At 42.0% G+C, this 144,179-nt stretch overlaps 2 protein-coding genes, 2 long non-coding RNA genes and 1 pseudogene across 6 annotated transcripts in view; 2 read left to right on the top strand and 3 right to left on the bottom strand.

Moving 5' to 3' along the window:
- Window positions 1-3,453: 3,453 nt before the first annotated feature.
- On the bottom strand, window positions 3,454-6,408 carry LOC144226355 (large ribosomal subunit protein eL22 pseudogene; annotated as a pseudogene).
- Window positions 6,409-23,667: 17,259 nt separating this feature from the next.
- LOC144226332 (uncharacterized) lies at window positions 23,668-42,758 on the bottom strand. 2 transcript variants are annotated; one of them, XR_013333611.1, is made up of 4 exons: window positions 42,509-42,758; window positions 27,445-27,557; window positions 24,514-24,680; window positions 23,668-24,077 (listed from the first exon to the last, which is right to left on the bottom strand). It is a non-coding gene; the product is annotated as an uncharacterized LOC144226332 (long non-coding RNA). The 2 variants fall into 2 exon arrangements; XR_013333612.1 differs by having other exon boundaries at window positions 23,668-23,966.
- Window positions 42,759-43,039: 281 nt separating this feature from the next.
- Window positions 43,040-102,524, top strand: CWH43 (cell wall biogenesis 43 C-terminal homolog). The gene is made up of 16 exons (XM_077757800.1): window positions 43,040-43,091; window positions 44,478-44,669; window positions 49,079-49,199; window positions 49,592-49,746; window positions 52,411-52,612; window positions 57,086-57,174; window positions 61,814-62,071; window positions 65,438-65,560; window positions 70,028-70,107; window positions 76,908-77,013; window positions 78,595-78,730; window positions 80,373-80,522; window positions 85,833-85,977; window positions 90,700-90,761; window positions 98,033-98,188; window positions 102,262-102,524. Exons 2-16 carry the CDS (start codon window positions 44,516-44,518, stop codon window positions 102,338-102,340), a joined length of 2,016 nt encoding a protein of 671 aa, XP_077613926.1. The 5' UTR covers window positions 43,040-43,091; window positions 44,478-44,515; the 3' UTR covers window positions 102,341-102,524.
- A 35,139-nt stretch (window positions 102,525-137,663) lies between these two features.
- The window catches only part of DCUN1D4 (defective in cullin neddylation 1 domain containing 4), an 83,746-nt gene continuing 77,230 nt past the window's right edge, over window positions 137,664-144,179 (top strand). Inside the window, exons 1-2 of one of the 2 annotated variants that reach the window (XM_077757790.1) lie at window positions 137,664-137,707; window positions 137,900-137,960. In XM_077757790.1, the coding sequence (XP_077613916.1) occupies window positions 137,903-137,960 (58 nt within the window). In that variant the 5' untranslated portion in view covers window positions 137,664-137,707; window positions 137,900-137,902. Of the gene's footprint in view, window positions 137,729-137,899; window positions 137,961-144,179 lie in introns of both variants that reach the window. The other variant, XM_077757789.1, reaches the window with a different exon arrangement.
- LOC144226397 (uncharacterized) overlaps window positions 139,993-144,179 on the bottom strand; it is a 7,416-nt gene continuing 3,229 nt past the window's right edge. The window contains exon 3 of the long non-coding RNA XR_013333626.1: window positions 139,993-140,199. This is a non-coding gene — a long non-coding RNA (uncharacterized LOC144226397). The remainder of the gene's footprint in view (window positions 140,200-144,179) is intronic.

Below are 144,179 nucleotides of genomic sequence, written 5' to 3'. Positions count from 1 at the left end.
GCGTATTTTTCTCTCTCTCCTTTTCTCCTTAAGTGGAGACGGGCACTGTATCTCTTTTTGTCTCCTGCTTCTGCTGCACCAGCTTTTTCCAAGGTCAGGTCTGCCAGATGATCTCAGACCTTGGCCCCGGTAACTCAATTCCCTTCTTTTGTCCCTCCAGGCTAGGGATGGAAATAAACGGTACCATTTTGCTAATCTGTGAGTGACTTCATGATTTTCTGACTGGTTTTCAAGCTTCTTACATCATCTGTAGAGCCACTTCTCTACTTAAAATTCCATTTGATTTCTGACTTCCTGGTTGGACCCTGGCTGAAACCCTGAAGAATCCAGAATCTGATAAGCACACTACCATCAAGGGCAACCCTGGACAAAGGAACGTCCTTATGGTTCTGAGCAGTAGGTGGGAAGAGACTCTGGTAATAACAGCACAAATCAGCAGACTCAAGACAGAGTGGATAGAGATGTAAAGTGGCCAGATCAAATGTAGGCGTGTCTCATGCAATTTATAACGACATAATTCTTTGTTGTCAGGGCTGTCCCACATATTGTATGATGTTTAGCAACACTTGGAAGATACACTAAAAGATGATGCATCGTAGGGGCACATGGGTGGCTCAGTCAGTTAAGCATCTGACTCTTGATTTTGGCTCGGGTCATGGTCTTGTGGTTCGTGGGTTCAAGCCCTGTGTTGGGTTTTACACTGACAGCATGAAGCCTGCTTGGAATTCTCTCTCCCTCTCTCTGCCCCTACCCAACTTGTGCTCTCTCTCTCTCTCTTAAAATAAATAAATTAACTTAAGAAAAAAAATTATGTGTTGCTTGTGTGAAATTCAAAGTAAACCGGGTGTCCTGCATTTTTCTTTGCTAAATCAGGCAACCTTACTATAGAATAAGTTCATGTTGAGAGGTGGCTTCAACGCCAGACTGCATAGGAATAAATTCAGGGGCACAAGCGTTCCGGGTTGGAAAAAAGTTGTGTGCTGGAATCAGACCTTGACTGAAGTCATTGTTATAAGCTACAGTCATTGTGACTGAGACAGTTATGAAATATGGATTCGTCCAATCAGAGGACTGAGAAATGAGAGCTCTGAAAAATTTCCATGCATATGTGTTTGCATGGTTGAATGTACAAATGCATTACAGAAACTCACCTGAAATAATGGTCTAAATCTAGCCATTGCTAGAGAAACATTCTCAATTATTTGGGAGTTTAAAGATATATATATATATATATATAGTGACCTAGTATGTGCTTTTTCAGGACAATGAAAAAAAAAGTGTCTTTCAAAGATCAAATGCCCAAACTTGGTGTCTCTCTGAACCAGTGGTCCTCAATGGGGGGCAGTTCTGTCCCTCAGGGCATACGTGGCAATGCCCTAACACATTTTTGATCATCACAAATGGAGGAAGATGCACCTGGCAGCCAGTGCGTGCATATGGTGTACAGGACAGGTCTCCAAATAAAGAATCACCGCCCCAGAAGGTCAATAGCCCAATGCTGAGATACCCTGGTGTAAATGCATATGAAGAGGGAGTAATCAGCACACATTCTGTAAAGGCATATACAAAATGTGCCATCCTAAAAGCGAAACCAGACAAGAAGGCTGAAATTCCATGAGGACAGATTCCACGCTGAAATAGAAGCAGCTGGTACCACGAAGGCCCCTCATTTGTCATCCCATATCTGGGACTGAGCCACCTCCGCAGACAGACAATCAATCACCATTGTATGTGGTGGGTGCATGATACCGCTATCCTGTGTCATCTGTATCCCTAAATATTTTAACCGGAATACAGTGCCACTGTTTCTTCAGGATGATTTATAATGCTGAATGATTCAAGACATGGATATATGCATGGCAATATGGTTCATGTTCAAGTTCTTCGGGGGAAGTTGTAAACTAAACCTGGCCAAGGACATGGCTGTAAACCAAGGGAATTTCAGTCCCTGGGAAAGGTAACCAGATGCATTAATCAAAGCTGCGTCAAGTCCAGGGGACAGAAAACCACTCCAATTGGTTTAAAAGCGGGAGAGAATATATTGGTTCCATACCAAGACAGTTCTGGGTTAGTATACAGGACTGGAGGAGGAGCTTGTGCCCATCAGTGCCTGTTCCTGGGACGGGCACCACCAGAACTCTCTTGTTTCCTCACTCTGTTTCTCATCTCTGATCTCATTTTGCAGACATGCTTTCTCCCCAGGCTCATGATAGGGAAGATGTTTCCTGGCAGCCAAAATGTCACAGCCTCCCAACTTGGAACTTCTCTGTCCCGTTACCCATGTATCAGATTCAGGAAAGTCTTCGGCTCTATTTGGGTCATTGCCCACTCCTGGACCCCTCATTGTGTCTAGGGAAATGGGGTTATGATTGGCCAGGTGTGTGTCATGGGCCCACTCCCGAGATCAGGAGTGAGGCTACACTTTCAGATAGTAAAGTCGGAAACTAGAATCACTCTCCTGGAACCACATGACTATGATTTGTCTAGTCCTGACATTTCTTTTCTTTTCTTTTTTTGCAAATAGTTTATTGTCAAATTGGTTTCCATATAACACCCAGTGCTCATCCCCACAAGTGCCCTCCTCCATGCCCATCCCCCTTCCCCCCCACATCCATCAGTCCTCAGTTTTTGTCAGCATTCAAGAGTCTCTCATGGTTTGCCTCTCTCCCTTTCCCCCACCATTTCCCCCCTTCTTCTCCCCCATGGTCCTCAGTTAAGTTCCTCCTAATCCTCCTATACGTGCAAACATATGGTATTTGTCCTTCTCTGCCTGACTTATTTCGCTCAGCATAACACCCTCAAGGTCCATCCATGTTGCTACACGTGGCCAGATTTCATTCTTTCTCATTGCCATGGAGTGTCCCATGGTATAGATAAACCACATCTTCTTGATCCACTCGTCCATTGATGGACACTTAGGCTCTTTCCATGTTTTGGCTATTGTGGAGAGTGCTGCTATGAACATGTACCCCAATGTTCATAGTCCTGACATTTCTTAATGCAACAGCTGGCCCCTGAATGCTGGCAGGAGCTGGCCTGGTGACAGCTTTCATCCCTGGCTGAGCGGGGCTTCCTTGGTGACTCTGCCCTGAGCTGTTTGGCTAGTGAGCTGCCCCTCCTTGTGCAGGGAAACTGCCCTGCACTAATGAGCCCTTTGTGTTAAAGAATTATGGAATTGAGGGTACCTGGGTGGCTCAGTTGGTTGAGGATCTGACTTGATTTTGGCTCAGGTCATGATCTCACAGTTTGTGAAAATCGAGCCCTGCATCAGGCTCTGTGCTGACAGTGCAGAGCCTGGTTGGAATTCTCTCTCTCTCTCTCTCTCTCTCTCTCTCTGTCAAAATAAAAAAAATGAACAATAAAAAAGAAGAATTTCAGAATCGCATGGTAGGAACTCAATGATACATGGTGATGAGTTAATTTCATTTTTTTTGTTTTTGTTTCCACCTTTATTCAAGAACTCAGACAAAAGATTTCAAGTAAACAAGTTTTAATCCTATCTTCCTCCTCTTCTTCATTGTGGTTAATGCGGTTAATGTATTTGATAACTCTCTTTCCTGTTAGCAACTAACAGGAAATGCTATGTGCAACCGAGCATGTTGATTATTCAAATATACATATATATGTGAGATACTTCAAATACTTTTTAGAAAAAGTCACCTCAGGAGTTAAGGTGACCTTGCTCTTGCTCTTTTCCACATACATAACTGCTTTGCCAAGATTCTCAGCTTTTCCATTCACTTTGATTCTTTCTCTAAAAAGTTTGTTCCAAATTGGCAGCAGCCATACTTCCGTCTTCTACAGACTGGATCCACTCAAGGGTGAACTTCAGAACTTGCCTCTTTTTTTGCCCCCCACAAGTTTTTTCATGGGTGCCACTGAGTCAGGGGAGGCCAAAAAGGATTAATGGCATTTCCATACTTGAGACGGCGCGTGAGGGTAGTGGGCAACACAAACTCTCTCTGCAGCCCCCTGGTGGCTAACGGCTTCCTACAGTCATTGAGTGATGTAAGATGCAAGCACAGTCTGTGGAGTCCGGTAGACTGAGTCCGACTCCAGTCCTACCACTTACTGGCTGAGTGACCTGCTAGACTTCTCTAAGCCCCACCTTCCTCACCTATACAATGGGCCAACACTCCCCACCTCTCCAGGATTCTGAGATCATCTATGAGCTTACCTATGTATAGCGGCTGCATACAGTAAACGCTCTAAAATGCTTCCTTCCTCTCTCCTCCTCTGTAGATTTTGGCCTGCTTTTAGCAAAAGTGGAAGGTGCTGGATTTCTTTCAGTTTGGCAATAGATGGCACCCCCTGTAGGTACAATTTGGAATGTTGAAAAGAACACCCAAGTCATATATTTGAAACTATCTAAATAAATTATACTTTAAAATAGAAGACATGACACATGATAATTTGGTAAGTAAACTAAGCTAATCACAATTCAATCTTTATGTTGCCAGACAAAATGGCTTTAGATCTGAAGGGATAGTAAAAATAAATATTGAAAAAAATTTCATTCACTTCACCCTAGCCTTACAAGGTCCAAATTCTATTTTCACTCTGAAGTTTCAAAATATCTATGCATTTCTCTTCTCTGATGGATGAACCACCACTAGGGTGTAAATGCCTCACTAAATGCTAACTCATAGGACTCTCTGTACACTATCCCAAGTTAGTAGGAAAAAAGAACATAGAGCCTTTCTGGAACAGTGCTATTTGAATAAATATTCTGGGGAAAGTACTTTGAGAATGGACTGTATTTCTAAAGAGTTCTTAGTAATGAAAATTCATCTCAGCCTGAGCAAGAATGGAGATTTGTACTTTAAAATAAATGGATAATGTATCCTAGCAACCTGGGGTTTAAAGCTCTTTATTAGTCTTCCTCTGCACTTGGCATATCTAAGAGAGGAAACCCAAACATCATTAAATGGAGAGTTTATGTGTGAAGCGTGAGGTCTAAGAGACCTTCATTTTCTATTGCAGCTGAGAATATCTTTGTCTGGAGTGTTGGTTGGCATACACAAGATGAAATATACACCTAAATTATGGCTCGACAAATTTTATGTACCCAAGGAAGGTCTTAATTCTTGTTGATGTTTTTTTTTTTTCTGTTTCAATTAGTTTACTTACAAAGTGAGTATGCTATATTTATGCAACTATGTTGCATTTATGAAATTTATTTCTCCTTTTATTTATCACCCTACTTCCAAAGAAAAATGAAAATGTACAAAGAATGCATACGATTAGCTTCATTTATTTAACGGGGCAAGAGTCAAAAAGGGAAATTAGTTTATCAGGATTATCTAGGATTCTTTATTGCCTTTTCTTTTTTTTTAAGTTTTTTAAGTGTTTATTTATTTTTGAGACAGGAGAGACAGAGCATGAGCAGGGGAGGGGCAGAGAGAGAGGGAGACACAGAATCGGAAGCAGGCTCCAGGCTCTGAGCTATGAATACAGAGCCTGATGCGGAGCTCAAACTCACAAGCTGTGAGATCATGACCTGAGCTGAAGTCAAATGTTCAACCAACTGAGCCACTTAGACCCTCCATTATTGCCTTACTTTCAACTGGGGTTGATTTCTCTTCCTAAGGAAAGATGTCTTTTGTTCCTGAACCGAAGACTGTTAAGAAGATTAAATGAGATAACATGTAGTCAATATCGGCATAAAACAAGTTTTCAGTAGATATTGCTATTCTTTTCAGCCCCTTCCTATAAGGGGTCATCATGCCTTCCATTAACTGCTGACTTTGTAGAACGAGTAGTTCTCAAATTTCAGAGCATATCGGAATGCTCCTAGAAACTTGTGAATTATACCACCACCTGATGCCCACTTCAAAAGCACAGAATCAGAATTTTCAGGACTGTATCTCACAAGTATGTCTATATACTTGATGGACACCAAGTGTCAAAACTGCCGATGGTAAGCTTCGTTTAATTCAGAGCTGACACCAATTTCTGGGTTGACTTTGTCTCCCAAGTATTGCATGAATTCTGTATCAATTACAAAGAGAAATTTGGAGCTAGAAAGGAACTTGGAGAGTATTTGTCCCAACTTCACCTTTTGCAGCTGACCCTGAATGCCAGAGAGGCTAAGTGACTTGCTAGGGACACCCAGGCAGTTGTTGTGTGTGGTATGGCTGTCCCTGGGTGCCATCCCACACCAGGACCGGCTTTAAGCGTTAGGTCCTCCTTGGCTTTATGTGGTCAAACTTTTACTCTGGGATCAGATTTTTCCTACTTTTGCTGCTTCTACATAGATGTCTCCATCCTGAATATGTCACCCTGATCCTTTTAGGCTGTACTTTGTATAAAAAGAGCTTCCCAGTTCTAATGGCTGGCTATTTCTCACTTTTATTACCTGATATAATTACCGTTTGCCCAGTCTTCTGTGTGGTTCACGTGATTCATGGCTGTTATTAGCTGCAAGCCCGAATGCACTTTGGAAGGAATGTTATGAGCAAGGTCATTGATCAGGTGCTGTACAATCTCATTTGATTATTTTAATGTCTCAGGGATGCGAGATTTAGGTAGATACATTTTGAAAAGATTGTTTCTTTGTATAGCTTCCAGGCAAGTTGGCCTGGGTTGGGAGTAGAGAGCTGTCCCATTTTTCAAATACAGGGACAGAATTTTTAAACACCCATCCACCTATTTAAGAATTGTACTATGTGAACTCTGGATGAAAGACCATCATATATGATTGAGAGTGATGTTTTTGAAGTTTCATTCCCAAAACTGAATGAGGAGCTCAGGATTAGGTATAACCCCGGTGTCTCTTTCTCAGTGATCTGAATTGATCTATCCTTCCTGTAACTCACATAATTGTTACTGGAGATTAGTCCCTCGCAGCTGTCCCTGAGTGATTTCTGAGTCATCCTCAGGATGTATGTCACCTGCCTTGTCACCTGTTCCTCCTGCTGTGACCTTATCTGTGGCTGACCCTCCCAGGGGTCGTTTCTGTTGGTCAAGGTGGGCTTCTATTGCTCACTGATGATATCATCGCCACTACGAGCAGGCGAGTGGAACTCTGCTTACACTCCTGTCTCTTCATTCCCTCTGCCTCTATTTTAAGGATAGTTTCCTGGCAATTTGATAATAATGAAAGGGATGTACAATATAGCAGAGAAAGACCAGAAAGACTCAGTTTCCCTAATAGTACTCAGTGTCCCTGCCTAATCCCAGGTCTCTCTGCTCTAGGCTGGGGCAGCTCACGGGGCAGCTCACTACTGGAGGTTCTAAACACTTGTGTTTTGTGCCAACTGTCTCCCATCCCCAGAGAGAAACGCGAGCTTCTTCTTCACTTCTGCTTTTAGCCTACTTGCTGTAGATGATTATTCTACTGCACAAATGACTAAGAGTTGGAAATGCTCATTTCTTACTGCAGAAGCTGTATGGGAGAAAATGGTCTGGCCCTATGGCATCAATAACATAATCTTATCATGGTCTCACGTCAGTACATTTCAGTATTCACGTCTCAAAAGCTGGGTTATTCAATCTCACATAAAAGCACGTATGAAATATCAAAAACTCAGTCCAGGTTGAGTCGTTCCCAGCTCAGTCCAGATAATTCCATCTCTTTTCATCAGGCATTCATAAATGGGTAAGGTGAGAGGTCTAATCTTGCCTGCAGTGTCTGGTGACACAAACAAGCACTTGTCAATGCAGCACTTTCCGGAGTGTAGACATAAATGTGCCTTCTCTGTGAAAGCTGCGCTTTGGGGATTCCTCCACTGCACGGATATTTGGGTGTCTTCTCCTCCCTCATCCCTCTAGACCCCTTGAGTTCTAGGACTTCACAGGGCCATCATATGATAGTGAGTCAGTAGTTTAATTCCAACATCTGCCCCGAACTAGGGAAGAGTTTTTGGACCTCAGGTGCAGAGGACTGAATGAATCATACCCCTAAGTTTGTAGCATATGATTATTCCTGGTTCATACAAGGCCCCTCTCTAATTCAGCCACTCATTTATCTGGAGCCAATTTATCATCAGGCACAGTAAACCTGGTGCTTTAGGGCTTGTCATTAAAAATATGATTTATTTATTTTTAATGTTTATTCATTTTTGAGAGACAGAGACAGAGTGCCAGTGGGGAGGAGCAGAGAGAGGGGGAGACACAGAATGTGAAGCAGGCTCCAGGCTCTGAGCTGTCAGCACAGAGCCCGATGCAGGACTAGAACCCACAAACCGTGAGATCATGACCTGAGCTGAAGTTGGATCCTTAATCACCTGAGCCACCCAGGTGCCCCTAAAAATATGATTTTAACTTTTTTGTGACCAAAAAGAGCCACAAATGCAGAAAGGCTCAGGGCCTGTGGAAATCAGAGTTTAGCCCTACATTTTTGTACTCTCTTTATTGCATATCTCAGTCCTATTTGTATTTCTAATTTCCAATAAATTACTCTTTTCATGTGTATATTTATTCTTTTATAGTTTATTTATTTTCATTTTGAGAGAGAGAGAGAGAGAGAACGTGCAAGCAGGGGAGAGGCAGAGAGAGAAAAGACAGAGAATCCTAAGCACGCTCCACGCTACATGTGCAGAGCCTGACGTGGGGCTCAAACTCACAAACTGTGAGACCATGACCTGAGCTGAAATCAGCTCCAGTGACTGAGCCCGCAGGCACCCCTGTGTATCTTTCTATTTTGCGTTTTTGAAAACTGTGTATTATTGCCTTGTGTAATATATTTTTTATTTAAGTGATGTTGTAGTATTCTGTTTCCTGAATTTTCCGCTGAGCACTGTTTTTAAGATCAACCCATGCTGGTTTAAGGATGTCCATTTCAGTGCTTCTACTTGCTGCAAAATAATGTGTTATGCTCACACGGTTTCCCATTTGTTCTCTCAGTGACGCATGCCCAGGACCCCAGCTCCCTGCCACTACTATGCGGCAGTGACCTGCACTGTCCTTTCATGGATGTGGTGGGAAAGTCCCCGGGACCTTCTGAGTCACAGGGCACACACATACTTAATTTGGCTAATAAAACCAAAAGGCTCTCTTCGAAGAAGTGCTGTTTTCATATTTTTTATTTTGCGGGTTAGTCACATCAGGGTTTGCTATCAGTTATGTTACAGAATAAATCGGATAGTTCTATTTTATCTGCCGGAGCACCGTATATTGCACTGGAATTAATTGTCCTTTGAAAGTGTGAGAACGTGGGCAGCATGACTGCTTGGTGTTAAAGCCCATGTATACAGCCAGTTTTCTGAAAACGTTTTCAATTTCATCCTCGGGTATTGGGTCTAAATAAATTTTTTATCTGATGTTGGCACCTCCGCAGGAATAACTAGGTCCGTGTGACACCAGGATGTGTATTTCTATTATTTATTACTTTGTAACTTGCTGTAAAACCTGAGGAAGACGCTCCGCTCTGTGCACAGTGGAGGCCTCCAAATACACAGGGTAGGATTTCATTCTCTGTGTCTGGCAGAAGATTACCTGGTCAATAAATGGGTGGTTTTTTTCATGATCTCTAATTTTTGCTTTTAAATAGATGGTGATGTCATTTACTTTTAGCTTTTACACATTATATATATGTAATTATAATATAAATAACGTAATTATATATTATGTTACATATATATGTTGCATATATATATCTCCTCAAAGATTCTTCCCTCCTGAGGAAGCCAAGGCTGGCAAATTACTACTTATAAATCATGTGATACTTTTTTTAAATATATTTTTATTTATTTCTAGGAGAGAGAGAGAGAGACAGCGTGAGCAGGGGAGGGTCAGAGAGAGAGGGAGACACAGACTCTGAAGCAGGCTCCNGGCGCCCTTTTTTTTTTTTTTTTTAACATATTTTTATTAATCATGTGATACTTTTAGGGTCTGAATCATCCTGACTACCCAGAGAGCATTTTTTTCTTCCTTAATAATAGTCATTCCAAAATTGTACTTGTATCACAAAACTGTCCTTTCCTACATCCTGTCTCGGGAATGACTAGTTCAGGGACTATGTGCCCCATTCCTGACTAAGCACTGCACTTGAGAGTGACAGGTTTCCAAAAAAGAAGTTATCTGTAAAAATGAGTTAAGTGCTTTTCATTTCTCAAGTTCTTGGCAAGTTACATTATACAGATATGCTCCATTTTAAATAAACCCACAATAGCTAGGTTAAAATTTCTAGAATTATATAAGAGGAGGCTCACCTGTCTTCCTGAAGAGTTTTCTATTGGATCTATCCATAAATGATCCTTCCATCCCACCCAAGAAATATACCACTAATTTTGCTAGTCATTGAGAGAATGAGATTTCCTTTTCAGATATGACTATTATAACTTATTTTGCTGGAATATAACTGTTAGAAAAAAGAAAAGATATGACAATTGGATACTAGGATCCAAAGTGACTCAGAAGCCCAAGTTTCTTCCTTTTCTCTGACATTTTCCAATAGTCACCTAAAATTCTAGGTGTTTAAGGGAAGTTTCCAGAAGAAAATCCTGATATGAAAGCAACTTTGTGGATTTCATATCATTAATTCTGGGGATGAAAGCAACAAGTCCATTTTCTAATCTTAATTTGTTGTACTTGAGTCACTTATGGTGTCTTCTGGTTATCTGTGGGCGGTTGGTGCTTTAATCTATTAATTGACTCAGCAAGTATTTATTGACATTTACTCTACGTCAGGGGTACAGTGGTGAAGAAGTTCAACCACGAAAAAACAGTCCCTGCCCTCCTCAAGCTTGCATTCTAATGGAGGAAATAGACTATGAGCAAAGTAACCAGGGCTGTTCTAAATCTTGGGGCTGCTGTGTGGAGTGTGAAATGTGATGGGAGAGGAAAGAGGGACCGGTAGCGGCTGTGAAAGCAGACAGAGATGACCGGGACAGAGAGGTGGCGGCTTGGATATGAGTGGTAGCAGTGGAGATGGAGAGAAATGGGCAGATCTGAGACGTAACGTGAAGTAGAGCTACAGATCTCAGACAAACGATGTGAGGCTACCTAGGTTAGACTTTGGGAGACTCTGAAGTGGAGTTTTGGGGGCAAGACTTGCCTGAGGGGTGCTCTCGGAAGCCCATGAAAAGTGAGGAGCATAGGAACTGCTGGGGGGCTCAGTTGGTTGGGCATCCGCCTTTGGCTCAGGTCATGATCTCACAGTTGTGGGTTTGAACCCTGCGTCGGGCTCTGTGCTGACAGCTCAGAGTCTGGAGCCTGCTTCAAATTCTGTGTCTCCCTCTCTCTCTGCTCCTTCCCCCCTCATCCTCTGTCTCTTGCTCAAAAATGAATAAACATTAAAAATTTTTTTTAAGTGAGGAGCATAGGGTAGGACAGACAGAGAAGTGGAACCACACTTACTGCAATGGCCTCAGACAAAGGCAGAGGGAGACCCAAGGCTGAGATGACCCTTGTGATATGTCCCCAACTGAAGCAAGGACGGGCGTAGGTCTTCGTTTTCCTGGACCAGTCATTGGCAGGGGGCCGCTGCTGGAGGGAGGATGTGACCTTGGGCTGCTCCCTTCACGGGGGTTGGGGGTGGGGTGGTGGTGGTGGTGGGGAGCAGTTCCCGCATAGGGACTCAGCTGGGAGAGGTCCTGGGCCGGCAGTCTCCGCAGCTGGGGAAATGAGCGCCCCGGTTGTAACTCGCGTGTTTGGATGGAGCATCACACAGTCCGTTAGAGCCCACGTAGCCCTCACTCCCAGTGAAGGGATATTGTGCTGTATTTTATCCCAGCCTGATGAAATGCCAGGTTTCAGATTTTAGAGCCTCAAGAAAAGCTATCCAAGATTTTATTTTTAAGTAATCTCTGCACTCCACGTGGGGCTCGAACTTACAGCCCTGAGATCAAGAGTCGCATGCTCCACCCATCCAGCCAGCCAGGCAACCCTAGAATTGAATAAACTCACATTTGCTTCTCAAATGTGAGTAAGCATCAGCATCATCTGAGAAGTGCAGATTCCTAGGCCCAGTGCCCCCAGAGAGGGGTTTAGGGGTCTGTGGTGTGAGCAGAGAATCTCCATTTCAAGGAGTATCTCAGGTTATTCTGATGTGGGAGTCTGCAGATAATACTGCGAGTAGAGAATCCCAAGAAGCTGTGGGATGGTTGCGCTGCCCTTGGGGCACACAGCCAGCAGGGTCCCAGGATTGTGAATGAGGTGGCTTTGGCTCCTGTGATTATGTTAGATTATGCCGCACTATTGATTATCTGGGTGGGCCGGACCTGATCACATGAACCCGTTAAAAGTGGAGCGTTTTCTCAGGCCGCTGGCAGGAGAGGAAGTCGGAGATCGGAAGCACAAGAAGGGTTGTGGTGGTGGTGCTGTTTTGAGGATGAAGCAGTAGCAGGGAGTATGGACAGATTCTAGGTAGTGAGAGGGGCCCCCAGCTGACAGCACTGAAACAGGGACCCCCGTCGCACAATGGCAAGCGCCCAACTCCACCGAAGACAAGAAGGATCTTGGAAAAATATTTTCTTCATGTCAGGCCAGCTGACTCCGTGATTACAGTCGTGTGGTACCCAGAGCAGAGAGCCCAGCCATGACCCGCTGAGATGGGTGTTGTTTTAAGCTACTAAACTGGTGGTATTTGTTGTGCAGCAATAGAAAAGTAAACCCCGGGGTGCCTGGATGGCTCTGTCGCTTGGGCATCCGACTTCAGCTCAGGTTACGATCTCGCAGTTCATGGGTTCAAGCCCCGCACCAGGCTCTGTGCTGACAGCTCGGATTGTGGGGCTTTAGATTGTGTGTCTTCCTCTTTCTCTCTGCCCTTCCCCTACTCATACTCTGTTTTTTTTTGTTCTCGCTCTCTCTAAAAAATAAACATTAAAATTAAAAAAAGAGAAAGAAAAGTAAATCCAAACCATTGCATTAAACACATCCTGGAGACTGAACAGAGAAGTTAAAGAGGCATGATTCTGCCACTGGTTGGTCTAGGGGAACACATGGTAAGAACGAGAACCCCCCCTTAGGTTCCTCCTGGTAAAGTGGAGGTGATCCACCCACCCTGCCTCCCTCATGGGATTCTGGGGGACTCCAAATCAGATATAAACATCAGATACGAGGAACTGACATGTTACAACAATATGAGCTCCAGGGCTTTTAGAAGATTCCTCATAGGGATTCCTCCACAGTGAATATATAGCTTTTTGAATGAAACATTTGTGTTTATTCCCAAAAGATATACAGAAAGTACTTCCCCTGAGACAGAAACAATTACAGAGCACCAAGCTACCTACCCACTGGGGCCTGTCTGCCGAGTGCCAACAGACCGTGGTACCCTCGTGAGTTTAGATTCATCGCACTCTGAGCCTGGGATTCCTCTTCCTTACACCTCAGATGGCTAGTTGAGGAGCTTTAGTGGAGGCGGCGGGGATGGGCAACAGGGAGTGGAGTCAGCGTAGCGGGCCGGATTCAGCCAGGAAAACAGAAGCCACGTGGCTATTACAACAGACAGAATCTAATAGAGAGAATCGGTGTGAGAGCTGAAGGAGCAAACAGGGCACACTGACCTTAAGCACAGAACTACAGGAAGCAGTACCCTTCCCCTCCCCCAAGGGCTGCTGAAACAAAAGGAAGAGAGGTGGGGATTCCCAGAACCCAGAAATTCACAGGATGGGCCTCTCAGAGCTGGGATGTAGATCTCTGGGTTCTAAGCCATGTCGCCGTGGTACTGGCACCACTGAGGGGGGTAAAATGAGGCTGTTTGCAGGCATGTTGGAAAACGTTGGAGTCTAAGACACTCCGGCCTTTGGGGCAAAAGACCGCGGGCTGTTTTGCAGGCTCTCTAGGGCCCTCTAATGGCAGAACCAGGCGAGCCGGCAGGCAAGGGAAAAATCGTGTGTGTACAGTCCAGCCCCCGCGTCCCTGCTTGTGAGAAGGCGGGTTTGGAACCGAGAAGCAGTGCCTTAATAGCCAGCACAGGTGGTTTCCATCGCAGGCCAGGGAAGCGCAAGCTCATGGAAAGTCTGGAAAACAGTGGCTGGGGATGGGGACGTGAGACACTTATTATCACCTCTCTTTGTGCCCTAAGCAGAGATCCATGGTCCAAGGTCATCAGAAAAGGACAGATCTCTCTCTCTCTCTCTCTCTCTTTTTTTTAATGTTTTATTTATTTCTAGGAGAGAGAGAGAGAGACAGCGTGAGCAGCGGAGGGTCAGAGAGAGAGGGAGTCACAGACTGAAACAGGCTCCAGGCTCCGAGCTGGCAGTCAGCACAGAGCCCGACGTGGGGCTCGAACCCACGAACCGCGAGATCATGACCTAAGCGAAAGTCAGACGCTTAACCGACTAAGCCACCCAGGCGCCCCAAAACTTCATTTTTTTAAGCCTTTGTGTTAAAAAAAATCTTGTTAGACTTTTTATAAACCTAATAAAACAAAAATCAGGTTAATGTTAGATTAACTCATTTTGAACAGATTAATTTACCCCGAACATCGGTCCCACTTACAAACTTAAATTCCCCTAAACATTTTAAACTCTATTTATATATGTATTATATTTAGTTTTCTTAAGTGCTTCAAGTGTCTGAGAAGGCAAATTTATGACCTAGCAGGAAAAACCTTTCTAAGCATTTGGATAACTCTTGTGCATTCAATAAATTAAATTTGTAAGCATAGTTATCTTTTGTTCTCTTAAATATTTCAGTACTGGTTAAATATTTCTTCAAGTTTTCTTTTGCTTTTCAACTTAAAATTACAAGTCGAAAAACAATTACACCTTTCAAACCGAAGTCATAAATATAATCCATTTGATTTTCAAATCTGCCATATTTTCGAACATTTTCTAAAAAAATTTTGTAATGTTTATTTTTTTATTTTTGAGGGAGAGAGAGAGAGAGAGAGAGAGAATCCAAAGCAGACTCCAGGCTCTGAGCTATCAGCACAGAGCCAGATGTGGGGCTTGAACCCACGAACTGTGAGATCATGACTTGAGCTGAAGTTAGATGCTTAACTGACTGAGCCACCCACGCGCCCCACAATACTTTCCAAAAACACCTGCAGATCATCTTAGTGACTGCAAAACTGATTCCTAAAGTCAATATAAAGTTGTTGTCTATGGCTTTGATTTGCTTCTTCATCTGTGTTCAATTCCAATCTTTTCTAGGGTTGAAAAAGCATTTACCCAATTACCAGGAACAATTCACGCCTATGTCCAGATTACGGGATTAACCATCCCTGACCACAGCACTGGAGTTCAAAGCAGCGCACAGACCTGTGGGCCCCAAGCTCCATGTCACAGATAATGATGTTGGATCCTTTCTATAACATTTGTGAAGACGGAGTTTCGCATCCCCCTTTTGGGTTACATTTAACTGCTTTATGTTCTAGCGGATTCATTTCTATATTCTTTCCTTTTCTCCTCTTGTCTGGTATTTTAGTGCCCACTCTTGTCTGATTCTGGTCCCCATTTAAGGACCCCTTCACTTCTGATCTTCTGGCTCTTCGGAAGAGCATTAGACTCTTGTGAGTAGCAGGACGGCAGATGTGGAGACAGGTGGGAGAAGGCCTTCAATTGCCTCCTCTGACTATAACCCCAGGTGCGGAAAATAGATGCTCAGTGCAAAGGAACCAGTGCCTGTTCTGGTGGAGTAAGGAGAAGCCTGGGTCAGCNAGGAATGTAAAATTGGTGCTACTCAGGCAGGAGGCTTGTGCTCTAAAAATGCCTCTTGACATCCCCCATCCTGCAAGGGGTTTTGAGCTTAGGGCATGGCCTCATTCGGGCTTGAATCTTGCCTTCACAATGTAAAAAAGGCATGACTATTGGGAAGTTATCCAGATCTCTCAGATCCTATTCTCTTAACCTCATTATTTTATCTATCTATCTATCTATCTATCTATCTATCTATCTGTCTGTCTATCTATCTATCCATTTTTAATGTTTATTTATTTTTGAGAGAGAAAGAGTGAGAGCAGGTGAGGGACAGAGAGAGAGAAGGAGACACAGAATCCGAAGCAGGTTCCAGGCTTTGAGCTGTCAGCACAGAGTCCAATGCTAGGCTTGAACTCACAAACCATGAGATCATGACCTGAACCGATGTTGGACGCTCAACCGACTGAGCCACCCAGGCGCCCCTATGCTTTATTTTTCTTGAGAGGGAGAGGGAAAGAGAGCATACTCGTGGGAGGGGCAGAGGGAGAAGGAGAAAGAGAATCTCAAGCAGGCTCCACACTAGGCACGGAGCTCGCACAGGCCTCGAGATCCCATGACTGTGAGATCATGACCTGAACCAAAATCAAGAGCCGTACGCTCAACTGACTGAGCCACCCACGTGCCCCTATTTTCTCAACTTTAAAGTACCCATCTCCTGGGATTATTGTCATAATAAAGCAGACAGCATTGTGCCTGGCACGCAGTTAACTATAAATCACCAAGTTATTGCTTCATTTTTATCATCCATATCTATCTTGCTCAGTGTGCTCTATCCAGCACCTAGCCCAGGGCTTCACCAAGACTTGAGTGACTTCCAACCCATGATAATATTTGGGCTACTGTTCCTTAGCTTCTAGAACTGTCGATGTTGGATGTTACTTGTGCCTGAATGGTATGTTTGAGGGCCATATATGGAGCATTGGTGTTATGTCAGTGTGATGATAATTGTTTTCATAATGTATGTTTATGCTGTTGGACATAAGGGTAAAGCCACAGTCATGTGATAAGGAGTGAGGTCACGTCTAAAACGTAAGATAATTCACTGTGTCATCAACTAGGCAAGGGACCTTGGTCCCAGGATTGGGTGAGAGAGGTGTAGGGAGGTAACAGAATGGGGATCTTTATTTCTTTTTTTTTTTTAATGTTTATTTATTTTTGAGAGACGAGAGAGAGAGAGAGGAGGGGTAGACGGGGGTGGGACAGAGGAGCTGAAGCAGACTCTGTTGACAGCAGAGAGCCTGATGCAAGACTTGAACCTGGAACCCACGAACCCTGAGACCATGACCACCAAAGTCAGCTGCTCAACTGACTGAGCCACCCAGGTGCCCCAGGACCTTTCCTTCTCTTGGACGTGATCACTGAGATGTCAAGATGATTAGGGAGAGACTTTGAGAAGGCTGTCTTTACGTGACACCCTCCTTGTGGTCACTGTCTCTCTGAGTCCCAGCCCTATCTTATACTAATTGCCTTCTGAGATAGTTATCCTCTTACTCCAAAGGGCTGGGACCTCTTCTTTCTCTTGTGAGCTTCTTTCTCTCTCTCTTCTTTCTAACCTGTGACCGGGGATTCTCAACTTCATCACTACCGGGTTTTTGGTCTGGATAAATCTTTGTCGCAGGGGGCTGTTGTGGGCGTTGTAGGAGAGTTAGCAGAATCATCCTTGCAGGTACTGAAAGCTGGGAGAAATCGAATGCTCTACTCACTGGATAGCAATAACACCTCCCCAGGTGTGACAGTAAAAAAATGTCTCCAGACTTTGCCAAATGTCCCCTGGGGGAAGCCTGTTTTCTCTGAGAACCACTGAGCTAGACTGTTTTCTTATGGTTTTTTTGTACTTACTTCCTTTGTTTGCCCTTTGGCATTTTGTAAGGGCTTCCTGAAAATTCCATCCTGTCTCAGCTGTGCTAAGGGTTAAGGAAATGTTTCTTGGATATGCACAAAACAGGTTCTTATAAGTGGAGCAAGCAGACCTTGGAAACCACGGGGACTGAGGGTGGCAGTGGATATCAAGGCCAAAGAATTACAAGGGGAAATGAAATTCCATAGTATCTCACCTGGACTTTCGAAGATTCAAATTTCAACAGTTTAATGCCTTAAGGGATGTTGCTTTTGCTTATATTGTTTTTCCCATGAATTTTTGGATTCCCCCCCCAACTATAAGGGAGGTGCACACTTAAGAAGTTCTGAATAAACGTCATGTCACTTTATTGAGGCCTAATTAGAGCTGAGTTTTATAGTTTTTAACTGTGAAGGGAAAATACGAAGGGTAAAAGTTTAACATGGCTGAAAGCCCAAGAAATAAATTTGCAAAGCACGTTGTGGCCCTTCCAGCTATATTAGAAATTAAGAGGGGATGACGGCGCCATTTCCTGATGGCCAAGCATCTGGAAATGTTTTTTCCCCTGTTTTCATGGGCACCATGGCTGACTCACAAGGGACTCTCCCTCTTGGCATCTTTTACATGGAGTGCTAGTTGTGACTTGTTGGCACAGGTAAGATTTATGGATCTTTCAATTCCCCACAGTTTCTTTTCCTTGCCGTTTGAAACATTCCACCCAGACCCTGAAGTGCAAGCCGATGGAACACGATGGAGTGGCTTGGAAAGCACGTACAAAGTGTGGGAACATTTTTAATACAGATACCTCTGGATGAATGACAACTCAGTCCATTATATGTGCTGGTGCTAATTTGAATGTTTAGACTCGAGATTACTGTGGAATAGGTAGGGGACAGTTTGCACGTTAGACTGATGTCAAGAAACAGTATTTAATGATGCAAGGGACTGGGCTAGACCCTGGGGAGGGGAGGGGAGGGGAGGGGAGGATCAGTCAGGCAAGATTGCTGTCAGGAAGGTACGCATTTTGTAAGGGAGTAAAGTCTAGCTTGGGTGTAATTATGATATACACCCTGTGGATGGCCAAAGGCTGTGGGAAAGAAGAGGAGGGAGATAACTATTTATGGTCCAGAAGGGCATGGCGTGGCCTCATGAATGAGAGAGCATTTGAGCCGAGTCCTGAGGTTATGTATTATTTTGATAGATGGAGATGGCTGGACAATGCAGAGGACTGTACTAGGGAGGGATGGAATAGTATGAGCAAAGGAACAAAGGTGAGAAGGAGAAGGCCATGTTCTGGGATTTAAGCGTGATTGGGGTCTAAGTTATGTTAAAGTAGTACTTTTTATCCACTAAAGACAGGAGTGGAAGATAAAGCTGGAAGGACACATTTATGTGTTCAATAAATAAATACATCAAAGGTAGACTGTGGTCACATCGGAGAGGCACTGAGTGCCAGCATCAAAGAGCTAAGCCGTTTGGACTTGCCGTTATGAGCAATAGGGGGCAGAGGGCATTGGACATTTTTGAGCAGGAAAGTAACATCAGATCTGTATTTTAGGCAGATTAAATTAGCAAATGAATGTGCATGGGCAGCCACGGAGTTTCCAAAATACTGTAAGTGCACTAGTGGCGGTGCACGGGGTGATTTTAGGTGGGCTGCACAGCGCCGACACTCAGGTGGTAAGAATCGACAGAGCTCTGCCGCTCTCGTTCATGGCCCCCCTGCCGCTCTGCATTATTAAATGGTCCTTACCTAACCCCTAGGTACACGGACATGAAAAATGTTAATGTTTATATTCAACTGTCCATTTAAAACTGTAATATAAAATCTTCTCCTAAAATACATTTACTTAAAGAAGAAGCGTGAATTGTTTTAAGAAAAAAATTAAATAACAGAACAGGTGTGTAAGCGAGGACCAGAGGTTAGAGGAAGATGATGGTTAATGGTCACCGAGCCACCTTCTGTGCGGTCCAAGTGGCGGTGGCTCATCTGTGACCTGTGCTATGACGAGTCTGCAGAATTGAGCCCGTGCAGCATGTTAGCTTTTTATCTTTATTGTTCATGAAGAGCGCTATTCCAGCTAAGGGGATTTTAGGCATCAGGGAGCAACATGGGAAAACTGGTGGGGCCAGAGGAATCCCAAATTATCAGGCTAGGTGTTTTTGTGTGTGTGGGGCCAAATGTTAAGATCCTTTTACCGAGAATTTGTAGGGAGGGGAGGTAGCTAGAAGGAATTGCCTTTAGCCTTTTTTCTCCAGGGGTAATTGCTGACCCAGGGAGCAGCCCAGCACAGCTGTGGCTGGCGGTCATGCCTGCCTGTGCACATATACCAACTCTCTCTCCGTCTCTCTTTTTTAAATGTTTATTTATTTTTGAGAGACAGAGAGAGAAAGTGTGAGCAGGGGAGGGGCAGAGGGGGAGGGAGACACAGAATAGGAAGCAGGCTCCAGGCTCTGAGATGTCAGCACAGAGCCCTATGCAGGGGCTCAAACTCACGAACCGAATGGTGAGATCATGACTTGAGCAGAAGTCAGATGCTTAACCCGCTGAGCCAGCCCAGCGCCCCACAAAGTTTCTCATTCTTAAAGACCACCTACAGATCAATCGATGGCTCAGTTAAAAACAGACATGTGAATGACTCTCTACAGGCTTTAGGGATGATTTCTCAAGGGGAAAGAAACAAGTCTCCCTAATTTGAGCTTAAAGTATTAGCACTGCAATTGGCTAGATAATTCCTGCTGTTTAGGTGTTTGATAAAGGGACAGGTTGCGAAGGCCTTAGCGGGCGTGGTGGTATCGTGGAGACACACCTCTTTGCCCGGGTATTAAAGTTCTTATTGTCAAGGACAGTTATTTAAAAAGCATAGTTGTATTGAGATGTGCTTTACATACCATAAAATCCACCCTCTTAAAATGTACAATCCAGTGAGGTGTTTTTCATTGTTGTTATCGTTCTCGGTATAGTCATAAAATAACACAACCAACAATACTCATTCCAGAACATTTCATCACCCAAGAAGAAACCCCATACCCATTAGCAGTTACTCCCCACTTCCTCCCCTTCCCCCCAACTGCTGATCTACTTCCTGTCTCTCTGGATTTGCCTATACTGGATATTGCATACACACAGAATCACATAATATGTGGCCTGTTGTGACTGGCTTTTTCACTTAGTGTAATGTTTTCAAGATTCATTCATGCTATAGCATACATTAAGAAAGCATTCTTAAAAAACATTTATGTTTCTTATTAAAAAGAAAAAAAAAGCTTTCAGGGCACCTGGGTGGCTCATTCGGTTAAGAGGTTAAGGGCCCAACTCTTGGTTTCCTCTCAGGTCATGATCTCAGAGTCATGAGATTTGTGCTGATAGCAGAGCCTGCTTGGGACTCTCTCTCTCTCCCTCTCCCTCCCTACCCCCTCCTTCTTTCCTCTTTCCCTCTTCTTTCTTATGGAAAATAACCATCTGCCTGCTAGAAGGCCTTCAGGTCTTCTTAGCATATCTTCACCTCTTTCCCCTTTTCTGCTCCAGTCCTTATTCCTCCCAGTCTTATTTAAAAACAAAACAAAACAAAACAAAACAAAAAACCAAAAAGGAACAGTCTCTCTCTCTCTCTCTCTTTTAGCACATGGCTTTCTCATCTGTGTCTGCTGACTGATCATAGGAAATCTTACCTTATTCTGGGAATGCTGACGGAGAACTTCCTGGGCAATGTTGTATGAAGGACAGGCAAGCCCTTTCTGTGCAGAAAGCCAGGATTTTCTTAAATAACCTAGAAACATTCATTTGCTAAATGCACAACACCATACAAGGTGCTCTGTGGAATATAAAGATGAGAAAACCAAAGACCTGCTTTAGGTAGCTTATATTCTACAGAGCGATCTAAAATATTCTTGATGACAGTGCTTCATACTTGTTCATCGGACTGCACTCCTAGATAGTAAACTCCTCAAAGACTGGAGCCATGTTCTGTAACCTTCCCAACACCTGCAATGCTCTGCACAAAGTAGGTCTTAGTTTTGTTAGGATGCTCTAAAGGAAAGGCACATAAAGTGCTACAGAAAGTCGGATGAGGGGAGGGTTACTTCTAGCTGGAAAGGTCCCAGAAGGCTTCGTGGAGAAAATGGTTTCTGAGGTAAGTAGTGAAGAATGAGCAGGATTCAGGCACGTGGAGTGGGAAAGAGAATTCTAGGACACAAGGAAGTGTACAGAGGTGAAACAGTACGGGGCGTGGAATGCAAACCACAGTCAAGTTGATGATGAGTTAGCTTTGAAATAGAAAAGAAGGAAGTTGAGCAGATCATAACAGAGGTGGCCTAAACTTTCACGTAAGGAAAGAAATGAGAGTGTATTCAAAGGAGGAAAGAATTGGCGGTGGACTCTGGCTCCAGAGTGTGGAAAAGTTTTGGCTCTAGGACAAGGGCGGGAAGCTCAACTAGACATTCAGACATGAGATCTTCGGCTGTTAATAGGTCGTACACATGGAGAGGTCTACAAATATTGGACCACTCAGGTTAGAATTCAACTAATTTCTTAACTATGCTGGTGCACATATTTTACATTTTAATAATTTATATTCTATTAAAAATTAAAATAGAATATGCATTCATTATTCATCATCTAGTCAGCAAATATTATTAAGCACTGCCTTAGATTCTGGGGCTACAGCAGTGAACCAGAGACATTTTTGAACATTTACATTCTAGTAGGGGAGACAGACAAAAAACAAAAATAAAAGAACCCAAGGAACAGAAATGTGCCCAATGCTAGCAGAAACAAATATAGTTACATATCATTAATTCTAAGCTATTTGTTGAAAATAATACACATTAACAATGGCCTGTTTTCTACCTAAACAACAGCTGTTTCCTAATTCAAAAAATAGAAAATTCAAACACAGTTCAATCAAAGCCTATTTTCTCTAGTCCTTCATATGTCACATTAGTAAGATTTTTATTGTATCAAGGCAGGAAGTTATTTGGCACAATATGGAAGACAGTCTGAAAATGTTGGAGACACTTCAACACGAGTGTGCTTATAACTGAGTTCCAGAGAATCATGCTAAGAGTCCTAGAGTCTTGGTAACACTAGGGAACACTGTAATTTTTTCCTCTTGAATGTATTTATGTACATATTTAGATGCATCAGATGCAGATACATAAGACATCATTCCTACTTTCGAAAGAGCTCCCAGTCTATGGGAAGAAAGAACCCACTAGAAAACCGACAAAATTCATGTAGTCCCCCAGCCCTCAAGGCAAGGCTCAGCACTCAGTAAATGTCACAAATAACTATCGGAATGGCCTTTGGAGGATGGTGGTGGTGGTGGTGGGGTCCTGCTTATGTAGAAAGTGCTGCATTAACAAAGGTGAAGAGGAAGTGGGTATAGAGAGAAGGAATTAATGTTTATTGCATTCTGAATGTAACATTTGGTATGTAGTACTCTATAAATATTTGTTCAGTGAATGGGCATCCTTGTTAGAAAAGGATCATTACAGCCATTTCACAGATAAAGAAACTGAGGCACAGAGAGATTAAATAATAGTTCGAAAGTCATGCATGTAACTAGAAGCGATGGAGTTAGATCTTGACCCCAGGCTGTCTGTGCAGCACAGTTATATATTGTTTGGCATCTATGTGGCTAGAATGCCCAGGTGTGGCTGATGTAGAGGGTGTCCAGGGAGGGAACAGCGCGGGCACTGGAGCCAGAGGGGGGTTAGGGTTAGGGCAGCCTGCAGCAGTCCCTAAATGACATACTGAGGAACATACGTGGTCGTCAGTGAGAAGCCACCAAAGATCTTCAAGTAGGAAAGTGATCTGCCGGGAGTGTCTATTTCAGGGAGATGGGTGAGATAGGGTGACTGGTGGGGGTGGGGGGGTGCAGATGGGGCAGGATTCGAGGGAAAGGAAGGGATGCAAGATGGGGCTGGAATTTTCAGCCTGGGTGAGGGATGAGGCCATTAGTTGAAACAAGATATAACGAGAAGAGTTGCAGCTGGTGGGCAGAAGATAATGTTTGGGCCCTTCCAGCGGACACATTTAAAGAGAGATGTAGAAAGGACAGCGGGAAATAGGAGACGCGAACAAAGGAGAGCCACGGGACCCAGGAGGAGGTAGAACCCTCCAGTCTGTAGGGGGCAGTTGGGGTTAGAAGGATGAGAGAGAGGGTCAGGCAGAAGGCGGGTGGAGAGGAAAGTGAAGAGAAGAGGCAGAAGNGGGGGGGGGGTGTGTGCAGGGGAAGGAAGCCCGGAGGGAGCCGAGTTACACAAGCCGAGGGAGCAGGCAGGCCCTGGTTTGGGCTGCTTGAAGGTTCTGGTGGCCTCAGGGATGTCAGCTTCCCAGGAGTGGATGGGGCAAAGCCAGGACGGGGACCGGGGGATGCGTGGGTGATGAGGCAGCAGGGAATGTGGCCACATTCTGTCAGAGGTCCACAGCCAGGAGAGGAGAGGCTCCTGACGACCTGAAGGGAGCCCCGCGTGGAGAGCGGTCTCAGGGAGATGCCGTGCGGAGTTGCAGAGCCGGCAGCCGGCGTGGGCAGTCCCTGCAGAAGGAACGTGAATCAAGTAGAGTTCTCTCTCTCCCGCTCCTGGGCAATGCAGCTTTCTGAGCCGGGAGTGGGGAATCGGACTGAGCAGTAGACTCCTCTTTATCACTGTTAAAAGATGGGAATATCGCAATATGACTGTTTTAGGGGGATGTCCTGCTGACTGTTTTACAATGACATTCTCTTTGGAAGGGATACAAATAGGATTGGATGTATAGCAGAGGCAGCAGCAGGTGGCCAAAGTGCCCGAATTCATGAAGCAGCCTGCCTAGGCTCAGAGCCCAGCTCTACCCCTTCCTGCGTGGCATAAGGTAAGGCATTTAACCTCGCTGTGGCCCAGTTTCCTCATCTGAAAACAAGAGTAATAACAGGACCACCTGGTAGGATTGTTGGAGCATTGTTTAAACTGAATAAACACTGTGAATGACTTGGAACAATGCCTGGCACAGAGCCAGCCCCGTGGAAGTATTTACCAGCTCCTGTTCACTGTTATGCCAAGAATCTGGAGTGTCAGTACTGGAAAGAACCCTGGGGTTCAACTCACCACAGTCTTTCCACCTGCCGTCAGCCCATGCTGCTGCTATGGTTGCTTTGGCAGATTTTCATCAACATGAAGTTCTCTCGGCTTTGCGCTGAACGGACCCTGTAAATTCATATTTGCTTTTCCAGATTAGAAGAAGCTGTTCCTAAGTGGAAAGACAACGGCCTCTCCTGCAGGGTAATAAGGAAGAAGACACCTTTTAGGAGAAACTGGAAGGAGCAGAGTAAAGCTCTGAAGCACGGTGCTCATCATGGTATAACAAAATAATTATAACATGGGGGGGTTCTACATGCTATTCAATATGTTACTGTTTTGGTATATTTTAACTGGTTAGGAAGGCTATATTTATGCTTCATATCTTTCTTAAAACATTCTTCCTCTAAAATACTCTGAAGCACCAAAGTAAAAACATCTGGTACCCGGCAGTATGCAAAAAATAACCTGTTATCTGTCAGCTATTTTCTGATGGCGACTGGGGTTATTATCTGGAATTGCTCTCCCTCACTGCCACCTGCTGGTCAAAGCTCAGTACAACTTACGGTCAGTCCTGTGACCACCCGGATGGGCTTCTAAGTGCTCCCCAAAGGTTGCAAAAAGAGGCCCTCATTTCTTATTACTAAGAAAATACATTGCCATTAAATTTTTTTAATAAAAAATTTTTAATAAAATTTATTTATTTATTTATTTATTTAAATTAAAAATTTTTAATAAAAAATTTTTAATGTTTTTATTTTATTTTTGAGAGAGAGAGTGATGAGAGAGAGACAGAGACAGAGCATGAGCAGGGGAGGGTCAGAGAGAGAGGGAGACACAGAATCTGAAGCAGGCTCCAGGCTCTGAGCTGTCAGCACTGAGCCCGATGCGGGCTTGAACCCATGAGCCGTGAGATCATGACCTGAGCTGAACGATGACCCTTAACCAACTGAGCCACCCAGGTGCCCCTATTGCCATTTAAATTGAAATCCAGGGCCAGGTCCTGGTTTTGTGAGACCTGTAGCTTATTCAATTTGAGTGACCCTCTTTAAGATGAAAGAATTCAAAATTACAAATATAAAATCAGATATGGAAGAGAGTATCTTAAAATGAGAAATGACAAGTTACAAATCTCAAAAAGCGGACAACTACCACAAACATGATACAATCCAGAAAAAAACTATTTTTTTATTAATTAACTGTCTCATACATCTTCTAACACTTTTCCTCAACATTTAAACAATTGTCTCTTCATAGAAAAATGATTTTGTAATCTTTTCTATGTGAGAGTAGAAAGAAATTCAGGTTTTCTTCAATCATGGCTCAATAAAATTTGTTTACTATTGAGAGTTGAGAAGAATTTTCCTCAGCTTCACAATTCACTTGTAATGTCATGTATATTTTGAGGTCTGTGGTCAAATCTGGGAAAGTCTATCATTCATATATCAGCTATAAGATTTCAAGATATTTTCTAGCTTTCTTGTACAGTGTCTAATCTAAATGTTTTAAATGTTTATTTATTTTTGAGGGAGAAAGAGACAGAGAGTGAGCGGCGAAGCGGCAGAGAGAGAGAGGGAAACACAGGATCTGAAGCAGGCTCCAGGCTCTGAGCCGTCAGCACAGAGCTCAACATGTGGCTCTAATTCACGAGTGGTGAATTCATGACCTGAGCCAAATTCGGATACTTAGTCCACTGAGTCCCAGTGCAGTGTCTAATCTAAAATACTGTCGGGGGCTCCTGGGCGATTCAGTCAATAAAGCATCTGACTTCAGCTCAGGTCATGATTTCACAGTTTGTGAATTCGAGCCCAGTGTCCAGCTCTCTGCTGTCAGCATAAAGCCCATCCTGTTCCCCTTCTCTGTGCCTCTCCCCAGCTCATCTCATTCTTTCTCTCTCTCAAAAATAAATAAACATTAAGAGATAAAATAAGATAAGATAAAATAAAATGCTGTTTGAAGGGGCTGCCCTTATTAACCTTTTGGCTCTGTCTCCCCCTTGTAGGAGTATACTGTGATTTCTGTTATCATTTTAGATCATGCTATTTCATGTCAAGTTAGCAAGAAATTTAAATATTTTTCCAATTACATTTATTTTTGGTCCTCTTCCTTAGTGGGATTATTAAACAATCCAAAAACCTATATATTACTTCTATTTGAAATGTATTATTTCCTCTTGATGAATTACTGCTTTTGGTCTGATCTGGAAATTTTTTTTATCACAAATTTGTTTCTCAATGTCATACTAATTTCTATGGATTTCATTCTTCGTAGTAACCACTTTTGTTTCATATTCTTTTAATTTTTTTTGAGATTTTATTATTTTTACTTATTTTTTTAAAATTTTATTTATTTATTTATTTTTTACAAAGTTTATTGTCAAGTTGGTTTCCATATAACACCCAATGCTCATCCCCACAAGTGCCCCCCTCCATGTTAATTTTTTAATATGAATTTTCTTTCAAAAGGATAACTATGTGAGATAAGGGATGTGTTAAGTAACTTTATTTACGGGGGCAATCATTTCACAATATATATATATCAAATCATCACACTGTACACCTTAAATTTATATAGTTTTATTCATCAATTACACTTCAATAAAGCTAGACTGTTTTTTTCTTCCAGTTCTCTACTAAGAAGTCTAATGATGTCTATTGTGTCTTACTCATTTTACTGAAACTTTCCAAAACGCTTTCCAAATTGCAGGTAACACGACATAGTCCCCACTCAATTTCTCCTTAGCAGGATCCCAAAACTTCTTGCAGATGCTCTAATGCCCTTTGCAGCAGGAAAATGTGAGAGACAGGAAGTTGGAGTGGAAAGGGACAGCTGGCTGTCTGCGCCAGCTGTGGTTAAAATAATTTATCTTTGCAAATTGTATGTAAACGTATGCCCATGGGAGCACGTTGCTGGGGCCCTTTGCAGGGGTCACTAGGTCCCCTCGAAATCTCCATACCTTACCCCAATTACTTCTGTTCCCAGGAAGTGCCACGGTGTACTTCCTGATTCTCTTCTACAGCTCCTGTCTGTGCAGAAAACTGCTTTAATTTAGATCAGGTAGATGGAAAGGCATGCTAAAATGGAGAAAATTCAGAATTAGGACATATTTTTAAATATATATTTTAAGGGTTAAGCTAGAAACCAAGAGACTGGTCTGGTTTTTCTCTGAAGCAACTTGACCTTGATTCATCTGTAAAGTGACTTTATTCATCTATAAAGTGTGAGTACTGGGGTATCTGCTAAACTAAATAACTAGATGATTTCAAACATCCTTTTTTAGTCAAAAACTGTAAACTTGATGTATATATACACACATCTACATTCACTGGGCTGTTTCTAAGAAGAGAGCAAATCTATTTTTCAAAAATGAACTTGCAGTAATTATTTATAATTAGGGAGGTCATTTCTTATTTGTGTGCTAGTAGGCTTGAACATTTTGGTTATAATAAATGGTCTAAACATTTGCTTTAGTCACAAAATTATGTATTAGAAAATCTTCTGTTATAGTTCACAATTACTTACAGCCCAGTTCCATGGTGATTACCAGTGATTTAATATTGTCCAATGAATGTTCTATGTATATATGTATATAGTACTAGCAAAGCATCATTGTGTCGTTAGTCTTTCTTTTTTAATGTTGAAAAGTAGTAAACCTTCTAGGAGAAAACATTGTTTTAAAAATAAGTTAAACAAGGTCCGAGTAAGTCGGTTAAGCGTCGCACTTTGACTCAGGTCATGATCTCACAGTTCGTGGGTTAGAGCCCTGCATCGGGCTCTGTGCTGACAGTTAGCTCAGGGCCTGGATCCTGCTTCGGATTCTGTGTCTCCCTCTCTCCCTGACCCTCTCCTGCTTATGCTGTCTCTCTCTCTCAGAAATAAATAAAACATTAAAAAATTGTTTTAAAAATAACTTAAATAAAAGAACTTTAAAAAAGCCTTTTTGCTTTAATCTGCTTTACATTCCCAATCTTAGTGTCTCCCAGAAAGATTGATGCTGTTTCCACCATGCCCAGCCAGTTTGCAAGTCTTTAGATATCTTTATTTCTTTTTTAAAAAATTAAATTAAATTGTAGTTAGTTAACATAAAGTGCAATATCGGTTTCAGGAGGAGAATTCAGTGATTCACCACTTACATACAACACCCAGTGCTCATCACAAGTGCCTCCTTAGAACCCAACACCCATATAGACCATCTCTCACCCACCTCCCTCCATCAGCTCTGAGTTTTTTCTCTATTATTAAGAATCTCATGTGGTTTGTTTCCGTCTCTTCTCCCCTCACTTTCCCATATGATCATGTTTTGTTTCTTAAATTCCACGTATGAGTGAAATCATATGGTATTTGTCTTCCTCTGATTGACTTATTTCATTTAGCATAGTACATTCTAGCTCCATCTACATCATTGCAAATGGCAATATTTCGTTCTTTTTGATGGCTGAGTAATATTCTTTGTATATATGTGCACATTTTCTTTGTCCATTTATCATCGATGGACATTTGGGTTCTCTCCATAGTTGGGCTATTGTTGATAGTGCTGCTATAAACATTGGGGTGTGTGCAACCCTTCGAATCTGTATTTTTGTATCCTTTGGATAAATATCTAATAGTGCAATTATTGGATTAGAGAGTAGTTATAGTTTCAGTTTTTTTTTGAGGAACCTCCATACTGTTCTCCAGAGTGGCTGAACCAGTTTGCATTCCCACCAACAGTGCAAGAGGGTTCCCCTTTTTCTGCATCCTCGCAAACACCTGTTCTTTCTTGTGTGTTCACTTAAGCCATTCTCACAGGTGCGAGTTGCTATCTCATTGTGGTTTTGGTTTGCATTTCCCTGATGATGAGTCATGTTAAGCATCTTTTCATGTGTCCGTTAGCCATCTGCATGTCTTCTTTGGAAAAGTGTCTATTCATGTCTTCTGCTCATTTCTTCACTGGTTTTTGGTGTTTTGGGTGTTGAGTTGATAAGTTCTTTATAGATTTGGGATACTAAGTCTTTAGATTTCTGAAAGCAGGTGTTGAGGCCTGAAATTTTGGGTCCTTGATTTATTCTCTCCCAGAAGGTCCTGGACTCATAGTGCAAACTCATTTCATCTCTCCCCAGCAACCTGCTTTGCACTCTAGAGATCTCTGGGAGGAGCAGTGCCGGGATTCCTTCTGATGCACCCTTTGCCCTCCTCCAATGCCTCCTGGACAATGTATATCATAACCGATCAGATTATTTTCCCAGGACAAGCAGGTGCACTTCAGCTTCCATCACCAGACAGAGGATCAGCTAGAAGAACTGAGCACCTCTGTTCAATGGGCCTCTTATTTCAAGTTGACCATAGTAAGTTCCTTATCTCATAGACAATCCAGTGCACACATGGTTCATAATGTCACCGATTGGGGAGGGACTTCTTGCTCCCTCGGGACACCTAATAGGTAACACATCTGGCTTCTCATGAACCTTGCTCAAGTCTTTCCAAGGTGCTATTGATTTGGGAAGGAGTTCCTAGCATCCAGTGCTCAGTCCTTCCCCCTCCCCTTCTCTCTGGAATCAACTTGCAGAAAGCAGGTGCTCTGTTCTGTAACTGGCCACCCAATAAAGGATCTGCCTGGTGTGTGGAGACCTGTGGTTTCCTAGGGTGTTAAGTAGCTGTGTGGGGGAGTCTGCCTACTTCTTTCATTGTTATTAAGACATCTAGGGTTGTCGCATATCTGAACCACATGTTCCCATTCAGCTTTTACCAGTAATTAAGCTGCTAATTTTTCAATTTCCGTTTGCTTGTTTCCTTGGTATTTCTCAGTTGGTTTGGGTATCTGGTGGGAGAAAATGGTGCTATTTATCGATTCCTTCAAACCTCCACACTATGTGCCATGACACAGGGAACTACCTTAATCAAGACAGAGTTCCTTCCCAAGGTGAGTGGACAGTCTAGCAACGAAGAAGATGTGAAAATGACAAATTTGCATTGGGGTAACATTCATCCAAACTGGGCAATCCCAACTCTTTTTCCCTTCATCTGCCAGCACAAGCTATTCCACTTTTGGATGAGTCATCAGGACCGTTCCTGGACATAGCTGCTTGTGATGAAGCTAATGGTGGACAGTGTTGTGAAATATTTTCTCTGTGTGTTAGAATGGGAGAGAAGAGACAAGGAGATAAGAGAAAAGGAGGGGGAAGCTAACTGGAACTATTTCAGGTTGATTGTGGTGTCTCACCTTGCCAGGGGGCAGTCGCGTACATTATCACAGCTGCCTTGTCCTTTTCCTGCAAGTCAGCAAACTTCATTTGAGCATGTGTTAAGTGGCAGGTACATTTCACATTCTTTGTCTTTGGGTCCTAGGTTTCTTCGTTAGACTGTGCTGGCGTGCTTGGTGAAACTTCTGTTTAGGATCAACTGATCACTTCCCGAATTCCATATACAACTTGGCTTTTCCTGACTTTGTCTCTTCTCTAGATGTCAGTCCGTTTATCTGGAATGGGCTTCTCCCAGTCCCTGCCTTTTGGAATCCCTTTCATACTTCCTGGCCCATTGATCAGCTTAGCGATGGGAGATTTTGCGTTATGTAAGGAGGACGTTTTCTTTTCTCTACTTCAATCTGTTCCCTTACCGAGCTACCTGCTGCATTTCATTTTCTTCTTGAAGTTTCTCTAGTGGGGCCCTGAATTGTTTTTTTCATAGTTCTGTCACGTTGGAGTCTAACAGTGAGTGATTTCATAGACACAGAAGTGACCTCGTATACTTCTCAAAGACACACATGTGAATAGCTACTTGATTCATTTGTTCAGTATCTAGTTTCAGCTCAGGTTATATACTCTTGCAGGGATGTTATCTTGCATCTTCTAAGATGCTTATTTAACAAATGGTGTTCAGTTAATGGCAGAAGAGAATGAACAAACCTCCTCCCTCCTCTGACAAATTCTGGAAGACACACATCAAAGAAATCTACTATGAGCCTCAAGTGCTCTATCGTAAAAGTTCATAAGCATTTTGCATCCTTTTCTGTAGTATATCCACAGGTTTCTTTTAAACATAAAAATGTGATGAAATGCTTATGTGTCATGAAAGATGTGTAATATCGAATTGCTGAGTCTCTGTATTCTCTGCTACACTGCTGCTCCCCCCTGTTATTTATTCCAGTCCGAGAAGCACAGCTTAATAGATGCTCAATAAATATTTATTGGATGACTATATGATATTCAAATTGGATAATACTAATGAGATTCTTGTACTTAGGTAACTCCAGACATTTATATTTTGGGTCACAGTCTTCCAAGGGAGTTCCCCTTTGTAGGTGGGCAAATGGAGGCTTCAGCATGTAAATGAGCACCATATTATCCCATGAGTAGACAGACGGTAACAGCCATGCCTCCAAGGGCCTGCAGGCCTACTCTCTGTCCTGTGAGGGTTTGTAGCACTTTCTGCCCAGAGCTGTTAGTACTTGAGCAATTCCACCCGACCACTGGACCATGAGCTCCTCCCTTGCTGGGACTACATCTTGATGCGTTCTGTGCACTAGGGGGTAACGGCAGCGCCTCCCACACAGAGGGCTTCCAGGAAATGTTAGAATGAATAAGTAAAAGTGTATAAAATGAGGTGCCTGGGTGGCTCAGTCGGTTGAGCGTCCGACTTTGGCTCAGGTCATGATCTCGCAGTCCATGAGTTTGAGCCCCGCGTCAGGCTCTGTGCTGACAGCTCAGAACCTGGAGCCTGCTTCAGATTCTGTGTCTCCCTCTCTCTCTGCCCCTCCCCTGCTTGCACCCCGTCTCTCTCTCTCTCTCTCTCTCTCAAAACATAAATAAACATCAAAAAATGTATAACATGTATTCTTGATTTTCCAGGTCTGTCTTCTAAGTAAGTCTTCTTTGTGATCTTTGTGTTAAAATGGTGCTCTTGATGATAAGTTTCAATGAAAGAAACCGAATGCTTATATTGCACTGTGAACTCATTATTTCTCAAGACTTTCTCATTGTATTTTTACTGTATTGAAAATGTTCACTCAAGCAGATCTTTACTCTGGCCAACGTGGTTGATTTCCTTTCAACTCTTTGAGAAACCCGTGTGTCCCAGGTCACAGTAATTGTCCTTGCTGGTCTCTGAGAACGGGCACTTCCTGCCTGCTGTTGCAGGAACACAACCTGCCTTGTCTCCTGTGGGGATGATGGTAATCTTACGGGCCCCTGAGTATAAACTGGCTCCAGGTAGATATAATGAGAATCCCTTGCTAACTCTTTGATATGCACAGAATGAAATTCTACAGGTTATACTACTTTTTCAAAACAGCTTTACTGAGTACAGTTCAAATACCAGAAAATTCCCCTACTTAAAATATATGATTCCATGGCTTTCCGTGTATTCACACAATTGTGCAACCATCACCCCTCCCCCCCNCCTTTATCCATCACTCCTTAACCTCTCCCAGGGAAACTAACTGTGCACAATGAGAAAACTCTGTTGCAATTACAAGAAGCTATATTGTTTGAATATGAGCTAGTCGAGATTATAGTGTTTTCAAGCCTTCAAGACAGAAGGCTGAATCACGCTGGCTTGGGCAAACGGGAGGATTTGTTATCTAACAGGACCCATGGGCACATTGAACAAGCAAACTGTGGGAAGGCCGTACCCACAGCTGGGTCTTAAAAACAGAGAATGAGGGACTTGAATAGTTGCCAGGGCTGTTCTTCTCTGTCCTTTTCATGTATCATTTTTTCCCAATGCAAAGCACTTTCCTCCCCATGGTGGGACACATGCATCATTTCCCTGCCTTTCACTGTGTGACATCCACCACCAACGAAGCTAAGTAATTCTGAAGCCTAAAGCCACCAACATGGACAGAATTCTCCTGGGAGGCAACAGGCCAGCCTTCAAAAATCATTATTAATTTGCAGGGTTGGTTTTCATCTGGGGGTTGTGCTGATATTGTGCTTCAAATCGGGTATAACCTATCAAACAGAGCGCTGGTTGAGACCCAGCATCTGGATTACAAATTAAAGATGTAGGGGCGCCTGGGTGGCTCAGTAGGTTAAGCAACCGGCTTTGGCTCAGGTCATGATCTCATGGTTCGTGGGTTTGATTCCTGCGTCAGCTCTGTGCTGACAGCTCAGAGCCTGGAGCCTGCTTCTGATTCTGTGTCTCCCTCCCTCTCTGCCCCTCCCCTGCTCACACTGTCTCTCTCTCTCTCAGAAATAAATAAAAAACATTAAAAAAGATATAAAAGTAATAAAAATAAGATACATGTTTACTTCACACCATGTACTTAAAATAGACTAATAATCCTGATGCAGATATAAAGGTATAACAAAACTTTTAATAAAGGTTAAAAACCAGGACAAAGTAAGGAAAGAGTGTCAATGCAATCATATGATGGCGTTCTGGTCAATGAGATGTAAGTGGTAGTAGTGTGAGCAACTTTTAGGGAACGTCTTTCAAAGGCCATCATTTCTCTTTCTCCTTCTCTTTTCTTGTTCTTTTGGGTTTGACCGAGCATACGAAGTCTGGAGCAGAAGAGTTATCCTGGGTCACGAAGTGGAATCTGCCTGTTGAGGATGGGGAGCTACAGGATAGAGCCTGGGTTCCTGATGACTGTGGAACCATCATGCCAGCCCAGGGTTACCGATGCCAAAGTTCATGTGACACAGATGAAACCCCAACTTGTTGGAGTCACTGTTATTTTGGAATTTGTGTCAGTTTTGGGCAAACTCTGGGATGAATCATTTCTATCCTAATAATTTCTCAATCTCAATGGATTATACTGGCAGCATAGATAATAACACTTGCAGATAAAGTCTCAAAAACCCCATGTGCTTTCTATGTGCTCTTTCTCAGGAAGTCACTGAAATAAACCAGTTAATAGGAAGACATGGGGTCCTGGAAACAGGGAATTCAACACAAAAGAGAGGTGAAAGGCGTTTCTCCCACGGGGCTGATGAGAGGGAGGCTCCGGGACAAGAGCCCTGGAGAAGCCTGGAAGGCAGCCTGCCGTGACTGGAGCAGGAGAGTGGACGGAACCAGGAAGAGATGATCCCAGGGGAAGAAGGGAACTGGTAGAGCATCTCATGGGTTTGACCATCTGGAAGTTTTACAATTCCGGGGATGGTTTGGGAAGGTATCTCTGCTTGTCACAGGTAAGTAAATGCAAAAGATAAATAATTATAAACTAAAAAGGACACAAAAACTATATGAGGAATAAAACAGAATTGCAGTAGTCTGCGAGGCTCAGCCAGTGATACAGTCCTAATACAATAAACACACTACTGACTTATGAAAACTTTGTGAAATCACTGTAACAACTGCATTGGATAGAAGAAGGCAAGGAGTATGGGGGTGTGCGTGTCTATGTGCATAGGGAGAAGAGATTTAAGCCCTCAGGTTCTACACTAAAAAAATCAACAATGCCCAATATTTTTTAAAAAATCAAGAAATAGAAATATGAAAGTAAATACCAAAAAAAACTACCTACGGAGTTGAAATTGGTTGCTTCAGAGGGATGTAGATCAAGGGCGGGGAGGGGTGCGCCAGGGGAAAGATATTTTGTCCTTACTCTGTGACTCTTAAAACCATCTATTCTATTACTTTGGTAAGCTAAAGATGAAATTAATGAAATAAAAAAACTATTTGACTATATAATTCCTATGCTCTTTGGAGAGGCTGGATTGAATGCAAGAATATTGGGGAAAAAATAAGAAGGGAAGACATTATCAGGGAGGCTTAGTCTGCAAAATAAAATCCTAGTTTAAAATGATTTATGTGGCTTTGTTATCTATCAATAAGAAAAAAAGTTGTTTTATTCATTCATTCATCAACAAGTATCTATTGAGGGCCTGGCATAGGCATGTAGTGCCCACCCCCACAGAGTGTATACGCTAATTTTGGTGCGCTGTTCTCTGTTCATTATAAGGTAACTTTAGCACTGCTCTTTCCTCAATCATTTCCCCACAGAATAATGCAAATCTTCACAAGGACTCTGCAAAGGAGGCTTTACAGATGAGGAAACTGATGTTCAGGAAGTTTAAATCACTTGCCTAATTTTATACGAAGGCTGGAGTCCAGATCTGAACCTAGGAGAGACTGATTTAACAAAGAGCCCTCTTTCCATCACCTTCTCTGACATCCTTGGTGTGGTTAGTGAGGAATTCAGCTTCCATCCATCCAGAGTCTGTTACACACCGGGCACTGGGCCAAGTGCTTTGCATATTTTACACTCATTTGTTTTGACCTATATCTAAGGAGACTCTTTCCTCCTTCGGTGCTAAAAGTGCCAGTCACTTGCTCCCCTGGGCTTCCTTGCAGTAAGGACACATGGTCTAATCTCCATCAATCAGACTTTGACTCAGGAGCCAGTGATGCCAGAGGAAAAGATGGGAGCACTTCTTTGGCAGCAGGGAGGTGTGCCCCTCAGATCACCCTTCAAGAGAATCTGCTATGAGAAGTATAATTAGCAGACAGCCTCTGGCATCCACTAAGGCATCGAGCCCATGTCCCTTCTCCAACCAAGCAACTCCATTCAATGGAGGGGAAAACGGGTGTATAGGGGAGCTGGGCTATCTCAAATAAGCTCCCATTCCATCCGGCTGAGACGTTCACAGTGGTCACTACAGTCTGAGGTTCTTCTCTCCCCATCCTCCTTCCTACCTGCTCTCTTTTCCTGAGTGTCAGACCTACATCACCTTCTGAAGGCTCTCCCTACCTACCCCTGCATGCTCCCCTGTTGTTTTTCATGGGTATTTCCCTCATAAATATCTGTGGGAAATAGGTTCTACTTACATTAATTGGTTAGAAAAAACCTCAGGGCAGAAAACTGCCATCACGGGGCAAAAGCGCCCAGGGTTAGCTAGCAAGCTATTATAATGGAATCATGAGTGACTTGTTATATCACCTGCAGGAAATTACTTTCCATCTGATGCCATATACTATTGTACTTTGATCACAAACTCCACTTGTCCCCTAGACTTTTTGCTTCTTACACACACAAGTTAACGATTATTATCTGATTGTTTTCTTCAACTTCACCACGTGTGTAAGATCTTGAGAACTCAATAAATACAGAGACGAAACCCGTTTGGGCCTTTTGTCTCCTCCCAGACATTAGCCTCTCTTGTATTCAATTCTGTATCTGCTCTCTTGCTGGATGAGACCTCCAGACTCATAGTCTGCAACAAATATCTTTCACTCCTAATTCTGTCTTGGTGTGTGCTTCTTCCCTAGGGACCTTAACTAACACATGCTCTCTGGAGATAAGGCAGCTGGAAAGGGACCGTCTGGGGGCTGTAGTGGCTCTGATACTGGTAGCAGGAGCAGTTGTAGGATAGTCGGTTTCCCAGCATTGACATGTCAGCGGGGCAACCTGCGGCATCACTGCTCAGTACAGCAGAGGTTATCTCCTCACATCAGTAATACAGTTTGGTTTTTGGCTATTGTTCCTGGAGTGTTAGCTATGGGCTAGTCCATGAGTGAGCTGGGATTTGAATATGGGTCGGTTTATCTCTGAAGCCCCACTCTTTTTAAAATTTTTTGTAAATGTTTATTTTTGAGAGAGAGAGAGGTAACATGAGTGGTGGAGGGGCAGAATCTGAACCAGGCTCCAGGCTCTGAGCTGTCAGCACAGAGCCTGACACGGGGCTCAAACCCATGAACCATGAGACTGTGACCTGAGCCAAACTTGGACACTCAACTGACTGAGCCACCCAGGTGCCCTTGAAGCCCCACTCTTAATAGTTGGTATTATGGTTCCCATTTTTCCAGTTCAAACGAATGTGATGATTTTACAGGTAGCCTTAGTTGAAACTCTGATAGAAGACTCTGACAATTGAGGAGACTGATTTCCCTAGAAGGTGTTTACTGAGCAAATATTCATAAGGGGCAGTGTCACAATTCCTAAAGGAAAAATTAGTCCAAACATCACACTCACATTTTGTAATCTGATTATTCCTCTTTCTCTCTTTCTTGTGCCTAGAAGGGCACAGGGTGAGTGCTCAACGGCATTCCCTTAAATTTTTATACCCACTTAACCAATGAATATGTGGGCATATTGGTTAAGGCAATGCTAGTTCTCTAATGAATAAACCCCAGCCTTTCAGTGGCTTAATCACACATACCCGTTCAAGGTTGGTGTTCCTAGTCAATGGGCTAGTTTTCCACCTTGTAATGAGTGAAGGACCTAGGCCCTCTGTCTTGTGGCTCAGCCTTTCCCTGGGGCCTCATTATCACAAGCACAAGAGGAGAAAGGGGAGAGGGCAGCATGTTTCAACCTCTCTGTCAGTGACACATGTCACTTGGTCACATTCCATGGATGAGAACCAGTCACACAAGACCCTATGGCTGAGAGGTGCAGCCTCTGGCTGGTGGCTCCTTTCCAGTAACATCACTATCCTATGGGCAGCAGAGGATGGACTGGAACGTCTGGTAGATAGCTAATCTTCTCTGCCATAGGGAGCTTCTACTTTGTTTCCATTCAAGGAAAGAAACTTTGTCGTCCAAAGTGGAGAGAGGCAGGCAAAGAGTACTCCTCTGTTTCTTCATGGCTAAAACCCAGTGCCTTGAAGACTTTGGCTGACGCAAAGCCAAAGATCATCAGCTTCTTAGAGAAGTTCATTGCTTTTTTTCATTTTGTTAAAGACATGTAAACTCTCTCTTCTCATGTTTTCTACGTAGGGAGCCTGCTTATTGAATACTATCATAAACAAAGCAACCTAAATATCCATCAAAAGGGAAATGGTTAAGTAAATTATATATAACCATCCTATGAAATACTATACAGCCATTTAAAGTCACATTGCGGAAAACTGTTTATGGGCATGAGAAAATATTCTCAATGTATCAGGCGAAACGAAGCAAACAATCAAAGATAATTAAGTAACTACCTAATCAATTACTAACTAAAATGAAAAGGACTAACAGAACTATAAATTCTCTCTCTCTATATAGCATACTCTATATAGGCTATATATATGTGTGTGTGTGTGTATATCTATTTATCTATCTATACTATATATGTATGTATGCTGTACTAGATTGCATTTTTGTTCAAAACACTTCCTGCCTCGTTTGTACAGACTTTGTCCCACTGAGGTTGGCGTGACCACTGTATTTGCTGAGTGTGATTGGAAGAGATGTGGTTTTCCATGAGACCCATAGACAGAGGCTGCTCCTTCAGCCTGAGTCCCAGATTCATGATAGAGAGCAGCTGCAGCCGACCCACCACGGACATGTGATGGGAGGGAGTAATAAACATTTGTCATTGTAAAACATGAATTTAGCTTATACTAAAGCAGCACAGACCCTTTTAAAAAAATAATGAACAGAAATGAGAGCCTGAAGTGACATAAAAGGCTTTCTTCTTCTTTTGCCTCTTCAAAGAAACTCATTTCTGTTTTTTGTTAGACCAGAAGATCTTCATTATTCCATAAAACTATTATCTCCTAGTAGAGATTCTTGCCTTCTGATAAAAATAGTCTCAATATGTTCTGACTGACCTTGACATGTTCATGTTCAAAGTAATAGGGAAGAAGAAAGAAGCAGTGGGCAATGCCATAATGGGCTTCACTCACTTCCATGTACAGTAAGAATGCAAATGCCATTTGGAGGTCAGAGAAGAGATACTGACAAAAATGAAAAGACCATGGCCTTTGAAATTAAATTAAAACTGGGCAGATTGTAAATACAAAATCTGAGGCAGCAGCGGGGAATTATATATAATAGATGCATTCACAGAGCAGGTCAAACTGAATGGTGCCGATATCAGTTATATAGTAACATATTCTGTATGTAATTAGTAAAAGTTATACAATAACAGTAGTTAAATACCAATGAAAGTCAATGGAGAGCAAGGTAATGAAAAGTTCATGTAAGCATTCTATTTGACATGATATTTGGGAATGAAATTAAAGGCAATTTCATAATTAACCTTCTAAGGAAACAATAATTCATACTACCTGTACAAACTACAAAGAAAGGATCAGGAATCCTGATGTTTTCCCACAATGCACCACAGAGGGACAAAAGAGTAAATCAGAAAAGTTGTTGCAAATGCGAAATATTAGCCCTTTGTAGAAGGGGAGGGGAAAAAAAACCTCTGATGAAATTTTCCCTGGCATATGGATGCCATTCTTCTCTCTGCAGTTGGAAAAAAGTCAGAATGAATTAGAGAATGCTTACAAAAGGCAATTAACATGAGCTCAGAATGGAGAGGCCATTGATGTAATGGTCAAATGAGTACTTACCTACAATATGCTTAGCATGAGGTCAAATATTATGAAGGAATATACAAACAATAATACAAGATACCATTTGCTAAATACTGTAAATACCACAGGCCATGTGCTGAGTGCCTTAGTATGAGGTCTATTTAAACCTCAAAACAACGCTGGGTATAAACTAGGCATTTATAACAAAGACAGCCGCTCATCATAACTTAGTTTCTTTCCTTTCTGGGCTCATAGCTAGACTGCCTTTTTTTCAGACTCCCTTGACGTTAGCTGTGATCAAACAGTTAAAGAGGGAAAAAAAAATACTAAGACTAAAAATTGAGGTCTGAGTGGAAGAGAAAACACAATGCATCCTTAATAGAAGCAAAGGTTTCCCTAGAACTTAGCTTTGAAACATACATGGCACACACAGCACTAGATTAGATGCTTTTCAAATGGGTGCATGAAAAAAAAACAACCTATGTGGGCAAAAAGGGAGGAAAATGCAGTGTCTGCTGTTTGCACTCACTCAAGTCCTTCCCATGTTGAAGAATGGCTGATGCTAAATGACTGGAACGGAGCCAAAACGTTTTTACAAACTATAACTAGAATGAGTTGCATTTTTAAAAACTGTCTTCTTGTTTTAAAACTGTCTTCTTGAGATGTAATTCGCACACCCATAATTCACCCATTTAATGTGTATAATGAAATTTTTTTTAGTGTATTCACAGAATTGTGCAACCACTGTCCCAATCTAAGTTTAGAACACTTTATCCCCCCTTGAAAGAAACATATACCCACTAATTCTCTTTCCATTGCCACTTGTCCCTCAGCCCTAAGCAACTATTAATGTACTCTTGGTCATTATAAATTTGCCTATTTGGAAAATTTTATTTAAATGGACTCACACAATATGTGGCTTATATTGTGATTGGCTTCCTTTATTTAGTGTACGTTTCCAAGATTTATTGATGGTGTAGCATATATCAGTACTTTATTCCATTATTGCTAAATACTATTCTATCGTTTGGCTGTACTGCAACTTGTTTATTCATTCAACGGTTGTTGCACATTTGGGTTGTTCCCACTTTTTGGCTATTATGAATACTGCTTCTGTGAGCATCTGTGTACAAATTCTACACTTTTCTTTCTCTTGGGTAAACATACTTAGGAGTATTATTAGGTCATATGGTAACTCTATGTTTACTCATTTGAAAAGTTACCAGACTGTTTTCCAAAGTGGCTACACCATTTTATACTCCCACCAACAATGTAAAAGGGTTCCACTTTCCCCAAATCTTTGCCAATACTTGTTATTGCCTGACTTTTTGATTACAGCCATTATTAGTGAGTGCACAGTGGTATCTCATTGTGGTTTTCATTTGCAGTTCCCTAATGAAATGATTTGAGTATTTTTTGCCTGTGCTTATTGACTACTTGTATGTGTTCTTTGGAGAAAGGTCTATCAAATCTCTTGTTCATCTTTAAATTGGGTTATTCGTCTTTTTATTGCTGACTTGTATTTTTAAAATACATATTCTGGATACCAGTTCCTTACCAGATGTATGTTTTGAAAATATCGTCTCCTAATATGTGCATTGCTTTTCCACTTTCTTGATAGTGTTCTTTAAAGCACAAAAGCTTTTGGGGTGCCTGGGTGGCTCAGTGGGTCGAGCATCCGACTTTGGGTCAGGTCATGATCTCACCATTCATGGGTTCAAGCCCCCCATCAGGCTCTGTGCTGACAGCTCAGAGTCTGGAGCCTTCTTCGGAATCTGTGTGTCCCTCTTTCTCACTCTCTGTCCCTCTTCAGTTTGTGTGTGTGCTCGCTCTCTCTCAGAAATAAATATTAAAAAATTTGAAGCACAAAAGCTTTTAATTTTGATGAGGTCCAACTTCACTCATGTATTTTGTTACTTGGGCTTTTGGTGTCTTAAGGATCCACTGCCCAACTGAAGACCTTGAAGATTTACTCCTATGCGTTCTCAGAGTTTTATAGTTTTATGTCCTACAGTTAGGGCTTTCATCCATTTAGAGTAAGTGTTGCATGTTGTGTGAGATAAGGGTCCTACTTTATTCTTTTTCAGGTGGATATCCAGTTGTCCTAGATCCATTTGTTGAAGACCATCCTTCTCCCCACAGAATTGTCTTGGCAAGCTTGTGGAAAACCATCCGACCCTAATGGAGAGGGTTTCTTTTGGGACTCTCAGTTCTATACTACTGATGTATATGCTATTCTTGTGACAAGATTTCTAGTAGGTAACTAAGTGATTTTGGAACTCTTTGCTCAAAACTTCTACGGACTTTTAGCAACGACTATTCTTAAGCGATTCTTTTTTTTTTTAAATATATTTTAATATATTTTTTTAATGTTTTATTTCTGAAAGAGAGAGAGAGAGAGAGAGAGAGAGAGCGAGCGAGCAGGGAAGGGTCAGAGAGGAAGGGAGGTACAGAATCTGAAGCAGGTTCCAGGTTCTGAGCTAGCCGTCAGCACAGAGCCCGATGCGGGGCTCAAACCCACGAACTGTGAGATCATGACCTGAGCCGAAGTCGGCCACTTAGCCAACTGAACCACCCAGGCACCCCTACTCTTAAGCGATTCTTACGCTTTTAGGCAACTCCTCACTGTTTCATTTCAGAGCAGACTTCCCAGAAATGATACATGACAAACTCTTCTAAAAAAATCAACGCGAATTGAAATAAAAACTTTGAGAAATTTCAAAACAATTTTTCAAGACATTCTGGGGTGTGGGCCCACTTCACTGGCTCTACTGCTGATTGGAACGTCTCTGCCTTTCTCCTTCGGGACGGGCACTCTCTTCCTTATTCATGAAATTGAAGAGGGCAGAGTTTCCACTCACCTCACTTGTTTCCTCTCCCGTGAGCAAGTGTTGCGAGGTCTCTACAAGCCGTAGAAAATCCTGGAACCTCGAGGATTTTCGAACCACCCTTCTAAGAGCGCAGTTGTTTACCGCCCAGCCCGGAGTAGCTCAGTCTCGGGAGCCGCCCGTCCCCCAGGCATAGCCCGGGCTTTAAGAAGGGCAAGGTCCCATTGGCACCTGATGGCCTCGGCCGTCCTGCGGGCCCCCTCCCGTCCAGCCTGCGCCTCGCAGCGCGCCCGCGCGGGGCTCCTTCAGACCTGGCATCACCCGCCCGACGCTGCGCCCTTTCCCGTCCTCNTCCTCTCGGAACTTTGCTACTGCAGTCGAAAAAAGACAAGACCCAGACAGGTTCGGAGGCCGAGGATTGCGTGCGGGAGACGGTGCCTCCGAGCTCCCACTCCGCTCGGGGATGGCACCCAGCTCTCCGCGTGTCGGCCTTGACCCCGCGCGGCTGGTACCGCTCTCAAACCGGCCCCCTCTCCGACCTTTACGTACGTGAGATTCAGTACTGGACCTTACCTTTCACAAGGAAAGGGGTCCCCGTGTCCCCCAGCGGCTTGAGGTGAGCGCACAGGGAGACATCTGCTGCCTCTGTTGGCCCGGCACAGGTGGCCTTGGTGGCGGCGGCACGTTTGGGCATTTGGCGAAAAGCGTCGAACTCGAGTCGCGTGTGCGCACCTCGCAGCTTTGCGAAAACCAAGGACAATTGTTTGACTAAAGTCAGAATTCCCGGACAAATGTTTAGGACAGTGTTATAATCTCGCTGTTCATTATGAAACATTCTTTTTGCTTGGGAGGGGCACTTTTCTAAGAATTTGATTTTCTGGAAGCTGCTTATACTCAGGAGGAACCAACACTCCCCCCCTCCCCTCCCCAAATGTGTAAGTACAGCGGTGTAAAGTGAATTACGTTTAGTAAGTACCCAGGACGTTAGGCATTCTGTGTATTTGATCTCATTTCATGCCAACAACTCGGTGAGGTGGCTCAAAGGACTACTTTGCTGGTTAAGAAAGAGAGCCTGAGAAGTGTACCTCTGGAGAAAGTTACTACACGTGATGGCTAGGTTTGGAGCCAGGCTGCGTGGGTTTCGGTTTACTTTGCCATTTGCTACTTTTTCAACTGTAGGCAATTACTTTCTGAATCTGTTTGTTCTTGTTTGTTTTCACACTTATAAGAGGGGAGTAAGAGTGTCCACTTCATGGGACAGGAGTTGCATGAGGAATAAGAGAGAAGATCTCTGTAAATACGTAGCACAGACGCTGCCACAAACTAAGTGCCTATTCGTTAATTATGACTGTAGAAGATTATATACAGTCAGTAGTTGGCAGAGGTCCAGATCCAGGAATTTAACTGCCCCGTACTGTCTTCTAAGGTTAGGTTTTAAAAACTCTGCTTACAAGAAAATGATTGTTGCCTAAGTAGCCTGCCTTTGGATGTCCGGAGTGGGAGGAAGGGAGGGCTACCTGCTGTTTGTTCCTTTTTTTCTTAGTAATCTCTACATCCAGCCCAGAGATCAGGAGTGGCATGTTCCTCCTGTTGAACCAGCGTGACACCTCTGTCTGCTCCTCTTTTTGATGTTCTTGATACTGCTCTTTATAGAATGGCTGACTTAGGAAAAGAAATTTTATCAGTTAGGGTCTGACAGAAAGTCAAATTCAACCCAGATGGTCCAAATGAAGAGGTTTTAATAAAGGAACAACCTGTGTGGGTGTGAACAAGGTTAAAGGAGTAAACGTGGGGCATAAAGGGGCTCACAACAGCAGGAAGCCATTTTCATCCCGGGACTTTCTCTTCCAGCCCCAGGAAGGGGAGGAATTCTGTACTGGAACTGAGTTAGGGTCAGAATCGTGAGGGGGGTGGTCAGCCAGGGCCCCTACAGTGGAGGGGCAGGGCTACTGTTTGAAACAAAGACACGTTTACACTTTCTCTTTAATGATTTGTTTTCTAGGGTATGTTTCTTGGTCTCTCTGCCATGGCCTGGGACCGATGATCTATTACTTTCCCCTGCAAACTCTAGAACTCACCGGGCTTGAAAGTTTTGGCCTAGTCTTTCTTTCTCCAATATTCCTAACACTTACTCCTTTCTGGAAATTGGCTAAGAAGAAGTGGACGCTAATCCTGTTGCGGATAATAACTATCGGTAAGATTTAGAAGTGTTTCTTTAAGGTTGTGTGTGTGTGTGTGTGTGTGTGTGTGTGTGTTTTCAACCTCACGTGAAAATATGTAGACTCTTCTTTGAATGCTAAATGATTCAATGGGGGAAAAAAGATCCTTCTTTCTCTTACTATTAAAGAGTTTTAGTAGAATTGGAAGACTAGACCAAGAGCCAATGTCTTTGACATTTCTAACTTTTCTGTCAGAACGCAAAAGCCTAAAGATCACTGAAATGAAGAGGGAGAACAGGTCAACTCTTGAATGTTTTGTGTACTTTTTTCCAACTCTGACTGAAAACTCAGAAACCATTAAAAATTGTTGACTGATGAGGCATCTGGGTGGCTCAGTTGATTGAGTGTCTGACTTCGGCTCAGGACATGATCTCACAGTTCGTGAGTTCGAGCCCGTTGTCGGGCTCTGTGCTGACAGCGTGGAGCCTGGAGCTGGCTTAGAGTTCTGTGTCTCCCTCTGTCTGCCCTTTCCCTGCTAACACACACAATCTCTCTCTCTCTCTAAAATAAACAAATATAAACAAAATTTAAAAAATATTGAATGACACTGCATGGTAGTGGGAAAATTATGCATGCTGAACACTATAGTAAGCAGAGTCAAACAACAAATTAGGAAGGTATTTGCAAATTTTTAGCCAAAGGGCTAATTTCACTAACATATGGACTTTTTACAAATCAATAATAAAAAACCAACAACTCAGTTGGTAACAGAGCAAAGGATATGATCAGTTTACTGGGAGACAATGTACTTTTTAACATGTATTTTAAGTTTAAAATGTATAGAACACACACATTTGTGTGCAGCCAGGTACTGGATTGCCAGAGAACAAAGTCGGGTAACACTGTATTGTAAGGGTGAGAAGTAGGTGCTCAGCATTGCTGGGGGGAATGTAAACTGGCACACGGTTGTTCTGCGGAGAATAATTTAGCATCATTTATCAACATTACAAATACGCATATAACCTTTTACTCAGCAATCCCATTTCTAGGAATATACCCCACAGCTATACCTGCGTATGGCTTAAAACGGTAAAACTACAATGTTATTTAATCATTATAGCATACTTATAACAGCAAGATTAGAAATAACCTAAATGCCATTTATATGGGATTGGCTGAATAAATTATGGTTTTGAGACGTGGAACACTATAGAATGCTGTGCAGCTGTATAACAGAATGAGAACATTATGTAAGGAAATGGAATGTTCTTTAAAATGTATTATTAAGTGGAAAAAGGAAGCACTAAACAGTGTGTGCAGAATAGTAACATTTGTGTAAGAAAGTTTAGACGGAAATATATTTAGTTTTTAATTGCACATGCGTTAAATAGCCCTCGAAGCATTAAAAAAAAAAGCTCCGATAGCATTTTAGTTACTTGAAAATGGTTATCTAGACACAGGCATAAAAGGGAAACTTTGCAATACATACCTTTGGTATCTTTCAGATTCTGAATTTGAGTGTGTTATGTTGCCAAACATTAGCAATAAAATTTTTTTTTAATGTTTTATTTATTTCTAGGAGAGAGAGAGAGAGACAGTGTGAGCAGGGGAGGGTCAGAGAGAGAGGGAGTCACAGACTCTGAAACAGGCTCCAGGCTCTGAGCTGGCTGTCAGCACAGAGCCCGACGCGGGGCTCGAACCCACAAACGGTGAGATCATGACCTAAGCGAAAGTCGGACGCTTAACCGACTAAGCCACCCAGGCGCCACAGCAATAAAAATTTTTGAGTGTACACTTACTGTCCCAAGGAACTGAGATTATTAATATAAATAAATATTGAAAGACCTTGAAGCAGTACTGGGAGTAAAAAGTTAGAAGGTGGGTTCATGGGAGAAAAGGTTTAGCAAACAAAAACACCAGACTCCGGTCTGGTTGAACCTGTAGCTGAAAACTCTGGATGTCTGTTATAATGCAGGGCAGTTGGTTTCTCTGGAGTTTTCGAAGCGACATGTATTTCTTCTCTCTGGATACAGTCATTTGACTTTTACCAGAAACAGTGACAAGAATTACCATGAAATTGCCTTCTGCGTTTCTGCGGGCCAGTCCCTGGAGAAGGCAGAGCGAGGTTAGTGCAGTGAGTTCTGTGGACACCCACAAGGGTGTAGGACCCAGCTTCTCAAGGCCTTGGGCTCCAAAAGAACAGTGGTAAAGACCACCGAAAAATGCACCCTTTATGAAGATGCCGCCCAGAGGAATGGAAAGACCTATCAAATGTGGAAAATGTCAGCTCCAGAAATAATAGCAATGAAGCGTTCTACTCTGAGTGGAGGGAATAATAACCAGCTATACTGCCTTGAGCTTTCAGTCCCCTCCTATGAATTATGGTGGCCGGAGTGTTGCAAGTTTCATTTTCTCGTCACACTCCCTCGTTTGCTTTATGGGAATGGCATCAGTGGCACTTCTTTGTTGCCTTTGCTCAGTGCTGCCTGTGCCAGCCTTACCTACAAAGCTATTGGCTGAGAGTTACTGGGGCGGGTTTATTATTATTATTATTATTTAGATCCACTTCTGGCCCAGTAACTTCTGGTGGCTCTAAAGGATGCGATATTAATAAGTTTGAGGTGGGTATGGTATTTGGGATGCTTCCTGTTGTTCCCATTTTTTCTCCTTCCTCTGTGAAGATCCATCAGTTGAGTCGAGGTGGAGTTCAATTTGAGAAAATGGAGTAGGTAGGAAAGTGATGGAGAGGAGAATGAAGAGACCGTTTCGGCCAGATCCTCTTCTGGGTAGCCATTCAGCTCTGCTGATGCTAAACAGAGGCTGATGTAAGCCATGGTTTACCTTAAAACTCCCTTCAGATGCTTCTTAAGGAAATGAAACAACTTTGTCTTTAAAGTCCTAGGTTATCCATATATAACTACAGAGAAGATCTGGGCATTATGTGCTATCACCTCTGGCCCCTCAGATATTTTAGATTGATTATTGTGTACTGAACTATAAATTTAGTTCATATTCCTATTGGTTTAGATTATTTCTTTTTAAAAAAAATTTTTTAATGTTTTTTAAATTTATTTCTGAGAGAGAGAGAGAGAGAGAGAGAGCAAGCACGCAAGCGAGCCCGCAGGGGAGGGTCAGAGGGAGAGGGAGATACAGAATCTGAAACAGGCTCCGGGCTCTGAGCTGGCTGTCAGCACAGAGCCTGACGCAGGGCTCAAACCCACAAACTGTGAGATCATGACCTGAGCCGAAGTCAGACGCTTAACCGACTGAGCCACCCAGGCTCTAGGTGCCCCTAGATTATTTCTTACCTTAAAAGTTTTGATCCACTAGGATGGCTATAGTGAAACAGATAGGTAGTGACGAGTGTTGGCAAGGATGTGGAGAACTAGGAACACTCACACATGGCTGGTAGGAATATAAAATGGTGCAGCTGCTTTCCAAATCAGTTTGGCAGTTCCTCGAAATGTTAAACAGAGCTCTCACCTGACCTAACAACTCCACTCCTTGGTATATATCTGAGAAGAACGAAAACCCATCTTCACATAAGACCTTGTACACAAATGCTTATAGCAGCATTATTCTTTAAAATTAAAAAAAAAGTCTTTGTTTATTTTTGAAAGAGAGAAAGAGACAGAGTGCGAGCAGGGGAGGGGCAGAAAGAGGGAAACAGACTCTGAAGCAGGCTCCAGGCTCTGAGCTGTCAGCACAGAGCCTGACATGGGGTTCAAACTCACGAACTGTGAGACCATGACCTGAGCTGAAGTCGGACACAAACCGTGAGACCATGACCTGAGCTGAAGTCAGACACTTACCCACCTGAGCCACCCAGGCTCCCCAGCAGCATTATTCTTAATAGCCAAAAAATGGAAACAACCCAAATGCCCATCACTGATGAATGAATGAAATGTAGTCTATCCATGCAGTGGAATATGATTCAGCCATAAAAAGGAACGAAGTACTCATACAAGCTATATTATGGATAAGCCTTGAAAACATTCTGATAAGTTGAAGAAGCCAGTTACAGAAGGCTACATATTACAGAAGTCTACTGATATCAGATGCCCAGATGGGAAAAATCCATACAGACCGGAAGTAGATTAGTGATTGCCAGGGGCTAGGGCAGTGGAGAGGATGAAAAGGGAGTGACTGCTGATGGGTATAGATTTCTTTTTCAGGTGGTGAGAATATTCTGGAATTAGTGATAATAAACGCACAACTTTGTAAATATATTAGAAGCCATTGAATTGTACACTTTGACACAGTGAATTTTTATGTTATGAATGACATCACAAAAAATTTTTAAAGATTGATACACACAAGTCTATATTAACTTTATCTTCCTGAGTGTAATGATGGTATCAGATGTAACATTTATCGAATGCAGATCATTGTGTTCCAATGCATGATTGCCAGAAATGTTTAGCTCTCCTTAATTTGTTTGTAGGCAGCATAGCCTCCTTCCAGGCTCCAAATGCCAGGGTTCGGCTCGTGGTCCTTGCCCTTGGGGTGTCTTCCTCGCTGATAGTGCAAGCTGTGACATGGTGGACAGGAAGTGGCTTGCAAAGGTACGGTATCTTATCCAGAGACAAAGGTTTGTATCTTATACCTGTAGACAGACAAGTGTGATTACTCATCAAAGGGAAAGTTGGAACCAGGATTTCAAGTGATAATATTTACTTTGCATACAGCTTGTAGAAGTCTCATTTTTTGTCCCTTTTCACAAAATCAGAATGTGAATACTTGGCATCAGTCTCCACAATGTTTTGAGAATTAAGGAATTGTAACAAGTTGCCTGGGTAACAGACTTGATAAAGACTAAAGATTAAGGCATGTTCATTATTGCAAATTACCACCAGGGCTGTTTTATAGACCCATTCTATGAAACTATGAAATTCACTGTGAATATACTACATTGAAACCACGTAAAAAGTGATGAAAAATACTTCTGTACTTACAGGTACCTCAGAATCTGGGGATTCATTTTAGGACAGATTCTTCTTCTTGTTCTCCGCATATGGTACACTTCACTAAATCCAATCTGGACTTATGAGATGTCCAATAGAGTGATACTGACATTAAGTACCATAGCCACACTTGATCGCATTTACTCAGGTAAGCGTACGCCCAATTTATTGAGGGATCTGCTCCCTTGCGTAGTTTACCTATCTGAATGGAACACATCTCAAAAACATAAAAGTCTGTTTGCACTATGTCTCTATTTCCATTTTTTACTCCCTCTGAAATAGTAACCAGCACAGCCAGTGGATTATTACCTAAGCAGAAGGCACCTTTTCCTTGTCAGAACAGAGGATGAAAAGGGGCGCCTGGGTGGCTTAGTCGGTTAAGCGTCCGACTTTCGCTTAGGTCATGATCTCGCGGTTCGTGGGTTTGAGCCCCGCGTCGGGCTCTGTGCTGACTGCCAGCTCAGAGCCTGGAGCCTGTTTCAGTCTGTGACTCCCTCTCTCTCTTACCCTCCCCTGCTCACGCTGTCTCTCTCTCTCTCTCTCCTAGAAATAAATAAAACATAAAAAAAAAAAAAAAAGAACAGAGGATGAAAAGGAAAAGCCATTTCTGGCTTCTGTCAGTGTGGAGTGGGAGAGTAGACCAGGCTTCAGACTCCCAGCTGGCTTTCTGTTTGTCTTTCTTCCCCTTCCCTCCGGACGGGGCTGAGCCTCATCTCTCGACCCCAGGATGTCGCTAACACTATGAGAAGTTATTCGTAAGCAAGGGCTCTGGGAACTGTCTGGGTTTTTGTTTGTTTTTTTGTTTCTTTTTTTTCTTTTCTGGGACTCTGAAGATATTTAAGCTCCAAGTCTGAAGGTTGAAAAAGAAGGAAATCTTGCATTTTTATGCCACCTTTCAAATCACCTCTCTCTCTTTGGAACTGACTTTCTCAGAGACATACACGTACCCAACTTGGATATTTACTCCATATGCTAACTTGAGATCCTTCTGAAAAGAAGGAACAAGTGTTACTAGATTCTGGTTAACTTGCACCTGCCTTTTTGTGTGAGTCTCAGTGAGTCACTGTTCTTTTGTCAATACAAGGAGAAATCTCACAGATTAATGGAAGGTTAGAGGGTTTTGGCTCAGCATGAACAAAGTGCTTGTATAATCCCCCTTACGCCCTGATTTTGGCATGACACAGGGACAGTGAGAACAAGGGAACATCATCCAAGGAGATCGGTCGAGTGACATTACTATTAGTTTGAACATTTAGAACTGAGTCTGGTGCCCTAATATGTGCTTTATGTTTTATAAAACACTAACACTGAAAGGTGGAAACGCAGGCAGCAAGTTTCACAGGTACAGCCTGATAAGGATCTGAACTTCAGGGTATCATTTACATTTCCTGACTTGAGTTTTCTTCTTTCTCGCCTCTGTTTTAATTTTATGTGACCCAGTTGCTGGTCCCTTCCTGTTTTTGCCCTGCAAAACCCCGGACTCCTCACCAGTTTCCCCAGGTCACACCAGGCGTTTTTGTAGTTTCAGCGAAGATTTGCCGGGTCCTGGGCAAGGGGTCCCCCACCATCCTACACAGCAGTGGTACTCCGCAAATCCAGTCTAGGTCTCTTTCTTCCTAACCCAACGACAGCTCGGTCTCTGGGCCCTGGCCTCCTTTGTCGTCACCACCCTCCCCCTCATCTGGGGCTCACATCTCTGCTCCTCTCTCTCTGACTCCTTTATTGACTGATTGGCTTTCTTCCTTCTCTGAAATCCAGCTACCAGCCCTGCAGGCAGACCTGGGAGGCTTTCTTCTCTCCTGTAGAGAGCTTGCCAGTAGCAGTAGCGCTGTCTGTTTTTAGAGACATTCCCCTGCCCACATTTTTCTCCAGTTGATACGTTTTTGTCTGCAGAAGTCACTGATGCAATGAAATGAGACCTCCTGGTGAAACAGCCCCAGGAAGGAAGGAAGGTATATAGTTAGATACACCTAAGCTCTCTTTACCAGCTGTATGACCTTGGGCAAGTTACTTGTTCTCTCTGGGCCTCAGTTTTTGGCTCTGTCAAATGGGTCTAATAACAGAGTTTACCTCATAAAGTTGTTGCAAGGATTAAGTGAGTTCCTATCAAAAGCTAGGAAGAGACCGGAAACTCAGGAACTGCTCCGTCAGCGTACGACTGTTACCCTGGGTGCACAGTGGGCAGACGAGGGCCCTGTTGGGGGTGGGGTCAAGGTGGGGACATGGCCTGGTGGCCTGGATGTGTTCCACTCAAGTTGGGCTGCCTCTGTTCCCTGAAGATACCAGTCACTTTTCCTGTCTATATTTTTGCTCATACCATTAACTTCACATGAGGTAAATAACTTGCTGCACTTTCCCTTGTGAGATCCCAGAATGCTTGGTTCTCCTCAAAGCATTCCCTTTTATTTGTTTGTTTGTTTGTTTCTGAGAGAGAGACAGCGTGAGCAGGGGAGGGTCAGAGAGAGAGGGAGACACAGAATCCGAAACAGGCTCCAGGCTCTGAGCTGGCTGTCAGCACAGCCCAATGCGGGGCTGGAACCCACGAACTGTGAGATCGTGACGTGAGCCGAAGTCGTACGCCCAACCAACTGAGCCCCCCAGGTGCCCCTTCTCAAAGCATTCCTGATCTACCTGAAGTCATGCCTCACACCGGCTAGCTCTCAGCATGTTCTGCTCTGTGTTACAGTTTCATGTCTCATCTTCTCTTCTAAAATAAGCTCCTTGAAGCCACGGACCATTTCTTGCTTGCTATGATCTGAGAAATAGAGGGTGCATTTTCATGTAATTGACCGTTTCCCGTTTCGCATCCTAGATGGTGACTGCAGTAAGCCTGAGGGGCAGAAGACCGGAGCAACGGCCACGGGCGTGGCCTCCAGACCCACGTGGTGCCTGGCAGGGGCTGCCTTTGGCAGTCTGGTGTTCCTCACCCACTGGGTTTTTGGAGAGGTCTCGCTTGTGTCCAGATGGGCTGTGAGTGGGCACCCCCATCCAGGGCCAGATCCTAACCCATTTGGGTGAGTTTCGGTTTGGAAGCAGTCAAGAAATTGGCTATTAAAGTTGAAGGAAGAAGTACTTCTTTGGTTGAGGCACCAGCTCTGTGCCGGCCGGATATTTCATATGCCACTTCCCCTAGAGAGCAGAAACGTTGCATGGCATTGATGCGTCCTGGGGAAATGGAGCCAGAAGGGTATTTGCCCCGGTGCTGGAGGAGTGCTAGGAAGCAGGAGATGGAGGCTTGTGCTAAGGACTGGGCACGGCTTCGTAGGAGCCTCTGGGAGCTCCTGCCTGGGCGCTCTGAGCACTCCCCACATGGACGAGCATTCTCGGGGCGGAGAAGACATGGCCTTGGCATTTCCTCCACACCCCTCCTGACAGTTATGGGCGCCTGATGGGACGAGGCCACGGTGCCCTGATGAGAGAGGACAGGTTGACAGCCTGGGCATCGTTCTCTCTTCTCTGCAGGAGGGAAGCCCAGAGAGATCTCTGTCTCCTCTGATTCTCTGGGACTTGCTCCAACTGTGGGGCCCCCGGGAAGTCAGCAGTCTTGAGTTTAAGTGTTGGAACCAACTTGTGCTTGGTCCTCATTGACTCTCTCTCTCCTCTTCGGGACACCTTGGTTCTCCCACGTTCAGGCCCAGCCTTTCATGTAAAAAGATTGGAGGAACCTTTAAAACATCTGTCTCAGATAACTGTTTGCTCCTAAAGTGTGGAGATTCCCACATTTGGCAACTGCCTGTTGGACTCTTCCCCAGCAGACTTGAGAGCACACCCCCAGGTGCCTCAAAGTCAGGGTGTCCAGGTCTGCACTCGGGAGTTCCCAGTCCCCAAACATGTTCTTCTTCGCCCATGCCTGGCTTCATCCCTCCAAGCTGTACTTCATCCGAGCCAGAATCCAGGAGTCATCCTATGACCATGGCTTTCTCATTTTCTGTGTCTATTTGGCATTAAGTCTAGTGAGTTCTACGACTTCTCTCAGATCTGTCCCTTCCCCTGCGATGCCCACCCTGTCTGCCTCAGTGGAGTCCTCACCATCTTTCATCTAGGCTTCATGTCTTGCCTCTTTATGGTTTNCTACAAAAATGCATTTCTCTCTCTATGGCTTAGAACCTTTGAGTATTTTTTTACATACAAGGTCATGTGAGACAGGATCTGCTCCCCGACCCCTCTTACTTTTACAAACACTTCCTCCCTTATCCCCGTCCTTCATCCAGGCTGAAATCACTTTGAGTTCCCTAGAAGTGCTGGACTGTTCCAGACGTTCATCTGCAAGGCTGCGCTCTTCCCTCTGTCTGGGCTGCCTTCTCTGCCTCAGCGTCCTGGCAGGCTCTTACTCACCCTTCCAAACCCAGCTCAAGCATCTCGTCTGCAAAGTCTTCTCTGATTATCCCAAGGGTTCCTTTATGCCACATCCTGTTAGACCTCCCTTTCCAAAGGAGAATCACTGAGAACAACAAAAGGAGTTGGTTATTCAGGTTTATTTTAGTCCGGGCCGGACGGCCCCTCCTGAGCACCTGAAATGTCCTCGGAAGAGAGCCCCGCCGTAGCTCAGGGTTTATATAGGGAGAGGGGCGAAGTCAGTGTACAGAAGCGAGAATTTTGCGGTTGGAGGTGGGGGTTGCTTAACAGCTGCTTGAAGAACATGTTTGAACATTCTAATCACAATGTTCATCAAAGATCTCAGGGACCATCTGGAGCCAGGAGGAGCTGGGTTGCTCAACCCCCGACCTTTTACCAGAATAGAGTTTGAAATCAAACAATGGTTGGTATTTCCTCATTTGCAAGCCCCTCTCCTTTTGGCCCAAGGGAGTTTTATAATACTACCTCGAAGCCCACCCCTACCCTTTCTATCTCTTATTATTATTCTGTATTACAGTTTTTAAAAACATTATGATCATTTCAGGTCTTCCTCTCAAGCCAATAAGCCCCTCGAGGGCAGGGAATGGGAAAAAGAACTAATATTTATGACTTAACTCTGTCAGGCACAGAGCTAGGAAGTTTATGTATGTTACCTTATTCACAGTTTCTATCTTTTGATCCTGGATGCCTTCGCATATTTGGGAGGAAGCGAAGGAAGGAAGAAAGGCACAAAGGAAGAAAAAGGAAGGGAAGGGATTTATTCCCATGTATTAAAGCTTTGTTTCAAAAGTTCCCTATAACAAGAGGCATCAGTTACATGGAAGAGAAAAAGGAGGATTGGGCCAGGACTCAGGCCAGGCTTCAGGGCTGGAGTCCTGGTCGGCCAACAGTAACTCGTCATTCAACTGTGGATGAGTCACGTTGTGTCCCTGGCTTTGTTCTTTTCCCTTGTGAAATGAGGGGCTTTTTTTGGTAGAAATTTTATAATTCTGTCTGTTGGAGGGAGACACTGAAGATGGAGATGCAGCTCATGAGACCAGCATTTCCCAAACTGTGTTCTGTGGAACACTGGTGTCTTGAGATGTTAATAGGTACTCTGAGAGAAAGAGAAAGAGACTCCTAAATCGTATAGGTTTAGCAAATGCTGCATTTCATATTCCTTTCTTTGTGATTCACAGTGTACATTAGCATATGAAAGACTCCCGGGGGTTCTCAACCTTATCTGCAAGTAGAATTCCCGGGCACCTGGGTGGCTCAGTTGGTTAAACATCTGACTCTCAACTTTGGCTCAGGTCATGATTTTACCTTGTGAGATGGGGTCCCACGTAGGGCTCCTCGGGCTCTGCTGAATGTGGAGCCTGCTTAAGACTCTCTCCCTGTCTCTCTCCCCCAGCTTGTGCATGCTCTCTTTCTCTCTCAAAAAAAAAGTAGATTCCTTTTTTAGAACACCTATTAACGTCTAATGAAATTAGTGTTTCTCAGGCCTGCTTGAGAAATGTTGCATTAGACTTTCATCAGTCATGACCATCATAGTAGGAATTGCTTTCTAAAATCCATTAGAGATTGCATCCCACGTAACTGTTGATGGGGTAGAAAGGTGAAGGATGGGAGAAGGGTGAGGGAGAGGCCCAGAGCTTGCCGAGGGGACTTTGGGAAGCTGAAGGATCAGTGCGGATGGTAGACCCACGGAGAATGAGGGAGCGAGGTAAACTGTGTCTTCATCACATTTCCAGTTTCCCATCAGCCCACCCCAGTGCTCCTGACCTTGGGATCCTTATCTCTAGTGCTTTCTGCCTTCTGACACCCTGAATTATTTATTAATTGTGCTTACTGTCTGTTCCTCCCTCACTGAAGTGGGAGCCCTCTGGAGGAAAGGAATCTTTGTTCACACCTGTATCCTAAGCCCCTAAAACACAGCCTGGCACATAGTAGGTCCTCATAAACATTTGTTGTTGAATTTGGGATAGAAAAAAGATCAACAGTGACCTCCGTGGCTTTTTTTCATATCTGGTCTTCTGTAGACCCCGGCCGATCCTTAACCTTGGAGGTGGGCGTGGGCAGGATAGTAGCGGACAGCCTCACTCCAGAGCCAGATGGTCTTTTTTGGGTTCTGAGTCTCGGCAGGGCTGCTGTGTATGACCTCAGGCAGGTTATTTAAGTGCTCTTTCCTCCTGTGTCTGCTTCTGCAAAATGGGGATAATAAGAGCATTTGCCTTAGAGCCTTGGGAAGATTAAGAGCTAATAATATGTAAAAGTCTTAAAACAGTACACAGGAGATACTGCTGTGTTTTTTAGCTTAATTTATATTGTAGCTATTTAATTAAATGCCACGTGGTAGCTATTATTGCTTCTGGGTTTCCCCCCTAAAGTTGTGTTAAAATTTTTTATTTCTCCTTGTATAAGTTTTTGCCAGAGTAGCAAAAGAATGAAGTAGTTTGTGGTTGCTTTAAAACGCACACAACTATCTATTTATCCAATTGACAGCAGACTTGGAAAGAACCAGATTGTACTGAGGCAGAGGAAAGAAAAAGAGGCAAACTAAATAGAAACTATTCCCAATGACTTTTTCTCTTTGTCTTCGGCAGAGTTGTTTAAAATGTCACGAGGCCAATATGGACTATAATTTAATAGTCTGACAATGCTCAATCGCTGTGTTTCCATTGACCACGAAAGACCAAAGATACCATTTATTTCAAGTCTGAGTTGCTTTTACTTCAATGTTCTTTTTTAAAAAATTTTTAATGTGTGTTTATTTTTGAGAGAGAGAGCACGTGTGCTCAAGTGCATGAGCGGGGGAGGGGCAGAGAGCGAGGGAGACACAGAATCTGAAGCAGGCTCCAGGCTCTGAGCTGTCAGCACAGAATCCCAGCTTAGAGCTCAAACTCCTGAATGGTGAGATCATGACCTAGGCTGAGATCAGACACTTAACTGACTGAGCCACCCAGGTGCCCCTCAGTGTTCTAAATGGATTTAATAGTGGTTTTCAATGAGCTCTCATTATCTCGTTGGGTTTTTTTCACACTCCTGTTATCTCTTGGGTATACCTAGAAGTAGGAGATGTACTTGTTTCATATTTGGAGCAATGAAATATTAATGATGGCAGGTGTCCTAAGCATATTGTTTTCTTACAGAGGTGCAGTTCTGCTGAGCTTGGCGAGTGGATTGATGCTCTCAGCTTGTTCATGGTTTCCTGGTACCAGTTTACTCTGGTGGGTTACAGGTACGTGAGTTTACCTGTACGTGTGCCCGGCATTCCACTCAGCTGACAGTTTACTTCCTCCTCCGTCATTATCTCTCTCCTCCTGTAGCTGACATACTGCTGCCTGACGGTGCTCACGTACTCTCCCCCATCTCCCAAACAAGGTATGTGTGTCAGTAACAGGTTGTTTTTTTTTTTTTAAAGTTTATTTATTTATGTTGAGAGAGAGGCAGGGAGAGAACAAGCAGGCTCCGCGCTGTGAGCACAGAGCCCGTCTCAGGGCTTGAATTCGAGAACTGTGAGATTATGACCTGAGCCCAAATCAAGAGTCAGAGGTTTAACTGACTGAGCCACCCAGGCGCCCCTGTTTCTATTGCAGATCTGAGGAGATGGAGTCAGCCGTTAGCACAATGCCAGACCCCTGCCCTCCCCAAGATTCCCTGCTGCCCTGGTTTTCAGGAATGCCCGCCTGAGCTCCTCACCCTTCCACTTAGCTTTGGGGCCCACCTTTGCTTATTCAAAGGCTGGGACCCTCTCCCCCCAGGCCACACCCATTAAGATTACAGAATATTGGGGCGCCTGGGTGGCTTAGTCGGTTAAGTGTCCGACTTTCGCTTAGGTCATGATCTCGCGGTTCGTGGGTTCGAGCCCCGCGTCGGGCTCTGTGCTGACTGCCAGCTCAGAGCCTGGAGCCTGTTTCAGTCTGTGACTCCCTCTCTCTCTGACCCTCCCCTGCTCACGCTGTCTCTCTCTCTCTCCTAGAAATAAATAAAACTTAAAAAAGAATTAAAAAAAAAAAAGATTACAGAATATTGATGGAAGCCATCATATTTTAGGAGCAACTACTTATTTTTATGACTCTGACTATTTTATTACTATGACTGAATTTTGTCACTCTTCTCCCTTCCCCTTAAAAGGCAGAAAATGGTTCGAGTCCATTTTGGTGTTAAATAAACTCTGTACCCAGTAACAGAGCAGTGTATTTGGTCTCGGTGAGGAGAGATGCGCTCTTACATATTCATTAACCAGATGATTCAGAGTGTTGCGCTGGATACCCTGTGTGGGTTCAGAACTGTGGATTGGTAATAGAAACTGTGGCTTGACTAATGTAACAAGTAAATTTCTTCCCACCCTAAGTGCTACACTCTTGGATGGAGACATACGTGTAATTCAGTTTTTTAAACTATATTTTAATGTTTATTTATTCTTGAGAGAGAGACAGAGGCAGAGATAGAGCATGAACAGGGAAGGGGCAGAGAGCGAGGGAGACACAGAATCTAAAGCAGGTTCCAGGCTCCTGAGTTGTCAGCACAGAGTCTGATGCGGGGCTCGAACCCATAAACTGTGAGATTATGACCCGAGCTGCAGTCAGATGCTTAACCAACTAAGCCACCTAGGCACCCTGACATGTGTAAAATTTGAATAGATGGCTCATTTAATGAGGTTAACCAGGTCCCGGTCCTTCTGGAGTGGTGTGAGCAAACTGTTGTAGTTGCATTGGGCCCTTTTTACTTGCACATGTGTTTTCTGGGAGGCATTGTACATGGGGTCTGTGGAAGTTGGTCTGAATAGATTTTTTTTATTTTTAAAAAAATGTTTATTTATTTGAGAGAGCGTGAGTGGGGGAGGAGCAGAGACAGAAGGAGACACAGAATCCGAAGCAGACTCCAGCCTCTGAGCTGTCAATGCAGATCCTGATGCAGGGTCTGAACTCATGAACCATGAGATCATGACCTGAGCTGAAGTCGGACGCTTAACTGACTGAGCCACCCAGGTGCCCCAGTATGAATAGAGTTTAAGAGTAAACTTTCTTCTCATTAGAGAGATGCCTCATGAGATTCCTCAAGAAAAGGGACAGATACTTTGGTAAATGCTGAGTTTGCAGTGAGTATATATATATATATATATATAGCTTCTTAATCTCCATGCAGTTAGGGAAAGGAACATGAAATACATTGGATTGGAAGTCTGTTCAGCACTGATATCATCCCTTTTCTCATGGAATATAAAGAAAATGCTTACTGGGCAGGTAATTGGCAGCTTCATTTTAAACATGGTCCCCAGAATTTTAAACTGAGGTCCCCAGAAACATACACTGTTAGTTAAAAGACAGAAAAACTGTGAACCTATAGTGTTATGCTTATTTTTATTTCCCCAGATAAGTAGAGTTAAACCTAATCTAGTTTTGCTGTCTCTCTGAAGTATTAAATAGTAGTTTAGAAGACCCCAGGGGCAAGCAGATTTGAAGCTTCTAATGGGCTTTAAATCTTGGTGGCAATTAAATTATTAAAATCAAAGTTCTATTAAAAGAAAAAACAGATGTGCTAAACGTATTGATAGGACCCCTGTGTACTTTACAGTGTTCCTATAATTTTATTGTATTAAAAATTTGATCCATTGAAAACTAATATGTTAGTTATTATAAATGTTACTGGAATATTCAATTACTATTAATTTGCCTTGGTGTTGGGGTGCCTGGATGGCTCAATTGGGTAAGCATCCAACTTGATTTTGGCTCAGGACATGATCTCACAGTTCTTGAGTTTGAACCCTGACTTGAGCTCCAGTCTGACAGCGTGGAGCTGGCTTGGAATTCTCTCTCTCTCTCTCTCTCTCTCTCTCTCTCTCTCTGTCCCTCCTCTGCCAGTGAGCACACGTACTCTCTCCTTCTTAAAATAAATAAATTTATAAAAAAAAATTAAAAAGGGATGGAAATACACAAATAGTTCTTATTATGCATGGGACTATCTCTGGAAGTATGTGGAATGATGCTAACATTGGTTGCCTTTACTAAGGGGAACTAGTGGGTGACAGGGGTTAGAGGGACTCCTTTATACCTTTTTGGGTTTTGAACTTATAACCTATTTAAAAATATCAGTTTATTGGATTTAAAAATACATAGCCTATTTAAAACAAATTAAAAATTAAAGCAGTAATAGTCAAGAGAATTTGAAAAGATGTTTTCTGTCTCTCCAATTAATTCTTTGTAGTAATACAGAAACAACAAAGTCATTCTAATGTCTTTCATTAGGAATATCAGCTCAGGAATCATTCTAAAAAACAGACTTTCTAAGCTGGTAAATAGGAAAAAGTCACTCTCACTAATAATCAGAAAAGTGAAACTCAGAATGTGATATTGTTTTCATCATTAATTTGGCAAAGCTTTTCAGACAGAAATAATTCTGGCAGGGTTTAAAAGGTGAGACTTCTGACAAGTCATTTTTTTAAAGTTTATGTATTATTTACTTAGAGAAGAGAGGGAGAGAGAGAAACCCAAGCAGGTTCCATACTGTTAGTGCAAAGCCTGATTCAGGACTTGAACTCACGAACCGTGAGATCATGACCTGAATGAAAACCAAGAGTCAGATGCTCAACTAACTGAGCCTTCCATGTGCCCCAGAAAGTTTTTCTTAACCTTTCACAAAGGCAGTTGCTCATAATTAATGATTCTTTAAAATACTTTTGCCTCCTGACACAGTATTTGTACTTTAAAAAAAATTTTTTTAATGTTTATTTATTTTTGAGAGAGACAGAGTGTGAATGTGGAGGGGCAGAGAGAGACACACACACAGAATCCAAAGCAGGCTCCAGGCTCTGAGCTGTCAGCACAGCTTGAAGCCAGGGTGGGGAGGATGGGCAGTTATGTGGCTTTGCGCCGGCTGCAAGTAGAGCTTCCTGATGGATGGGCACCACGGAGCACTGAGAGGCTGGCTGGCGCCACTTGCTGCTCCTCGCTCTGTTGCTGCAGTTCTGGCTCCAGCAGCAAGGAGCTTGGGAGTCCTCCTGGTCACACTTGTACAATAATGACTGACTTGTCTGTATTCTGTAGAAAGGTGTTATACGGATGGCTTGGAAATGGGATGCCATAAGACCCTCATGTGCTTTCTCAGCACAGACTTCCCAGGAATTGGGAGAATTATACTCTCAGGTTTAGCTCGGCAAACTAACAAACATTGACTGAGTGCCTGCTGTGGACTGGACAGGTGGCGTAGACCTCACTGCCTACCAGGCTATTGGGTCACGGATGAACTGACTGCAGCATTGCTAAAGCAGAGAGCCCGCCAGTCCTCCTTCAGTCAAATCTTTGGGGGCTGTGAGCTTGGGAAAGCCAACTTCCACATTGTAGGACAGGGGGCAGCATTTAAGTGGATGGCAAGTCCTTGAGAAAATTCCTTAACAAAAATGTTCTAGAAACCAGGCTGACTCTACATGTTTTCTAATGTCCTGGATCTGGCTGGTTACATTAATGGATGTATTTTTGGTATCACAGAAATATCACTGTTTTAAAAGTTTTTTTTTTTTTTTTTTTTTTATATTAGGGTCTTAACACAAATAACCTAAAAATGCCTCTTCACGCCCCCTGTCCTTCTGGAAGAAATAGCGCTGAGATTTACTGGATTCACACTCTGCCTCCAATTGTGCAAGTAACTAGCCATGTGACCTTGAGCAAATCGCTAGACCTTGCTAGTCCTGTTTCTCATCAGTCTGGAGATTGATCAGGATGCCCTGGAGATCCCTTCTGGCTCTGAATAGCCAGCTATAGATTGGTCATCCTATGTGCCCATCATTCCTTTTTGTTTGTTTTTTTTTTTTAGAAAATGGGAGAGACTATTCTGCTCTCCGGTCTGATTCTTTTTCTTTCTCTCTCTGTCACAAACAGGAGCAGCTTCAGCTGCCGGCCTCCTTTACCTCCCCACGTGGGCAGCTGCCATTTCTGGCTGTGTGCTCGCTCTCTTCACAGCGTCCATGTGGCCTCAAGTGCTTGGACATCTTATTAGCTCAGGGTCAGGCCCTGGGAAAGCCATGACCATTGCCATGCTATTTTATCTCCTGGAGGTATTCTTCTGTGCGTGGTGCACGGCTTTCAAATTTGTCCCCGGAGGTGTCTACGCTAGAGAAAGATCTGATTTGCTTTTGGGTGAGTATATTTGAAAGGTCTGGATTAAAGTAACTACTTGAAAATACCCGTCAGGCTGACTAGGATTTAGCACTCTACATGACTGGTGGAAATAAATAGGATGATCGTGCCTTTTTTTTTATTATTATTAAAATAGACTCTTGAGAAAAATAAAACAACTGGAGCAATGTCTAAATTATTACTCAAAAGATTTCCTAATTCATCAGTGAGTTTCAGTAATATTCATCACTGCAAAGGCCTTTTAGGTAAATTAGTTGTAAAAAAACAAATAGACAAACCCAAGTTTAATCCATAGTAGAGTATAAAGAGGTACCGTGTAACAGTTGTGTTCCATGATAGGCCAGGAAAAAGTATGATTGTGGTGCTCATGTTGCTCGTAAATATATATATAAAGGAATTGTGATTTTTCTCATTCCCCCAAGTCTTCTCTGATTTTCATTTATCATATTTTTACTGATAAGATACATTTTGTATATATGAATTTTGGTCTAAATGATAAATTCTCAAATCATAGGATAAATATTTTCCATGCACCAAAAATAAAATTTCATAGACTTAGCTCAGTTGAACATTTCAAAAGTTGCCTTCTGACAATGGTGAAATTACTCACGTGTACAGGCATATACAAATCAAATGTTGCCTATCATTTTACTTTAGGTAAAACATGTCGCATGCTTCAGGATAAAAATTGTGAAAAATTGAGGATTCGGTAAGGGATTCAGTTCTTTTTTTGTCCACGAATGCATTTTCCTATTTGTTCGTTCATTCATTAAAAAAATATTGGGTGCCTGTATGTTCCAGACCCAGTGTCAGTTGTTGGAGATGTAAGAAACGTAGGGCCCTTGCCCATCTGGTACTTCAGTGTAGTGGGGGAAGCACCATACACAAAAGTAGTCAAAGCCTTGCAGAATTACAGTTGGGGTGAGGGCTGCACAGCAGTCTAGACTCCTACCTTACTTCCCCCTGTGCCCTCATTCTTTTTCTGAGAACTGTAGATTTTCACATAAATTTTCTACTCCCTGAGCCAGACATCTATCAAGACAGGCTGACTTGTGCTGGAGTCCAGCTCCGGCCAAGTCCAGGGGTCCCTGAAGGATGGACAGTGTCGGTGAGGGAGGAAGTGAGAGAGCCCCGAGATTCTTTCTGATCACCAGGCAGGCATCTCTGTCCTGTCGGTTTTGTGGTCTTTATTTATAGGGCAAATATTAACATGGCATCAGAAAATGGAATTTTTACAATGGATAGTTCTCTGTGATAAGATGTTTTTGGAAAATGCATAGAAACATATTTTACAGAAGTATTCTTGCTGAACTGCCCCAATTATAGTGAGGTTGAGTAACCAAGAGAATAATAGGGTGTTCACATTTTAATAAGTCACTAAGATTAAGTCATAGGTTTGTAGATAGTCTTCTCCATCCTCATCACAGCTGCCAGTGTAAGGCAAGGTAGAATGTAGGCCTTTGGGAAGGGACTGCTATACATCACAGTTAGCAAAGGTATATGTGGTAACTGATGTTCTGCTTTTATCTATTCTNGCTCCAGGCTCTGTGCTGGCAGTCAGCACAGAGCCCGACGCAGGGCTCGAACCCACGAACCGCGAGATCATGACCTAGGCGAAAGTCGGACGCATAACCGACTAAGCCACCCAGGTGCCCCTAGTTTTATGATTTCTTGAATAGCTAGGGCTAGAGAGACATTTTTGGTTAGTTGATTTACATGTTGAGCTGTATGAACATCTTGGACTAACATGATGGTAGAAACAGGATTGTACACGTAAAGGTCAGTCTTTTATGAGTAAGGGTCATTAGCCTGTTCATAGCTCAAGGGAAAGTATGGAGGGAAACAGGATCTGCTGGAGACACGATGTCTGTTCCCATAATCAAAAGAAGTTCCCACAGTAAGTTCCTTCACAAGGTGCAGTCATCATACCAGGGCCAGAATAAGGGGACAAGTCACTCCCTTTGATCAACAAGATACCTTGGGGGGCGGTGCTGAAGCAGAAATAATTGAGTAGGGGTGGATATCGGTCGTCATTCAATTGGCAAGTGACCGTGCAAACTTGCTTTAACCTCACCAGGAGATTTCTCGACTAGTGGGCTCAGAATGGCTCCCAACAGACTTGGAAGGCATATTTTTTAGAATTATATGAAATACTTTGAAACAACAGAGAGTTTGCTCTTTCTGGTAAACACCCCTGCCCTCATCCAGTTGGACACACATATTGCTGCATTTCCTCTGCAGGAATCCTGGCTTTGCAAACTTATATTTCTTCTGGTTTCTTTCAGGTGTGCGTGCTCTGTCCTGCTCTATCTCCTTGTCCGCTGCCCTGCTTTTTTCTCACGCCAGCTTGCTTAGGGGTCTGCCCTGTGGAGAGAACGAACAACAGTACGAGCCGTAAGAGCCATTCTAAGCATACGTTTATTTCTTCAGAACGTTACAAAGGTGTGCTTCTGAGTGCTTGCGACCCCCAAAACTGCAGACACTGCTTTTTTACAGCTGCATATGACCAAACTTTTTTTTTAAAAGTAAGACTGACATACTGATAAGGCCACAAAAACTAAGGAGAGTTGGTAATGCTCAGCATACCCTTTAATACAATTGAAAAGAATCTGTATTAAATCAGAAACTAGTCATAAACTTAGTGTCAAGGTTACTCTAGCTCTTTCCTGAAAATTGCATATAATTTTTTTTTTTTGCTAGCCTTCCATCTAAGCTTAACTTCAACTTGACATTTCCTAATTTACTCAGTGTTCAATCATCCCTGTTTCCATTCTCCTTGTCCACAACCTCAGAAGTATGTGAACTTTACATATAAGTCACATCGTAACGCAACCAAATGGAATTGATCTTTGTTGGCCTTACTGGCACATGTGGTTCTAGTATGCATCTTCTGTGAGGGCCCACATCCCAGGCCAGAATTACTGGCACAGACACAACTGTAGTAAGAATCTACCTTTCTTTCTTTTGTGCTTCTCAGCCTGGTGCATTCGAGGCCTTTTCAATGGAGAAAACTCAGGCAGTTCAAAAGTCTCCTTTCTCTTACGCTCCACCCTCCTCTGCAAAATCCGCAGCGACACCCATTACCAGCTTAACAACAAAGAAACACTCAGGGAATTAAAAGACATTCCTCATCAAGAAAACGCTGGAGTCTTCTCATTTGAAGCAGTGTTCCTGGAACCCGACCCGATTTCTTAAGATCAATCCCAATTATCAAAAGCACTGCTAGCTTAATTGCTTAGAGATAAATTAACTCCATACCTGAATTTTCAGGGTACGTCCATTGAAATGAACCTAGGCACGTAAAATTTACCATTGGGAAGCTTTATGGATTCAAATGTAATACATTCTTGCTTTCTCTTTTAACAGGGACGGTGATGCTAATTATTGGACTAAACATGCTATTTAGTCCTAAGAAAAGCCTTGACTTTCTTCAAACAAAAAACAGTCCTAAAATGCTTTTCAGAAAGAGTGAAAAATATATGAAACTTTGTAAGTTTTGCTTTCTTTTTCTCAAAGCGCTGAATTATAATAAAATTTCAAACATATATGAAATTAAAGAATGTAGTGCACCCTCATGTCCCCTTCATCCAGTTTCAACAATCATTAGCATTTTGCCAGTGTTGTTGACAGCTGTCTTCCTTACTTGTTTTGGTGAAATACTTTGAAGCCAATCTCTGGGTGCCTCTCATATCAATCACAAATGCTCTGTATTAGTTTTGTTTCACCTCTCATGTAGATAAGATTATTTAACAGGTAGAATTTCCAAGATGCCTTGTTCTTATTAGAACTATTTCTATTTCAGACTATTTATTTCATTTCTTATTCTTTTTTTGGGGAGCCTAAATATGTTAACATTTGGAATATTGATGAACTGGAAACTCAAACATGAAGTTAGTTTACTATTTAATCTGATTTCAAATGAACTGGATTAAATAGAAACGTTTATTAAAAAGGATTACATTTGTAGATGGTGTATTAAGATACAATACACTAACTAACTGCAGAGCATTATGTAGGATGCAAAGATATGTAAAAACGGGTCTCTACCCTCAGTGACTTGATACTTTTATAAAGAAGACAAAATATTATAGTGTGAAGAGATAGAACACAAGCTAAATAAAATTTTAATATATTTCTTTTTTTTTTAATATTTTTATTTCTAGGAGAGAGAGAGAGAGAGAGAGAGACAGTGTGAGCAGGGGAGGGTCAGAGAGAGAGGGAGTCACAGACTGAAACACGCTCCAGGCTCTGGGCTGGCAGTCAGCACAGAGCCCGACGCGGGGCTCGAACCCACGAACCGCGAGATCATGACCTAAGCGAAAGTCGGATGCTTAACCGACTAAGCCACCCAGGCGCCCCGAATTTTAATATATTTCTAAAAGAAATGCCACGAAGCAGTACCACCATTATGTAAACACCTTCATACACGTTCCATCATAATTTGAAGAGATTATACTAAAATTTAGGGGACATTTTTAAAATTTAGAGTTTTCTTTTGTTCTAATGTTTTAGGTAGGCCTCCTAAACTAAAATCTGGCAGGTTTTGTTTATTTATTTTTTTTTTATGTTTATTTTTTTTTGAGAGAGAGAGAGAGACAGAGACAGAGTACGAGCAGGGGAGGGGCAGAGAGAGAGAGAGGGAGACTCCGAATCTGAAGCAGACTCCAGGCTCTGAGCTGTCAGCACAGAGTCCAGTGGGGGACTTGAACCACGAGCCATGAAATCATGACCTGAGCTGAAGTCGAACACTTAACTGACTGACTGAGCCACCCAGGTGCCCCAGGTTTTGCTTATTTTTAATATTTTTTTAAAATGTATTTTAAAGATACATTTGAGAGAGAGAGAGAGCGCGCACAAGTGGCGTGGGACAGAGAGAGACACACACAGAATCCGAAACAGGCTCCAAGCTCTGAGCTGTCAGCACAGAGCCCGATGCAGCACTCGAACTCAGGAACCGTGAGATCATGTCCTGAGCCTAAGTTGGATGCTCAACCAACTGAGCCCCCCAGGTGCCCCTAGTTTGTTTATTTTTAATCCTGACAATCTTTGTCTTCACTGTTGCTGTTGTTGTTATTAGTAGTAGCAGGAATATTAAGAACCAGAATTCTTTAGTTCATTCATCAAATTGAGGCATTTGGAACAGTTTATTTACAAAGTTGTTTGGAGAGTTTTGTGTAATTTTTAAAAAGAGACTTTATGTTTTAGAGCCATTTTTGGTTTGAGCAGAAAGTGTAGAGGTTCCCCATCTACCCTCTGGCCCCACGTACACACAGCCTCCCCCGCCAGCAGTAACCCCACCAGAGTTTATTATTACATTTATTGTACCTAAGCAGTGTACGCTGATCCATCACTGTCACCCAAAGTCCGTGGTTTACTTTAGGGCTCACTCTTGGTGGTGTACATTCCGTGGGTTTTGACAAACATGTAAGGATACATATCTATCATCATAGCGTCGTACAGGGTAATTTACTGCCTTGAAATCCTGTGTTCCCCCTGTTCATCCTTCCCTGCCTCTCCCAATGGCAACCACTATCTTCATGTTTAAATTTTTTTTTTAATGTTTTATTTATTTCTGAGAGAGAGGGAGACAGCGTGAACAGGGGAGGGTCAGAGAGAGAGGGACACACAGAATCCAAAGCAACCTCCAGGCTCAGAGCCAGCTGTCAGCACAGAGCCCAATGCGGGCTTGAACCCGCGAATCATGAGATCATGACCTGAACTGAAGTCGGATGCTTAACCGACTGAGTCATCCAGGTGCCCCTGTGTTTAAAAAAAAAAAATGAATAGATCTTATTCTTTAGAGCAGTTTTAGATTTATAGATATATTGGGGGGTAAGTATAGAGTTCCTTCTCATCCACCTCCTCACACCCCCCCCCCCACAATTTCCAGCATTATTAACATTAGTGTGCTGTATTTGTTACGACTGATAGCCGATACTGATACATTATTATTAAATCACGTCCATAGTTTACATTAGAGTTCACGCTCTTTGTTGTATGTTCCGCGGGTTTAGATAAAGGTATCATGACATCGAGCCACCATCACAGTATCACACAGAATAGTTTCACTTCCTTAAACATCGCCTGTGCTCCACCTGTTTATCCTGTGAACCCTGGAAACTACTGATCTTTTTACAGCTTCTGTTGGGCCTCTTCTAGACTGTCATTCTCGTCCTTTATCTTGAAAATGTAATCTATTTTTGTTGTGATTTCTCATGCACTATGATTTACATCTGTCCTCTTACTTCGCTTTTACTTTTCAACTCTCTTTAAGTATATTTTCCCCTTGTTTTCTTTTGCATTGATTGGATTTTCCTTTTCTCTGTTTCTTATCCCCCCGCCCCCCTTCCTACTCCTCTTTCTAGTTTGGAAATTGTATCTTCAATTTCTGTTCTTTTAGTACTTGGTTAATTTTTTTTTCTCAGCATCTTAAAGACACTATTCTGTTATCTGTCTTCAGTTTTTGCAATTGGGAAGTCAGCTGTCGGTGTAAACTTTGCTCCTTTGGAAATAATCTGGTTTTTTATTTGTTTGTTTTCCCCCTCTGGCAGCTCTTATAATTTCTTTTTGGTGTTCTGGAGTTTCACTATGATATATTTGGATGTGGATTCCTGCCCCTGCACTGCCTCTCCCCATCTCCCCTCATCTTGCTTATTAGTGTTTGGGTTTTCTGAATCTGAAGAGTCATGTCTATATCATCTCTGGAAAATTCTCAGTTTTATTTCTGCAAATATTGCTGTTTTTCCATTCTTTCTCTTTTTCATTTTCGATTCCAGTTAGATTGTGTTGGATCTTCTTATTATCTCTCCATGTCCCTTTACCTTTTTCATATCATCTACCTTTGTTTGTAAGCTGTCCTTTGCACTAATTCTCTGTTCAGCTTCATCTGCTGCTACTTATCTTGTCCACTGAGTTTGTAATTTTATTTCTAGAAGTCTACTTTATTTCTTCTCACATTTTCCTGACCATCCTATTGAATAACCTCTTTTAGTTTTCTAAAATTGTTAAGCATGCTTATTTTATATTCTAATGGTTTCAACATCTGAAGTATTTGCGGGTTTGAGTCTATAGGGGTTTCTTTTCCCTGCTGGTGTCTGCTCATGGAGACTTGTTTTGTGTATTATTTCTTGGATATGCTTATGATTTATTTTTACCTTAAGTTCATGGTCCTTGAGCATTTTCAGGGAAGATTCCTTGAAACCTGAGTTTCAAGTATGAGTTATGCATGCATATCACACATGAAAATTAACCCAGGAATTAGACATTTCTCCTTTGCACAAAATCCTTGCCTAATAGATTTAGCAATTTCATGAAATTATTTTTTATTCAAGTATAATTAACATGTAGCGCTATATTAGTTCCAGGTATACAATATAATAATTTAGCAATTCTTTGTATTACTCAGTGCTCATCACAAGAGTATTAATCCCCTTCACCTATTTCATCTACTCCCCCTGCCCACCTCTCCTCTGGTAACTATCAGTTTGTTCTCTATAGTCGAGTGTATGTTTTTTTGGTTTATCCCTTTTTTCTTTCTTTGTTTTGTTAAAATCCACATATGAGTGAAATCAGTATGGTATTTTTCTGACTGACTTGTTTCACTTAGCATTAAACTCCCTACATCCATCACGTTGTTGCAAATGGCAAGATTTCATCTTTTTTAATGGCTGAGTAATGTTCCATTGTATGTATATACCACATCTTCTTTATCCCTTCATCTCTGCAAGCTGGTATAGCTGCTGTGGAAAACAGTATGGAGGTTCTTCAAAAAATTAAAGATAAAATTACCATATGATCCAGGAAGTCCTCTTCTGGATATTTACCCAGAGAAGATGAAAACATGAATTTGAAAAGACCTGTGCACCCCTCTGTTTATTGCAGCATTATTTGAAAAAAGGTTATTTCTAAAAAGACAAACTTAGTTTCTTTTAAAAAGTATTTCTTCTTTCTGTTTAGTTCTGTGGCTGCTTGTTGGTGTCGGGCTACTAGGATTAGGACTACGGCATAAAACCTATGAGAGGAAGTTGGGCAAAGGGGTAAGTAATGAAAAATTTGGATGTAGAATTTTACATGATATGTCCATATATGAATACATTTGTACACTTTATCATCGTGTTTGAACTGTAGATCTGGATCTCACGACTTCAGGGCCCCAAGCCCCATCTTTTTAACCCTCAGGTCATAGGCTGGTATATAATAGAATTATTTCATGAAGGTGGGTTCTTGGGACAAGATAGACCCATTTATTAAAGGTAAGCTGCTTGTCATTTTGTTGTATGAAGTTATCTTTGCCATTCCATCACCTAACATATCTAAACTACAAAATAAAGAACTTCTTTATAATGGGCTTTTTTGTACTGTTTGCCAGATATTGCTGAAGGCAACAATGTGAGAGCCTTTGATTTAAAAACAATGTTCTAGATAATTCTCGATTTTGAAGATTATGGATAGTTTGTGTATTGATGAGTCATGGACGTTTTCCTCTTCTTCCTTTCCCTGATTGCTATCAACAGATGTAAATGTTTTATTATCCCTTTCTCCTCTAGACAGGTGGGTGGAAGAAAGAGTAACTTGTTGCAGTGTTGTGCTTTCTTTCTGCTCTGATGAAGTTTGATGTGTTTCCTAATGCAGTTAGAATCACGGTTTTGGCTAAAACAGAATTTGAGGGTTCACTCTGGATTTTAGTAATCTGTATCACCAGGCAAATTCTTCATGTAAATAAAAAGCTATACTGAGGATGGAGACCCAGCTTCTCCTGCTTACCTTTGTCTGTCTAGCACCTGACAAAGTGCTTGGCACATGCCAGAACTCAGTAGCAACTTCTTAATAAGTAAATAATTCGTTACATGATCTCTTTCTTTTGTCCTTTGTTGCTTGTTATCATTGCAGCATAATGTCAGTCAAATGAAGATACCTAATGTCAGCCAGGGACTCTTCAAAAGGGGTCATTTCAGTTAGATTTAATACCTGTTCTTTTCATTCATTCATTCATTCATTCATTCATCTGATAAATGCTTACTGAATGTCTCCCGTGTACCTGGTCCAAGTTGGACAAGACCCCTGCCCTCATGGAGTTTACATTCGTAGGGAAGAAAGACAGTATTCCGAGGAAGAAACAGACTGTCACTTTAGATCAGGCTGCTTGGAAGCAAACAGGAGTAGGGAGTAGAGAGTAACGGGATCTGGGTGGTTAGAGAAGGCTGCCCTGCAGAGGCGATGTTTGAGTTGAGACTTGAAAGCTGAGCGGAAGCCACTTATTCACAGAGCTAGGGGTAAAGGATTCAGGCAGAGAGCGCGTGTGTGAAGGGCTGAGGGGGGACGGGTGAGGCATGTTTGAGAGCCACCAAGGTGGCTGGTGAGCTGAAGCTTGGTGATAAGGGGAAGAGTGGTAGGAGATGAGGGTGGAGAGGCTGGGAAGGGTCACATCACACAGGGCCTTACAGAGCGCAGTGAGGCGCCCCGGTTTTAGTTCTCTTTCAGTGGAAGCCACAGGTTATTTTGAGCAGGAACATGAAGAAATATGAGGGATATGGGGCGCCTGGGTGGCTTAGTCGGTTGAGCGTCCGACTTTCGCTTAGGTCATGATCTCGCGGTTCGTGGGTTCGAGCCCCGCGTCGGGCTCTGTGCTGACTGCCAGCTCAGAGCCTGGAGCCTGTTTCAGTCTGTGACTCTCTCTCTGACCCTCCCCTGCTCACGCTGTCTCTTGCTCTCTCTCCTAGAAATAAATAAAACATTAAAAAAGAAAAAAAGAAACATGAGGGATATATCTGGTTGGCTGCTCTGTGAAGAAAGGGTTGTAGGGTAGAAGCAGGGAGACGTGTGTCAAGGCGTTTTCATTCATCCATGAGAGAGACTGTGGAGGTTTGGATGGGTGCGGTGGTAGTGCCATTGGAGACAAGTGGGTGGACTTAGAATATAGAGTTGACCCTTGAACAGTGTGGATTTGAACTGCACTGATCCACTTACATCCAGATCTTTTTCAATAAGTATCCTGGAAAAATTTTTGGAGGTTTGTGATAATTTGCAAATACTTGCAGGCCAACTGCACAGTGTAGGAATCGTGAAAAAATTAAGAAAAAGGCGTGTTATGAATGCATAATAAATATATATGTAGAGACTAGTCTATTTTGTCATTTACTACCATAAAGCGTACACAGATATATTATAAAAAGCTAAAATGTATCAAAACTTACACACACACAGACTGCTCATGGCACATTTGCAGTGGAGGGAAATGTAAACATAAAGGTGCAATATGAAATTATAGCTGCACAAAATGAACTGTAGTGCACACTGTCCTACTGGGCCTCCTGTGGCTATCGCGATGCTCTCACGGGGTGTGAGTATCAGTTTAAAACTCTGCATGACGCTAATTTCCAGGCGAGCAGTTTGTCTCTGGTAAATTTCATATTACAGTAAAAAGTGATCTCCCGTGGTTCCCATGTGGTTTTGACTGTAAACAACACGGTAGACCTTGAACATCAACAGGGGACCCCTATGAAGTGCCGCTAGTGATGCTGGAAGTGCTCCCAAGAAGCAGAGAAAAGTCACGACAAGAAAAAGTTGGATTGGTTGATATCCTGTAGGTTAGGGTCTGCAGCTGCATTCAATGGCCATCCTGAAGTAAAGAATCCAGTGTAAAAAGAAAAGGAAATTCACGAAGCTGTTGCCACAGCCATACCAGCAGGCACGAAAACCCCGCACTTTTTGTGAAATACCTTTCTATGTCATATTGAAAATGCAGCTTTTACGTGAGTACAGGATTGCTATAAGAAAGGCATACCTATAGACTCTAATCTGACTTGAGAAAAAGCGTGATCATTATATAACAACTTAAAGCAAAAGGAAGGGGAAGGATCTAAAGCTGGGGAATTTAATTTTAGAAGGGTTGGCTTAAAAAATGTCCAGATAACAGGAGAAGAGGTGTCTGCCCACCAAGGGGCAGCAGATGAGTTCCCAGACCCCATTAAGGAAATCATTGAGGAGAAAGGATATTTGCCTGAACAGGTTTTTCATGCAGAGGAAAGTGCCCTATTGTGGGGGGGGAAATGCCATAAAAGACATCTATTAGTATGAAAAAGAAGCAAGCACTAGGATTTAAGGTAGAAGGGATGTGCTCACTCCACTGTTTTGTGCAAATGCAGTGGATTTATTATCAGGACTGCCTTTATCTATAAAGCTGCTAACCTGAGCCTTGAAGGGAAAAGATAAACACTAGCTACCAGTCTTTTGATTGTATAACATGGAGGCCTGGACAATGAGAACCCTTTTTCTGCATAGGTTCCATTAATGCTTTGTCCCTGAAGTCAGGAAGTACCTTGCCAGTAAGGACTGCCTTTTGTAGTTCTTTTGATATGAGACAATGCCCCGGCCACCCAGGATCCCATGAGTTCAATACCGAAGGCATCAAAGTGCTCTATTTGCTCCCACACACAACTTCGCTGATTCAGCCTCTGGATCAGGGAGTTCTATGGCCGCTTAAGGCTCATTACACACAATACTCTATGAAAGAATGATCAGTGCCGTGGAGGAGAGGCCTGACAGCTACAATACCATGAAAGTCTGGAAGGATCACATCACTGAAGATGCCATTGTTTAGAAAAAGTCATGAAGGCCATCAAGCTCAAGACCATAAATCCCTGTTGGAGAAAACCGAGCCTAGATGTTGTGCATGACTTCACAGGATTTATGACAGAACCAATCAAGGGAATCATGAAAGGGGCTGTGGATAATGGCAAAAAAAAAGTGGAGGCTGAAGGGTTTCAAGATATGGATCTTAGAGAAATTCAAGAGCTCACAGACACCTCACCAGAGGAATGAACGGCTGACCCGATGGAGGTGAGTGCTTCTGGACCAGTGCCAGATGACGAGGAAGATGCAGAGGAAGCGGTCCCAGAAGACAAAGTGACATTAGACAGCATAGCAGAAAGGATCCGATTGTTCAAGACTGCTTTTGACGTCTTTTATGACACAGACTCTTCTATGATAAGGGTGCTGAACATAAAGCAGATGGTGGAAGACGGATTGGTACCATATAGAAACAGTTCTAGAGAAGTGAAAAAGGAAAAAAGTTAGACAGAAATTACAGTGTATTTCCAGAAAGTTAAACCCAGTGTGTCGGGCTCTCCTGCCTCCCCTTCTTCCCCCTCCTCCACCTCTTCCCCTCTGGCACCCCTGAGACAGCCGGACCACCCGCCCCTTCCTCCTCCTCCTCCTGAGTCTACTCAACACGAACACAATGAGGATGAAGACCTTTATGATGATCCACTTGCACTTTATGAATTGTAAATAGTCATTGTGCTGTACACTCAATACATCCTTCTGTTGTGTGTATATGTGTGTGCGTGTGTATGTGTGCATGTGTGAAAATCTAATACCTGTACAGCAAGAACCGGGTATAGACACTTGGTGTCATTGTCATCATCACCTAAGTATTCACCATAGCAGAAGACTCCTATGGAAGTGGACAGCCTATCCTTATGTAGGCATCCGGTGAGTGTATGTAATGTAAAATTAATTACATCTCAGTTTTCCTACTGTTTTATAACTCTGCTTTCAAAGAATTATATTACCATACATGATGCCTCTCTCTCTTATAATTGGAGAAATTGTGTATCAGCCTATCATTACAGACAAGTGGTTTAAAAAAATGTAACAGTGTTTCCAATATTGCATTATAATGATGACTATAATACTGTATGCCATAAAAATTTTATAATGGCTCATTCATTAATGTGAGGCTAGGCTAGCATGAAACAGTCATATCGATTACATTAGGTTACCATAAAGCAAACGTATTGCTGCTTCTTCATTATCAACGCATGGATTGTTATAGCTGGAAGTAAATATGAATTTCTTTTTCACATCTTTCCATTTTTGATGTCCGCTGTTAGTAATATGTATAATATCTACAGTGTTTTGTATCATATAAGACCATGTTGATATAGACACTGACATATGATTCATCTTGCAAACATATAAACTTACAGTATCAATAACTACAGTATAGTACTGTAAATATGTCTTCTCTTCCCTATGACTTTCTTCATAATATTTTCTTTTCTCTAGGTTTTATTTACTATAAGAATACATTATATAATACATGTATGTAATGTACAAAATGTGTGTCAGTTGACTGTTACGGTATTGGTCAGGCTTCCCATCAACTGTAGGCTATCAGTAGTTAAGGTTTTGGGGAGTCAAAAGGTATACATGGATTTACAACTGTGCAGGGGTGCAGAGCCCCTAAGTCCCATGTTGTTCCAGAGTCAAAGGTATTCTGAAAAAGTTGATAGGATTTGCTGATAGATTAAATGATGCTTGATGAAAAGAAGGAAGGAATCAAGAATGACTTGGATGTCTTTGGCTTGAGCCACTGGATGGAGGGTGGTGGCATTTACTGACATGGGAAGAATGAGAGAATAAAAGGTTTTGGAGTGTTGAAATCCAGAGTTAATGATAGTTACATAGTTACATGAAAAGGGGTAGTTTGATGAATATAGTCATGCCTCTTGAAATCCCTGTTGATGGTTCCATTCTCTTTATATGACATTCACTAAACTGAATAATCTTTCTTGTATAAAGATGAAAAGCCCAGCTTACTGCTGGTAGCACACCGAGTCACCGGTGTTACATAAGTGGCGCTCCATTGCAAGGAGTTGCTACTTATCTTTCTCCCAACCTCAACTTGTATGGTCTGCTTGAAGGCTTGCTCTTCCACTTTTGGTGATGGATTTGTTTTAATCCAGCCATACTGCTTCTCAGGATCCCTGTTATAGATCAGTTAGGTATTTGCTTAAGATGGATGGTTAGGGTTGGGCAGTGATTCTCTGACTGAGCCCTTGAGCCTAAAAGATGAACTCTCAAAAATTTTTACATGTTTTATTTAGTTTTTTGGAGAGAGAGAGAGAGAGGGAGAGAGAGAGAGAGAGAGAGAGACAGCATGAGCAGGGAGGGTCAGAGAGAGAGGGAGACACAGAATCTGAAGCAGGCTCCAGGCTCTGAGCTGGCTGTTAGCACAGAGCCTGATGTGGGGCTTGAACCCATAAACCGTGAGATCATGACCTGAGCTGAAGTTGAATGCTTAACTGACTGAGCCACCCAGGCGCCCCAAAAGATGAACTCTCAAAGGAGGCTGTGATCCTGAATGTTGGCCTTGCCAGTACTGTAGGGGTGTAACAATATGTATGACTCAGAATCAGCAGGCTGCTTTACAAATACGTGGAAGGACTTTGCATATCCCTCTATGATCTCCATCTTCCTCTGTGCAACGGTTACCTCTATTTGGAATATGGTGTTTATCATTTTCATACATTTCTTTATATTGTTCTTACCTTTAATGTAGCCCCAGACAGTATTGTTTGTTCCATGTTTTTGACTTTACCTAAATGACATCTGACATACATTTTGCAACTTACTTTTTTACTTAAAATCACTTTCATAAGATTCATCCCTGACTCATTTATTGGGGCTGGGTAGCATTCCATTATAGGTATATGGCACCATTTATTTATCCATTTTCCTATTTTTCCCATTGAAACAACAGCTGGGTTGTTTCTAATTTTTTGCTATTATAAACAATACTTATTGTAAATGTTCACTTTCCAAATATTCCTCCTCACTTCCAAGCTTATGCTGGAAGTTCATAGAAGATTTATTATTAGAATATCATCTAGCAACTAGCTCCCTATTTTATGAATTAAATGTGGGCAAATTCACTAAGAAAAGTCCTTTGCTGAAATATGAATTTTGGTAGAGAGAGGTGGAGAGAAAACTGGGTGATTGGAGCTGCTGTTGTTCTGAGTCATTGCAAATTCTTATTAAAACTACTCCTCAGGGACCAGCCACAGAGGTCTCTGCTGCCATCTGGCCTTTAAGGTTTGGCTATGACAACGAAGGATGGTCCAGTCTAGAAAGGTCGGCTCAACTGCTCAGTCAAACAGGTAAGTCTTTTACCAGAATTAGTTCCAGGTTTTGAGAAACCACTGTTATTTTTATTTTGAACAAGATCATAAGGAATAGGAGGAGGCTTTGCAGGATCATAAACTAATCTCATAAAAAGCCTTCATTTTGGTAGGCAGCTGCAGAAGGATTAAGTGTCCATAACCACATCTGTCTTTGAGAGCAGTTAACTCAGCTGATCCTGAACAAAGCCGCACACTGAGTATCTGCAGGAAATTCTTGTCAGGCCTCTCCTCTTAGAGATACTCTTCCTGGTGCTTTCTGTTGCTTGGGAACTCACATTGGGGACCTGAAAGCAGTCGGATTAAAAGGCAGAATGGGTCAGAGTGAGGGCTTATTTGTGAAGCACATTGCTTTTAAGAGCCTAAGGGCCAGTTTTTGAGTTTCTGTGCCCTGGGGTGTGGTGCACATCTGTGTACAAAGCATCCTTTAAAAGGGGCGGGTAGGGGTGCCTAGGTGGCTCAGTTGGTTAGGCGTCTGACCTCGGCTCAGGTTATGATCTCATGGTTCGTGGGTTCGAGCCCCGCTTAGGGCTCTGTGGTGACAGCTAGCTCAGAGCCTGGAGCCTGTTTCAGATTCTGTCTGTATCTCCCTCTCTTTCTGACCTTCCCCTGCTCACGCTGCCTCCCTCTCTCTCTTAGAAATAAATTAAAAAAAAAAATAAAAATTTTTTTAAGTGGGTGGGTATTTAGTTCTTAGGTCAACTTTGTGGAGTGTGGAGCGAGGTTTGTGACGGTCTAAACTGTTCTGGTTGTTCCTAATGATAAGCATGTCCCTGAGACATACTTATGCTGTGGGTCTGTATGATTCTAATGCCACTGAGAAGTTTCCATGGCCTTTCACCTTCACCATCTGGTCAGAGTCAGTGAAAACCAGTAAACTGGCTTCCAGGGACCATCCGGTCAGAGTCAGTGAAAACCAGTAAACTGACTTCTGTGCCAATACCATGGAAGTGCTTTCCCAGGAATAAAATGCCATTGCACACCGCTTTGTATTTCTGAATATAAGTTGGGTATTTGAGACAGACATTATGCTTATTTGAAATCTTGGGAAAGGTGTTAAAATATTTGAAAATTTAAAGTGAAAATTTAAAATACGCTTTCATCCTTTCCTGTGTTTTCTGCAGGCGTCCCGTGTTTTAATTACATTCTACACATGGGAAAACTCCTCTTATAGCTCAGGTCTAATCCACTTCACTTTAGTGACTCATTAGAAATTACTTTCTTGTTTGATTTATGAGGGAAAGCAAAGGATTAAAGAAGAAAGTTTTAGGGGCGCCTGGGTGGCTTAGTCGGTTAAGCGTCCGACTTTCGCTTAGGTCATGATCTCGCGGTTCGTGGGTTCGAGCCCCGCGTCGGGCTCTGTGCTGGCTGCCAGCTCGGAGTCTGGAGCCTGTTTCAGAGTCTGTGTCTCCCTCTCTCTCTGACCCTCCCCTGCTCACGCTGTCTCTCTCTCTCTCTCTCTCTCCTAGAAATAAATAAAAATATTAAAAAAAAAAAGAAAGTTTTACTGTTTTTGCACAGCTGTGGTTAATCACTACATACATTTTTTTTTCTGCATAGGTGCAGATTTCATCACAATTTTGGAGAGTGATGCTTCTAAGCCCTATATGGGGAACAATGACTTAACCATGTGGCTAGGAGAGAAGTTGGGTTTCTATACCGACTTTGGCCCAAGCACAAGGGATCACACTTGGGGGTGAGTGTACTTGGGAACTCAGCCCTGAAGACCAGGAAGCCTGGGTCTGGTTGATGTCATTCCTTAGTCCTGTGACTATGCCCCCGGGGTGCTTCCTGGGAGGGACGAGGAGGTGCTGAAGATATGCACATTCCATGACGTTTTCGTGGTGTCCCTGTTGCTGGATATTTTCAGTTCCTCAGCATTATAAACCATTCAGTGTAGGAGCTGAGGTTTACAGCACTAAGCATGTCTGACCTGGATGACCTCATAGGGCTTACGTTCTAGTATGAAGAAACAGAAAATAAGTATGTACACATGGAAATAAATAAGAATTTGAAATAGTGATAAGTGCTATGTAGAAAAGGAACATGCCTGGGTGGGAGGGGCAGGGGATGCCGCTGTAGACAGGATGGGCAGGAAGGGCTCTCTGCAGACCTCACCATGAGAAGGACCTAGGACCCAGCCTTGGGAAGAGCTGAGGGAACTGCCAGTGTAAAGACTTGAGGCAGGGTCAGGCTTGGTGGGCCTGAATGTGGGGACTGAAGGGGAACTGGTAAGAAATGAGGTTGAGGGCAGGCCCCTGATCTTAGAAAGCTGCATAATCCATGCTGAGGATGGAGTAATTTCATTTCGATGGGAAGCCATTGGCTGCTTTTTAAATGGGAGCCATCTGATCTGATTTACATTTTAAAAAGGTCCTTCTGGCTGTTTCTAGAAAAACAGCTTGTTGGGGGCAAGAGTGGGAGCAAGCAGGGAGACAGGTGATGAGGTAGATGTGCCAGCACAGGTGCGAGATGACAGTAGGAGCCATGGACATGGAGGGGAGGAGGGGCAAATTTAAGGCCTACTTTGGAACAGAGCTGACAGGACTTACTGATGGTTTAGATATCAGGGGTCAGGAAGTGATAAGGGCACCCTCTCTGTTTTTTTTTTTTGTTTTTTTTTTACCTGAACACCTGATAGGAGATGTTGTTTAATGGGATGGGAACAAGTAGGCAAAGCAGCCAGATTGTGCTGAATTTCGGATGCCTCTGGACAGCCAAGTGACGTCTAGTAGGCTGTTGTGTGCAGCATGGAGGGTCGAATGGGACAGGAGGAGCTGGACATGTGTGCAGATTCAGATGACATCACTGTAGAGGTGGTCCTGTGGGAGGGACTCCATGAGGGGCCAGAGAGATAGTGCATGCAGCCAGGGACCAGGGAAGAGAACTGGCTGAGGTCTGAGCTTTGCACATCCTTTTCATATGTAGTTGTTTGACTTAGAGTGAGGGAGAACCTGTTTTCATATCTTTATTGGACAGTTTGTAATTTCTAACTTTGTAAATTGTTACTCTGTGTCCTTGCTGGCAAGATCATACATTCCCAAATGTGTTGATTAATATTAGAATTGTTTATGCAGATATGTTGCCAGAGTAACAATGCAAGGAAAATAGATTTTGTGTATTACTAATTCTGCCCTTTCCGTGTCTCCATAGCATTTTGTAAAACAGAGTTGATGGCATTGTGCTTAGCAACACAGAGAGGCATGCTTACTAGCCGAGATGCAGTGTACTGTTTCAGACTGCCATGTTAGTGCTTTGAACACACACGTGCTTTGTCCTATCTCCAGGATATGGTGGGACCAATAATGATGCACACGGTTCTTTTCATTCCAATGCAGGATTATGGTTTTGTCCCGATACCCGATTGTGAAGTCAGAGCATCACCTTCTTCCGTCACCAGAGGGCGAGATCGCACCGGCTATAACAATGACTGTTAACATCTCGGACAAACTGGTGGATTTTGTCGTGACACACTTTGGGAATTATGAGTGGGTTTCTTTGGTCTTTCTAATAGTACACAAATGCGGAGAAATATTATTAATATGTTACTCTCATTTCCACGTATTGACTTTTCTTTTTTTTCTTCCCAAACTATTTTTCCTTATGTAGCTGGTTTTAAAAATGAAGCATAAAACATTTGAGATGTGGGTGGTCCTTAGTGATGGTGCAGAGCAGCAACAATGGCTGTGTTAGCCAGCAATGGCCGAGCGGGTGCTGTGCTAAGAACATTATTGAATTTAATCCTTACTCGGTATAAAGTTAGTACCATTATAGCCCCATTTTACAGAGAAAGATTCTAGACTGAGAGAGGTTAGATGACTTGTCTGAGAGTGTCAAGCAATGAGGCACTAGGCAGACCTAACTCAGAGCCTGCATATACTCAGGACCACATGGCAAACTAGACTACAGAAAAATGAAATATTCTTTTCCTACAGGATTATTACAGTTGGAAGTACTGTTGGGATTTGAGGGCACTAAATGATACTCCTTTTCCCTCATGTTTTCACAGTCCACTGCTGGGTAGGTAGAGGGGTTTGGCAGGGACATCAGAATATCCCTTAATTCTGATGAACCTATGTGGACGACATGGCTTGAGTGTGTCTTGATGGACCTGCTAATATGTCCCCCAGTACATGGAACTGACTCCCCCAAAGCAGCTGACCCACCGGTGGGTGTTAGGTGTGCCCTGTCAAACTCGGGTCTTGGTAGAGAGGCTACCCAGAAATACCCTGTCAGCAAACTGGCAGGTTCCAAGGAGAAGAGAGAGGAAGGATTTGAGACAACCATGCCCAGTTAGTTCTGCCAAACTCAACTAGTTAGAAAAGTCTCCCTGAGTGTAAAAGTGGGGGATAGAGGCCAGACATGGTTTTCTAAGCAAGTCCTTCTATAAGGAGACACAAGGAATGGGGAATGAATTTTATCCCCAAAGGATAACATTTACAGCCAATGACTTAGTACTGAATAAATCATGAATGATGCTAACAATATATTATAAAAGCAAAGATAAAAGTATATATTTCATACTCTGCCATACTAAACATTCTGTAATAATAATAATTGAAAACAGTAACATAAAGAGCTATATACCAGGGCATATAAGGCCTATCCACATTCATGACAAGAGGCCACAGGGCTTTGAAGTGACATACAGAACATTAAAACAACACGGTTTTACTGGAAGTTTCACTTAAACGAAACTAATGTCTACTACCCTTATTTGCCTCTTACCTCACTTTTTTTTCACAGCATCATGTGGCTCTGGGAAGACATACTTGAATATTTTCGGAACTAAATCAGCGCTTAGTAATATAAACAAACCATCCAAATGTAATTATGTGAACCAGACTCTTGCTTGTCTTCTTAGAAATAAAAATGGTGTTCAGAGGACAGATGATACAGATGATGGTCCATATCTCTTTAGAAAGCTATTTGAAGAAATGCCTCTGTTTCTCTCAGTAATTCTCATGTAGCAAGTACAGCCATTCCAAAATCATTCCACTGGCCTTAAATTGCACTGGGGTTAGCTTTTAAAAAATAGACACTTTTATGTTTAAAGTTGCAAGGTCTTAACCTGAGAGACAGTTGAATAAAGTCCTTCCCATTTTTCCTTTGCTTTTCCCCCCTGCCCTTTTCAACCCCTCCAACCTCCAACATGTAAAGAATAAACTTGAAAGAAGACTAAAGATAGCCCTGTGTGTGTTTGGAAAAGAGGAGGAAAGGATTACCTTTTCTAACTTTCTATTAAGTACATATTAAAAAAAATTTTTTTTAACTTCGACAGAGAGCAAGGATAAGCAGAGGAGGGGACAGAGAGAGAGTACTTGTGCAACTGGGGAAGGGGCAGAGAGAGCGAGAGAGAGGTAATACCATGCAGGCTTTACACTGTTAGTATGGAGACAGACTTGGGGTTTGAACCCACAAACCATGAGATCATGACCTGAGCCAAAATCAAGAGTTAGATGCTTAACTACTTCATCAACCGAGCTTCCCAGGCGCCCTCTAGGTACATATTTAAAGCTCTCTAATCAATACCACAACTTTCACATGTTCTCACTTATTCACTTGATTTAATCACACACACACACACACACACACTGACAACAACAGCAGTGAGGATGTTAGCTAACACTGAGGAGATGTAGCTCCATATTTAAAGCTCTCTAATCAATACCACAACTTTCACATGTTCTCACTTATTCACTTGATTTAATCACACACACACACACACACACACTGACAACAACAGCAGTGAGGATGTTAGCTAACACTGAGGAGATGTAGCTCCAGGAGGGAAGCAGTGTGTTTGAGTGGTTAAAAGCATGGATTCCAGAACTTAGAGAATCTGGTTTGACTCCTAATTGAAAGCGTATCCTACACCAGGTTATTTAATTACCTTGGCCCTCAGTTTTCTCCTCTGTAAATCAGGGACAATAATCCTATGTAAAGGGTTCCTGTGAGAATTAAATAACTCATGCATAAGTACGTGAATACAGTAAGTGCTCCATTAGTACTGGCCATTATTATTAAACCAAATCAGATAACCCTAAATGTAAGGACTATTGGGCAACTCAAAAAAGAATTCATTCATCATACACAGATCAAACATCTGCCATGTCCCAGGCACAGTGCTGGGTGCAGTCTTTCCCCTGAGGGCCACAGTTCTGTGTCACTCCTTAGAAACCCTGTCCATGAACACTGTAGCCTTCCAACAGGTGAAATGAAGACATTCATATGTTAAAAGATTTGTGAAGCCATCTTTACATATTTTCATTTGCCTTTGTTTTCTACAATAGTAGATACAATATTCTTACTGTGCATAAATATTTAGAGATTTCATTTTCTACTGGTTATGGCATATAAACATGAAGTCATATTAGGAATGAATTATAGAATGCTTATGCATGTTTTTAGCTGATTCAACAAGATTTTTAAAATTATTGACCACACAAATACCTCTTTACAACCAATAAATAGGAAATAGCAGCATTTCTTAGAAGCATTTAGGTGTACACATAACTAAAATCAATGTTATCTTGTGTAATTAACTGAGCCACCAGTTAATCTCCAGCTTGTTTTCTGTAACATCATAAATGTAGAAAGAAGAAAGAGTCAGCATCTGTAATCTGTAGTTATACTTTTGGTCTTGTTGTATGATAACCTCAGGGAGTTCTAGTCCTTTTATTTCTGAATTGGATAAAATTATTTTTTCCAGCCCACATTATAGGGTTATTGGGCTGATCACATATTAACTGTTAAGGAAATATAAAATGTGTTCTCTCTCTTGCTCTCTCCCTCTCTTTCCCCCATTACCTTTCCTCTCCTTTCTTTATACTCATACATATACTATTTATTTTTATTATCACTGGATAAAATTTATCACTTGAGAAAATATGAAACCAAACTCATAGATTATTTTCCAAATATGTTGCTAAAGTATATTTGCATGACAACACAATCTATGGTACAGTGACCTTGGAATGCTTTAGCCCAGGTTTGAATCCCAGTTGTATCAGAAGGAACAGAATTCACTGCAGACCTAAATAAGGGACTATCTACCAAGATGCTGGAAGGGTCAAAAGAACAGATAAGAGATACTATAGTATTCAGGAAGAGGGGACACAAGGCGTAAAGAATGCAGCTAACGGGGAAGAAATACCACAACTTCTCTCTCCTCTTTTTTTTTTATCTCCTGCTGGTACCTCTAGTTGACCAAACCTAACTGGAAATCAGCAGAAAAGGGAGCCCAGGACATGAAATCTGTGTGGGTTAGCTTCTCAGGGCACAGAGAAGGGCTGAGAACAGATCCAGACAGGGCAGTTGGAAAATAACCATAAACATGTTACTTAACATCATTTAAAAATAGAGCTAATGCCTGCCTCTAAGTCCTGTGAATATTCAGTATCAAAGATGTTTAATAAATGGTCATTCTCTTCACTCTTCTGTTTCTTAAGGCATCTTTGAATGGTACTCAGCTGTCCATACATTATTATTGAAGCTTAGTTCTGTCTTCAGATCCTACTTTCCTATCTCAATGAGGTTTCTCCAATCTTCTTCGTACTTGGTGATGCCTGTTTGCCTTTGTCATTGTTTTTGTCTTTGTTTTGGTTTTTACTTAATAGTCATTTATTAGCTACCTTTCTCTATAAATGCCCATGTCGGTTCTACTGCCTGCTTGCTCTTGGATCCATTCCTGGCTTGTGTCCCTCTTGGCTAAACATCGCAGGGAACCATATTTCCCAGAGCCTGTTGCCTTCTGGCTGCTGGGTTGGTCTAGCTAATGGAGGACATTAATTCAAGGCCGGAGGGCAGGAGAAGAGAAGAGGTGTTTCTCATTCTCTCTCTCTTCTGCTTTCTCTGTTGTCTCTGGCTGCAGCTGAGTCTCTCCTGTGGCTCTAGCTTCTCCCTAGAGAGCCCCAGCAACCTCTGGGCGGCCTCCTCCATGGCTGGCTTGCAGACTCTGGGAATATCATCTCCTGTTATTGTCCCTCTAGCCCGACAGTAGGTACTGGTTGCTAAACTCTGGTTGCCTCACTGACCCCTGTTTTGCCTCCCATCATGTAGTTAACCAATTTCCTATATTAAATTCACCCTATTTGAAACACCTAGAGTGATTGCAGTTTTCCTGTCTGGATCATGTCAAATATGATATCCCTGTTTTTCCCAAACAGACCAACTATAAAACCCTTAAAAGCATGCTGTACCTACCTAATTATCTCAGTTACACACCACAGTGCTTAGACTAATAAAAGCATCATGTTTAGCTAGCATTTGACCAGGTGAAGCCTGGGAGGCTTTTAAAACGTGTTCAGCTGATGGAGCTAGGGAGGTTACATGAGCCTGGTATGCTTTGTGAGTGTTAGGTTTCTCTGTCTTACCAGTACTACTTGCTCTTTTTAAATTCTATTTATTATAATAATAATTATTATTTTTGTTTACTAGTCTTTAGCTGTAATACTGGTGATCAGGTCTCAGACTACTGATACAGTTTCTTCTGATGAAAATTTGAGCAAATGTGGTTTTAGAATAGGTATTTAAATCAACTTGACTCCAACTAGTTTGTGGGGAAAGATCATGTTCTTAGTCCAAAGTTTGTCAGCCTACCCACCTGAAGCCCTGTGTCTCTGTCTTGTTCGTTTGCATAACATTAAGTCATTTGTCCAAGTAGGAAGTACTCCGGGTTTGTGTACTGTTTGAAAACATTCTTTGGGAACTTAGATACCTAGTGCTTTTTAAAAATTGTCTTGCAAATACAATGAAGAAGTACATTTTTTAAAAAGAAGTACATTTTTGCATTTTAGAGATGACCTTGACAGGAAACTTCAGGCTATTGCTGTTTCAAAACTACTGAAAAACAGCTCTAATCAAGTGATATTTCTGGGATATATCACTTCAGCACCTGGTTCCAGGGATTATACACAGCTCATTGAACACGGCAACGTGAAGGTAACATAATCTTAATAGGATTTCTGATTTCTTAAGTAAAATGTTTCTTCTTCATGTTTAGGAAAAACCCCAGTGCAACAATTTACTAGGTATTCTGGTTATGTACTGCTGCATAGAAAACCAAGAAACAGAGCGGCATTAAACAACAGCAGTCCTCATTTGCTCACAGACCTGCAATTTGGACAGGGCTGGGAGGGCAGAGCTCATCTCTGCTTCACACAGAGATGTGGCTCAAGCGGGGACCAGAGGGTCCACTCTGCAGAGGACTCTCAGGTGGCATGTTGCTCTTGGCTGTTGACCAGGAGCCCAGTTTGGGCTTTGGGTGCAGGGTCTGGTTTCTCTCCATGGCTAATGTGGGCTTCCTCCCTGCAGACGGCTGGGTTCTCAGAGTGTGTCTCAAAGAGATCCAGGAAGAAGTTGTATTGCCTTGTGTGGCCTAGCCTTGCAAGTGACCTAGTGTGACCTCCTGTCATCATCAGAAGCCTGCTTACATTTGAGTGGGAGAAACAGAAATCCCATCATGTCCTTGGGAGGAGAATCAAAGCCACGTTATAAGAATACCATATGGGAAGTGGGTTATCGTAGCCATGCTTAGGAAATACAATCTGACACATTATGCAAGTTGATTATGATGTTGAGAGTAAAAGATAGAATGAAATATGCAGAGAGGCTGGCCGGTCAGTCTTACAGTGCCTCACTAACTGGATTTAGTCCTCACCTGTTTGGGTCTGAAACCTGAATTTGTCAGTATACCCGGATATAATCATGCTCTGGGGAATTGACACACAAATCAAATCCTTGAGACGTATATACACTAGAATGCTCATAAGTGCAATAGTTTATAATGACAAATGTAATTGTTATATTTCATTAAGCCCTATGTAGATTTCTTGGTTCTTTACGTTTTGTTTCCAACTTCATCTTCTGGAGATATTTGCAGAGAAAAAAGTTTGCCTATTTTCCCAAGTGCTTGGAAAGACAAATGAGAAGGAGTGTGGTGTGAATAGGGTTTCTACTGTGGCTGAAGTAGGAGAGAACTGTATTTCTTTTTTTTTGTTTTGTTTTTATTTTTATTATTGAAAATATATTAAAAATTTTTTGATGTATATTTATTTTTGAGAAAAGAGAGAGAGACAGAGCACAAGCAGGGGAGGGGCGGAGAGAGAGGGAGACACAGAATCCAAAGCAGACTCCAGGCTCCCAGCTGTCAACACAGAGCCTGATGCGGGGCTCGAACAAGAACTGTGAGATCATGACCTGAGCTGAAACAGGATGCTTAACCAACTGAGCCACTCAGGTGCCCCTTTTAAAATATTTTAAAAATATTTTGAAATTTGTTTTTGAGAGAGAGAGAGCACAAGCGGGGGAGGGGCAGAGAGAGAGAGGGAGACACAGAATCTGAAGCAGGCTCCAGGCTCTGAGCTGTCAGCACAGAGTCTGATGAACCATGATCCTGACAGCTAAAATCGGACTCTTAACTGAGCCACCCAGGTGCCCCTTAAATTTTTTTTTAAAATACTTTTTATTACTATCTTTCTTTACGTAAAAGTCTGGACAGTACTGGTACGCTCCATGGTGTCAGGAATGTGGTCCTTCCATCCTGTGGCATCACTTTACCAGGTCTCTCTTCCCAAATTTGCCTCATGGTCCATGATGGCAGCATCCATGCTCTAGCTAGCAAGATAGAGGAAGGGATAAAGAAAGATCCAAGAGCACATGCAAGTTATCTCTAAAGGCAAATTCCAGCAAACTGACCTCCAATATCGTTGACTGGATGTATAAGAAGTTGGGAGGTACACTCTTAAATCTTGATATACACCCAGCAGCTAAAAATACTACAACTTGGGGAGAAAGGCAGCCACCTATAGGGGAGATGAGTGAATCCCTGTGACAGTGGATAAAGCAGGAAATAGAGTCAAGATAGACCACTGATTTTGGCTTTGGTCAAAGGGTTTATGATGGTGACATTATTAGAGAATACTGAAGAAAGAAGGGTTTTGCAAAGATGATAATAAATTTGGCTCTAGACTAACTCAAGGCATCTATGAGCTATTATTGGAGATGTCCAACAGGTAGCTGGATATATGGATTTGGAATTGGGGAGACCAATCAGGACTAGAAATTTAGATGAAGGAACTGCCTCCATCTAGGTAATCATGGAAACCATGAAAGTGGGTGGTACTGCTGCTGAGTTAGAGAAGTATAGAAGGAAAGACAAAACTCCTGATAACATTGCATTTAATGTGGCTATCGGAGCACCTGGGTGCCAGCGTCCAACTTCAGCTCAGGTCATGATCTCACAGTTTTGTGGCTTCGAGCCCCACGTCGGGCTCACTGCTGACAGCTCAGAGCCTGGAGCCTGCTTCAGGTTCTGTGTCTACATCTCTCTCTGCACCTACCCCCCGACAAATTAAATAAACATTAATGGGGCTATCATGGGATGATGGTGAGGGAAGAAAAGGGAGATTATTTCAGAAGAGAGATTAAGGAGAGGCCCAAAGAATAAAAGGAAATCCTGATAGGTATGGAGTCAGAGGCTGCATCAGTTACTTAGTACTGTGTAACAAAACACTGCAAACCTTAGTGGCTTAAAAGAACAATAATTTAAGATTCCTTTGATTTTGTGGGTTTTCTGTTCGTTCCTGGATTTGCTTCTGTAGTCAGCTGGTGGCTGTGGCTGGGGGTTCTAAGATGGTCCCATTCACATGCCTGGGGCTTTGGTGCTGGTCATCGGCTGGTTCCCTCTCTCCATGTGGTCTCATTAGCCCAACCGGTGCTGCATTTACCAGCTGTGTGACCTGGGGACAAGCTATTTAAAATTTCCAGGCCTCAGTGGCCCTATCTGTAAAGTGGTGAGAGTAATATCTGTTGTATCACAGGATGGATATGAGGATGAAATATAAGATAATGTCAACCTTGCAGGTAGAGGGACCTCAGGAAGTGGTAGCTCTGTATATGTATATGTATTATGTGCATCTGGCTGTATACATAAAATAAAATGTTTTATTTATTTCTGAGAGAGAGAGAGAGAGAGCGCGCATTTGCAGCGGAGGGTCAGAGAGAGAGGGAGACACAGAATCTGAAACTGACTCCAGGCTCTGAGCTAGCTGTCAGCACAGAGCCCGATGTGGGGCTTGAACCCACAAACAGTGAGATCATGACCTGAGCCGAAGTCAGACAGCTAACTGACTGAGCTACCCAGGCGCCCCGCATAAAATCAAATAAGATAAATGTGTGAGTACATGGTCTATAAAGTAAAAAAGAATGGTAGATGACGATATTGGGCAAGTCTAAGGAAAATTGCATCCTAATAAGAGAAGGATTTCTTATACTGTGTGTGTGTGTGTGTGTGTGTGTGTGTGTGTGTGTGTGTCTAAGGGCTTTGGATGGTGTTAAGGAAGAGGAATTTTATTTGATTTTTATTTAATCCTCTGTTGGTCACCACTATCATGGTCAAAAGCTGTGTCAAGACTGGCAGTGAATTCTTATATTGCTTTTTCTATTAGGAAGTTTATTAATGCAGAGAGGAGTTTTAATCATAAATGCTTGGATGAACAGATTTTTCTCTTTAAGAAATGAGTATTTGAATTCTGCAGTCTTAAAATTTGACAGCATCTTTTTAAAATCTAATAAAAAACACGACAGTTAAACGTATTCGTAGTTTATGGTTCCCAGTATATACAGCTGAGTGACTACATTTTTATTTCTTTCCAAGGCAAACCAGATAGTACTCTTTCCATTTTATTTGCTTTCTTCATCATTAATGTTTTAAAGTTTAATTTTTGAAATGTATTATAATTTTTTCCATGTATGCAGAGGCATTTAAATGTGTGGATGTGACTGTGGCGTATAAATAATAGTAAAAATTAACAAGCATCTTTGTGTTTACCAGTAAGCTTATGAAAAAAATGAAGAAATAGATAATAAATTGTGTTTTCTTTTAGTGATTTTAAAACATGTTTTAAGTTAAATTTTAATAGTAAAATTGAGAAATGATCAAAAGTGAGAATATTTTTTACTGATAGGATTTTTAAAAAGAAGGAGGAAATGTGTTCAGTATATAAGTTTCATATTTAGAGTTTTCCCAGCACATTACAGAAAAAGAATATGTTTATGTTCTCCTTCTCTGCTGAAAAATAACACCGGTCTTAAGCTTTCAACATCTAAAAGACTCATGATTACTTCCCAAATGTGTTTATTTCCAATGATTCAATTTAACAAACAGACTGAGCTCCTGCCGAATGCCAGGCGTTGTGCTAAGTACCAGGGAGCCAACGTGATGAAGGGTCCCTCCGCTCAGGAAGGGGAGGGTGGGGACCTATAAACAAATAACTGTACAGAATGGTGTAGCCAGTGTGTATAACGTATTGCATAGCATGACCGGTGGGATGCAGCCAGTTCTGCTTGGGATGAAAGACATGGAAAGCCACAGGAAGCCAGCGCCTGTGTGCTGATTCACCTACCCAACCCTCTCTGTAGACCACCTTCCCCTTTGTACCCCCAGCACCCAGTGCAGGGCCTAGATGGCGTCCAGTAGGTGCTCCAGAAATGTCTGTAGGATGAATAAATAATTTGGACCTTGACGGATCACTAGGAGTGAGGCAGAGAAAACAGCATGCACAAAAGCATATTTATTACTGTCCTTCACACATTTCCTTGGCAATTCAGAATAGAGCACTTTTTTTTATGCTTTAAACATTCTCTTCTCTGTTCTTTATTTAGGATATTGACAGCACAGATCAAGACAGATGGTGTGAATATATTATGTATCGAGGGCTGATCAGGTGAGCATAGGTTTTTGACTTTTGTTTTAGTGTCTATTACTACTGTGATCTTTTGGGTCTATCCCGGAAGGAAAAAACTTTAAAGAAGTAATTCATTTTGTTACTTTTTATAAACATTGATTTGGCTAGTTATACACAGTTTAACCATTTTTTTCAAGGCATGGTCTAATGATACAAGAAAGAATAAATGACAGAGTAAATAAAGCTTAATTACATAGAAAGGATACTGTGTAAGTTATTAGGCATGATAAACACATACCAGCCCATGTTAGGAATGGTACCGGTTTTGACTGTATGGCATAGTGGAAGCATCATGGGCCAAGGAATAAGCAAACCCTGGGCTGGATTCCAGCTTTGTCAAGTTCTAATCATGTAATTTGGGGTAGGTTAACTCACTTGTTGGAATCACTACTATATTGTGGTGAGATCTCTAGGTAAATTATATTTTTTTAAAAATCACCCCATATCAAACAGTGAATACTATCCATATAGGCATATATTAGTGTATATACATCCCAAAATAATATACCTGAAGGATCTTAAAATTCAAATATGTAACTTTGTAAATCTGTTATGAAGGTAGTATTTCCTTTAAAAAAAAAAAAAAGCTGAAACAGGTTTAATAGCAAAAAAGGGACTAACCGTTTATTCTTTGATTCATTCATGTATTCAACAAGTATTTATTAAATACGTATTATGTGCCAGGTATTGTTCTAAGCAGTAGGGCTGTAACAGGAACGAAACAAAACCCTTGACTGCCATAGAGCTTACGTTCTAGTGGAAGGAGACAGAAAGCAAACACCTAAGAAAGAGAATGGCAGGTGGTGGTACCTGTGATGAAAAGATGAATGAGGCCAGGTAAGAAGGATGGGGACAGAGAGTGCAGGGTGAAGGGTGGCTGCCGTGTGATCTGCAGGGTGGGCAGCAGCCTGGAAGACGTGAGGAAGGTCACCTGTGTCTGTCCTGCGGAGGGCACTGCCAGAAAAGGGAAGAGCAGGTTCAGAACTTTGAGTGGCGCATGCCTGGTGTTGGTTGGTATCAGTGAGGAGGCCAGTGTGGCTGGAGTAGAGAGAGATGGGAAGTGACATGAGAGGGGTAAGTGGGGACAGATCACGTGGACAGTGGATTGATTCACAGGTCCCTCCATGTATAGGGGTCTTCAGTGGAAGGAACATGCTGGAGACAGTGCCTGAAACCTACAGCTCTCCTCCTGCTAATACAGTCTGTTAGGAGATATTTGACTGGAGGCCCCTAACTACTCTCCTTGAAAAGTGCTGCGAACTCTGGTGTGGCCTTCTATGAAGGGACCTCTCTGGGCCTTAGACCCGCCTCTGCACAGGGCAGTTCATCACCCAGAGGTGTGTTGGCATTGGCTACCTAAAGTTAGGGGTTGATGTTGAACTGATCACCCCTAAGTAACCTTAAATTCTAAGATCTGTGGTCTACATTTATGAAAGAAAACAATTGCCTTCTAAGGATGATACAGAATCACAGGATCAGCTTCTCTCCCATTGAAGATGTGGCTTATTCAGTTATGAGTCATGGTCTAGTGAAAGCAAACTGTTACATTCAACTGTTCTTTACCTTATTTGTCATTCAAAAAGTATTGGTAGAACATAGTGTGTGCAAGGCACCAGGGGTATAAGCAGTAAACGAAAGAGAGAGGGATCTTTACCCTGGCAGAAGGAAGAAGTAATTCCATGATGTTGTATTTTAGGAAGTGATGAGTATGGTGGGGAAAAATTGAGCAGGGTAAAGAGCATCCAGAACACAGAGGTGTGGTGCCATTATAAATAGGGGGTTGGGTAGGCCTTACTGAGAAGGTGACATTGGAGCTAAGATTGAGAAGTGGACCATATGGTTATCTGAGAGGAGACCCTTCCAGCGACTAGCTAGTGTAAAAGCCCAAAGACAGGAGTGCCAGATGTGTCTGAAGAAAAATGAGGCTAGTGGGGCTGGAGTGTGTGTAGGGGAATGGAGGTGGTAGAAGAGGTAAGGGGAATATATGGAGAGGGAGGGAAGGTAGCAGATCACAAGGGTCTGTGGACTTTTATTAAGAACTTTGGGCATGACTTAATATAGTGGTGACCTTCATTCATTCCGGAACGATGCTATGGGTTCATATGCTTACTGGGGTGAGACAAGGAGACCCTTGAGATGCCACGATTATTCTGGTTACACTAATAACTCAGAAACTCCAGAAGGCCCAGAGCATGCCCACACGGCTGCAGGACAGACAGGTGACTATTATTTTGGTGTTTCCAAAGGTTTAAGGTGGGAGGGAGATGCTGAAGTGTTTGCTTTGTAATGTGTGTGATATCAGATTGAAAACATTGTGTTTACATTCATATTAAAGTGGTTGTTTTAGTGGGAATTTCTAGAAAACAGTTTATGATATAGACTGAAAAAAGTGTAAATTGAAGTTGTAATATTGCTAGTTGCCAAGGAAAAGTGGTATTTATAGTACCAGTGTCCATAATAGCTAATCATTTGGTTCTGTATACTTGTGGCCCAAGACCTTTACCACCTTTCCCTGGAAGAGTGGGGGTGGGGGGGAGCAGATTTTTATATATAAATGTTTACAGATATATGCTAAATATAGCTGGGTGGCTTAAACAACAGAAATTTATTTTCTCACTGTTCTGAGACAGAGAGTGTGTGTGTGAGCACGTGCTGTATGGTGTCTCTTCTTATAAGGATGATAGCCCTATTGGATAAGGATCCACCCCTGTGACTTCATTTAACTTAACTACTTCCTTGGAAACCCCATCTCCAAATAGGGCTATATTGGGGGTTACAGTTTGACATATGAATTCAGGGGATGACACAAATATTTAGTCTATAGCAGATGGAAATGTAACAGAACTAGAAGAAAAAATCCTAAATTTTATATGAAACCACAAAAGACCCTAAATAGCCAAAGCTATTTTGAAAAAGAAACATAGAGCTGGAGGCATCACAATTCCAGACTTCAGGTTATCTTATGAAGCTGTAATCATCAAAACAATATGGTACTGGCATAAAAATAGACACATAGATCAGCGGAACAGAATAGGAAATCCAGAAATGAACTCACAACTATTTGTGGTCAATTAATTCTAGACAAAACAGGAAAGAATGAAAGTGAATCACTTTCTTATACCATACACAAAAACAAATGCAAAATGGATAAAAGACCTAAATATGAAACCTGAAACCATAAAAATCCTAGAAGAGAGCACAGGCAGCAATTTGTCTGACATCAGCCATAGCAACATTTTTCTAGATATATGTCCTGAGGCAAGGGAAATAAAAGCAAAAATAAACTATTGGGGCTACATCAAAATAAAAAGCTACTGCACAGCAAGGGAAACAATCAACAAAACTAAAAGGCAACTTATGGAATGGAAGAAGATATAGAAGATACTTGCAAATTACGTATTTGATAAAGGGTTAGTATCCAAAATATTATATAAAGAACTTGTAAAACTCAACAACCCAAAGACAAATAATCCAATTAAAAATGGGCAGAAGAAAGGGAATCAAGAGCAAAAATAAATGATTGGGACCTCATCAAGATTAAAAGCTTCTGCACAGCCAAGGAAACAACCCAGAAAATTAATAGGCAACCAACGGAATGGGAAAAGATAGTTGCAAATGACATATCAGATAAAGGGTTAATATCCAGAATATATAAGGAACTCATCAAACTACACACCCGAAACACAAACAACCCAGTGAAGAAATGGGCAGAAGATATGAACAGACACTTCTCCAAAGAGGACATCCAGATGGCCAACAGACACATGAAACGATGTTCAGCATCCCTCCTCATCAGGGAAATACAAATCAAAACCACACTGAGATACCACCTCACGCCAGTCAGAGTGGCTAAAATGAGCAAATCAGAGAACTCTAGATGCTGGCGAGGATGTGGAGAAACGGGCACCCTCCTACACTGTTGGTGGGAATGTAAACTGGTACAGCCCCTCTGGAAAACAGTGTGGAGGTTCCTCAGGAAACTAACAATAGAACTCCCGTATGACCCAGCAATAGCACTGCTAGGAATTTACCCAAGGGATACAGAAATGCTGATGCATAGGAGCACATGTACCCCAATGTTCATAGCAGCACTCTCCACAATAGCTAAAACATGGAAAGAGCCTAAGTGTCCATCAACAGATGAATGGATCAAGAAGATGTGGTTTATCTATACCATGGAATACTACATGGCAATGAGAAACAATGAAATCTGGCCATGTGTAGCAACATGGATGGACCTTGAGGGTGTTATGCTGAGCGAAATAAGTCAGGCAGAGAAGGACAAATATCATATGTTTGCACGTATAGGAGGATTAGGAGGAACTTGACGGAGGAACAAGGGGGAGAAGAAGGGCGGAAATGGTGGGGGAAAGGGAGAGAGGCAAACCATGAGAGACTCTTGAATGCTGACAAAAACTGAGGACTGATGGATGTGGGGGGAGGGGGGGATGGGCATGGAGGAGGACACTTGTGGGGATGAGCACTGAGTGTTATGTGGAAACTAATTTGACAATAAACTATTAAAAAAAAAAAAGAGAGAAAAAAAATGGGCAGAAGAATGAGCACTGGGTGTTATATGTAAACCAACTTGACAATAAACTATTAAAAATAAAAAAAAGGGCAGAAGAAATGAACAGATATTTCTCCAAAGAAGACATACAGATGGCCAACGGACACGTCAAAAGATGCTCAATATCACTCATCAACAGGGAAATGCAAATCAAAACTACAATGAGATCACCTCACACCTGTCGGAATGGCTAAAAGAAAAAACACAAGAAATAACAAATGTTGGCAAGGATACAGACAAAAAGGAGCCCTTTTGCACTGTTGGTGGGATGCAGACTGGTTTCCAGTCACTCTGGAAGACAGTATGGAGACTCCTCAAAAGGTTAAAAGCAGAACTACCCTATGATCCAGTAATCGTATTACTGAGTATTATCTAAAAATTACACTAATTCAAAGGAATACATGCTCCCTATATTTATAGCAGCATTATTTACGGTTGCCAAATTATGGAAGCAGCCCAGGTGTTCATTGATAGATGAATGGATAAAGAAGAAGTGGTATATATACACAAAGGAATAGTATTCATCATAAAAAGGAGAAAATTTGCAATTTGCAGTGATGTGGATGGAGCCAGAGAATATAAGGCTAAGTGAAATAAGTCAGAGAAAGACAAATGCCATATGATTTCATTCATATGTGGAATTTAAGAAACAAATAAAAAATGAACAAAGAAAAAAAGAGAGAAAGGCAAACCAAGAAACAGACTCTTAATTATAGAGAACAAACTGATGGTCACCAGAGGGGAAGTGGGTGAGGGGATGGATTAAATAGGTGATGGGGATTAAAGAGTGCACTTGTCATGATGAGCACCAGGTGATGTATGTAAGACTGTACATCTGAAACTAATATTATACCATATGTTAACCATCCTGAGATTTAAAATTTAAAAATACCCAATTTAATGAAGTTAGGGGTTAGTGTTTTTCAGTTTCTGTCCCTAAGACCAATTCTTTGGACTTTATCTCAATCACCTGCACTCAGTAAGCACTTAATAAAAACTTATGGACAATGAGAGATTCCTTGTTTTAGTAGATGATTTGGATTGTCAAGTTCCTTATCTTCAAGGACTTTTAGAAGGACCTTGAAGGCAGTGTCTGTGAAATGAGTTAGAACTTTGATCTTAGATATTTGATCAATAAAAAGCCTAGACTCACCAGAGAAAGTGACCTACAATTACAGGGAACCGCACAGATTTGGGACCTGAGCTTATGTAAACACCTCAGCTTGTCAGGTAGCATCCACCCCCCTTCCGATGCTGGCATGGCTCTCCTTTTCCCCTCCCTGGTGGGCAGGCTTGCTGCCTCTACTTGTCCCACTCTGGGTTCCTGTCTCTATTTTGTATGTAGTTACGGGTCTTGTTTTAAATGTTTCTCCCACTACTAGACTACTAGTCTGGCTCCAGCCCCACCATCGTTCACCTAAATCATTGCAGTGGCCTCCTACCTGGTCTCCCTTCTTCCACCCTTTCCCCGGAGTCTGGTCTCTACACAGTAACCATTGCATTTCTGCACAGAACTCCTTGGATGCCATCCCACTGTCAGAAAAATATCTGGCCTTTATAGTGGTCTGCAAGGAGAGCTGTATCACCTGCCATCCCCAGCACCCGTGCAAACTCATCTCCTACAGTGTTTGCTCTTATGCACTCCACTCCGGTCATTGGTCATCGAGGAATTGGTCCTTAAAAAAGCCAAGCACATTCTCCTTCGGGATGTTTGCATTTGCTATGCCTTTTCCCTAGAGCGCTCTCCCTCCAGTATCTGTACAGGGCGGCTCCTTTACTTCATTCAAACTTTTGCTCAAATGGCACTTGGGCAGAGCGGTATGCTCTGAGCATTTACTATAAAAATGCAACCCCTGCCACTGAGCATTCCCTGTCCTCTTTACTCTGCTTAGTCCCCCAGGGGACTTCAGCCTTTTCACCACCTGCCAGATTGTATACATACATATTTAATCTGTCCTCCTCAACTAGAATGAAAGCTATATGAAGGCAAGGGCCTTGTTTTGTTCACTATTTATCCCCAATACCTAGAACAATGCCTGTATGTAGTAGGGACTTGATATATATTTGTTCATTGAATAAATGAATGACTGAAGCTGACAGGTATTGTTTGAAGAGGTAAAATATAAATAAAATAAAATGAATTCTTGGTTGCTCATGGTTCCCTCAATTTCCATCTGGGCTTCTCCGTAACTATTTGGATAACATCTACAAAATGCTTTGATTTCCCAGAGACTGAAAGCTCTAAGCAAAAAGAGGACGTGCAGTTTTTTTCAGACATACAAAATCTTTTCTATTAGACTTGTAAATGTGGATGAAAATATGCATGCGGTATTTGAATTTTTAAACGTAAGAAAGAATTTAGGCATATGCTCCTGTCATTCTGAAGAACACCTTTTCTCGATGCAAAACATAATTGTGTGATCGGCAATTTGTAGAGACAGAATATTCATTAGTGTATGTTTAGTTAATTAAGCCTGGGTGCATGTTCCTTATTCATTTATATAGTAAAAGCAATGTTTTGATAAATATTTGGAGTAATAAATCAAGCTAATTGTAGTGATGTACAGAGTAGGGTTATAAATGGGAAACTGGCTTAATAATGCAGGTGTTATCTATTAGATCTCATCAGATTTCTGTTCGGTGATAAAACCGTTACAAACCATGTCTATTTCTGCCACAGATTGGGTTATGCAAGAATTTCCCGTGCTGAACTGAGTGACTCTGAAATTCAGATGGCCAAATTTGGGATCCCTGATGACCCCATTAATTACAGAGACAACCAGAAAGTAGTCACAGACCAGAGGGCAGTTCCTAAAGAAATTCATTTCAATCCTAGGTGAGTGAATTCTTTCATGTTGTAACCTACAGTTGAGGCAGCACTTCTCCTAAATAGGACCTAAATAGTATCTCACAATGAGCTCCGAATTGTGGATGTTTCTAGAGGTTCATTCAGGTAAGCGATCTCATGGTAAAAATAATAAAATCCTGCTTGGGTTGAAGTTATGGTCCCACTTTCTGGGATAGAGAAACATGTACAGTCTCTGGCTCAGGTGAAAAAGATCACATGGGCATCATCTTCATCACCATCCCTATCACCACCCTCACAATAGCTAATATGTGAGTGTTCTGTGTCCCAGGACCTGTTCTAGGTGCTTTGGGTATTATCTCAATTAATCGTCATTGGGTTCGTACTCTTGTCCTCATTTTATGGGTAAGTTCAGGCTGAGGAACATGAAATGACTTCATTAAAGGTACATGGCTAGTGAATGACGGGCTAAGAACTAGGAAGGAAGCCTCTTGGCATCGTTAGGTTGCTGAGATTCTCAGCTCTGGCTACATGCTCAACTCACGTGGAGAGCCCCACCCAGACCAGCTCATCAGGACCTCTTGGAAGATCTGGGCTTTGAGTTTCAAAAAATTGTTCCCAGTTATTCTAATGTGCAATAAAGATTCAGCCTAGGGAGAGTGGATAATTCGTTTTCCCTGCAGAGATTCTAGCATGTGAAATATATTGGATTTTGTTTAGTATTAAATAGAGGTTATCTGAGAAATCTATTTTTGTAGCAAAATACGTGCTTTGGAGTATGTGCTCTTTTTTCTTCCTATGACTAGATAATGAGAAGAAGTGTTTGCATAAAACCAAACCCAGAACATATCCATATATGTTACTTTATTTGATATATATACTACTTTTACCAGCTAATCATTATGGAAACTTCTCAGACTATTTTATTTGCCTGTGTGGGTGGGGGGTGTGTGGTGGTGGTGATGGAATTTATCCATTTTCTTTTTCTTCCTTGTCTTTCCTTACAACAAGAAAAAACTGTACCAAAGTATAGGGAATGAATTTAAGAAGAACTAAAACCAAGTCTTTTTTTTTTTTTAAGAGATGGAGTGANGAGAGAGAGAGAGAGAGAGAGAGAGAATCCCAAGCATGCTCCACAGCCAGTGCAAAGCCCGACACGGGGCTCGATCTTATGACTGTGAGATCATGACCTGAGCAGAAATCAGAAGTCGGATTCTCAACTGACTGAACCACCGTATAACTGAGTCTTGATTGCTTGTATTACTATTTGATATCATCCCTCGTTTGTGTAACGTATTCATGTACAGCATGGGCTCTGGGGTCAAGCTCCCCAGTTCCAGTCCTCGCTCTCGTCAGAGAACAGCTGGGTAATTGCAGGCAAGCTGGCTAATCTCTCTAAGCCTCAGGTCTCTCACCTGCAAAATGGGGAAAATTGTAGTGCCTACCTCCTAAAGTTATTTGAGGTCTGACTGACACCTAGAACTCTTAGAATAGTAAGTGGAAATACATGTGGGGTTTTATCCTGTTCATGAACATACATGTTCAACATATATGTACATGTGCACGTGTCTGCCCATGTACTCTTGGCACATTTCAATAAAATTGTTTAGAAAAAAGAATAGTGCATGTTGAATGCTTAATAGGCAGTAGATACAATAGCAACAGTAATATTTATAGTAGTCACAAGAGAAGTGAAATAGAAAGTTTTCTTCCTTTTTTCGAATGAGGTGACTTCTTATATGGAAGCTAGAAAATCTAGGAAGGAAAAAGGTTTCCTGGTTACCTTGGTCTCATATACCAGGAGTATGGAGAAGTCCAAATAAAAAATATTTTTAGCTAATCACAACTGCAGACTGATCCAAACCACCTGTGAAAGGAGCTAGATCTGTTTTCACACTCAGTTTAATTATGAAAATAACAGAAGCATAAGTAGAAATCTGTCTTAATTTTAAAATTCCATATGTATATGAAAATGTATTAAATAAAAATAGTCAAAGAATACTGGTTTCACCAAAAATCTCATTCCTTAATTGAGCAAGTACTCATTGAGTACCACAGGGCCATCATAAACTGGGCCTGGTGCTACATACTGAGGACAAAATGGTGAGACCCAGCCTTTGTCCTATGGAGCTTACATTCTAGTGGTGAGATAAGCAATTCAGAGGTTACCACTGGTAATAGTTTTGGTACATCTTTGCTTTTTATATGAATATGTATCTATATATTGCCAGAGTCCCGCTCCAGCCAGGTCCAGGGGTCCCTGAAGGATGGACGGTGTCGGCCTGGGAGGGATGAGAGAGGTGGATTCTTTCTGGTCACCAGCCAGGCCTCTCCACACTGCCTGAGACTCAACTTTATTTTATGATTTAATGTTTGGGGGATGGCATAGAAGTGGCATTCTGATGATAAATCCTTTTATCAGTAAAAACTCTCCAGAGCATTGATATGCGAAAGGTATGGGGAACAGCACTGAGGTGGAATTAGCATAGCAAAGGCAAAAGTTAGTTCTTTGTGAGCAGGGGTCAATAGCCTGTTTATCGCAATGTTGCTCCCATAACCACAAAAGAAGAAGTTCCTACAGTAAGTTCCTTCACAAAGTACAATCAGCATATCAAGGCCAGAATGAGTCACTCCTAATACCCCTAATACCAATCAACAAGGTGCCTTGGGGGTCAGTGCTCAAGCAGAAACAATTGGGTGGGGGTGGATATCGCCATCTGAAGGTAAGAGTCCGTGCAACTTACCTTAACCTCACAAGGAATTCTTTCTCAACTTATGAGTTCAGAAACGGCTCCCAACAATATATCACACAATTATCCCAACTTTATAAATGTATGAAACATATATGTATGTACATGTGCATTTGTCTTTATAGTCATTTTATTTATTAACCTGATTTTTTTCATGCAAATACTACATGATAAGTTTCCTTCCATAGCAATGTATTCTTCTGAAAATATATTTTTGTTTTTTTATTAATAGAATTTATTGTTATATTGGCTTACATGCAACCCCAGTGCTCATCCCAACAAGGGCCCTTCTCAATGCCCATCACCCATTTTCCCCTCCCCCATCCCCCATCAACACTTAGTTCATTCTCTGTATTTAAGAGTCTCTTATGGTTTGCCTCCCTCCCTCTCTGTTTGTAACTATTTTTTCCACTTCCCTTTCCCCATGGTCTTCTGTTCAGTTTCTCAAGATCCACATATGAGTGAAAAAATATGGTGTCTGTCCTTCTCTGACTGACTTATGAAAATATTTTTTAAATGATTCCATAACATTCCAATATAGGGATATATCTAATATAGCTAACCAAGTTAGTTGTTTTGCACATTTGTTCTTTCATTATTATAAGAAGTCTTCTGGGGACTCCTAATTATAACTTTGGGCATAGCCTTGATTACTTCCTTAGGACTCAGTTCTAGTCATGGAATAGCAGATCAAAGGTGCTATTTTAATATTCCTTATTGTTGTTTTGAGATGAGAAAATAAACAGACCTCCTATCTCTGGCATTATGAAGGTTATTTGGTGGTTGTGATTGCTGATTAAGAAAAGGAAGTCAGTGGCTTCATTTGCTCAGGTCTTAAGTTCCTTTCTAGTGCCTTTTACATTTCACCATGCCAACGAGAGCTGTATAATTAATTATTCATCAGTAAAGTAAGCTGTTCCTCTGTAGCACCTATGGAAGACTGAGAAGTTGAAATTGTGCTAAAGTAGATCACACATGCATTAATGTAATAAAAATAACATTTCAGGTTTCATGATCCCTTCATCCATAAAATGGATATTTTGCAAACTGAAGACTAGAGACAAAATCTAGACTTTTATTTTCTGCCAAGATTATCAGCTAATAATTCTTAAACGGTTGTGCTTTTGGAATGATTCATAAACATGGAAAGAGGACTTCAAAGGTTAAAATTTTAGTCTGCTTTTCCCATATGCATGAATCCTTTCTTATTTTTTCATTTACTGATTTGATTGATCACATCTCTCTTGGTTTTATGATAGATAAGTAAAACCACAATAGATTATGGTTGAAATTTTATATAAGCGTGGACCTTTCTGAATGGTCTTTACATGTCAATTACATTTTTTTTTTTAGATTTGGATCCTACAAAGAAGGGCATCATCATGAGAACAATCACCATTTTCATATGAGTACTCCCAAATACTTTTTATGAACTATTTAAGACAGGATTCATTGACTGAGCAAGTCTGTGGGAAACAAAAGTATATAAGAAGAGATGCATGAAAGTGGGAAATTATACACAGAGAACCTCAGTTTTGAAAAATATGGTATTTATGCCATGGGAAATTCTATCAACTTATTTAAATATCTTACTAAATAAAAGCATCTCCAAATTGCTTTTCTTAAATTTCTGATAAAATATAGAATGTGGGGTAATATAAGAAAGTTTTACTACTAGAGCTAAAATAATAATAATGCCTTACCTTTTTAATGCTTAAAATAGAAAATTGATTTATTGATGAGCTAGAAGGACTACTTACAAACATTAAATCCAGACTTATTTTCCTCCTGGGACAAAGCAAGGAAAGAAATGTTTAATGATTAAGTCTAATTGTTAGAAGAATAATGTGTCCATATAACTCTTGTTGACTCATCAGAAGAAGCATGCCCATCACCATCCTTCCTGGAGCTATGATACAATCATCTGTCTTTTCTCCCATGACTGTACATGACACACTGTGGGGTCCTCTGCAGTCAGGCACCAGCTGTCAAGGAGCAAACCTCAGCACACAGACAGGTCCCACAGAATGCATTTTCTTCCCTAGCACCAAGCAGGTAGGTGATGGGGAGAATTCAGCCCAACAGCACCGTCTCTTTAGGGAATAGTAATTTAAATGTCATGGAGACACATTTCATCTTAAAATTGGAAAAGGCCCTAAATCTTGTTTTATCCTTTGGGGTAGACATCAGAAAATATGAGAGAGAAATACACAGGTTTTATGTCACAATCTAAGGGGGTTCCTTAGGTCTATTTAGTAAACATGTATTGAGCACACTGCCATACACAAAACAATATGTCCTGGGAGTTTTAAAATATATTTACATGAATCTTTCAGGGATCATTTCAATAGTTCATTACTAGAGGAGTTTTTCTGAATGTGTAAAGTACCCAAGAAGTGTGTTTGTATTTTCAGAATGCATCTGAACTTAAATGACCATCAAATTAATTTAGACTGCTATATATTTCAGATGCCATATATGAACCTCATGGTAACACAAACCCAAAATCTATGACATACACACAAAAAATACAGAGAAAGAAAACCAAACATAATACTACAGAAACTCATCAATCACAAAGATGGAGAGCAAAAGAAGAGGAAAGGAACAGAAAACTACAAAAACAATCAGAAAACAACAAGATGGCAATAAGTGCATACCTATATGCTATAACTTCAGATGCAAGTGGCCTAAATGCTCCATGCTTCAATCAAAAGACATAGGGTGGCAAAATAGATTAAAAAAAAAAAAAACTCATCTGTATGCTGCCTACAAGAGACTCACTTCAGTTGTAAAGACACATACCAACTGAAAGTAAAGGAATGGAAACACATTTACCATGAAAATGGAATAAAAAATATATATATAGTATCAAACAAAATAGACAAAATCAGACAAAACAAGACTAGCAAGAGACAAGAAGGGCATTACATAATTATAAAGGGACCACTCCAACAACAAAGAATAACAGTTACAAATTTAAAAAATGCACCAACATTGGGACACCTAAATACATAAAGCAAATATTAACAGACATAAAGGAAGAAATTGATGGTAATACAAAAATAATAGGGGACTTTAACACCCCACTTACATCAATGGATAGGTCATCCAGGCAGAAAATCAGTAAGGAAACAGTGTCTCTGAATGACACACTAGACCAGATGGACATAACAGATATGTATAGAACATTCTATCCCAAACTAACAGAATACATATTGAATGCATATTATTTTCAAGTGCACATGGAACATTCTCCAGAAGAGATCATACATGTTAGGCCACACAACAAGCTTCAATAAATTCGAGAAGATTGAAATCATACCATGCATCATTTTTGACCACAATGGTATGAAACTAGAAATCAATCGTAAGAAAAAACTTGGAAAAAGCACCAACATAAACATGGAGTTGCAACATAATACTAAACAACCCATGGATCAATGAAGGAATCAAAGAAGAAATAAAAAGAACATGGAGACAAATGAAAATGAAAACACATTGGTCCAAAATCTTTGGGATGCAGCAAAAGCACTTCTAAGAGGGAAATATATAGTGATATGAGCCTACCTTAGGAAACAAGAATACATTCAAGTAAATAATCTAATGTTTACACATAAAGGAACTAGTAAAAGGAGAACAAAGAAATCCCAAAGTGAGTAGTAGAAGGAAGTAAATCATAATAATCAGAGCAGAAAAAAATGACATTAGAGACTAAAAAATACAGAAAAAAACCCCCAAGACCTGGTTCTTTGAAAATATGAAATTGATAAACCCTTAGCCAGACTTATCAAGAAAAACACAGAAAGGACCCAAATAAAATGAGATATAAAAGAGAAGTAACAACTGACACTACAGAAATACAAAGGTTTATAAGAGAATACTATAAGAAATTGTATGCCAACAAACTGGACAACCTAGAGGAAATGGATAAATTTCTAGAAATACATAGTCTTACAAAACTAAATCAGGAAGAAAATATGAACAGACCATATACTTGTAATGAAGTTGAGTAGGTAATCAAAAAACTACCAAAAAATAAAAGTCCAGGATCACACGGTTTCACAGGTGAATTCTACCAAACACTTAAAAAAGAGTCAATACCTATTCTCCTGAATCTATTCCAAAAAATAGAAGAGGAAGGAAAGCTTCCAAATAAATTCTATAAGGCCAGCATTACCCTGATACCAAAATCAAACAAAGACACCCCCAAAACCCCCCACAAAACTATAGGCCAATATCCCTGATGAAATAGATGCAAAACTCCTCAGCAAAAGATTAGCAAACTGCTTTCAACAATACATTAAGAGGATCATTTGGATTGAGTGGGATTTATTCCAGGGATTCAAGGATGGTTCAATATGTGCAAATCAATCAGCATGATATACCACCTTAACAAAATGAAAGATAAAAATCACATGATCATCTCAATACAGAAAATGCATTTGATAAAATTCAGCACTGATTCATGTCAAAAACTCTCAATGAAGTGGGTTCAGAGGGAACATACCTCAACATAATAAAGGCCATATATGAAAAATCCACAGCTAATATCATACTCAATAGTGAAAAACTGAGAGCTTTACCTTTTGAATCAGGAACAAGACAAGGATGTCCACTACCCTTGCTACATTTATTCAATATAGTAGTAGAAGTCCTAGCCACAGTAATCAGACAAGAAAAAGAAATAAGAGGCATCCATATTGGTAAAGAAGTTAAACTGTCACTATTTGCAGATGACATAACAATATACATAGAAAATCCTAAAAACTCCACCTGAAACTACTAGAAGTAACAAATGAATTCAATAAAGTTGTTGGATTGAAAGTTAATACCCAGAAATTGACAGCATTTCTATACACTCAGTATCAGAAAGAGAAATTTTTTAAAAATCCATTTATAATTACACCAAAAAGAATAAAATACTTAGGAATAAACTTAACCTAGGAGGTGAAAGACCTGTACCTTGAATACTGTAAAACATGAATGAAAGAAATTGAAGATGACACAAATAAACAGAAAGATATTCCACGCTCATAGATTGGAAGAATTAATATTCCTAACATGTCCATATTACCCAAAGCAAGCTGCAGATTCAATGCAGTCCCTATCAAAATGCCAAGAAGTAGAACAAATAATCCTACAATTTGCATAAAATCACAAAAGACCCCAACTAGCTAAAGCAATCTTGAGAAAGAAGAACAGATCTAGAAGTATCACACTCCCAGATTTTAAGATATACTACAACGTTATAGTAATAAAAACAATATGGTACTGGCACAAAAAGAGATTTATAAATCAATAGAATAGAATAGAGAGCCCAGAAATAAATCCTCACTTACATGGCCGATTAATTTACAATAAATGGGACAAGAATATACAATGGAGAAAAGACCATCTCTTCAATGAGTGGCATTGGGAACACTGGACACCTACATGCAAAAGAATGAACGTGGACCACTTTCTTACAGCAGACACAAAAATAAAGTCAAAATGGATTGAATATGTGACCTGAAACTCTAAAAATCCTTAGGGAGAACACAGGCAGTAATTTCTCAGACATTAGATGTAGCAACATTTTTCTAGATACGTCTCCTAAGGCAAGAGCAAAAATAAATTATTGGGATTACATCAAAATAAAAAGATTTTACACAGTAAAGGAAATCATCAACAAAACAAAAAGACTACCTACTGAATGGGAGAAGATATTTGCAAATGATATATCCAAATAAGGGGCCAATATCTAAAATGTACAAAGAACTTGTACAACTCAATACCAAGAAATAATCTGATTAAAAATGGGCAGAAGACCTTTATTTTTCTAAAGGAGACATCCAGATGTCCAACAGACACAGAAAAGATGCTCAACATCACTAGTCATCAGGAAAATGCAAATCAAAACCACAATGAAGTATCACTGTATACCTGTCAGAATGGCTAAAATAAAAAAGATAAGAAATGACAGTGTTGGCAAAGATGTGGAGAAAAAGGAACTCTAGTGCACTGTTGATGGAAATGTAAATTGGTGCAGCCACTGTGGAAAACAGTATGGAGTTTCCTCAAGAAATTAACACTAGCGGTATCATATGATCCAATACTTCTACTCTTGAATATTTTCTTAAAGAAAATGAAAACACTGATTTGAAATTTGCAGCATTATTTACAATAGCCAAGATATGGAAGCAACCTAAGCATCCATCAGTAGACAAATGGGTAAGGAAGATATGATATGTACACACACTCACACACACACACACTCACACACACACACACAGGAATATTATGCAGCCATAAAAAAGGTGAGATCATGCCATTTGGGACAACATGGTTGAACCCAGAAGACATGCTAAGTGAAATAAGTCAGACTGAGAAAGACAAATATATGACTTCAGTCATGTGGAATCTAAAAGAAAACAAACAAGTGAATAAACAACAAAAAAGCAGAATCAGACCTAGAAATATAGAGAACAAACTGATAGTTGTCAGAGGAGAAGGGATGGGGGTTGGACAAAATGGGTGAAGGGGAGTAGGAGATACAGACTTCCAGTTGTAGGATGAATAAATCACGGGAATAAAAGGCATGACACAGGGAATATAGGCAATGATGCTGTAATAGCACTGTATGGTGACAGATGGTAGATTCACTTGTGGTGAGCATAGCATAACCTAAAAATTTGTCAAATCACTATGTTGTACACCTGAAACTAATGTAATGTTCATCAACTATACTCAAAAAAATTTTTAATCAAATTAAAAAATTTCTACAAATGATTTGGTATTTCCTTCAAAAAGTGGAGCCTGCAGGGTGCCTGGGTGACTCAGTGGGTTAAGTGTTCAACTCTTGTTTTCAGTTCAGGTCATGATCTCACAGTTCAAGGGATGGAGCCCTCCATCAGACTCTGCACTAACAGTGCACAGCCTACTTTGGATTCTCTCTCTCCTTCCCTCTCTGCCCCTCCCCTGCTTGCTTGCTCTCTCTCTCTCTCAAAATAAATAAATAAACATCAAAAAGTAGATCCTAATTCTACTTTTTTGTATGTGGGACAGACTTAATGGGTCACTCCTGATGAAAAGACAGAGTGAAAGAATGGCCTGTGACTTCCAAGCTTACGTTGTACGGGATACTGTAGCTCCTGTCTTAGTCTCACTGCCCTGGATCTGAGAGAAGCCAGCTGCCGTGTCATGAGCAGCCCTGAGGAAAGGTGGTGAGGAACTAAGTCCCCTTGCCAGTGTGAACCCCCTGAGATGTGGTCCCTCCAGCCCCAGCCAAGCTCCAAACTCTACTTCGCCCCAGCTGACATCTTAACTGTACTCATGAGAGGCCTAGGCCCAGCCATCTAGTTTGATTGCTCCTAAATTCTTTTTCTTTTTTAAAATTTTTAAAATGTTTGTTTATATTTGAGAGAGAGAGAGAGAGAGAGAGACAGAATGCAAATGGGGGAGGGACAGAGAGAGAGGGAGATACAGAATTCAAAGCAGGCCCCACACTCTGGGCTGTCAGCACAGAGCCTAACACAGGGCTTGAACCCACAGACTGTGAGATCATGACCTGAGCTGAAGTTGGATGCTTAATTGACGGCCACACAGGCGTCCCATGGCTGCCTCTAAATTCTTAGCAGAGTGTAACTGTTGTTTTAAGTTACTGTGCGGGGGTACTTTGTTATGCATCAGTAGATAACAAATATAGCCCTTGAACCTATTCATGTTTGGGGAACTTTGAGAATCTGACAATAGCAGATGTATTACTTAGTGTCTGTTAGGGCCATAGTTCTGTGCTAGCATGAGGTGATTGTGGGAGGTGTCACTTAACTGAAAAAGACACTGCCCTTTTCTCTGGTTCCTAACTACCAATTTGGGGAGAGAGAAAGATACAAAGACAGCTTGAATAGCAACTACTGACTATTGACCGTCTATTGAGTCAAGTGCTTTATCAACCCTATGTCCTGACAGCAATACTGCAAAGCTATGTAACCTAGATGCCAACTGAGGTCTCCTTACCCTCCAGCTCTGGATAAGATGGCCAGAATCCTCATTTCACTCCCTCCTGAAGACAGTGTCCTCCCCAAGACTTCTGTGAATTGTGGGAGGTTAAAGGGCAAGGTTCACATTTTTCTAGTCTCTCTCATTTGTTCTCCACTGTCGCACTTCAGTTCATAGATGGTCTCGCTCTTTTTTTTTTTTAATTTTTTTTTTAATGTTTTATTTATTTCTAGGAGAGAGAGAGAGACAGCGCGAGCAGGGGAGGGTCAGAGAGAGAGGGAGTCACAGATTGAAACAGGCTCCAGGCTCTGAGCCGGCAGTCAGCACAGAGCCCGACGCGGGGCTCGAACCCACGAACCGTGAGATCATGACCTAAGCGAAAGTCGGACGCTTAACCGACTAAGCCACCCAGGCTCCCCTAGATGGTCTCGCTCTTACACTTCTGACACTTGGGTTTTGCTGCAAGGCAAGGTAAATGCAAGGAGAGGGTGCACTTAATGCACCTAGCCAGTGCCTGGCACTCAGCAGGTGCTCCGTACTTCCCAAACTTCTAAGCAAATAGATCTACACTGACCCCAAGTGCCACCTAGGGACTGTGACAAGCAAACATAGAACTCGATTCTTCCCTTGACTTCCTTAAAACAAAGTAAAATACTCTTACCGTGTGTTTCAGTGGATAGTGTATTTTACAGAGAGAGGAGTTTACATTATAGAAACCCCAAACATCTTCAAATGGAATAGATATTCTCCTGTTTTTCAAATCTTTTGTTTCCTCTACATCATGTAGGTTAGGAGTCTCCCTCTTACCTTCTCTGATTTCCACATCTACCCAAGATATCTGTTAATTTCTACTGCAGCAACGGTAGAAATTACTCCTTCTTACTCAGCAAGCTCTCAGGACCTACCTCAAATGGCTTTTCCATGGTGGAAATTTCAATACACCTCTCTCAGTAAATGACAGACCCAGCAGAAAGTTTGAACAGCACAGTAAAACTTAACCTAATAGACATGTACAGAACAGTGCCCCAGGCAACTTCAAATTACTCGTTCTTTACACAAGGAATATTTACGAAACTGATCCTGTGCAGCACCAGAAACCCAAACTCAACAAATGTCAAAATACTGAATTAATAGAGTATCTTCTCTAATGACAATGAAACCAAGTTAGAAACAAATAACAAAAAAGATAATGAGAAATCTCTAATTTATTGGAAATTGAGTAATACATTTCTAAGTAATCCATGGGTCAAAGGAGAGCTCACAATGGAAGTTAGAAAATATTTTGAACTAAATAGTAATGAAAATATGGCACATCAAGGGATACAGAAACACTGGAAGATACAGGTTTAGATTCAAGTAACTTAAATAGACTATTGACCCTTTATTGAACCAAGTGCTTTGCCAAAATTATTTCCTGTTAATGGGCATCATCCAATCCATACAGATATACCTGTGTCTGTATCTATCTATATCTATGCTACATATAGGTTATCTATCTATCTATCTATCTGTCTGTCTGTCTGTCTATCTGTCATCTTCATCTCCTGTTCTGTTCTTGGGAGAACCCAGACTAATATCAAAACTGAAAAGAATGTTAAATGAAGGTAAACTTTTAAAAATTATTTTTATGTTTTACTTAGTTTTGAGAGCAAGAGAGAGACAGTGTGTGAGCAGGGGAGGGGCAGAAAAAGAGGGAGACACAGAATCTGAAACAGGCTCCAGATGCCAAGCTGTCAGCACAGAGCCTGATGTGGGGCTCAAACCCACAAACTGTGAGATCATGACCTGAGCTGAAGTTGGATGCTTACCCGACTGAGCCACTCAGATGCCCCTAAATGAAGGTAAAAAAATTAAAGGGCAGTCTCTATTATGGCCACAGGTGCAAAATATTGGCAAACCAAATCCAGCATTGTATAAAAAGATAATATGTTATGACTAAGTTAGGTTTATCCTAGGGATGCAAGGTAGGTTTAACACTTGAAAGTCAACCTACGTAATTCTCCACCTCAACAATATATGTGAAGATATGTGTAAGAAAGCATTTGATAGAACTTAATACCCATTCATTATTTTTGAAAAAAAAATTCTTAGCAATCTGGGAATAAAAAGAAAACTTTCTTAACTTAATAAAGTATATGTACAAAATCTTAACAGTGAACATCACAACAGTAAATTATTGAATGCTTTTTTTCTCGAGATCAGGCATGGCTTTTTTGATGAGATCAATGAATACCTGCTATGACCACTTCAGTTTTACCAGAGGCCTTAGCCAGTGCAACAGGGCTAGAAAAACAAATAAATAAGAGCTATAAGAATTGGAAAAGAAAAAATAAAATTGTCATTATTTCAGAACACATGATTGTTTACGTAAGAAAATTCATCAGAGTCTACAGATAAACTTAGAATTACAGGAAGCAGGGGGCGCCTGTGTGGCTCAGCCGGTTGACTGTCTGACTTGCGCTCAGGTCACGATCTTGCGGTTCGTGAGTTCGAGTCCCCTGGAGCCTGCTTGAGATTCTGTGTCTCCCTCTCTCTCTGCCCCTCCCCTGCTTATGCTCTGTCTCTCTCTGTTTCTCAATAATAAATAAATGTTAAAAAAATTTTTTTTCAAGAATTACAGGAAGCAGAAATCAGATGGAAAACTGGAAATAAGCAAGCCTGCTTCAAATCATTCTAAGTCCTTCTTCCTTAAATGACAGAACCATAGACCATCAGCACTGGCCTAGTTATGGCTCTTCGGAGAGACAGAACCAATAAGATGGAGATCTGTCTATCATCTATCTGTCTGTCTGTCTGTCTATCTATCTATCATCTCCATGGATTTATTATATGAAATTGGCTCATACATTTACAGAGGATGAGAAATCCTATAATCGACCTTCTGCAAACTGGAGACCTAGAAAAGCTGGTGGTGTAATTCAGTCTGAGTCTGACAAGGAAGCCAGTGGTATAGACTCCAGTCTGGTTTTGAAGGCCCGAGAACCAGGAGTGCTACGGGCAGAAGACCTACATCCTAACTCAAGCAATCAGGCAGGGAGAAAGAAAGGGTGAAGTCTTCCTTCCTCCACCTTTTATTCTATTCAAGCCCTGAACAGATTGAATGATGCCATCTATCCTGAGGAGGGAAATACACTGAGTCTACAGATCTAAATGCTAATACCATCTAGAAACACCCTAATTATGTTTAATCTGGGCATCCTGTAGCCAGTCAAGCTGACACATAAAATTAACCATCACAAGAACTGACATCACCCGAGAGGCTTGTTAAAAATATGGAGTCTNGTTATGTGGAAACTAATTTGACAATAAACTATTTAAAAAAATGTAAAAAAAAATATGGAGTCTCAGGGGCGCCTGGGTGGCTTAGTCGGTTAAGCGTCCAACTCTCGCTTAGGTCATGATCTCGCGGTTCGTGGGTTCAAGCCCCGCGTCGGGCTCTGTGCTGACTGCCAGCTCAGAGCCTGGAGCCTGTTTCACAGTCTGTGACTCCCTCTCTCTCTGACCCTCCCCTGCTCACACTGTCTCTCTCTCTCCTAGAAATAAATTAAAAAACATTTTAAAAAAATATGGAGTCTCAAGGCTTGCCCCAGTACTGCTAAATCAAAATTTGCACTTTAACAAGATTCATAAATTATGTCAGTTTGAGAGGCCCTCATCAAGGTGGACCAAAAAATCTGAATCCCTGAGCTGAGATTAAGGTGATTCTGGGTGGCTCATGCCCTAGACACTTGGCAAAATAACTAAGTAAAATACGATAAAATAAAATACAGTTAACAATCCTCGTAGGAGGAAGATAATAGATCTCAAATTATTTCTACAAATAATTTTCATACACAGTGTCCACTACACAATCAAAGATGATTGAGCACAGCAGGGGATAAGACACCAGAAACCATGATCAGCAGAAACAACAGACACAGACATACTGAGGCATCAGGAATAGGATTTATCAGCTACAGACTATAAAAAGTATGGCTTACTGTGTTCAGGGACATAAAAGCCATGCTTGAACGTTCAGACAGGAAACTAAAACTATAAAATGTGACACGGCACGTTCAAAAAAAGAAAAATTCTCAAATTTTTAAAAATACTATAATTGAAATTAAGAATTTAGTGTAATATCTTAATATCAGAATAGGGAAATAGCTGAAAAACTGGAAGATAGGTGAGAAGGTCCAAAGGTGGATGTCTCCCAAGAAATAAGAAAGGAAAAGTCAAACACATACATTTTATTTTTGCAAAGACCCTATTCGTTGTCTACATAAAAATAAACTCAGGGGCATCTGGGTGGCTCGCCGACTCTTGATTTTGGTTCTGGTCATGATCTCAACGGTTTGTGAGTTTTAGCCCCACTGCCAGCACAGAGCCTGCTTGGGGGTCTCTCTCTTCCTCTTTCCCTGCTCGTGTGTGCACACGAGAGAGAGAGAGAGAGAGAGAGAGAGAGAGAGAGAGTCTGAGCAAGCAAGCAGGGGAGGGGCAGGGAGTGAGGGAGACACAGAATCCCAAGCAGGCTCCAGATTCTGAGCTGTCAGCACAGAGCCCAATCTCATGGACCGTGAGATCATGACCTGAGCCAAAGTCGGACCCTTACCAACTGAGGCACCCCAAGAAATAAATTTAAAAAATAAATTAACTCCTATTTCATAATCTCTTTACACCTTTACAGTAGTGTGCTTCAAAGTAGTGTGCTTTCGGGGCGCCTGGGTGGCTTAGTCGGTTAAGCGTCCGACTTTTGCTTAGGTCCTGATCTCGCGGTTCGTGGGTTCGAGCCCCGCGTCGGGCTCTGTGCTGACTGGCATCTCAGAGCCTGGAGCCTGTTTCAGAGTCTGCATCTCCCTCTCTCTCTGACCCTCCCCTGCTCACGCTGTCTCTCTCTCTCTCTCTCTCTCTCCTAGAAATAAATAAAAACATAAAAAAATAATTTCAAAGTAGTGTGCTTTGTGCAAATCAAAGTCTACACCTTCCCTTAGTTTTAAAAGAAGACATGGGGATCACTGGTATCATGTCATCCCCTTTAACCTGAGGATTACTATTCCAGTGCAAGTTTATTAATTCAGAGTGCCTCTAACCATGTGGTCTGGCACTCTCTTGCTGTTGCTGAGTCCTGAGGTAAAACAAAGGCCTGACGTTGTGGGTAGAGGGAGGGTGTGGCCGACCACAATTTCTCTGATGGCTGGGCCCTCCTAGCAGACCTGCTGGACTGCCTTGGAGTAGGAGACTGAGGTGTGTAGTCGACTGGGGGAAGGGAAGGTTGCCGTCCTGGGAGCTCAAGGGACTGCTTTGGAGACTTCGAGAAGATGGCTGACCTTGACAGGATTAATACATAGGTGTAACTGACCAACCCAGCAAGAATACATGTCCTTAGCTCTCCTGGTTTTTCGGGTTTCTGAGGAAATCTATGGGTTAGAAATTAAGTCAATTCTATGGAAATTTGGGGTTCTCATTAATGATAACACCAGAGTTCATATTCTATAATTGGATACAGGGCGACTGGGCGTTCCAGGGGCCTAACTCCTCTTCAGCTGTAGCTTACTGTGTGGAGAAGGAAAGCGTACAGATTCTTCGTGTTTCCACTGCTTTCTGGCAGAGTAAAACACTATATAAACATTTTTTTTTTTTGCCATAACAGAAACTTTCTAACAATATCCCTGTAAACATTTTCTAACGTTTCTGGCAGTTCTCCATATAGATTTGTTTCCCCTTAAAAAATTTAGCTAGCTAGCAAGATGTTAAATATGGCTTTTGTTTTCTTTCTTTCTTTCCTTGGATTCCTTTTATTTTTTATTTTTATGTTTTTGATTTTTTTAACATTTATTCATTTTTGAGAGACAGAGAGAGACAGAGCATGAGTAGGGGAGGGCCAGAGAGAAAGGGAGACACAGAATCTCAAGCAGGCTCCAGGCTGTGAGCTGTCAGCATAGAGCCTGACACAGGTCTCGAACCCATGAACTGTGAGATCATGACCTGAGCCGAAGTTGGACACTTAACCAACTAAGCCACCTAGACGACCCTCAGATTCCTTTTAAATCTAAGATGAGAATTCACTTATTTCTTGAGTATGCCTTCAGGGGGACAGGTATTATGGACTGGACATTTGTGTTCAGTCGAAATTGATATGTTGAAATCCTACCCCCTAATGTGATGGTATCAGGAGGTAGAGCCTTTGAGGGAAAATTAGGTCACAAGGATGGAGCTGTCACGAACAGCATTAGTGCCCTTGCAAGGACGAGACTCAAGAGCTTTCTCTCTCTGTCCTTCCCCATGTGAGGATACGAGGAGAAGACGTCCATCTACAAACCAGGAAAAGGGCCGCCCCCTTGATTTTGTGCTTCCTCATCTCCAGAATGATGAGAAACATTTGTTGTTTAAGCCACCTAGCCTACAGTAATTTGTTACAGCATCCCAAACTGACTGGGGGGACAGATCTGATAACCCAGCGGTCCTTACCCTGGAGTGGGGGTGGTCGGTAGAGAGAGGAAGGCAGAGTCTTGTGAGGGGAAATGGAAACAACCAAATCTCTCTCCCTACTTTACAGCGGATACACTTGTAAGAGCTGTGTCCTCCTCCATTCTGGGCACCAGGCCCTCCTTTCTTCTCTCCTTGCTCTCCAAACCAGGTTTCTACTTAGTGGAATCTGGCAATTCAAGAGTTGTGCTCTCTTGCCTTATTTGTTTTTTTGGATTCCAGTACACTTTTTAGATGATCAGGTGGATTCTGGGAACAACAGAGAAGACAAGGATGGGGGGAGGGGGGAAGGAAAACTGCTTATCTGCTGTGGAGTGGTGACTTTCTCTTACTTTATACAACTGGGTCAGTAGCTATTTTCATTCAGATGCATTTGGGAAGCATCTGATTATTTTAGTTACAGCTTCCGATGAGCTAATATTTCAATTTCTTATTCTCTCTTTCTCACTCTGAGACCACCTTCAACTGTTGTATGGGGCTCTGGGAGAGTTAGTGCTTCGAGCTGCCCTCATTCTGTGAGCAGCAAACGGGCGCAGTAACATAGCTGTTATTTCGGAGAAAAGACATTGAAGAAGACTCTGGAATGGGCACCACAAAGTCGAACGCTAGAAACACAGCCTTAGTAAACTGTAACGTTTCCCTCTCCTCAGCTTTCAGGCACAAGAGGCAGATCATAAGAGAACATGCCCAGAATGCTGGCATTCATAATCACAGGCCTGGAGGAGAACCCGATAGGGTAAATCAACTCTGGTTCTGCAGGTGAGAAAACGGAACTCTCTACCCTGGGTAGTTGACTGATGGAAGGATACAGCTAAATAATAGAAAAGCTGGAAGAGGAATACAGTTTTCTTGACTCCCTGGCCCAGCATTCCACCTTCCTCATGGTCCTGCCTCTTACACAATTTGTGGGGAAAACATTTCCAGGGAGTCTCAGGCAGATCTGAGAGGTTGCCCAAACCTCTCTGCACCGTAACAACAGGTGTTCCAAGCTGAACTATGTCTGCCTGTCTGTGTCTCAAATACACAGTCGGTGCCCCATCCTNGGCCTGGCCCGTTTCTCCGGTGCGAATTTCCTTCCCAGCCACCCCTCTGACCTCATTTCTCCCCTTCACTTTGTCAGACCCAGTTGTCAGCAGCCTGCAGAAAAGCTGCTCCCTCCCTCTCGCGAGGTCCCTTGACCAGAGGGAACCCAAGCCTACTCGTTGGATAACTTTGTCACTGAAGGATTGCCTGGCTGGCTGGCTGGCTGGCTGTTAGAGTTCATCCCGCTTTCTCTTACTCTCCTTCTCCGTTCTGTCCCTCTAGTATCACTCCTGCCTCAAGGAAGCAGGACTTTGCCTCTCCTGGAGGCTGCGAGGGACAGAGACTCAAGATTCCCCTTGTGGCTAAGGCCATTTAGCTCCCTCTACCCACAGGTGGGCTCCTTCTTTGAGGCCAGGGTCTACCACTGCCCTTGCTTGAGTTCCAGTGACTTACTTGAAGGATCAGTCCAACGCATGTCAAACATTTCGATGCGTGCAGCCATATTATTTAAAATTTAAAAATTGAGCAGTGGAGTGTATACTCTTGATGTATTTATTTATTACTTACATATATATATATACTATGCACCCATATGTCAAATATAAGTAAACCTTAATTCATCTCCAATATTTTTGGATAAAAAGAAATATAGAGAAGCTGTCATCGTTTCTCCTTGCCCTCCCTCCCCCCGTCACTCCCCAGAGCTGCTGAATCAGGCAGTGGATGGTCTAATTAGATATGGGATATGTCTGAGTTCAGTAATAGTAATAGTAATAATCATTGCTGCCACTTTTGGAGGACACACGGGTGTGTGCCAGGCACAGTACCAAGCCTTTTTAAAAATGTTCCATTGAGGGGTGGCTGGGTGGCTCAGTCGGTTAAGCGTCCGAGTTCGGCTCAGGTCATGATCTCACGGTTCGTGGATTCGAGCCCCGCGTTGGGCTCTGTGCTGACAGCTGAGAGCCTGGAGTCTGTTTCAGATTCTGTGTCTTCCTCTCTCTGACCCTCCCTTGCTCAAGCTGTCTCTCTCTCAAAAAGAAACAAAACATTAAAAAAATAAAATAAAATAAAATAAAATAAAATGTTCCATTGAAATTTTGCAGGAGCACTGTGTGGTTGGCGCTATTGATTCCCATTTTATTGTTGAAGAAAGCAAGGCTTACAGACGCTGAGCTCTGCTCACGGTTGCCACGAGAAAGAGGCAGGGCAGAATCCAAGCTAGGTCTCTGTGACTTGAACTGTGTTTTAGGCGCTGTACCCCGCTGGTTCAGGGCTCAACAGTAGCCATCTGGTGAGTGCCTCCCGGGGCTAGGCTCTGTGCTAAGCCCTGGAAGGACACTGGCAACAGCGTGCAGACTCTGCCTTTCTAAAGCTGCCGCCCTCCCTGGGCTCTGACATCCTGAAAACTCCCTCCGTCTGATTGTAAAGGGCTTGATAAGGTCGAGTATATTTTATGAGGCTTAAAGAAATCACTGCACGGAATTGGTTAGGGAATTTTTTTTTTTAAACGTTACAATATATAATTATGCAGCATTATAAAGCATGTGGAGTTCTATTGGCTTTGTGTCTGCAAATTTTATTACCATTTATAGTGCTCTTTGAGTGGGAAAACGCATTTTAAGTTTCAAACACTCTCAACTTATAAAGTAACTTTTCGCAATCTCTTCAAGAGGCAAGAAAGTTATTGTGGCATTTTGGAAACATTTTCAACAAGAAGCATTGATGGAATTTGCAGATAGAGTACCATGCTTTTGAATATGCTGGCAAACTGATTTTATTATTTCGAAATACTCTAAGGTGAATATAATCATAGGAAAAGAAAAGAAATCATTGTTCCAAATTCCTTAATGAAATAAATAACTTGAAGCCTAATGGTATATTCTTTGCTTGGCTGGAGTTTGCATTAGTATCCCATACTTATAAAGCCTTGGCCCTCATCAAAATAAATAGCTAGATGCTTAATGTATTTCTCTTAATCTCCACTATTGTCACCTGATGGCAATTAACTTTGCATCCCTAAGTAGTAATGGCAAATGTCAACAAAATTAATACTTAGTAAATGCCCATGTTCAGAGACTGTACTTGTTCTTTTATATACTATTGACAGAACATGTTGCTTTGCAATCTACAAGTCCCTTTCTATCTACAATCTCTTTTTGAGTCTCACAAGCATATTTGTAACTAACCAACATACATACGTTGCTGGACACCTTACTGGACTCAAATAAATATTTTCTGGGGAACACAGTATGCTAACAATGCTTCTTTTTTGCTCCTCCTTTTTTTTTAAATTAAATTAAATTTTATTTTATTTTATTTTATAGAGACAGAGACAGTGCAGCGGGGGAGGGGCAGAGAGAAGGGGAGAGAGAATCCCAAGCAGGCTCCGTGCCACCAGTGCAGAGCCCGATGTGGGGGAGCTCGAGCCTACAAAACTGTGAGATCATGACCTGAGCAGAAACCAAGAGTCGGACACTTAACCGATTGAGCCACCCAGGCGCCCCTGCTCCTCCTCTTTTAAAAGTCATTGGAGGAGTCCAGGGCATCTAAGGGTCCAGATGGGCCTTACGTGTCCGTTTCTGATGATGCATGGTCAGCTCTTTTCCCATTTGACCCATTTCCTTTCTGAGGCTGGAATGAGGTGAGAGGCAAGAGGTAAAAGGTAGAAGACTGTCAGACCAGATAACTGTTCTGCAAGAACTGGGTAATTGTAGTGGTGCCAGATGGTGCCCTTAATGCATGCTGCTGGGTTAACATTACTTTGAGTTCTGAGAAAGGAAGGGCTTAACCCATGGAAGACACACTGTATATTTGAGGTTAATGGGGGTGGAAGGCTAGTGCAAAAATAAATAGCTGTGGGGCAAAGAAATGCGCATGAGCAGTTTCACTGGCCAATATGCATCAGTCCTTTGGAATCTGGTTTTAAATTGAGACTTTATTCAACAAAAGCCAGAGTGTGTGTCACAGCAGTCTTCCTGCACAGTACAAATGGCTTTTTGAAAAGCACCTCCTAGTACGTGACATTTTCTCTATTGCTCAGATTTGGTCACGGGAAATTCTGGGGTGATCTCTGGCAGAAGGCATTTGTCTTTCCTAATAAGCTATGCTTCTACTTTCCTTTATGTCCAAATTTCAGAAGAGGCTTCTTTTCTCTTCCAGTGAAGCGACGGCTAACTAACCTTTTTCTTTTTTTTATTATAGGATAGCCTATTGCTATAGAGTATTTAAAATATATTTTAATTATATCATATATTATTTTATTTATAATTATATTGCTATAATAGCCTATTGCTTTGCTATTATAACCTATTGCTATAATATCCTTTAGATATTATATATATTATATACTATATTAGATATATATTATATTACATATAGATATTAAATTCATGCACCAAGTTTTTGCAAATACTTGTGTCTCTTCTTTCAAAGTGCTGGGACTGGTTTCATTTACTGCATACAAACCTGCCTCGTTTTTCGCCAAACAGCAAAAGCACTGAAGAAATCTACAAGAGCCCTTTGGAAATCTATATCATATGTGAGTAGGGGAAAATTCCCTTCCAAGCGCTTCTGAATGTGCCCATGCCGCACATCGCTTGTGCAGAGCCAGAACTTCAAAGTCACAGCAAAATTAAAGTTCAATCAAAGCGCTGTTCACTCAGAACATTTTTGCTTTGTGGATATCAAGTACCACATGTACTTGCAGTGGCTAGAATTTCCATAAAAGGAACAACAGGGTGCTAGATTGCATTACCTAAAAGTGATGGTAGCTGTTATCACAAAGGGAAAAAAATTAAGGCAGAAGAAAGCTGATACGAGTAGAGTTAGCTGAAAATGAAAGGCAGAGAGATTGAGCACTCCGGGGGGGGTATTAGTGGGACCGAGAGCTGTGCCCATCTGATGTGTCCCTTTTATTATCTCCTTTATTCTCAGTGTTTGAGGTTTGGGAAATTTCTGTGATTTCTGAAGTGCCACCCAGGCTGCCTCTCTGGCAAGGAAAGCCAGTGTGGCTCAGTTTAATGCACTGGTTTCCAAAATGGGATTTTTCACTCCCGGAGCTTCATAAGACAATTATCTGGGTGAAGGAAAAATATTAATTAGAATTACTATTTTATTCCATAATATTTTAGTGCTTTAAATGTCTCCCTTGGGGGATGCCTGGGTGGCCCAGTCAGTTAAGTGTCCGACTTCGGCTCAGGTCCTGATTTTGCTGTATGTGAGTTTGAGCCCTGCATCAGGCTCTGTGAGGACATCTCAGAGCCTGGAGCCTGCTTTGAGTTCTGCATCTCCCTCTCTCTCTGCCCTTCTCCATGCATCCCCCCCTTCTCACAAATAAATAAAACGTTAAAAAAATTTAAATGTCCACCTTAGGGTCATAGTTATAGCAATGCTGCTGAAAGCAAGGTCCATCAGTGGCAGCATCGACACCACCTGGGAACCTGTTAGAAGTACAAGTTCTTGGGGCGCCTGGGTGACTCAGTTGCTCAAGCATCCAACTTCAGCTCAGGTCATGATCTCAGAGTTCGTGAGTTTGAGCCCCATATTAGGCTCTCTGCTCTCAGAGCAGAACCCGCTTCGGATCCTCTATCTCCCTCTCTTTCTGCCCTTCGTCCACTCACTTGCGTACGCTCTCTCTCTCTCTCAAAAATAAGTAAACATTAAAAAAAAGTACAAATTCTTGGGTCACTTCTCAAACCCATAGGATGTCTGATGCTCTGCAGATGGGGCCTGATGAGTTGTGTTTGAATAAGCTCTCTAGGTTATTCTGGTACCCGTTTGGTACCAATGCTGAAACTGGTAAAGTTTGAAGATCAAGTTGTTTTGTAACATATATGCTTATAAATAAATACACATGGGAGACACACTCAGACGTTTTTCCTGATGGGACGTGCAAACACAGAAGTTTGAAGATGACGCTGTGGTGGAAATGCGTTGATTCAAGAACCACAAATCTCCTTTTCCCTTTTTTTCTCCTTTGCCAATTGACCCTGAGGCTAGGAGTGTCAGTTAGCCTCTTTTTTTACTTCCTGGGTGAGCTTAAGCAAGTTACTTAAGCACCCTGGAAAATGAGAATAAAGTGAGACGTCACTCTCTCACGGGACTCTTATGAGTGTTATGTGAGCTTGTGTACACCAGAAATACAGAGTGAGACCTGAGCATAAAGCAGATGCTCGGGTCCTCTTTTCCCCNTCCCACAACAGTTTATGTTCTTCCGCCTGCCAGGGTACATCTATTCCCCAAACCATCAGTATGTTATACATCTTGAAGCCAAAAAAGCCATTTACCTCTACAGACTTATAACCTGATATATTACACTTGGTTTAGCCTTGGCAGTAAAGGCAGGTACAGAAAGCAGAGTCAGTTTATCCAACATATTTACCCCTTTCATGAGTTGCATGTAACTTCCCATTGAATTTCAAGCTGCAAAGAATAGCAGTGTCAGCGATGCAGTGAGGACTGCAGCCACTGAACATCATGCTGTGCTGAGGGACACCTGGTAAAAGCCACGACATCACTGATGATGAGATAGAGCAAGTCGCCCTGATAGAGCAAGTCGCCCCTTCCTCTAGCTGTGCATACAGCCTGGCGGCCAGACGCAATTCAATCAGTCAGTCCATGGGACTGAATGAAAAGTGCCGGCCACAGCTTTTCCCTAAAAGACCTGGAAGTACTTCCAACCCTGTGTTCAGAAGCATCACCCCTTGGAGAGCTTGTGAAATTGGTACATTTCTTGGGGCCCACCCCCAGAGATTTTTAGTCTATTGGTATGAAGTGGGCCCAGGACTTATATTGTTAACATGCTTCCCACTTGCACGCTTACCATTACAAGTGGTTCATGTGGAAGAGAATTGATATGCCCTACATCGCAGATGTTTTCAAGCTGGTACGCACTTTTAGAGCTCATTTTAGATTTCTTAACCTTTTTTCCCTTCATAAAAGCCAACGTGATTGCCGTTAAGAGAAACACATGACACTTTCTTATTAATATATTCACATTTGACAAAACCACAAATGTTGGTAAGGACTATTAGCGGCAGTCGTTCACCACAGACTGAAGCATTGAATACATTGTGTTTTACTCGATTCCCTATGACGGAATTAAACACTGCCTCTCAAGAAAACTTGTCAAAAATATAAGGAAAAGAGTAAGTGTTAACATAGGGATGACCTTGAATTCCCCCATGGTTTTAAAATAACTCAGTAGTAATTCAGTAGTTAATGAGCAATAGGTTTCCTGGTATACAAATCACAACTGAGACATTGTGGCAGAGCCTGTCATTGTCCTGTGATATTTATTTTTCTGTGTCACATGGACACCCAGAAAAAACTGTATTTCCCAGCCTCTCTTAGAGCCACAATGATCATGGCATAAGTTCTTGACAACAGGGTATAAAAGGAAGTAGTGTGCAAGACTTCAGACAGTGTCCTTAAAGGGGGTCATACCCTTTTCTCCTTTCTGTGCCTGAAACGTGTAGATGAAAGTGAAGGCAACCATCTTAGACTGTGGGGTAGAAAGCATGTGTTAAGGGTGGCAGAGGAAAGAACCAAGTAGAAAGAGCCTGGGTCCAGGAAGATGCTGGTCTGTCATGAGATCCTTGGCCTGTCTGTTGATGTGGAGAGAATTATATTTCTATCTTACCTAAGCCATTGTTATTTCTGGATTTTTGTCCCATATTGTAACCCTCATGTTGAGGGTCCCTAATTTAGCCAACTCTCTTGGTTTTTGGATGAGAACACAGGCCCCTGGGGAAGTGAGTGGCTCAGCTGAAATCACATAGCTAGTGAGGCACAGACCTGGGAATGGAATCTAAGTCTCTTGGATTCTGGGATCAATGCCCTTTGTAACATCTCAGGCTTTCTCAAAGTCACTGTTAGAAAGCAAGCTCTGGTATCTCTTTATTTTCTGTAAGGACACTAATCCCATCATGGGGGCTCCATCCTCATGACCTCATCTAAAACTACCTTCCAAAGGCCCTACTACCAAATGAACTAGGGGTTAGGGCCTCCACATAAGAATTTTAGGGGGATATAAACATTTAATCGGTAACAATTCCTCATGCCAGAATGTGATTCAGGGAGATTTGCGAAGATGTTTTATCTACAAAACAAGGGGAGAAAACCCTTTGCTAATGGGTTATTAAATAGCACACAGCTGACAAATGAATTACTGTGTTGGAAGATCAACCCAAGAGGTGTGGTCAGAACTCAAAATGAAAATGGTTACCAGATTTCAAGCTATGTCATAAAGCTGTTCTCATCAAGACAGTATGGTAATGGAACAGAAATAGACATGTAAATCAGTGGAAGAGAATAGAAAACCCAGAAATTGGACTCAAAACCACATAGTCAACTCATCTTGAACAAAGCAGGAAAGAATATCCAATGGAAAGAAGACAGTCTCTTCAACAATAGTGCTGGGAAAACTGGACGGCAACATGCAGAAGAATGAAAGTGAACCACTTTCTTATACTATACACAAAAATAAATTCAAAATAGATGAAAGACCTAAATGTGAGGCAGGGAACCATCAAAATCCTAGAGGAAAAAGCAGGCAACAACCTCTTTGATCTTGGCCGGAGTGACTTCTTCTAGACACGTCACTGAAGGCAAACAGGAACTGCTGATACTTTATCGAGATAAAAAGCTTCTGCACAGCAAAGGAAGCAATCAAAATAACTAAAGGCAGCCTATTGGATGGGAGAAAATATCTGCAAATGACATACCTGATAAAGGGTTAGTATTCAAAATATATAAAGTACTTAACAAACTCAACACCCAAAAAACAAATAACTCAGGTAAGAAATGGGCAGAGGACACGAACAGACATTTCTCCAAAGAAGACATCCAGATGGCCAACAGACACATGAAAAGATGCTCAATATCACTCATCATCAGGGAAATACAAATCAAAACCACAATGAGACATCACCTCACACTTGTCGGAACAGCTAAAATTAACAACAGAAGAAACAACAGGTATTGGTGAGAAGAAAGGGGAACGCTCTTGCACTGTTGGTGGAAACTGCATACTGGTACAGCCACTCTGGAAAATGGTACAGAGGTTTCTCAAAAAACTGAAAATAGAGCTACCCTATGCTCCAGCAATTGCACTATTAGGTATTTACCCAAAGGGTACAAAACCATAGAGTCAAAGTGGTAATGCATCCCAATGTTTACAGTAGCACTATCAACAGTAGCCAGCTATGGAGAGAGCTCAAATATCCATCGACTGATGAATGAATGCATAAAGAAGATGTGGCCTTATATATAATGGAATATTACTCAGCCATCAAAAGAATGAAATCTTGTCATTTGTAATGACATGGATGGAGCTGGAGTATATAATGCTAAGTGAAACCAACCAGAGAAAGACAAATACAATATAATTTCATGCATATGTAGAATTTAAGAAACAAAACAGATGAACATATGGGAAAGAGGGGGAGAGAAGAGAGGGAAACAAACCTCAAGAGACTCTTAGTGATGGAGAACAAACTGAGGGTTGATGGAGGGTGTGGGTGGAAGATGGGCTAGATGGGTGATGGGTATTAAGGAGGGTACTTGTGGTGAACACTGGATATTGTATGTAAGTGATAAATCACTGAAGTCTACTCCTGAAGCCAATATTGCACTGTTTGTTAACTAAAATTTAAATAAAAACAGCAAAATGAAATGGTTAAAGAGGGAAAAAAAGTGAAGACCATGGTGGATAGGTCTAGAAGTTTATGCCTTTGTGTAGAGGTTAATAATGAAAAGACTGGAGGGAAAGAAATAAAGAAATAGTAGAAGAAAAATACCCAGGGCTGAAAAAGAGGAAATTTGATTGAACATATCCTCTAAATCCTGAATAGGATGAAGGAGACTAAATCCCCATCAAGAGACATCCTGGCAACATTTCAGAAATCACAGCCCTTGTTTCCAGAGGAACGAGACACATTTCAAATTGCTTAAGACTGTGGGATTGTTATTGCTTCGGTAACTTAACTCCTGAAATAACTCTCCTGTACACTGTTCTCAAGGTGTATAGAGCAAGCAGCCAATGGATGTGTCTTGATCGATGTGCCTCAGGAGGAAAATGCCCAGAAACACTGTACATTTAGATTCTACAGAATGCAAAAATAACAGTAAAGGAGATAAACAATAATTCATGGAAGAAAATAACAATTTTATACCGGTACCTGCTGTTGAAGCCCTGCAAAAAGAACACCAAGGACACCTGCTGCTTATACAAGCTGAGTTTATTGAAATTGTGAGCAAGGAAAAACATGACCTTGATGGAGTCTCAGTAGGGTCTCCAGAGAGGGAAGTTAGGGAGGGCACTTGCAGAGTTTGTAGGGCTGGAGTTAAGTCAGGATGGACAGAATTTGTAAATCTGGCCGGTTGTAAAACCGTCTGTGGTCTTTGGAACGCAGAAAGGAATCCATGTGAAGTTACTGTTACTATGGTCTTATCTTGGAATATATGGGTCTGAATGAGCTAGTGTTAAAATAATTCGAGTTTAGGTGGTTTGTATTGCATATTATGATTTGGTACGGTTCATCTGTTTTGCAAATCAAAATAGAGGTTTTTTGTTTGTTTGTCTTTACCAATTGTGGTTTCCATTTCTTTTTTCACTGTAGTATCTAGGATACTGCTTGGATGGGCACTCAATGAATGGTCGAATGAATTAGTAAATTAACCACTAAAGGGGAATCTAGAACAGAAGTAATGGTCTTAAATGTCTACATACAAAAGCAGATGGCAGCCCTGCTTAATAAAAATGCAGATTCAGTAGGTCTGGATTTGGGGTCAGGTGATTCCGATGCAATTGGTCCACAGATTCTACTCTTGAGGAGCTAGCATAGTGGCTTGGTGACAGGCAAAGTGGACTTGGGATGTTAACAAGTGCAAGGAGATAAGACCTACAGGTATCTCTGGGACCGGTAAGATAGGACTGATAAGTGAACTAAGGCAATCAAGAGTTATGCCCCCTTCAAAATGAGCCATCTGGTAGAAAGGGGAGCAGAATGAATCTGTATGTCTATAAGAACACACCTACCTGATAATCCGTGCATCTCTAGGTGACACACATCGGCCAGCACTGCGCTGAGAACTAAAGGGAAATAGAATGACATTGCTGGGGGAAAAAAGGAAGAAAAGTGATATTGCTACGGTAGAGCACTTTAGATTATGGTGTCTTAACAGACCTGTTAGTAGGCTATTTCTTATTAATAATAAAAGGGCAGGGGCTCCTGGGTGGCTCAGGCAGTTAAGCGTCCAACTTCAGCTCAGGTCATGATCTCATGGTTTGGGAGTTCGAGCCCTGCATCAGGCTGTCTGCTGTCAGCACAGAGCCCACTTTGGATTGTCTGTCNCCCCCGCCCCCGCTCTCTCTCTCTCTCAAAAACAAATATTTAAAGATAATAATAAAAGGCCAAAATTTGAATGCATTATTATGGTTTTTTATTGAGGTAAATTAACATCAATTAACCACTTTAGAGTGAATAATTCAGTGGCGGTTAGTACATTTACAATGTTGTGCAACCACCACCTCTATCTGATTCCAAAACATTCTCATCATCCCACAATAAATCTCCTTCCCATTAAGCAGTCACTCTCTCTCCTCCCCCTAGCTCCTGGCAACTGCTGATCTAGTCTGTCTCTACAGACCTACCTATTCTGGATGTTTCACATAAAACGGAATCATACAGGGGTGCTTGGGTGGCTCAGTCGGTTGAGCATCTGACTTTGGCTCAGGTCATGATCTCACCGTTTGTGGGTTCGAGCTCCACGTCAGGCTCTGTGCTGACAGCTAGCTCAGAGCCTGGAGCCTGCTTCGGATTCTGTGTCTCCCTCTCTCTCTGACCCTCCCCTGCTCTCTCTCTCTCTCTCTCTCTCAGAAATAAATAAAACAATTAAAAAAAACAGAATCATACAATATGTAACCTTTCGTGTATGGCTTCTTTCACGTAGTACATGTCTCCAAGTTTCCAAGGTTCGTCCATATTGTAGCATGAATTAGTTCTTCGTTTTTATGGCAATAATAATCCTTTGTATGTATATACCACAATTAATGTATTCATTCAACTATCCATGGACGTTTGGGTTGTTCCTACCTTGTGGTTATTATAAATAGTGCTGCTGTTAATGTGCGTGTGTTTGTTTGAGTAGCTGTTTTCAATCGTCTGGGGTACATTATACCTGTGAGCAGAATTGCTGGGTCATATGGTGAATCTGTTTGTCTTTTGGGAAACTACCAAACTATTTTCCCCAGTGGCTGAAACATTTTACATCCTCTCCAGAAATGGAAGAGTTTCAATTTCTTCACATCCTTGCCAACACTTGGTATTTCTTTTATTTATTTATTTATTTATTTATTTATTTAATTTTGAGAGAGAGAAAGAGAGCGTGCATAGAAGGGACAGAGAGGGAGAGAGAGAGAGTCCCAAGCAGGCTCCGAACTGACAGTTCTATGCAGGCCTCGAATTCATGAGCCATGCATGAGATCATGACCTGACCTGAAATTAAGAGTCGGACGCTCAAGCAACTGAGCCACCCAGGTGCCCCGAAAAGAAAAGAAAAGAAAAGAAAAGAAAAGTCTCCTCAGCCACATTGACCTTGCTGTCCATCAACATGATTGGGATACTCCTGCCCCAGGACCTTTGCACTTACTATTTCCTTTGCCTAGAGCACTCTTTCTCCAGATCTCCTCATGGCTTGTACCCTCATCTGCTGTAGGTCTCCTCATGTGTAACCTTCTTTGTAAAGCCTTCAACAATACTCTTAAGTTATGATCGCAGCCTCCTCCCACTCTCTGGAACTCCCTATCCCCCACTCTGCTTTAGAATTGAATTAGAATTTAGAACATGCAAGACACAGAATCTGAAGCAGGCTCCACACTGAAAATATTATATAAAATATTATGTTTATTTATATATAAACATCTCCCAGTAGAATGCAAGCTCAATGAGGACATGGATTTTTTTTTTAACATTGCAATATAATTCACTTGTCACACAATTTACCTACAAATTATACAATTTGGGGGCACTTGGGTGGCTCAGTCAGTTAAGCATCTGACTTCAGCTCAGGTCATGGTCTCGTGGTTCATGGGCTCTGTGTTGACAGCTCAGAGCTCGGAGCCTGCTTCAAATTCTGTCTTCCTCTCTCTCTGCCCCTCCCCCACTCACACTCTGTCTCTCAATAATAAATAAAGATTAACAAAAAGTACACAATTTAATGGATTTTAGTATAATCACATATTTGTCTAACCATCATCAGAATTTTTTAATATTTTCATTCATTTCTCCTCCCAAAATGCATGCCCATTAGCAGTCACTCTCTTTCTTGCCATTCACCCCCCTCCCCCATAGGCAATGACTAATTTACTTTTTGTCTGTACAAATTCGCCTTTTCTGGACATTTCATACAATTGGAATTATGCAACACACGGTCTTTTGTGACTGGCTTCTTTTGCTTAGCATGTTTCCAAAGTCAGTGCTGTAGCATGTATCTGTACTCCATTCCTTTTCATTGCTCAGTAATAATCCATTGTCTAGATATTCACATTTTATTTATCCATTCATCAGTTAATGGATATGAATAATACTGCCATGAACATTTGTATACAAGTTTTTGTGTGTATATATGTTTTCCTATCTCTTGGGTATATAGCTCAGAGAGGAATTACTGGGTTATAGAGAAATTCTAAGCTTAACCTTTAAAGAACTGCCAAACTATTTTCCAAACAGCTGTACAGTTTTACATTCTCATTAGCAATGTATGAGGGTTCTAATTTCTTCAACACCGTTCTCTAACACCTTCGCCAAGACTTGTTATTATCTGCCTTTTTCATTGTTGTCATCCTAGTGCCTTCATTGAGGTTTTGATTTGCATTTCCTTAATAGCCAAGATGCTGACACCTTTTCACATTCTCTAAACAAATTTTTTTTGAGCGTTTATTCATTTTTGACAGAGGCAGAGCGCAAGTGGAGAGGGGCAGAGAGAGAGGGAGACACAGTATCTGAAGCAGGCTCCAGGCTCTGAGCTGTCAGCACAGAGTCCAATGCAGGGCTTGAACCCATGAACCGTGAGATCATTACCTGAGTGGAAGTTGGATGCTTAGCCGACTAAGCCACGCAGGCGCCCCAGCCTTTTCATGTTCCTATTGGACATCTGTATATCTTCTTTAGAGAAATGTTTATTCAGATCTTTTACCCATTTTTTATTGGGTTATGTATATTTTTTAAAAGTTTTTGTTTAAATTCCAGTTAGTTAGGGGCGCCTGGGTGGCTTAGTCGGTTAAGCGTCCGACTTTTGCTTAGGTCATGATCTCATGGTTTGTGGGTTCAAGCCCCGCGTCGGGCTCTGTGCTGACTGCCAGCTCAGAGCCTGGAGCCTATTTCAGAGTCTGTGTCTCCCTCTCTCTCTGACCCTCCCCTGCTCACGCTGTCTCTCTCTCTCTCTCTCCTAGAAATAAATAAAAATATTTTTTAAAAAATTCCAGTTAGTTAATATACAGTGTAATATGGGTCTCAGGTGTAGAATATAGTGATTCAACACTTCCATACAGCACCTTGTGCTCATCATGACAAATGCGCTCCTTAGTCCCCATGACCTATTTCACCCATCCCGCCCCACCTCCCCTCTGGTAACCATCAGTTTGTGCTCTGTAGTTAGGTTTCTGTTTCTTGGTTTGTCTCCCTCTTTCTTTTTTCCCCTCTCTTCTTATTTATTTTGTTTCTTAAATTCTACATAGGAGTGAAATCGTGAAATCTTAAATTCTACATAAAAGTGTTTTTTCACTTAGCATAACACTCTCTAGCTCCATCCCTGTCATCACAAATGGCAAGATTTCATTCTTTTTTTTTATGGCTGAGTAATTTTCCATTGCATAGATATACTACATCTTCTTTATCCATTCCTCAGTCAATAGACACTTGGGCTGTTTCCCTAATTTGGCTACTGTAGATAATGCTGCTTTAAACATCGAGTTCTGTATTTCTTTCAGTTAGTATTTTTGTATTTTTGGGGAAAATACCTAGCAGTGCAATTGTTGGATCATAGGATAGTTCTATTCTTAACTTTTTGAAGAAACTTTATACTGTTCTCCAGAATAGCTATGCCAGTTTGCATTCCTACCAGCAGTGCAAGAGGGTTTCCTTTTCTCCACATCCTCTCCAACACCTGTTGTTTCTTGTGTTGATTTTAGCCATTCCGATAGGTGTGAGGTGGTATCTCATTGTGGTTTTGATTTGTATTTCCCTGATGATGAGTGATATTGAGCATCTTTTCATGTGTCTGTTAGCCATCTGGATGTCTTTGTTGGAAAAGTGCCTATTCATGTCTCCTGCCCATTTCTTCACTGGATTATTTTTCTTTTGGTGTTGAGTTTGACAAATTCTTTATATATTTTGGATACTAACCCTTTATTAGATATGTTATTTGCAAATATCTTCTCTCATGCTGTGTGTTGCCTTTTATTTTTGTTGATTGTTTCCTTTGCTGTGCAAAAGCTTTTTATTTTGATGAAGTCCCAGTAGTTTATTTTTGTTTTTGTTTCCATTGCTTTAGGACATTTGTTTCTTTATTTATTACTTATTTATTTTGAGAGAGAGAGAGAGAGAAAGTGCAAGTGGGGGAGGGGCAAAGAGAGAGGAGGAGAGAATCCCCAGCAGTCTCCACATTATCAGCTCAGAGCCTGATGTGGGGCTTGAACTCAAGAACCATGAGATCATGACCTGAGCCAAAGTTGGACGCTTAACCCACCGATCCACTCAAGTGCCTCTTCAGGACACATGTTTAAAAAGAAGTTGCTATAGCCCGTGTCAAAGAGGTTACTGCCCATGTTCTCCTCTAGGGATTTTATGGTTTCAGGTCTCTCTCACATTTAGGTCTTTAATCCATTTGAATTTATTTTTGTGTTTGGTATAAAAAAGTGGTCCAGTTTCATTCTTTTGCATTCTGCTGTCCAGTTATCCCAACACCATTTGTTGAAGAGACTTTTTTCCCCCACTGGATATTCTTTCCTGCTTTGCTGAAGATCAATTGACCATGTAGTTGTGGGTTAATTTCTGGGTTTTCTGTTCTGTTCCATTGATATATGTGTCTGTTTTTGTGCCGGTACCATACTGTTTTGATTACAGCCTTGTAATATAAGCTGAAGTCCTGAATTGTGATGCCTCCAGCTTTGCTTTTCTTTTTCAAGGTTGCTTTGGCTATTTGGGGCTCTTTTGTGGTTCCATACAAATTTCAGGATTGTTTGTTCTAGTTCTGTGAAGAATGCTGTTGGTATTCCATTAATGCGGTAGGGACTGCATTAAATGTGTAGATTGCTTTGGGTTGTATAGAAATTTTAACAATATTTGTCCTCCCAATCCATGAGCATGGAATATTTTTTCATTTCTTTGTGTCATCTTTAATTTCTTTCATCAGTGTTTCATCAGATGAAATCATCTTTCATCTCTTTCATCAGAGATCATCTCCTCTTCAGAGGAGAGAATCCGAAGCAGGCTCCAGGCTCCGAGCTGTCAGCACAGAGCCCGACATAGGGCTTGAATTCACAAACTGTAAAATCATGACCTGAGCTGAAGTCAGACCCTTAACTGACTGAGCCACCCGGGCATCTCTAGTAAATCTTTTTTAAAGGTATGGAATTTCTTTATGTTGGTTAGATACAAGTCCCTTACTAGATAAATAACTTGCAAATATTTTCTCCCATTCTGTGGATTGTCTTTTTACTTTCATGATGGTGTCCTTAGTAGCACAAAAGTTGTTAAGCTTTGAAGTCCAATTTATCTGTAGTTTTCTTTTGTTGCTTGTGCTGTTGGTGTCCTATCTAAGACAGCATTGTCTAATCCAGGTTCACAATGATTTATGCCTATGTTTTCTTATAAGAGTTCTATAGTTTTATCTCTTACATTTAGGTCCATGATTCATTTTGAGTTCATTAATTGAGTATATGTGTCATACTCTAAGTCTAAAGTTCTTTCTTGTCCAGCAACAAAGTAGATGCAGGATCAAAATACGAGAGATGGCTAATGTCTAGGAAAAGACAAGAGCCCCGAATAAGGGTCCTTGCTCTGTATTTATTAAGATCAGAAGGCTTATAAACGTGTTGGGCATGCACAAGTGACAATGAATCTGTGAACATTAACTCATGGGCATGAGGGAAAGGGGGTTTTGAAGATATATGGTGTTTGGGGTTTGGGTCAATATAAAACAAAAGCCTGGTGCTGGGCAGATGGGCAGATGGTTGTTAATGGCAGACAGGAGGCACCTTGTCTGTTTATCTTAGCTAGCCTAGGGGATAAGACAGATAGAGCAAGTAACCTCAGTGTTAACAAGGCACCTTTCTTTTGCTAAACAGCTCCACTCTGGGCGGCTTCGCCTGCAGTGGTCTTAAGTGCTATTTACCTGCTTACCTAATTGGATCGTTCTTTCCTGTGAAAGTAGCTTTCTGCTATAGTACTGAGTTGGGGGGCGTTTTCGCCCTGAAACCTAATCTTCCTTACCTCATATACTTTTGTATTGGGGCCTTTGCCCCCATCTCTATTCTGGGGGCCTTTGCCCCCCCCCCCAGTCACCTCCATCCTGGAAGCCTTTGCCCCGCCCTCTCTGTGCTTAATTACCTAATCTTGTTTACCCAAACTTGGGTGTGAGAATCCTATGGCTTTGTTAATTCTTTATGCCTTGTTAACCCATTGGTGCAAGCCCAGAGAATTTCTAAACTTATTCCCCACAGACATGGTGTGAGGGAGCAGTCCAAGTTTATCCTTTTGCCTGTGGACAAAAGGCAAATCCTGTTGAAAAGACTATCCTTTCTCCATAGAATTGTCTTGGCCCCCTTATTGAAAATCACTTAAATATAAATGCTCAGAATTTTAATTTATGCACTCTCAATTCTATTCTATTGATCTATATGTCTATCATTATGTCTGCACCACATTGTCTTGACTACTGTAGCTTTGTAGTAAGTTTTCAAATTGGGAAGTGTGTGTCATCCAACCTTATTCATACTTTTCAAGATTGTTTTGGCTACTTGAGGTTCCTTGAATAGCCATACCTGAATTTTTATCTGTTTTGTTAATCTCTGTATCCCCAGAGTTCGGCACAGTCTTGGTACATAGTAAATGCTAAACAAGTATTATTTGAACAAATACACAAATTCTAATAAAATTACAATGATAATAATTATGAGGTAGACATTTCTAAAAAAAAAAAAAAATCCTGTTTAGCATTCCTTCCCTCTAGTCTTCTGTAAAGAACACTTACACTATCTTGGAAAACTACCCCTTCCTAATTTCATGTTGTTCTTTTGGGACTTCATACCATCATATCCAATACCTCTGGCCCCAGAAGACAGTATAGGATTTAGGGCTGGCCAATTCCCTTCCATTTCCTGCCATATTGATGGGCTTTGGTATGATCATGTGAGTCAGGCCCTGCCCATCAGAGTTCTGTCCTAAGATCACATGTTTTAAGGAGTGACCCCCAATTGTAAGAGAATGCACCCTACCAAAGTGAGAAGCATGGGAAGAGTATCCTGTTGAGTTCTAGTTCCTGGATCCAGTGGACCCTGATGCTGAACTATCTCTGCTAAGCTTGGTAGGAATTTTCAGTTGCACACAGTGTCACTACTCTGCTTAACTTATGCAGATGAAGAATTTGAGGGAAGCTCACAGAATGCATGGGAAGTTTGAAAAACCTAGCTGAAGCAGGAGCCACGTAGGGTAGAGCATGATCTAGATCCTGTTGTAGAAGTTGTGTGCTTTGGACTTCCTGCTTGTGCTAGACCTTGCTACTCTTGAATTCTCTGTTCCTGGACTCTCAACCTCACTGCAGGCAAGAAGCTATCTGTCATTCACCCTTGTACCTCTGCACCATTTTCTTAAGAGGTAAAGTCCTGGATAGGAGCATCTACTTTTCATATATGGCCCTAGGTCAGCCACCAGGGCTCCCCTCTCAGTGCCAGGACCAGCATTCAATAAATAAATTTGCTCCTATTATTACCCTTCCTTTGCCTTTTTTTTTTTGATTATCTGAGTCAAAAAATTCCTTTTTTTTTTTTTTTTTTTTTTTGGCCTCAGCTACATTGGTCAAATTTCCGTCATTTACAATGAAAGAAATCTGATGAAAGGAAATAATAATAATAGTAACAGCCATAATGATTTATGGTATTTTAGCAGGTAAATACTTTACATACTGTTGTATTCGTTTCCTAAGGCTGCTATAACAAAATGCCACAGAGGTAGTGGTTTAGAACACACATACTTATTATAATTGTCGAATCAGAAGTACAAAATGACTCTCATGGGGCTGTAAAGTCAAGGTGTTGTCAGGCTGTGTACCTTCTGGAAGGAATTCATTTACTTGCCTTTTCCAGCTTCTAAAAGACACCAGGATTCCTTGGCCCTTCCCAGCAACTGCTGCTCTCTGACCTCATCGCATCTCCTTCTCTGGCTCTTACCCTCCTGCCTCTGTTGTGATTACAGAAGGACCCACTGGGAGACTCCAGGATAATCTCCCCGTCTCAGAATTCTTAAGCATCTGTACAAAGTCCCTTTTGTCGTGTTACGTACATAGTCACAGGCTTCCGGGATTAAGGCATGGACACGTTTGAGGCGTCATTGCTCTGTTTACCACACGTCTCATCTGTCTGAGTCCTCACAACAGTTCTGTCATGCTCATTTTGAAAATAAAGTCATCTTGCACACAGAGTTCAAATAATGTGTTCCGTCTTGAGTAGAAGAGCCAATGTTCGAGCCTTGGTTGCTTTTCCAAAACCTGGGTGTGTTACATTTTTGTAACCCTTCCCCCTGGCCTCGATAGCCTTGCTGGCGTAGGAGTTTTGGTAAAGGAAGTATGGAAGGGATCTGATGGATGCATCATCTTTGTGTTCCACTTCTTGTCTGATGACTTGAGAAAAGAATGGCAGAGTGTCTTGAAACCCCTGGATCTTGAGACACAGTGAAGAAAAGGAACCTAATTCTATGAATCTTATTTCCAAATGTTGGCTTAGTCAGCAGCGTCCATAGGACAGCCTGCATCTCAAGCCCACAGAGCTTGGCTTCTTAAAGGGGGACAGGAGTCTCACAAAACCTCAAATACCAGCTCCTCTGACAAAGCTAATAGTAACAGTGGCATGAGATATAGCATGAAGCTGAAATTCTTCAGGCCCTGGAATTAATGGGGAAGGATATACCCCAAAGAGGGACTGTCCTTAATTTGGAAATAATACACAGACAATGGGGAAGCCGACTGTTCTTGGCTGACAACACCACAGAGGATTCCCAGCTGCCTGACACCGCTAAACGGGGTCTTAGCAGAGAGTAAGCACAGGCTGAAAAGCATCTTCAGCACTCGGCTATGTCAGATCTAGAAAATGCTTCACCTTAAAGGCAGCCCACTAGCACTCGGCGTGCAGAGACAGAACAGAAGCTGCTGACTCTTGCTTTGGAAATCAATCTCCCCGGCTCTCTACGGCCAAATTCTAGACAAATCAGAGCCATCTATTAACATAAGCAGAAGTGGGAGTCTGCATACGCATAGACCCGGTAGTAATCACAGGTGAACTGGTGGCGAGGAGAGACCCCAGAAAAGCCACTCTACTCCAATACTCACCACTTCCTCTGGCCATGGTGGACAGAATACCACCAGTAAGAGTGAATCAAGTCTTGGGGCGCCTGGGTGGCTTAGTTGGTCGAGCGTCAACTTTCGCTTAGGTCATGATCTCACGGTTCGTGGGTTCGAGCCCCGCGTCGGGCTCTGTGCTGCCTGCCAGCTCAGAGCCTGGAGCCTGTTTCAGTCTGTGACTCCCTCTCTCTCTCTGACCCTCCCCTGCTCATGCTGTCTCTCTCCTAGAAATAAATAAAACATTAAAAAAAAAAAAAAAAGAGTGAATCAAGTCTTGATGTTATCCGGAGTTTCTGTTACACGCTAGGTCATCAAAGACAGAGCTCCTGGTCTGCAGATGAGGCAGTCTTAACAGAGCAGAGGTTTCTGACATGGAGGGATGGGGTGTGGCAGAGGGAGGAGGCCCAAGAGTCTTTGGGAGGAAGGAGAGCTGGACCCGCTTTGCTTTGCTCTATGAGCCAGGACTCTCCAGTTGCAAGCGACAGAAACTAACTTTGAACTCTGAGTTGGGAATGTGATGTTGTGAGAGCAAGCCTCTGAAAGGCGAGGGCTCAGCCACGCCTCAGAAGTGCCTGGAACCAGGAACTAGACAGCCCTCCTGACAGGGTCACTGCCAGGGCTGTTCCTGGTGTCTGGAAAGTTCTTCCTTTCCACTTAGGTTATTTACTACACATTATTCATGTGTCTCCAGTCACCTCCTCAGGGGAGCTTCCCCTCTTTCCACTTGCCACTCATTTCTCTGACTGAATCACACCCAGGACCCTGGCTGGGCTCTTTGAGCCTCTGGACCAAATTAGAAAACAATGACCCTTTTGGGTGGACAGTGCCCAGTGTGCGAAGAACATGGTACCCTTTCCCCTGAGCAAACACGGCTTCACACAAAGCCCCATGGGTTGGTGAGCAGGCTGTTCAGTGGTATTCGAGCCCCCTTACCCCCTTGGCTGTGCTCCTTTGTGCAGTGCACAAACTGTACACCTGTACAAAGTAGCTGAGCTTATTGTAAGCTCTCAAGGGGCACCTGAGTGGCTCAGGTGTCCGACTCTTGATTTCAGCTCAGGTTGTGATCTCAGGGTTGTGAGATGGAGCCTCACGTCAGGCTTCACGCTGGGAACGGAGCCTGCTTAAGATTTTCTCTCTCTCCCTGTACCGATCGTGCTCTGTCTCTCTCTTAAAAAAAAAAAATAGCAATTTTACATTGCTTACATGATTATTTAAGGAATACCTCCTTTGCAAACTCATAAGCTCCATGAAGGCAGCAATTGGGTCTCTTTTTGCTCAACGTGTTATTTCTAGAGCCCAGCAGTGTCTCGTACACGGAAGGCCCTTGATGATGGTCATTTCATGAATAAATGAATGAGCAAGCAAGAGATCATGTGCTCACGGGGGGGGGGGGGGGAGGCATGCTGATTGGCTACCAAAACTCTATTTGATGAATGGTGGGGTGAGCAGTTCCCCCAAAAGAAGCAGGGCTCTTTCTAGCAAAAGAGGGGGCAGGCCGGGCAGGAGAGCGTCCAGGTGACCCCTCCCAGCCCTTGGCCTGCCTTGGGCAGTGTCTGACCGGACACTTCTGTGAGATGAGGGAATGTGCCCAGCTCGCCTCTGAGACCGTCACGGCCAACATTCTGTTCCTTTTTATTCCGGTTCTGTTCCCTCCTGCCGCGTTCCATTCTAGCGCCGCAGGTGTTCCGTGGAAAAGGCATGACCGTGGGCAGCCTCGGTCAGCGAAGGCTTAATGGAGGCGAGCCTGCGGCTGCGTGGACAGGCTGGGGGGGGCTGGAAAGGAGAGAGGGAGGCGGGCTGGGGGAAGAAGGTTACTGGCATTTGTCGGGAGTCTTTTTTTTTTCCTTTCAAATGGCAATCTCTTCACAAGGGGTACTGTGTTAACACATCTGTATTTGCCCTGAATTAGCTTATGGGAGAACAGCAAGCCAGTCACGCACCAGGAGCTGAGGGAATGAGACATTGGACAGGTACGTTTTAATCTTCAAAATAGGTCCCGAATACAAGCGCCCCTAAGGTGTGGGAAGCAGGCTGGTCGCCCTGGGGTCTGTACGTCGCCCCGTGTGTCTTGGGCTCTGATGGTGGCAGAGGAAGAAAGAAGCGTCTCCATTTCCTGAATGGGCCTGAACCCCTTCCTGTGACCCCCAAGGACAGTCATCTCTCAGGACCAGCCTGTTCTTCCACTTCTTCTTCCGTGTCTGCCCTCCAGGCTGTTGGTTAAGCTCACGGCAGGCTTCTTCTGTCCTGCTCCTCTCAGGGAACAGAGAGGTTTGCCCTTACTAAGGGCCGACCTCGTCCTGAAAACGGGTGCGATCTGTCCCGGAGGGCCGGCCACCAGGCGCCACAACCGGAGCGCTGGACTCCCGAAGGGGAGCCGGAAAAGGGAGGGCAGGCTCAGCGGGGTCAAGGGGGAAGTGGCGGCAAGAGGCAGTTGGTTTTTTTAATGTTTTGTTTATTTCTGAGAGAGAGAGAGAGAGAGAGAGAGAGAGAGAGAGAGACAGCGTGAGCAGGGAGGGTCAGAGAGAGAGGGAGATACAGGATCTGACACAGGCTCCAGGCTCTGAGCTGTCGGCACAGAGCCGAACGCGGGGCTCAAACCCACCAACCGTGAGATCATGACCTGAGCCGAAGTCGGACGCTTAACCGACTGAGCCACCCAGGCGCCCCAAGAGGCAGTTTTGACCCACCCGCACTGGCAACCCTTTAAAGCCGAATTGCCTGTAACAGTACTCTGCTACTTTTGGCCCTACTCTTCCAGACCCCAGCATGTAGTCCTGTTACCAGGTCCCCAAATAGGCTTAACAAGGAAGAGCCACCAGGGACGCCTGGGTGGCTCAGGTGGTGTTAAGCGTCTGACTTCAACTCGGATCATGATCTCATAGCTGGTGAGTTTGAGCCCCGCTGAGGGGCTCTGTGCTGACAGCTCAGAGCCTGGAGCCTGCTTTGTCTGCATCTCTCTCTCTCTCTCTCTCTCTCTCTCTCTCCCCCCCTCTCCAAGGCTCATGCTCTGTCTCCTTCTCTCTCAAAAATAAATAAACATTAAAAAAATAAAAAACAAATAAACAAAAACAAGGAAGAGAATGAAGTTCCATATCCTGGAACTGGGAAAACCGTGGTCCATGTTGCCACTAGTGATGGGCGGTGAGAACACAGGACATTTGCCCCAGCCCCCTAGGGCTATGTTAGGTGTGACTGCCTACTGGTGGGGGTACAGCCTTGCGACAGAGGACTTGGGCTGTGTGTTGGCGGAGGGGTGGAGACGGTGGGCACATAGCCTTCCGTATAATGCTATGCAAAGAAGCAATATAGCACAGTGATTGAAGATACAGAGCTGGAAGCAGTCTACTCGGGCTTAATTCCCCCAGTTCTGCCACTTACTAGCTGTATGACTTTGAGGAAGTTACTTTACCTCTCTGTGCCTTAGTTGCCTCACCTGTAAAATGAGTTTAACAAAAGTTTCTACTTCTTGAGATTGTTAAGAGGATTAAATGGGTTGGTAGGAACACTTAGAACAGTGCCTGGTGCCAAGTGAGTGGTACTTAAGTGTTTGCCAATACAGTATTTATATCTGCTGGTCTATCATCTGCGAATTTGAAATGTCTCCCAAAGCTACAGTTATAAATTTGAATGGAGGTTTAGAACAGACTAAGGTGGTGGTGGTAGAGCTCTGAAGCCAGAACACGTGATTGTGAGGTGGAGGGATGGAGAATGAAATGGAGCAGTTGCAAGGGTTCAAGGTCAGACTTTACCAGTAAACTGACCAGACTCTGGGGGTGGGGCATGACAGGGGCAGAGCACAGTGGGGCTGATCAGGGCCTGGGGTCAGGGGATGAGTGGGAAGGGAGAGGGCAACTGTGCGCTGCCGAGGACCCAGAGTCCGGGTGTGGGTGGCTGCAGAAAAAGCAGTTTTGACTGCAACCCTCTTTGGAGCTGGAGGGGAGCAAAATTTGGAAGCAGAAGTTTATTTTTGGCACGTCCTTTGCTCTTTGTCCAATAGCCCGATATCTCCATACCGTCTTGAAAATATTGTTCCCCAGAGGCAAGCCTTTCCTTCTCTCCTGTGGCTCCACAGCCTGAAACTGTTCACTGCACCCGCGAGTTCCCACTCTTCGAGTGCAGGCCCGGATGTCAGCCAGATGTGGGAGGGTAGCGTGGAACTCATCTCTCATCAACAAATTACTGATATCCACGGACTAATCCCCAAAGTGCCTGGATTTTAAAAAGGAAATATAAACTCAAGTGACTGTCTAATCTAGGAATTCTTTATTTAGGAGTGATGGGGTTGGCATAGATGGGTTTCGGGCCTTTGACAGAGAGTCATCATCTTCAATGAGTCCTAAAGGGGTCTGTGACTCCCAAAATGTTGGGGGCATTTGCTTTAACCTCTTTGGACTAAGGCAGCATAACAAACTGAAGTGCAATAAGCATTCAGGTTAGTTGGAAGAAAATATTTTTCAGCTGGGTAAATTAGTGATTTGCACGTGTGTGTATTGTGCCTGTGTGTGTGTGTGCACGCACACCTCCAAATTCTTTTTCTATTTTGGAACCATCGATATTTTTCTTAAACACTTGGATTCGTTGTTTTCTTCCCACAACATGGCTTCTGTGGTAACTTCAGTTGAGGGGCTCAGGTGTGAGTGTCAGGAGACTTGTGGGAGCAGAGCAAGGTGTAACCAGATTATAGGAGCTGGGATCTGCTTAGTCACAGGTTTCTGACATCCTACATCCTCTTCCTTTCTAGAACAGGAAGTTCTTACTTCCATAACATGTCACCACCAAGGAAGTGAGCATATATTTTCCTCAGCTCCTGTCCTCCTCTTCCCTCCCCCACTTCCTACTGCTGCCTGCCGGCTCCATCCACTCTCCCAGAATGCTCCACTTTGCCATAATGAGATGCTCGGCAGCCACCGACGTCTGGAGATGGATGGGGCCTCCTGTACTGCCCTGAGAGGGATGTTAAAAAGACATTGTATTCTTGGAAGCAGGCTAGAAAAGGCGAGGAGAAATGAAGAGCCTGACAACACAGGAGCCATTGTACAAGTAAAATGGTTATTCTTTCTGCCCATACCCTGCTAGCTGGAGTAACTGAAGCAATGCTATATTTATGAAAGTCACTATAAACGTCATTCATTGTTTAGATTCAACTGGAAAATTATACCTTCTGAGATCGAGTTTAAGGCAACATCATTAGTACCTGATTAGCTCAATGTGAATAAGGTGAAAATGCCCAATTCAGAAAAGAACATGTGGTAATGAATACATTTTTATTCAAATACTCTGTTAAATCCCTAGGCAGGTGTGATTTCTGTAAAATAAAAGGCCTTGGGTAAAAAAAAAAAAAAAAAAAAGTGCCAGTTTAAGCATTCCATAGTTGTGCTAGAGAAAAAGATTAGCCAAAAAAAAGCGCTTATTAATACTATCTTAATAGTCATGTAGTCACGTGTCAAGAAATCATGAAAGTCGGAAATAGTTTTAAAAATAAATGAAATTTTTCTCTATATCTATTTTTCTCTAAAGAAAAATAGAAAAAATAAGAAGTTGAAATTGAAACACTGATATCAAATCTCGTCAGAATTGGAAAATTCTTAGCTTTTCTGAGAGATCCCTAAAATGGCAGCTTCATAAAGAGGGAAACCAGGATTTTCTAGATAACTTAAACACACAGACTCATTTTTGCTTGAAATAGCCCCAAGCATAAAAATTAGCCAACCAACTGTACCTCACAAGACTGCATGAGGTTCACAAAGAAAAATGTGGATGCATCACATAATTGGTGCTCATGCATTTATTCTTGCTTCCCTCTCCTGCTTTTATAAATGCTTGTACATATTTTATCACATTTATCTCTTGAAGATATTACTCCCATTTTTATAGATGGAGGAATTGAGGCCCAGGCAAGTTTAATGCCTATTCAAGGGTTAAAGTGGTAGGGTCTGTGTCTTATTCCAGGCTGGTTCAAGGGTAATACTTAAAGACATTTTGCCTCTGGTGTAGCAGATTCAAAATCTTTTATGCCAGTGCCTGTGGCACTCAGAGAAGGGTAATATTACTTCAAAGGAGAAGGAAGAAAAATTATTCACTATGGGAACACAATATATGCTTCTATTTATGTAGAATCCCCTGTAATTTGCTACAGTTTGTTTAATTGTTTAGAAATTTCCTATGTACATCTGAACTCCCAGTATCAATCAATTTTCATTAAGCTAGTTTTCAATGAATTTGAATGGTGCAGGATTGATATGGGGCACCCATTTTCTTCTTTATTGTGTAAGGTCTCACATGGCAGTTTCAAACCAGGCTAATTTCACATCGGTGGCCTGTCTCGGGGAAGAAGGCTTTTGTATGCTAACTCAGTGTTCACTGTAAACTCTAGGAAGGAGAAAGGAAGCCAAGTTAATGAAACATAGTGACTGTGGAGTTAGAGACCAGCTTAGAGGAAAAGAAGAATTTGGGATGACAAGCTGGATGTGACGAGGAAGGGTTTATTCAAGAATATGATGAGTACTGCAACTAACAGGTATTGAGTCAGGTACTTTTACATGCTGTCCATGTACGTATTCATTCACTTATTTTTCACAACATACCTATGAGGTAGTTCCTATTATTTTCACTCTTTTGCAGATGAGGAAAGCAAGACACAGAGAGATGTGAAATAATTTGTCTTAAAAATTTTTTTTAACACTTATTTATTTTTGAGAGTCAAAGAGTGAGACAGAGCATGAGCAGTGAAGGGTCAGAGAGAGAGGGAGATACAGAATCTGAAATAGGCTCCAGTCTCTGAGCTGGCTGTCAGCACAGAGCCTGATGCAAAGTTCAAACCCACAAACCATGAGATCATGACCTGAGCTGAAGTTGGATGCTTAATCAACTGAGCCACCCGGGCACGCCAAAATAATTTGTGTTCTTAAGTGGTGGAGCCAATTGGTTTTTAATCCAGGCCATCTGGATTAAGCCTATGTCCTGCTTCAGAAAAAATGTCAGAAGTGCTGCCATGTCTAAGAATGCCCAGTGCAGAGCTGGTTCCAGAAAGTTCCATCTCTTAAGGTCTCTTTTTTATTATGGGAGTTACATTACTGCCCCAATACAGGCTGATTAAAAATATGGAAGTCCCTTTAATGTGCATTATAAACCCACATGACAGGTTATCAATTCTACGAAGTAACCTGTGATGATTATAGAGGTCACCTGCATGTGTTTCACAGTCAGTGTTCTAACCTCTAGCATAAGAGGGCAGGGGAAAAGGAAGCTGATGGAAGAAACCGTGTGTTCAACAAGATATATGGCAAATGATGCCATCTTTTCAGCTTGTCAATCATCACCAGTTTTGAGGAGAGACTGTCCCTGTTGGTGACAATGGAGGAAAATGTCTACTTCTATGCCTTTTCCATTAGCCTAATAATTGGGCCATAACTATATACAGATATTGAAAAACGAAACTTGCATTTTTATGACCCAAGTAGCATCTGGCAAGTGGCTACTGCAAAACTGTTCGATGTATATAAGTGAAAAGCAGCGTAAGTTACGGTGACATTCCTATGAAATTAAAAGCTTAAGAGCCGAAACTGTTTCCCAATAACACAGACCTCAGTGGTTAAAAGGTGAACTCCAGTAGGCTGAAGTGGCTGCCCCTTCCCACTGATATATCGGAGTAGCAAATTTATTACATTCAGCACAGCTTTATTAGACACTCTATATAAATAATTTCATTTATAACATTCCATGAAGTTGATGGTTGCTACTGAAACAAGGTCAAAGGATAAAACAGATAAGAAGGATGGAGTAACCTGGAAGTAATCTTTCTGACTCCTATTTTTCTATCTACAAAGGCAACCTGAGTCTAGATATTCAACTCAAGAAAAAGGCTAGGTTTCACTATCTTTTCAAAGCACATTCACATCCATATCATTGTATCCTTATAAATAAGTCTCTTAGGTATGTAGGGCATGTATTAACCTGATTAAAAAGAGAGGGAACATTAAAATGCAGGGAGTTTCACCACTTAAGAGCACTATTCCTTATTAGCTAGAAGGCAAGGTACTAGAGTTTTCTGAGCCTCAGTTAACTTATCTGTAAATTAGGGCTAATATTAGTATTCTACTGGAGGGTTGAAGGTTAGGTGGAATACTTTAACCAGCAAAGCACTGTCACATGGGAAGCAGCTAAAAAAAAAAAAGTTGTCATCATTTGGA

Source organism: Crocuta crocuta, unplaced genomic scaffold, assembly GCF_008692635.1.
Source record: "Crocuta crocuta isolate KB4526 unplaced genomic scaffold, BGI_CrCroc_1.0 scaffold282, whole genome shotgun sequence".
In the NCBI taxonomy this organism is placed as follows: domain Eukaryota; kingdom Metazoa; phylum Chordata; class Mammalia; order Carnivora; family Hyaenidae; genus Crocuta; species Crocuta crocuta.
Note: the sequence above shows the minus strand (reverse complement) of the source record. Positions and strands in the feature narration are given on the sequence as shown.

Bases quoted from the DNA above. Each gene is read 5' to 3' on its own strand.
- CWH43 (XM_077757800.1), top strand. From the start codon at position 44,516: ATGATCTATTACTTTCCCCTGCAAACTCTAGAACTCACCGGGCTTGAA. The intron at 49,747-52,410 runs GTAAGCGTACGC...TTCGCATCCTAG, and splicing joins ACTTGATCGCATTTACTCAG to ATGGTGACTGCAGTAAGCCT. The intron at 62,072-65,437 runs GTGAGTATATTT...CTCTTTTAACAG, and splicing joins AAGATCTGATTTGCTTTTGG to GGACGGTGATGCTAATTATT.